At 36.6% G+C, this 144179-nt stretch overlaps 1 protein-coding gene across 3 annotated transcripts; it reads right to left on the bottom strand.

The window, feature by feature from the left end:
* Positions 1-12828: 12828 nt before the first annotated feature.
* Positions 12829-104925, bottom strand: MSR1 (macrophage scavenger receptor 1). 3 transcript variants are annotated; one of them, XM_015144805.3, is made up of 10 exons: positions 104653-104925; positions 84565-84671; positions 81564-81677; positions 75154-75566; positions 70811-70997; positions 61788-61868; positions 56120-56200; positions 49152-49205; positions 25138-25326; positions 12829-14808 (listed from the first exon to the last, which is right to left on the bottom strand). In XM_015144805.3, the coding sequence occupies exons 2-10, from the start codon at positions 84665-84667 to the stop codon at positions 14675-14677; spliced, it is 1356 nt and encodes a 451-aa protein (XP_015000291.3). In that variant the 5' UTR covers positions 84668-84671; positions 104653-104925; the 3' UTR covers positions 12829-14674. The 3 variants fall into 3 exon arrangements, with proteins under 3 accessions (XP_015000291.3, XP_015000292.3, XP_015000293.3); XM_015144806.3 differs by lacking the exon at positions 81564-81677 and having other exon boundaries at positions 104653-104918; XM_015144807.3 differs by lacking the exons at positions 12829-14808; positions 25138-25326 and adding an exon at positions 45858-46631 and having other exon boundaries at positions 104653-104916.
* Positions 104926-144179: the final 39254 nt, after the last annotated feature.

The following is a 144179-nucleotide window of genomic DNA, read 5'->3' on the forward strand; positions in this document are numbered from 1 at the left end:
CTCAGATAACTGAAACTTCATTATATTTGTTACTACTCTGAAAGATATACAATATTAAAAAAAGAGAATATGACAGAAAAATTGAAAATGAAATTGAGCAAGAAACAGAAAGAAGGTAACTGTTTAACTCTGAAGATGAGTGAGAGCACTTGCGAAATGGAACTGTCAGGTAAAATATAGAGCCCTCAGTTAAAACTCAAGTTCATATAAACAGCAAATTAAGGTTTTCAATAAAGTCTGTTTTACATATTGCATGGAACATAATTATACCGTAAAAATTATTTGTCTTTTATTTTAAATTCAAATTTAACTGATCATCCTGTCATTGTCGCTAAATCTGGCAACCCTATTAAGAGCAGATCATTGACTATCTTTTATTTTGATTATCACTATTAAATTCTTATCTTCCACTTTTACATTTTAGGATGGTGTTCTGACTTAACCTTCATTTGTGATCATTTATTTCTGACTTTACTTGGTACACAAAATCCTCTGGTAGTTGTTGCCACAGGGTTAACATTTTTGTAAGCATTTAGTTAACTACCTCAGCTTGGCTGCTTCAAGAAGAGAGCACGTAGTTTTACAATGTGTTATACACAGATAATTCATTTTTAACTGTGAATCAATTTACTGAAGGCAAAGGAAGTATTAAATGTACTCTCATGGGTCAGGAATCGCAAACTGAGGAAGGCTTTTCGTAATCTTCATTTCTCATACTATTTTATTTCTCCTAGTCTCATTTGTCTCTTCCTGATTCTTGGATCTATTCCTCTCCATCTTTCACTTTCCTCCTAACCCCTTAAACGGAGTCAACGATTGGGAACTCCCCTTCCACCTCTAGTTCATTCCTACTTAAGGTAAATCTGCCCCAAATGTACCCATCCTGTTGAACTTTTATTGGCTGCTTGTCATTTATGTATAGTGGCCTGAAGTCAAAGCAGTCAAGGTCTCTAAAAATGCATATTGCATGACTACAAGCACTTGCTGCATCTTTACTGCTTCTCAGCAGAGAAACTGCTTACAATGTGTATCGGTTTAAAGTGCAATGAGAATCCACACAGAGAAAAACATGTGATAAACCTCTTCAAGCTAGGTCTGTTTTTGAACTGTGTCCAGGCCATCTTACAACAGAATTGTATTGGAATAAATACACCTTTCCCATACGTTGTTGCTATTCCTTGTCTTTATCTCACAATTTCCTATCGCTTCTCAACCTCCATTCATACTACACCACTCAAACAACTTCCAAGTCAACAAGAATATACTAGGTCCTTCAATCCAAAGGACACTTGTTACTTCTCACATTTGAACTCTCTGCAGCATGTGATATACTGCCACCATTCCCTCTCTCTGCAGTCACCTTCAAATATACCCCTGTCAGAAGCGTTTGAACCAGAGTGGCTCCATCTTGAATAGGGGCTGGGCAAAATAAGGCTGGGACCTACTAGGCTACATTCCCAGGAGGTTAAGACATTCTTAGTCACAGGATGAGATGGAAGGTTGGCACAAGATACAGGTCACAAAGACCTTACTGATAAAACACGTTGCAGTAAAGAAGCCAGACAAAATCCTATGACAACCAAGATGGCGAAAAGAGTGACCTCTGACCATCCTCACTGCTCATTATATGCTAATTATAAGGCATTAGCATGCTAGAAGACACTCCCACCAGTGCCATGACAGTTTACAAATTCCATAACAACGTCAGGAAGTTACCCTATATGATCTAAAAGGGGAGGAACTCTCAGTTCCAGGAATGGTCCACTATTGCGGAAAACTCATGAATAATCCACCCCTTATTTAACATATAATTAAAAAGTAACAATAAGTGTAAGTAGCTGAGCAGCCCATGCAGCTGCTCCGCCTATCGAGTAGCCTTTCTTTTATTTCTTTACTTTCTTAATAAACTTGCTTTCACTCGGCTCTATGGACTTGCCCCAAATTCTTTCTTGCACGAGATCCAAGAATCCCCTCTTGGAGTCCGGATCGGGACCCCTTTCCAGTAACACCACTATAATACCTTTTCCTTTAAACATTGTAATGAAATAATTAAAATTACACAAAAGTTTGAATAATAATAGAATGAACACCTATGAGGCCACCATCTGTCTTGAGAGTTAAAATATTATAAATGCAGTTAAAACTTCCTGTACATCTTGTTAAAAGAAAAACTTTAGAAAAATTAGATTCAACAGTGTTCAATTGAGCAAAGAATAATTCACGAATAGGCAGCCCAATGAACTGGAATAGGTTCAGAGAGACTCTATGCTACTTCATGGCTGCAGAGGATTTATGGACAGAAAAAGGAAAGTGACATACAGAAAATGGAACTGAGGTACTGAAACAGTCAAATTGGTTACAGTATTTGCCTTATTGGAACATTGTTTGAACAGCTGGCCACAACTCATGACTGGTACAAGAGTAAGTTACAGTCTGTGTACACATCTGATTAAGTTACAGTTCACTATGTACAGAGAAACCTATAGCCCAAACCTAAAATATGTAAGGCAGCACACTCCATCAAGTTAGAACTATTTTAAACCAGAAAGCAGGAAGATGGCTCACTGACTCAAGGATTTTAAAGTATGAAGCTATCATATTAGGAAGAGATGATTTAACACTAACCACTGATAATTCACTTAACCCAGCAGTTTTCCTAACAGGCAATCCAAATCTAAAAGGACTTCAGCATTAGTGTTTATATTTCATTGATTATCACACAAAAGTCAGGCCCGATTTAAGAGAGATCCCTTTCAAAATAGGGTGGCACTTATTCATAGATGGCTCTTCCTGGGTAATTGAAAGAAAAAGACACAACGGGTATTCAGTAGTTGATGGGGAAGCCCTGGCAGGAATAGTCAGGAAGATTGCCTAATAATTGGTCCACCCAAACTTGTGAATTGTTTATATTAAATGAGGCTTTGAATCACTTGCAAAACCAGGAAGGGACTGTTTATACTGATTACTTATTAGTGATAGTAGATCGCCTCACTCACTAGGTGGAAGCGATTCCCTTTTCAAGTGCAACTGCTAATGATGTAGTTAAAGCATTGATTGAAAATATTATACCCAGGTATGGCAGATAATGAGACTCATTTCACTGCACATGTCATTAAGAAATTAATCCAAGCACTACACATGACATGGGAATACCATACTCCCTGGCACCCACCTTCATCAGGAAGACTGGAGAAAATGAACCAAATTTTGAAGAGTCACTTAACCAAATTAGTCTTAGAGACTCGGTTGCCATGGACTAAATGCCTTCCCATTGCCTTGTTAAGAATCCAAACTGGCCCTCAGAAAGATGTTGGTTTATCTCCTTGTGAGATGCAAATGGGTTGCCCTGTTGACACTCCACTGCTCACATTCCTATGTTTGAAACAAAAGATCAGATCTTCCACTTTCTCTTCCCTCAGAACTAAAGGTCTTTTAGCACAGGCGCCACCCCTAGAGTTCCTAGCACACCAGCATCAGCCTGGGGATTACATCCTCATCAAAAGTTGGAAAGAAAGAAAACTTGAACCGGCTTGGGAAGGACCTTACCTAGTGTTTCTAACCACCGAAACTGCAGTCCGAACAGCAGAAAGAGGATGAAGTCATCATACTCGAATCAAGAAGGCATCGCCACCTCCAGAGTCATGGGCCATTGTTCCTGGGGAAAGTCCTACCAGACTAAAACTAAGATACCTCCTTTATCTCTTCCAGCTGAGAGGACATGAGCTGTATGGTAACTCTCTTCTAAGACCCCACAGCCTGGGGTAATGAATTCTGCCAAGCTCTCCCTCTCTCTCTCTCTGCTGTTCCCTGAAGTCTGACACCCTGTGGGTCAGCCCCTGAGGGCCATCCAGCCTCCGTCTCCTGATGCCAGTTTTACCTCGTGCCTCTCACGACGGGGAACATTTAGCATTCCTTGGAGACCTAATGGGATGCAGTGAGCTTAAGCCCTTCCAAGAGCATACCAACCAGCCTGTCCTTATTCTATCCCTAATAACACAGCCCCCAGTGGAACAATTACAAAGGTATTTACAAGGCCTTACCTCTTGCAGTTGTTATAGATGTACTTATTCTTGTAGGTAGATTCTAAAAAGTTTGAAGAGGAAAAATTATGAATATCAAGAGGGAGAACTTGTTGGAAACAATGAGTTCCTCCTCAAAGGTTACACTTGTCCTGTTTTCAAAGCCTAACTTCCTTGCCTCCTTGCCCCTAGTTAGAATAAACAACCTTCCAGCCATTCCCAATCTGTAACCCACATCCATTAAACCACATCTGTTCCCAATCTGTAACCCACATCCATTCCCGATCATCTGTAACAACTCACATCTGTTCCTTATTTGGCACCCTTAGTTCCGAACCTGCTCTGTAGCCCCCACCCCTAGCTCCATTTGAAGTAGTCAAGCAGGAACAGCTTAGGTTGCGTCATCCAACCCCAGCCTATGGAGACTGGACACAGTTAGCAGGGACTGACTATGTTAGAGACAAAAATCTTTCCCTTTGTTCTGTGTGTTCTTGCCATTGCTCCCTCCACGAGGCCCAACCTCCTATACAAGTAAATTTGCTCTGCTGAGAAATCCTTTATTTGAGTGTTCGCTTTCTTTGCGACTCCAAGTTCTTATTTCCAACATTTCCCACTGCTTAGTAGACCTTCTTCTGGTAAAAAAAATAAAAGCCACTTTTCAGGCCCTGCTACCAGGCTTGCTGATGTTCTTAACAGATGGAGCACATGAAAAACTAAAGTTTTCAGAGCACTTTCTTTGGGTATCAGACATCACCTTTTCTTTTGGCAGGATTAGACTCGTGGGCTCTATGCCTCCCAGGATGCATTGCACCACTGCCAGCTCTCTCCTTTACCCACCATCTTACCTACTTGTTTTCTGGAAGCACCAGTCTTCTTTATTGGGTGAAGTGCACCATTCAAACTGCCTCAAAAAGCAGCATTCAGGAAATAGGGAATTTTTTGTAGTCTTTTGAAAGGTTCCCACTATGCTGGGGTTAAGTTTTAATACATGGTTATGGATATTAACACATATTTGAGTCCATAAACAATATTGTTTTAAATATTTGAATATTAACATAGATATAAGGAATTATATTGTATGTATCATTTTGGAATTTGCTGTAGTCAGTGCATATTTTGTGAAATTTTTATATGAAGATCTGATTTATTCATTGTATTTTTATATATAGTATTCTATAGTAAAAATGAAACAAGTTGTATTTATCCATTTGCCACTGTAGGATAATTAGGATATCATTACATTAAAAAAATGACAGTGCCAATGCAAACATGCTTGACAGGATGCCTTATGTACATCAGGGGGATTTTTTTTAAAAAGTAGATTTCAGCCAGGCACGGTCGCTCATGCCTGTAATATGAGCACTTTGAGTGGCCATGTCGGGTGGATTGCTTGAGCCCAAGAGTTTGAGACCTACTTGGGCAACATTGTGAAACCCTGTCTCTACAAAATATACAAAAATTAGCCGGTGTGGTGGTGTGCGTCTGTGGTCCCAGCTATTCAGGAGGCTGAAGTGGGAGGATTGCTTGAGCTTGAGAGGCAAGAGTTTGCAGTGAGCCATGATTGCACCACTGCACTCCAGTCTGGACCACAGAGTGAGACCCTGTCTCAAAAACATAGTAGATTTCAGAAAATAGATTTGCTGGGTTACAGGTTAAGCATATTGTGTAATGTCACTAGATACCAAAATTGTACTCAAAAGACATGATGCCAGTCTATATTTCCACAAGCAATGTGCAAGAGCTCCATACAAACACATAGTTTTTGTTTGTTTCATTTCCTTGCATAAACGTGCAGTATCAATAGATTTATTAATTTTTGTTCATCTAATGAGTATAAAAATGTAGGATAGTATCTCATTTTAATTAGTATTTTCCTAATTATTCGTGAGACTAAGCAATTTATTATTTGTCTTTGGAAATTTAGGTTTCTCCTTCTGAGAAAACTATTTTTAGAAATTTGTAGAAATTCTTTATGTATGCTGTATACTAATCATCTGATAGTGATAGTTACATACATTAATTTACTGATTTCTTTTTCTGATGATTTAATATAGGTGTATAGAAACAGAACTAACTTTTGCATAATTTTGTACTCTGCAGTTTTGCTGAACTTATTATCTCTAATACGCATTCTTGTGAATTCTTTGGGATTTTCTACATATGGTGTAATGTCATCTGTAAATAGAAACAGTTTTATTTCTTCCTTCCTTATTTGGATGCCTATTATTTCCTTTTCTTGTATAATGGTTCTAGCTAGAACTTTCCACACAATGCTGAATTATCATGGTGAAAGCCTTGTCCTGTTCCTGATCTTTGTGGGAGTCATTTAGTCTTTCATAATGGAATATGATATTGGTTATATTGTTTCCATAAATGCCTATTATCACGTTAAGAAAGCTCCCTTTGATTTCTAGTTTTCTCTTTTGTTGGATTCTCTCAAATGCTTTTCCTGTATTAATTGAAATGATCATGTGTCTTTTTTTGCCTCGGTTTTATTAATGTGGTATATTATATTGATTTTCTTATGTTGCATCACCTTTGCATTATTGGCAATGGTGTATAATCTTTTTAATATTCTGTTGGATTCAGTTTTCTAGTATTTTGTTAATAATTTGTTTACATTTATATTCGTAAGGGATATTGTTACTGTTCTGTAATTTTCTTTTCTTGCAATGTCTTTATCTGGTTTTGACATCAGGATAATTTTGGCCCCATATTTTCACTTAGGAAATGCTTCTCCTCTTCAATTGTTTTTTGTGTGTTTTGAAAGACTTTGAGACTGGTGCAAATTCTTTAAAAGTTTCATAGAATTCACCAGTGAAGCCATCTGGCTCTGGGCCTTGCTGGAAAGCTATTACTAATTCAACCTCTTTAGTTGTTATAGGTCTATTGAGATTTTCTATTTCATGTTGAGTTAATTTAGGTAATTGTATCTTTCTAGGAATTTGTCTATTTAATTAATGTTACCTAATTTGTTTGTCAAAATTTTTTAAAGTCCGTGTTATTTTTGCAGGGCAGTAGTAATGCCCCCACTGTCATTTCTGATTATTTTGTCTTCTCTCCTGTTTCATTTGTCAATCTACTAAAATTCTGTTAATTTTATTCATCTTTTCAAATAACCAGCTTTTGGTTTTGTTGATTCTCTTTATTGTATTTTTATTCTCTATTTTTATCATATCTGCTCTAATTGCTATTATTTCCTTCCTTCCACTGGCTTTAGGTTTACCTTGCTCTTCTTTTACTAGTTCTTCGTGTGTAAAGTTAGGTTTTTAACTTGAGATCTATGTAGGGAAGACTCTCTTTAACTGCATTTCACCTCTACTGTCACTCCAAAACAACAATCACTGATATGGAAGAAGAATTATGTGACTAAATATGTGTGTGTGGGGGGGGGTTTCCCTATGCATTAAGCAGCAGACACCAGCTGAGGGCCTTCTAATTCAGTTTTGACACTATCTACCAGGTTGGAGGCTTAGTCACTAAGACTGTCCCCCATACCCTCAAACACTAGTTGCAAGTTTCTGAACAAATGGCTTCATGTTGGGGTTCCCACATCTTCTTAAAATTGGGTTCATTTAATTTTCTAGAGTAGCTCACAGAACTCAGGGAAACACATTTACCAGTTTCGTATAAATAATACTGCAAAGGATACAGATAAAAAGATGCATAGAATTAAGTATGGGGGAAGGGGTGCGGAGCATCCATGCTCTCCCTGGGCATGCCACCCTTCAGGAACCTCTGCATGTTCAGCTATTTGGAAGCTCTTCAAATTCAGCCTTTTGGGTTTTTATTAAAGCTTCATCATGTCAGCATTCCTTCCCCCAAAGTATAGGTCAGGACTCTTTCTGTTGGAAGGCCTGAAGACCCACAATCAGATAGGTGAGGGAAGACTAGAGTCCTGCCTTGGGGCAGGTGAAAAGAAGGTAGGAAAAGGTCAGTAGCCTCCCCCTGTGGCCTAACACACCCAACATTATAACAAAAGTCTGTAACAAGGCCTAGGGAAGTTATAAATCAGGAGACTTGGGTGAAAATCAACATGTATATCATAACACCAAAAGATCATTCTTCTTTTTAATGTACGTATTTACAGCTATAAATTTTCCTTTGAGTACAGCTTATACTGCATTCCCTAAGTGTTGGTGTATTATGTTTTAATTTTCATTCACCTCCTCCAAGTATTTTTAATTTCCCATGTGAGTTAATTTTTGACCCATTGGTTAAGAGTGTGTTAATTTCCACAAATGTATACATTTTCCAGTTTTCCTTGAATAATGCAATACTTACGATAATTTCTAGCTTTATTCTACTGTGCCTAGAAAAGACACTTGTACAATTTCAGTCTTTTAAGATTTATTGAGCTTTTATGGTGGCCATTCAATAACAAATAGGTTGCAAGCCAGATAACATTTCATGTGCATTTGAGAAGAATGTGCATTTTACTGCTGTTGGGTAAAATGTTGTGTGTGTGTGTGTGTGTGTGTGTGTGTGTGTATGCTTGTTAGGTCTAGTTGTTGTATAGGGTAGTTCAAGTCCTCTATCTCCTTATTGATCTCCTTTTTAGAAATGTTAAGCATCATTGAAAGTATTGTATTGAAGTCTTCAACTACTATTGAACTGTTTATTTCTCCCTTTGTTCTGTCAATGTTTGCTTCATATATTTTGGGGCTCAGAGTTTTGGTGCATATCTGTTTATAATTGTTACATCTTTTTGATGAATTTGTGTCTTATCTCTTTTATCAATATATAATGTCCTTTTATTGATATATAATGGTCTTTTCATTTTTTAAGAGTTTTTGACTTAAATTATATTTTGTCTGATATTAAAAGAACAACTTCATTTCTCTTCTGGTTACTATTGGCATGAAATACCTTTTATCATCACTTCACTTTGAATGTGTTTGTGTCTTTGAATCTAAAGTGAGTCTCATGCAGACAACATATAGTTATCATTTTTTAAAAAAATTCATTCTGCCAATTGCTGCCTTAGAGAACCTAATCCATTTGACTTTAATGTAATTCTGAGAAGAACTAATTTTGACATTTTGACATTTTTCTATATGCTTCATACCTTTATGGTTCTCATTTCTTCCATTAATACCTTCTTTTGTATTTAGTTAACTTTTTTGTAGTGAACCATTTTGATTTTCTTCTTATTCCCTTTTGTGAATATATTTTTAGATGTTTTGTTAGTGACTACCATGGTGATTAACATCCTAAATTTATAACATCTATCTTAAATTGATACCAACTTGACTTCAATAGCATTTAAAATCTCTGCTTCTAAGTATTCCATATTTCTCACACTTCATGTTGTTGTCCCAAATTACATGTTTATATGTGTATAATACCATAAACATATAGTTATTTTTAACACTTCCATCTTTTAAATCATGCAGGAAATTATAAAATGACATTATAAACATAAAATACAACAAGACTAGCTTTTATATTTTCTCAGGTACTTACCATTACTGAGGATCTTTATTTCTTCATATGACTTTAATTTAATGTCGAGTGTTCTTCCATTTCAACATGAAGGAGTCCCTTTAGCATATCTCAGAGGGCAGGGCATAGTGGCAATAAACTTCCTCAGCTTTTGTTTATCTGGGAAAGTCTTAATTTCTCTCTCATTTTTGAAGGACAGTTTCACCAGACATGGTATTCTTGGCTAACAGATTTGGGGGGATTTTTTCTTCTTCTTTTTCTTTCGGTACTTTAAATATGTCATCCAAATGTCTTCTGGCCTTATGGTTTCTGTTGATGAGAAATCAGCTATTAATCTTTTTGAAGGTCCATTGTATATGACAAGTTGCTTCTCCCTTGCTACTTTCAAGATTCTCTTTGTCTTTTTCTTTCAGCGGTTTGACCAGTTTGTCTTTATGTGGGTCTCTTGGTGTTGGAGTTTTTGAGATTCTTGGACTTGTAGATTTATGCCCACCATCAAATTTGGGAAGTTTTGTGTGGTATTTATTTACATATTCTTTCTTCTACTTTCTCTCTATCTCTGGGTCTCTCATAATGCATATTTTGGCCCACTTGATGGTGTTCCACATGTCCCTTAAGCTCATTTTACTTTTCTTCATTATTTTTTTCTATCTGTTTCTCAGACTCAATTTAATTGTCCTATTTTCAGATGAACTGATTCTCTTGCTTGTTGAAATCTGCTGTTAAAGCCCTCTAATAACATTTTGGTAATTGTACTTTCAGATGCTGTTTCTGTTTGGCTCTATTTTTTGTAATTTGTGTCTCTTTATTGATATTCTAATATGGCTACTACATTGTTTTTCTTATTTCCTTTAATTGTCCATTACTTTTTAAAGAATATTTAAGACAATTGTTTTAATGCCTTTGTCAAGCAGGTACAACATCTGTACTTCCTCAGTGACTATTCTTTTAATTCCTTTTGCTTATTTTTGTTTTGTGACTATCCTGAATTATTTTTACCAAGACTGTGTTCTTTATTGTTGAGGATCACTGAACTCTGTGTTCCTTACTTTGTGTTAAACTAGTGTTTTTGAATGCCAAGCACTAAAAACAAAAATAAAATACAAAATCTGCAACAAACAAACACAACCAACAACAATCCATCTCCCTCAGTATTGCAGATTGTTTCTGAACCTGGGCACGCCTTCAACATTTAGCCAGATTTGCACTAAGCCTGGAGATCAGCCCAAAGTGAAACCTTAGGTTCTTTTCAAGGCATGTGTTTTGCCCTGGGCATGCAGGGGACTTTCTAAATTTCCCTGCATTCATTTTCTTTTTAAACAACCTAATTTCCCAAAGAAACTCTCTTCAGCTTTTGCTACCAAGCCTTATGCTCTCTATTTCATGTTTCAACTATAATGTTGTGACCCACACATTTGAGGGTTGTTACTTCAGCTTACAGTGTTTTTTAACAATGGTCACTACTTTAGCAAACTGAATTCAAAATTAAGTGAAACAGAGATGAATGCTTTGCATCAGTCCTTCAAGGAATGTCTTAGACAGATTAAAACAGACATACATAACCATTTGTGAAGAAGGTCGTCTCTGCTTCCTCTGGAACTAGGGACCAAGGGCCCAAGCTACGAATGTAGACTGCCTACCACTGCCTCAAGACAAAAAGCATTGCTGCATCCAGGAGGAGGTAGGGGGAAGGCAGGTAAAACCATCACAAACTTCATTGTTGTTTCAAAGTTGCCTTTTTCTTGACTTAACATTTGCTTAGTTGCTCTAAAATTTTGACTTTTTTTCAGAGTCCTGACAAAGTTGATTCTAACAGTTTCTATTTATTTTTTGATATTTCTCTAAAGGAATGAGTTCATGAACCTGCCAACTCCACCATTTTGTTAATATTGCTCTTTGTTTCTGTTTAAGTAAATGTACTCAATAATAACATCTACATAAAATCAGTTCTTGTTAAGATACTAACATTTTAAAAATATAAATTCTAAGAGTTTTAAATATAAATTACTCTGCAAAGGAAAATAGCTGATAAATATCAGAAAGGAATACATATTTCACTATGTTATGTGATCAGAAGATTGGTGTGGTTAAAGAAAAAACATTTAAAAATCTATTACCTAACATTCAATAAAGAAAAAGTGCAAAGAAAATGCATAGTTGAAAAAAAATCAGGCTATATTATGGTTATATGGGTGATTGAAAGCCAAAGCCACATCTAGTGCCAAACAGATGTTCCTAAAATTCCTATATACTGTCTCAATGAATTAAAAAAAAAATTCAACATAATTGTCTCCTAATTTTGCTTTTCTGAGGGAACATTATTAATTGTCTACCTGATAAACATTGGACTTTTTCCTCCTCTCTGCCAGAATCTTGATTTTATTTAGTTAACATGGGATCTTGAGCTTCACCAGCCTTGAGCTTCTTCAACTCTGGAGGGTAAATAATGCTTATCACTGTAACCCAAGGATGGTTATGTCTTGACTGTGATTGCTTTGGGCATCCTGATCAAACAAATTACTGAGGGTAGAAATATTTCATTTTACCCTTAATAGCAAATATTATTACAGTTGACCCTTAAACAATTTGAGTTTGAACTGGGCACTGTTCCATTTATATATGGGTCCTCCACCTCTACGACCCCTGAGAAAGCAAATCCAAATCCCATCTTTCTCCTTCTCAGCCTATTCAATATGAAAACAACAATAAAGGATGAAGACATTTATGATGGTTCACTTCCACTTGATTAATAGTAAATACATTTCTCTTCCTCATGATTTTCTTAATATTTTCTTTTCTCTATTTTATTGTCATAATACAGTACATCATGCATATAAAATGTGTTAATTGACTACATTATTAGTAATACAAAATGTGTTAATTGACTACATTATTAGTAATACAAAATGTGTTAATTGACTATTTATGTTATTGGTAAAGATTCTGGTCACCCGCGGGCTCTTAGTGGCTAACTTTTTGGGGAGTCAAAAGTTATATGTGGATTTTTCACTGTGCAGGGGGTCAGTGCTCCCAACCTCTGTGTGGTTCAAGGGTCAACTGTATATGATTTGTAATAGGCACATGCTTTAATGTAATACTTTACTTGAGTACAAACTACGATGGTCTATACATTTTGAAAAAATGGAAAGTTTTGATTTGAAGCTATTTAGATAATTTAGGTGGAATATGTTTGGCCCTTAGATATCAATGGTTATTCTTCATTTTCTACATCCCTTTGCTCTTTCTTTTTTCTTCTTCTTTTATTTAAATATACATTTTGCATTTAATGTGATGCTAGATGGCTCAACAAGTAGAATACATTCATTCTGGTCAGCTGAGCTATTTTTTCAAAAAAACCAAATCACAAATTTCTGTTTTTTTAATGGAGTGAATTCAATTCAACATTCCAAAGTAAATTAAGTCCTCAATTTGTATTAGTGCTATTAGGTTCTTTTCTACACTGGACTGAACTTCATAGATTCTCTCAAATACAAAAAGGATTTTTAGATTACTTATTAAAGATGTAACTATGCATAAGTGATAAATCAGCACACATATACCAGACAGCAATAAAGTATTAACAACCCATAGGCACTGATCTCAGACATCCCAAGCAGGCTAATAATGCACATCATTCTTTCAAAAACCATTGTATTTACCTTTTGAAGAAAATACCTAGATAGTGGAATTGAACACAAAGAATTAATAACTAGCTGAAAGTACAGCCAGGGTTTGAGACAGAAAGTGTACATTCAGAATTCATTCTCTTAACCACAAAATTATGCTGCCAGAGAAAATCAGCAATGTTAAACAAGTAGAAGAATGTTACATGATAAAAGTGCATTTTCAGTAGGCTGTTTACAATAATTCCAATTCCAAGGTAAGTTTTTGCCTTTTTAAGTTGGAGGGTTGTGAATCTACCACTTGGTTACTGTGTGTGGTGAGACTTCAGAATATGAAAGAGTGTTTAAGCTTATGCTTTCATTTGCCACTATTAAAGAAAGAACAGTAGAGTAATTCCATAATAGTACTAGTTTACAATTACATTTTTTTGTGAATTGGTCATAGGAAACTTGAAGAATTCTGTTATTTTCAGGGCTGAGGTTGAATTCATTTGGGCTTTAATATCAACTATTGGTCTTTCTGCAGACAGTCACTTTCAGAGTTGAATCACTGTTTTCAGGGTAGCTTTTCACACTCTACACTGTGGCCCTGGGGATGGGTTGACTACCAACAAAAAGTTGCTAAGCTACTTTTTGGGGCATGCTCCGAGTTATTGTCCCTTTAGGACTAAAGAGGCCTCCCCCACCCCCGGTTGTAAATGTTGACTGACTTCATAAAAGACTCCAAAAAACTGAAATTTCTCTTTCTTCTGCACTCAAGATGTTTGCATTCTGTTTGTTAAAATGGAGTAATGAGCTTTACATTTTAACCACCATGTCCTAGAATTGTAACAAGCTAATTATTCAATTTAAAACACATAACAAACTAAGCTTCCTGTTAACAAGTGGCATTTTTGATTCACCAATTATCTGGACAAATATTATGATGGTAAGTTTTCTCATATGTTCTGCTTTCAATTTACTTCATGATTCAATTAAACAGTTGTCAATACATGACAAGAAAAATAAGCTCCCTAGTCCATCGTGGCCAAGACATATCATTAACATTGATATCTACTACACAAGTTATTGCACAGTGAGATATCTTAATAGTTGGATAACATCCTTCTTTTAAAATAATATGTGTGGATTGGAGGTTTTGCAGTCTAGGCACAAAAGATATCTTCTGAATCCTTCTATTATTCAGAAAGTAATTAAAATCAACTAAATAGATTACAGAGACAAAAAGAGCAAGAAATTGTAATCTCCTGATGAACATATTATGAATTGGAGTCAATTATTGTTATGCATTTCTATTACACTTGGCCTTTGTAATCTGGAAGCTATAAACTTCAATATGTTCAATTCAACATATAAGTCATTATATTAGAAAATTCCATTTAAAAACCTATAGAAGTTAAAATGGTTTAAATATAGATATAAATGGTAAGTATGAAGGTTTTCAATATGTTAATCCTGTGATTTAAAAATATTATTTGGGCAATATTCTTAATCTCTTAAATATTCATTAAATGGATTTTACAGGAAGAAGGTAATAAAATCATTTTTGAGCAGCGATTTCATAGTTGTGAATGAAAATATGGTGCATTATAAAGTGCAAGTGACTCCAGCATCTTCAGAATGTGAACAGGTTCTTGTCCCCCATTGTCGAATTTTACATTCTTCAATAGATGATTCTCTCCCAAAACAATACACTTCATTCAGCCATATTGGACCAGTACCTGCAATAATGAGGTGCAACTGCATTAGTAAATTTAGAGTTTAGTGTTTCTGTTCGTGTGGGGCAAAGCCATTAATTCCTTCACTAATTAAACAACAAAAGTGTTTATTATTTTCTGTATTCAAGTTCTGTGCTCTCTAGTAGGAATCAAACATTAATCTCCTGCTTCAGAACACTTTATACTGTTAACCTGTAAACTACTAAAATGCAAAGTACCTACACAGTTCTATGAAAGTAGAGATTAAGAATTTTTTAAAGGATTTGACAAATTAGTTTTATTATTAATCTAAAAATAAGAAAGTTTCAGCCTTAATAATCATGAGTGTATGTAATAACCTGATGATCCAAGTGTATATGTATGTCAAAAGATTTTGGGGGTATATTTGTATGTAAGATAAACTGGAAAAAGGAAAACTTAATCGAAGCATCTTCCTCCTTTTCTTATCTTCCCATGTATTTCAACTTATGTGTGCCTGGTTTATCAAATACATTATCTATTTTTAATTAAAGTAGAACTAATTAATCAGCCAAGGGCCTACAAACCATCCTGTAAGGAAACCATGGATTAAGAATGTTACTAATTGCAAGCACAAACAAACAGCAAGAAAATGACAGAGCAAAGGTTTTCATGAGCTGATCAATTAAGAGAGTGGTAATAGTAAGTTGGAGAGCCCAAGTATTTTGTGAGGTGTTTATAACAGTATTGAGCCTTTTTGACTTGAACTTTTAAGGCAGAAGAAGGAAAAGAGTAAAGGAATATGATCTCAAAATCAGAAACCTTGCCAGGGACACTTTTTAGTTCCCAAATTAATCTTACTAGGCATGGCATGTTCCCTTTTGTGTTTGTGATTGTATGTGTGAGCATATTTTTATGTGTATATGTGTTTGTATATCTGTGTTTCCTTTTAAGTATATAAAGTCTATAAAAACTTTTTGAAAGCCTCAAAGGGCTACTTAAAAATACATGCAAATACAAACAATTGTGCAAATAGTAAGACTATTCCCATGTTAATACAGGAGGAAGCCAAAGTACTGAGACATTTGTAAATTGTATCTATTATATTTATTGTCATTTATAAATTGTATAAACAAACAGAAATTAAACTTTTGATGAAAGCCATGGCTCTATCATAATTTGGAGAGTGTGAGAGTGGCTCCATGAATTCTGAACCTGGGCTACTGTGATGCTTTGGCATTATATTTTGTAGGTCTAGTCAGTGAATTTAGATTTCAGCAGTGCAGAATTTGTACAATCCAGGAAAAGGAAATTGAGAGTGGGAATTCTCCAAATGTCTACAGCACCAGCAAGGTCGTCCCAACATGAACAGCAAAGGAAAAACATTATTTAGTTGATTAATGTGCTGACATGTAAACACATGTTTTTAGAAACTGCGGTAAGGGAATTCATGAATGTTAGAATACCAAGGTTGTGGTCGTAATAATGAAAATTTAAGTCCACTCTTTTAAGAATTTTATGTGGCAGGAAACACTTACACATTTGATGTATTATTCCATGGAATCCTCAAATAAATTTCAAAAACTGAATGCCATTATTGTGTCATTTTACTGTTTAGGAAACTGAAAATCAGCGAGGATAAGGAACTATGTGTGCTCAAAGTCACATAGCATTCCCACCCCGTGTCTACCCTGAGCCACTGCCTTTAATCAATGACTTACTGCAACATCCTTCATTGTTAGACTTACTTATTTAGCAAATCTGCTTTGAGTGCCTACATGAGTGAACAAGACCAAAGTCCACACTCTTGTGGACTGACTTCCTGGGAGGGCTTATCTTCTAGGTAGATGAAGTAACTGAGATCACATATGCAATCATGCCAGAGCAAATACCGTATCTAGAGCCTCTGATTCTTATTCCGGTTATTTTTCCTCTGAGGACACATGGATGTGACAAATGTATTGTGGAATTTGGTATCTCTGTCTTTTGCTATGTGGAAAAGTTTCAGACACAGTGACATTTTTTTAAGCGCTTGTGTATAAGGTAATATGCTAGGTCTTTTCACATACATTTCTAAATTTACTTTTTATAATAACCTTGTTAAATAATGGTAATTATCTCCATTTCATAGATACATAAACTGAGACTCAGAAAGGGTGTATGACTTTCTCAAAATTACAAAGAATAGATCCAGGCAACAGAACATCTTGACACTTAAAGCTTAGTGATATGTATTGGTTACACAGATGTCTAGAGAGAATTATAGAAGTAATTTCCAAAGATTTGTTGTTTTATTTTTACATTAATATATTCAAGACTATTGAGCCCAGGGGAAAAATTTATTTAATACATATTTTCCATCTCATTCCAAATTGTTTTCTGCATTAAAAAATTAATGCAGAGATAGTATAAAATTCATAAAATTTTATCCTTGTGTAAGCCAATGAGATAAAAAACAAATTTGTTTTTATTTCTTTAGATAATAACTGTTACTCAAGGATTTTCGTTGTTGGGGCTGTCATTGTTATTATTTTCTTTGTGCCTCTGAACTATTATTTCTAGTCAGTGGAAAGCTGTACAAAAAGTATGTGTGTTTCTTAGATATGTTTTTAGTCTCTAATCCTCTTCCTCTCTCTCTTTCTCTCTCTCTCATCTTTCCACCTGTATACCTAGCCATATATACATCTATGATTTCTTTTATAATTTGAGGGTTGTAGGGATTGATATTGATTTTATATATACGATATATGATATTGATTATATATATATAAAATATATATATTTTAAATATATATATATATATTTTATATATATACACCTTTTTTTTTTTTTGAGACAGAGCCTCCCTCTGTCACTCAGGCTGTAGAGCAATGGTGTGATCTCGGCTCACTGCAACCTCCGCCTCCTGGGTTCAAATGATTCTCCTGCCTCAACCTCCTGAGTAGCTGGGATTACAGGTGTGCACCACCACGCCCAGCTAATTCTTGTATTTTTAGTAGAGACGGGGTTTCACCATGTTGGCCAGGATGGTCTTGATCTCTTGACCTTGTGATCCACCCACCTCAGCCTCCCAATGTGCTGGGATTACAGGGGTGAGCCACTGCGCCTGGCATCCTCTTAACCTCTTTATAAAAAATGAAAGATACTGATATTTCTTTGGGGTATTTGGGTATCTTTAATCTTACCAGCATTTCTATGAAAAATAAAAGATAATCAGTTTCATACATCACCCAGATATATTATAAAATGATGAGATTTGAGATCAGCTGCTGAATAGATAAATGGGGGGGCAAATATCGTTAATAGTTAAAAGTGTCTGAATGTGTATTTTCATTATATCTAGTCATGGCTGAGTGACATAAATTTCTATCACTTTTAAGCCTAGTTGGGAAGTGTTTTGTGAACAGTGTCTGCTTTGAGAAAAACATTGTGAATGAAAGTTGAAAACACTGTGGGAATCAAAGTAGAGATGAATGGGTAAATAGTGCATATAGTTTGGATTCTAGTTTTGTGCTTATAGAGAAACCACTTATTTTTCCTCATTTTTATGATATGCAGAATACAGGGGTAAGAGTAACATGGCTTTAAGACTTTGTCTACCTTTAATATTTCATGATTCTAAAATTCTGAAGAAGCAAGCTCTTTGGAAATGAAGTGCTCAAGTATAAAGGACTTGGAAGGATGTTCCATCTGGCGGAGAAAGCATGGTATGAGAGCCAGGTTAAGGCATGAATCTTGACCCTTCTTCCCACCCCCATGCACCCACAACCAACATAATGACTACGTAAATGTGTACAAGTTTGGTGACCTCTGCTAGCCCTACTTATTTTCTCTATGGAAAAAAAAAAGCTATTTTTCTATGATTACCCAGCTCTATGGACTGGCCCTATATTACTTTCCATAATATTTGACATTCAAACATTTACATTTTAAAACATTCAACGCACAAAGAGCAGTATGTAAAAATTTGACTTGTGACCCTTTGATATATTTATTTATCTTTGAGATTAGTTTTACTCCCATTCATTAAAGGATAGTTCAGAGGTATAGAGTTATATTTTTTGATTGCCTTCTGTTTACGCTTATGTTTTTTTTTTTTTTAAATTTCACATCGAAAATTGATTATGGTATATGATAGTGGTAATAAAAAAGCAAAGAAAAGTTAGCTAAGAATAACTTCTAAATGGCATTTATGTTTAGATGTTACTTTTGTTTCTGTTTTCAGGTTTGGAATTTCAGCACTCTAAACTCAGGAGAGGATGCAATAGTTACTCCAGATCTTACTTCCTTCACCAGCATCCACACAGGCTCAGATATACCTGGAGCAAATTCTCGAAGGTACCACTGTTGTCTGATAAAGCTCATCCAAGTTTGCTGCAGGGAGGCCACAGGCACAAGAGCTTGGAAAGCCTGGATACAGGGCCAAAAGTACTCACTCTCCTTTCGCTGCCCTGTGCATTGATGAACAGTAGATGCCCCTCAGTGCTTACTTAATTAAACTTGTTTTGGCTGGTCAGAAAAAAGGTGCATCCAAATGAAAGAACCTATTTAAAGGAGCATGCTTGAAACTTTATTACTGTAAGTCATTTTACTGGCAACTGCAAAACTAATTGTTCTTAACACTAACAAGGATTCTATCTGCGAAGCCAGGTTTGCTATTTAAAACTAGAAAAAAAATATGTGGAGACTGTCCAAAAATTACATTGTTTCTGCAATGAGGGATTATATAAAGAGGATTCATTTAAGTTGTTTTCTGGCTGGGCACGGTGGCTCATGCCTGTAATCCCAGCACTCTGGGAGGCCGAGGTGGGCAGATCTCGTGAGGTCAGGAGTTCGAGACCAGCCTGATCACCATGGAGAAACCCCGTCTCTACTAAATACACAAAAAATTAGCTGGGTGTGGTGGAGCATGCCTGTAATCCCAGCTCCTTGGGAGGCTGAGGTAGGAGAATCGCTTGAACCTGGGAGGCAGAGGTTGCAGTGAGCAGAGATTGTGCCACTGCACTCCGGCCTGGGCAAAAAGAGCAAAACTCCATCTCAATAAATAAATAAATAAATAAATAAATAAAACTTGTTTTCCTTTTTGTTTCAATTTTGGTAATTACGTACAATATGAAATGAACCTGATTCTTCTCACTTTCCTAAGAGAATGATAAATAATTAAAACATTAATGCATGTTTCTCTTTCACTTCTTTACTCATCCACTCATTTTTCTAAGTCTCTTGTCTCTGCTCTGCATTCAAAATTGCTTTTTTCTTTTTCTCTTACAGTGAAACTGTAAATTTAAGGTGGAGGAGTGAAAAAATGAGGAATGTTTTAAACAGCTTTCCATAAAAACCTCGTTAGCCATGTCAAATCCCCAATCAGTTAATAATGTAAGCCTGTCTCTTGAAATACAATGTCCAGCGAAGTAGATCATAAAACTTACTTTTCAAATCATTTTCTTCAGAGCAAATAATATTGGTTCTATTTTTTTCTCTCAGCTCATTTTGCTTTATTATTTTAAAATTCGCATAATTATTCTTTAGTTGTTTGGTACTGAACTTTAGGCAGGGAGTGGAAACAAGAGCTAAGTCAAACCAGGTGCAGTGGCTCACACCTGTCATTCCAGTACTTTGGGAGGCTGAGGCAGAAGGATTGCTTGAGGCTAGGAGTTTTAAATGAACCTGAGCAACATAGCAAGGCCCTGTCTTGATAAGAAATTAAGATTAAAAAAAAATTAGCCAGGTATGTGGTGCATACCTGTGGTCCCAAGAAACTCTGGAGGTGAAGGTGGGAAGATCATGTGAATGTGCAGGAGTTTGAGGCTGCATTAAGCTGTGATTGTACCATTGTACTCCAGCCTAGGTGACAGAGTAAGACCCTGTCTATAAAACAAACAAACAAGCAAAATCTAAGTCATATTAGTGGGATATCTACTTTGAGTTATCCTTGGAATATCACTAATGTCAATATACAATGTAATAGTGATCTGACTCTTTCAAAGATAATAGCAAATAAATGTGTGATTATACAGTTTGTATTGCTGCTAGGAGTGATCTCCTTCAGTATTGCGCAACACAACATTGTGAGTCAGATTTTGTAGTGGTGCTTTCCATATGCTAGTTAACTTAGACTTCAAGACAAATCCACCAGATCGGTGTTATTCTCACTTTATTGGAAAGGAAATTGAAATTCTGAAACACAGTAACCACAGCTAAAGTTTAAACTTGCAATGTTTTAAGTTAGAAAACTCCTAATCTTTCCAATTTGCTTCACTAGATGCTGAAAAATGTAAAAGGATTGTTTGATGATAATAAAACTCTGGGACAATGTACAGAATCACCAACTACCATAAACAAACAGCCTCCTGAAAATTTAGACAAAATTATGTCAAGAAAACTTGAGAGACTTATCTTCACATAGCCAAGTAAATAATTTCACATGAGACTAAACTCTGTCATTGTATTCTTATTTAAACTTAAAAAAAAAAATTCTCTTCTTAGTATCTCAATATACCTATTGTCTTCCTTTCTTACCAGTTCTTTAGATCAGAAATCCCTATCTTATGGAGATATAAGTAGGAATGAATAAAAGCTCTGAGGAAAATACTATTTTACTCGTGAGACTAAGCCTTAAAGTTAATGCAATTTTAGGGCAATAGTCTTCCAACTCTGTGTTTCTCACCTATGTTTGTAACTACGGTGGAAAAATATCTTTGAAGTCCACGGCAAAGCTTCATGCTGAGAGAAAAAATAAAGCTACAGATGATGTCTTGTTCACTTTCATACCACAGGTTGTATTTTGCCAGCACTTACTAGTTTTCCTTGAATTAAAGTACGTATACTACTACTGTTGCTCTCCATTTGATTTCGTGCTCTCCACGAAAAAGCCTCACCTCAACCGCTGTACTACTGGGCTAGTTTCTTAAAGCAAGGGTCCCCAGCCCACAGACCATGGACCAGTAGTGGTCCATGGCCTGTTAGAAACAGGGCTGCACAGCAGGAAGTGAGCAGCAGGCGAGCGAACAAAGCTTCATCTGTATTTACAGCCGCCCCCTATCACTCACATTACTGCCTGAGTGCCGCCTCCTGTTAGATGAGTGGCAGCATTAGCTTCTCATAGGAACACAAACCGTATTGTCAATTACACATGTGAGGGACGTAGGTTGCATGCTCCTTATGAGAATCTAATGTCTGCTGATCTGAGGTGGGGCTGCAGCCGTGATGCTAGAGCTGGGGAGTGGCTGCAAATGAAGATTAACATTAGCAGAGAAGTGTGACGGCACAGCGGCAATAATAAATCAATTGCTTGCAGACTCATATCAAAACCCTGTCAGTGAGTGGCAAGTGACAAGCTGCATCTGGGGGCAGGCTTTAGAGTGGAAAGTGAGTTGATGTACTTCAGTTGTACAGCTGCATTTGGTGCCTTTAAAAGTATGTCTGAGACAACTTCAAATCTCCATACCTTCTGGATTAAAGTTTTAAAGCAGAATATCCTGAAACTGCCACAAAAGCACTGAAAAGGTTGCTTCCATTTCCAACATCTTATCTTAGTGAAGCAGGGTTTTCTGCAGTGACAGCAACCAAAATGAGATTATGGAGTAGACCGGACATAAGCAACACACTTTTGGTGTCACTGTCTCCCATAAGCCCCAGATGGGACCGTCTAGTTGCAGGAAAGCAAGCTCAGAGCTCCCACTGATTCCACATAGTGAGTGGTATAATCTACATCAGAATGACTTGTATAATCATTTCATTATATATTACAGTATAATAATCACAGAAATAATGTGCACAATAAATGTCATGTGCTTGAATCATCCCCAAACTTTCTCCCATCCCTGGTCCAGAGAAAAATTGTCTTCCATAAATCTGGTTCATGGTGCCAAAAAGGTTGGGAACCACTGTCTTAAAGAAACAATGCTAAAGGCAGAGTTGTCAAATCCTGCATAATGTAAGCATCAAAATAATTCATCCAGACTAGTGGTATTTTAGGGTACTTTTCTTTTTTTATACTGAGCTTGTCTGCATTTATTATATTATCTAAATAACTGGCAATTTTTATACTTCATGTGTCAACAAAAGCACATCTTGAGAATCCAAAACATCCACCTGCTTTTATTTCTAAAGCTGAAGAATCTTCAGTCATTTACCAGGTGACTAAGAACATGGATAATAATCGTTATGTCCTCTGTTAGAACTCTGGGTGTCCCCTTCATAGATGGTAATAGTCACTTGAAATGTTTTATGTGATTATGTATTTAAAATAAATGGTCTTTCATTCTGTGAATGTTAGTTATCATAGAAATGGATTCTGTTCCCACAAAACAATTTGGAAACGTGGGCTGGGTGTGGTGGCTCACAACTGTAATCCCAGCACTTTGGGAAGCCAAGGTGGGTAGATAGTTTGAGCCAAGGAGTTTGAGACCAGCCTGGGCAACATGATGAAACCCCATAGCCACCAAAAATATAAAAACTAGCCAGGCGTGGTGGTGCATGCCGGCAGTCACAGCTTCTCAGGGGCCTGAGGAGGGAGAATCACTTGAACCCAGGAGGCAGAGGTTGCAGTGAGCCGAGACTGCGCCCTGCACTCCAGCCTAGGTGATAGAGGGAGACCTGTCTCCAAAACCAAAAAAAAAACAAAAACAAAAACAAAACAAAAGACCAATGTGGAAACTCAAATTAGGAGCTCAGTCTTGTTAAATAACTGAGGGCATCATTCAATTCTCTAGGGATGAAGAGTTGAGGATTTTTTTTTCTTTTTCCTCTTCTCTAAAACAACAAAAAAGAAAAACAAAACAAAAGCAAATATCTAGCTGTTGACCTTGAAAATATCTTACTGTTTTACTTTTGGAGATAAATTTTATAGGTGCAAGAATGATTTCAAACCCACACTTTTCAACCTGGGAAAAATGTTCTAAATATGGGACAGGGATGGAAAATTTGGAAACTCCAGAGATCTATTTGAAGCTGTTTTTTTCCTTTGTTTCTTCTATGTAAACCTTTAGGGTGCAAGTTACAAACTGGGGCCAGGGGCTGAAACTGGCTACAGAAGTTCTGCACATTACCACTCTGTTTTCTGACATCTCCTCTCTTCATAAAATTAAATTATCCTTCTGGGATCTGAAGACTCTAGAACCTGAGCCTTCTGCTTAAATCCATCTCTTAAACCTAATATGATAATAATAATATATATATTTTTGACACAGAATATCACTCTGTCACCCATGGTGGAGTACAGCTTGGCTCACTGCAACCTCTACCTCCTGGGTTCAAGCGATTCTCCTGCCTCAGCCTCCCGAGTAGCTGGGATTACAGGCACGCACCACCATGCCTGGCTAATTTTTGTATTTTTAGTAGAGATGGGGTTTCACCATGTTGGCCAGGCTGGTCTCAAATTCCTGACCTCAAGTGATCCACCCACTTCAGCACCCCAAAGTGCTGGGATAACAGGTATGAGCCACCATGCCCGGCCTAATACGAAAATCATTTTAGGTAAAATAGTAAAGGATGTAATTGTGACCTATTATTATTACTATGCAGGTATTTAACACAATGCCTGGCACATACTCATTACTCAATAAATCATAGTATATTAGCACTTGGCAATATCTTCTAGGCATTTGAGAAGTTCATCTTACCTTTTTCTAGTTTTCTGTAAAAATTTGTTTTTCAGAGACAGGCCTTGCTCTGTCGCCCAGGCTGCAGTGCAGCACCATGACCATAGCTCGTGTAACCTGGAACTCTTGAGCCCAAGCGACCCTCCCACCTCAGCCTCTGTAGTAGTTAGGACTGCAGGTGCATGCTATCATGCCTGGCTTTTTTCTTTTCTTTCTTTCTTTTTTTTTTTTTTTAATTGGTAGCGATAGCATCTTACTATGCTGTCCACGCTGGTCTTGAACTCATTTATTCTAGTGATCTTCCCGCTTCAGCCTCCCAAAGTGCTGGGACTATAAGTGTGAGCCACTGTACCCAGCCTAGACTATGTTCCTGTCACTACTTTGTTCTGTGTCATTAGAAAATGCCTGCATTTCATTTTTTTAAAAACAAAACTTTCTGACCAAGCATCGGTGGCTCACGCCTGTAATCCCGCACTGTAGGTGGCCGAGGCAAGCAGATTACGAGGTCAGGAGATCGAGACCATCCTGGCGAACGTGGTGAAACCCCGTCTCTACTAAAAATACAAAAAATGAGCCGGGCGTGGTGGCGGGCACCTGTAGTCCCAGCTACTAGGGACGCTGAGGGAAGAGAATCGCTTGAACCCGGGAGGCAGAGGTTGCAGTGAGCCGAGATCGTGCCACTGCACTGCAGCCTGGGCGACAGAATGAGACTGCATCTCAAACAGCAGCAACAACAACGACAACAAACCCCACAAGATTTTCTTTCAATTACCTTGTCCAAAATGAGCTGCCTTGTGCACGGCTTGAACACCTGGGTATCCCAAACTCCTACAGATGACCTGTCCAACACGCACTTCCCAGCGATCGTCACAAATTGTACCCCACTGGCCGCTGTGGAGTATCTCCACTCTCCCCTCGTGAGGGCCGCTCCCACCGACCAGTCGAACTTTCTTAAATGAGGCTGTTAAAAAAAAAATTCAGACAAGCAAGGACTAATTATGTACACATTGCTTTATAGCACCTTTTTACAACACACAGAAAAACATTTTAGCACATTTTTCCAGTAAGTTAAACTATTGCAATAAATATTAAACTTTCTAGCACCACCTATTGGTAAAGAGTTTAACTGCAAATATTGCAGTTTTAACAGTTGAAGAGCAACATCCAATCTGTCTTACATGTAAGTTTTATACATATGAGGACACTTCAAAGATTTTATTCCAACGACTTTCAATTTTAACAGATACAAGTTTACTGTCATATAGATCTTTCATACCATTGAAAAATTATAACTAAATGGTTCATTATTTTCTTGACATGAAAACATACAAACTTATGAACATATAATGCAGAGATTTTCAATGGTATAGGAGGTCGGGGAGCAGATATTTTAGAATATCACAAACACAAAAATAGGTGACCAAACTTCATATCTTTTACCAAGGGAAACAAGGGAACTATAGTGACAACATTCATTTAGAAATAGCAAAGACTTTCCTTGTAGTGAGGTGCCAAAGTTTTTGTGTTTTTCTTTTACAGAAAAAAATATTAACGAGATGAAAAATCAGACAATTTTGTGTATTTTGAGAAATGATTCAAACAGTAAAAACAAAGAAATAAACTTTGTTTACAATTATGAAAGTAATTTTGTTCTATAGCGTTTAATCAAAATCACCATGTGAACAATAAACTTTTGTAAACTCTTGATCCTCCTACAGAAAGATTTATATAAATATGAAATGGCTCTTTTCTATTTTTAAAAACCAGTATATATGCACTTTGACCTAGGGACAGATTAAATAAAATAGTACAACAAATATTACAAGAGCAATTCACTTGGTGTATGAAAATTCTTTTAAACAGCCTGTATTATTCTGCTAAGTATTTGTTTAGAAAATTACTTGGTTAAAGAACAGAATGAAAGGCAGAGACAAAAAATGTTTTTTAAAATTTAGTTAATACCAGATAAAAATAACAATATTTTCTAATAATCATAAAACAAATTAATGTAAGTCTATTTAAACAAAACATATCTTTTCAAATATAAGTTTGAGGAATGTTATATTATAAAAAAGCAAGATGTAATGTTTACAACAAAAATATCTCTCTAATATGAAAACAGAGTTTTAGGGTATGGCTTTTTGGAGTTTAATAAATTGAAGAAATATTCAGTAACTTTTTTTTCTCCAATTTGAATTCATTTTGTTAGAATGGTAATCTAATAACATTAAAAGTTATTGGATTATCATTCCAACAAATGTTTTTAACTTATGCTTATTACTGTGTTAACAGTAATTTAATAACATTTAAAATTATTAGATTACTGACAATTTCCTGTAATGAAACTGAGTGACCTGAGCCATGCAGAAACATAAAACGTGGCATGTTACTCTATATATATACTTATATTTATTCTCTTGATTCTTCCAAAATATAATTCAGTGCTAAATACTGAATTAGTGTAAGCATGCCTGAGTGGATAAGCCCTTCTTCACTTAATAAGCATAAGTTAAAAACGTTTTTAAAAATGAAAATAATTTGTTTTTATGGTATCTCAGCTTTCATTTACTAGTAAAATTCCTGAGTGGCCCGATCATTTCCTGTAATTGCCTAAAGAAAATGAGAAAGAAAAATCCAAGAAAGGATTGTGAGAAGTCTTTACATATTAGAGTCATGTTTTATTAACTAGTGTGATATCCAAATGTTTATTTTTATACAAGTCAAATACATCTAAACATAATATATTTATCATGCATGCATGCTATGAAATTTCAGGCATATTCGAACATTTGATTATATAAGCATCATTGTCCTGTTGCCCAAACAAGTGTATGTAAGCATTCTCACTGTCCATTGTTTACCTCTTATTCCTTCCAAAATGTCATGAATGAGCCATGCTTGTCCCGGAGCAGTGGTTCTCAAACAATAATATGTAGCAGAACAAGCTCCCAATAGCTAACGCTGTTGGTCCAGGGACCACACTTTGAGAACCACTAACCTAGATGATTGCAGTATATATTTAGAAGAGGAGACATATTATATCAGAAACAGATGGTGCTGCTGATACAATCCTTTGATCTCATTTATTGCAAAGAGAATGGCTGACTGTAAATTTCTACCAAATTCCCTATGCTCAAAGGATCCTGAGGCGGGGTAGGTACGTGCATTCAAATTCTTCAGGGCCAAATATGTTTGGGTATGCTGATCCATATCTGTCACCTGAAATATTGTTCAATTATAAATCAACTATTAATAGGTGACCACACATTGCTGATCCTTGACCATCTCTGAAGTAATACAGAGGAAGAGTGTCTGAATATGTCAGTAGACTCATTTGAGAGTTGGCTTCACCTGCCATTCAACTGCTCTGTTTTGGTGATGTAGAAAAGTTTGTTTTGTCATGAACCTTGATCATAGCATTTTCTCTGTAAGACTGAAGGATCGAAACTTCTCTGAAACTAGCTAACTCATTGTCATAGATATGTAAAACATGTCATGGTTTCTTTGACATCAAGCTAATATATTTAGTCAGACACGGCTTTTTTTTTCCATTTGGGTATTTTTTTTTGTATATAAAGATTTCAGAAGACACACGTGTGTGTGTGTGTGTGTGTGTGTGTGTTTGTGTGTGTGTGTGTTTCTGGATAGCTGTTTCCTCTTAACTTTATTTGTGTAGACATTTTCTAGATCCAAATCAAATAAACACAGATAAGCATTGACTATGTGCCTAAACAACAAATCCCTGTATTATTACTTCTTAATTGGTAAAAAAACAGAAACAGAAACTAAAGTAACTTACATCAAAACCAAAATAATACTGTATTTTAAGGATCATTGGATGTTTCATAGAACCCAAGGATAAGATTATAGTTAGGAATCTGGAATAGCCGACCCAAGACCCGAATCCGCTTAGGAGGCTCCAACTTGTACCCAGGCTTCTTTCTGTAGGTTGCTTACTTCTTCTTTTTGTTGTGGCAAGCTAGATATCTTTGCTCTCCTGTTCACTTGATAGAACATGTCTGTTAACAGCTCCTAAGTTTATGTTTTACAGTTTCTTTCTCGATGACAGTTACTGTCTCTTTCTCAGTGGCAGACTGACAGTTCTAACACTCACCTAACTTGATATTTTACAGCCTATTTCTTAGTGATAGATTCTAAAATATCCAGGGAAGTTCTTCAATGGCCTAGTTTGGGCCAAATGCCCATCTGTGGACTGGACAAACAGGCAGTGTCACTTGCATGAACATGGCATTCCCAGAGTGAGAATGGGGAGGCATTTCCATGTTGAAACAGTTTTGAGCAGACAAAATATATTAAGTCCATTCCATAAAAGATATTTTAATAATCTTGCTGCTTTTATGCAAATATTTGCTGTTTCTTTATAGAACAAGTTTGGGAATCCCTGATAGAATTACAAACATAGTAGACTAGAATGATAGAGGACTTCATGAGAATACTCTTGCCAAGTGACTTGTGGAATAAATAAGGTCATGATTAATCTCTGTTCACCTTTCCAATCTAACCCTTGAGAAATTCTCCTTACCTGCATTGCTTTGTCTTTTTACTTTAGTTATATAACTACTCACATTTTTCAAGTAAGTCTCATTCTCCTTTATTCCTGGGGCTTTGGTTCCTGTCTGGAATGTTCCTTCTTCCCTTCCCACTTCCCCTCTCATTTCTACACTCTCAATCTCCAAATTTGGATTGGTTACTTTATAGCACTATTACAGATGCTGTACCAAACCACAGGAAACTTGTTTGTTTTCCCCGTTAGATTGAAATAAACCCCTTATGGTCATCTTTTCAGCATCTGACAAAATGCAAGTTGTCACTTAGTAGTCACTTGATGAAGAGTTATGGCATGAATGAGTAAACGAATGAATGGTGAGCTTCTCTTGATACATGAACTACATTACCCAGTGAGATTAAATTGGCAAATGCTTAAAATATCAAATCATAGAAGAAACAGAATTTAATATTTCATAAGTCTTTAGAGGGAATAGAATATAGTTTCTATGTGTAGAAACAGAAAAATCATGAAGGAAAGACTGATTTAACTGGCATAAACATAAGTGTTTTTATGGAAAAAATGCATATGGCTGGCTACCGAGAGCCTCTGCAAATACGAGGGTTTGGTGGGAGGCTCTGATCAGAGAAGCCTGAGACATTGGAAAATCTGATTTTGTCAGCTCAGTGAGCAGATCTATCTCTTAGAGGCAGACTAATGTTAAACAGAATCTTGGGACTAAATGTCAATTCAATTTACAATGAGAAATGTAATTGCCTCAAAAACTGGAATATTTGAATCTGCTTGACAAGGCCATTTTCTCCCCTTGGGCAATCTGCATGGGAAGCCAAATCACAGGCAGTGAACTCTTAGTTTAATTAATTTATTAATTTACAATGAGACCTAGCAGTGAGATTTTGCTTCTGGGACTGGCCAGTGATCTTTGGTTAACACATTTTTCTTTATATATGTTAATACATTCAGTCAGGTTAAATGATGTGACATATCTCTGCTGATTCATTGAATGTTCATTCTATAGTTTAACTTTTTAAAGGCAATCTCACCATTCTTATGTCCCAGTTATTTACATTTCTATGACAGTGAGTTATCTAGTTTCAGAGAAGTTCCAATCCTTTCTTTAGGAAAGAACCGGGACATAAGAATAGTACATACATATATAGCAAATGCACAAAAGCATGAATGGAAGGAAACAAACTCCAGGATGAAGGTTTACCCTGGAAAGGAAGACAGGTAGACATACTAGGACTTCAACTCTGTTCATAACATTATATTTCTCTTAAACATTTTTAAAATTTTTTCTTTAGAGACAAGGTGTCCCTGTGCCTCCCAGATTGAAGTGTTATGGTGCAATGATAGCTCACTGCGGCCTCAAACTCCTGGGCTCAAGTGATCCTCCTGCCTCAGCCTCCCAAGTAGCTGGGATTACAGGCGTATGCCCCCATATCCAACTAATTTAAACCTTTTTTGTAGAGAAGGGGTCTTACTATGTTGCACAGACTAGTCTCAAACTCCTAAGCTCAAGTGATCCTCCTGCCTTGGCCCCCCAAGGTGATGCCATTACAGGTAGGAGCCCCTGCACCCAGCCGAAATTATATTTCTTAAAAAACAAATACTTGTAGTCAAGACGGTAAATGTGAACATTTCAAAGGTCCAAGTGGTGTACACATGACTATGTATTAGCTATTTATGATAAGTGTTATTTCTTTTCTTTATTTTTGAAATATATTTTATTTAAAGAAGAAAACAACACTTTCACAGCAATGTTGACAGAGCCATAGCAGAACCCTGAACAAATTATTTAAAGTGTTCCATATACAAGTCAACCCTTAAAAGTTAGAGAAAAGATACCACGAATCTATTAATCACTGTTAGAAAGACAACATTTAAACTTGAAAAGTCAGGGAATATGTAAGGTCTTCTTTGCATGTGTCAATTACCACTACTCATTGGAAAGAAATAACTGAAGTTAGAAATGACTTTTGAGGAGCGTAACAGTTATTATCCTATTTTTTACTCATAGTCATGATTTCTTTTATGTATCGTTTATTGGAATTAGGATTTAGGTTAAATCCTAACCTATGGATTAGGTTATGAATCACAAAATAGAGTCTATTATGGATTAGGTTAAATTCCATAACAATGGAAGTTATGATATTTGAGATGCAAATGTAACACAGAAATTTTTAAAAAATCTGGTTGCAGTTTGACCTGGAAGTTCTCACAACATGGCAAAATTCCTTTAAGAAAATAACTGATCTTGCCGGGCGCGGTGGCTCAAGCCTGTAATCCCAGCACTTTGGGAGGCCGAGACGGGCGGATCACGAGGTCAGGAGATCGAGACCATCCTGGCTAACACGGTGAAACCCCGTCTCTACTAAAAAATACAAAAAACTAGCCGGGCGAGGTGGCGGCGCCTGTAGTCCCAGCTACTTGGGAGGCTGAGGCAGGAGAATGGCGGGAACCCGGGAGGCGGAGCTTGCAGTGAGCTGAGATCCGGCCACAGCACTCCAGCCTGGGCAACAGAGCGAGACTCCGTCTCAAAAAAAAAAAAAAAAAAAAGAAAATAACTGATCCTTTATTTAAGATAATTACCTTACTGAGATACTTAGCAATGAAATGTACAATCCAAGTATCAGATACCTGCAGAAACTGAGTTAAATTTCTTTAGAAAATTTCTCTAGAAAAATAACATAACAGATTGTGTTACTCCTAAAGTCAGAGAGAGAAGTATTTTGGAGGTCCTGGGACAGAGTTAAGAGGAGATATTTTTGTATTTTTTGAAGACACGGGATTTCACCATGTAGCCTAGGCTGGTCTCCAACTCCTGAGCTCAAGTGATTTGCTTACTTTGGCCTCCCAAAGTACTGCGATTACAGACCTAAACCACTGCACCTGGCCATAGGTGTAATTTTGCAGTTTACTTAATGGTTCTAAATCCTCAAGGGGAAGACATCAGAGTGACAGATTCCTTGTGGGGATTAAGTAAAGGAGGTATAGAAAGTGCTTTTCAGAGTGTCTGGTTCATTCTACGTATTATAGGTATTAGTGATACTATTATTTCTTAGAAATTCAGATTTCTGGCCTAAAGATGGGAAATAGGTGATGCGAGGACAAACATATCATATATTAAATAACAGTTTCTCAACTAGTTTGTGCTTCAGAATCCCAAGGAGAACTTTTGGGAATCACATGTATCGAGGTCACAGCACAAACTCCCTGAAATCAGAGTATCTGTATGTCATATCCAGGCAACTTTATATGATAAAAGCCTCACGGTCATTCTGATGTTCACCATATCCTGAGCCCAACTTGTAGAACAATACTAGAATACATAGGATCACTTAGAGAGCTACAAATCATTCGCATTATGGAATAATTAAACTAACACATCACTGCCGAATAAGCAATCAGCAAGACTATTTCTAAATATGATTGAACAAGTTAGTGAGTTTGATCCACTTTTTAGTGGACCCTGCATTCTGAGATTCTTAAAGGAAATCTTGCCTTATCCACCATTTGGTATTTATCTCTTCGGGTTAGGCAATGAGTATATCTTATCTTTACACACAATAGCTTGTCAAGGGGAAAGCTCAGGATCAAAAGTAGAGATGGAAAAAGTTATTTTGAAGGAAAAAATGCGGCATTCTTTCTCAGTCATGGCTAGATGTTAAGATGATGCCACACAGCAAGAGCTGACTTTACAACAAATATAACACATCTAACGAGAAAGAGAGAAAGAGCAAGAGCAAGACTGAGTCCAAATGATTTACTTTGAACACCTGGATCCTGCTATGCCTGAAGCCATCTGTTGGAATTGTAATTCTTAATTATGTAAACCAACAGACTCTATTTTGTGATTCAGGATGTTTCTCTTACTTTGTACTTAACAGTTCATACAAATACTTCGATGGTGATTATTTGTCAAAGAATATTAGAAGTGATTGCCCAGGTCACCCTGTTTGTCATTGATCCCATCACCATTGGTTATTGTCTATTTAAACTGCATTATTCTAGTAATTTTTATTATTTCATGAGACACAATGTAAAAGAACATCACTAGAATGTAAATACACAATACTAGCTATAAAGAAAAGTAAAATTGTTCTCATAACTATAAAAACATCAGAATGCATCAAATTTATTTATGGTGCGATCTAGGCCCTCTTTGAGAACAAAGTTACAGAAAGATAGACAAAGAAAACTGAATTCATTCTGAAACAGTTCCAGCCGTGTGCTGCAGAGATCCTGCCCACAGACACAGGATCAGTTCTTGATGCCTTCCTATTATGTACTGAATTGTGTCACTCCAATATTTGCATGTTGAAGTCCTAAACCCCAACGTGACTGTATTTAAAGAGAGAGGCTGTATGGAGGTAATTCAGGTTAAATTAGGTCACAAGGGCAGAATCCTAACTTGGTAGGACTGGTGCCCTATAGGAAGAGATGAAGACACTAGGAGCTCAGTGCTCACACAGAAACTGCCTCACGAAGTCACAATGAGGAGGTGGCCATCTGCAAGCCAACGAGAAGCCTCAGGGAAACCAATCCTGCCCCAGGCTTGATCATGGGCTTTTAATGTCCAGAACTGTGAGGAAATAAATGTCTATAATTTAAGCTATGTTATCTGCGGTATTCTGTTCTGACAGCCCAAGCAGATTAATACGTTTTCTTTTTTCACTTACGTTGTGTGTTTTTATTTGCAAAGGAGAAATAGCATACTTCAGGGCATATAAACTTAAAAATACAAGCTGCTTCTTTAATTTATAGGTGGAGTTAAGCTGCCATACTTGCTATGTTGTGATTTGAACACATTGAAAATCCCTTTTCTGAAAATGACTTTGTCCCTAAAACACCTACTTTAAAGGCTTAGATTTTTATTTAAAAATGACACAAGTATTTACAAAGGGCCTATTAGATGTTTTAATACATTAATAATAATAATAATAGTTCATTAGCTTACGCTCTGTGATTGATAAAGTACATATCCTTTTGATGCAGAAATAGTATTTCTAGGTGCAGGTAATGTACTGGATAACAGGATTAAGTGAGAATGTAACAGGAAAGAGTTTGAGGTGGAAGATGTTTTATAATAGAACAGATAATCATTTTATAGGGGACAAATAAATTTTGTTGTAAATCCTGAAGTTTTTGGGAAAATATTGTACACAGAAACTGAATATTTGTATGCAAAGAGGTTTACTTGTCTTTTGGGCTTTCTAGGAAATAAAAATGCAGAATTATACAAAACATCATTAGGAAATGGGTCATTTTGCTAAATAATTCACATTAGAATTCCTTTATATAGGTCCTTACAATACCTGAGGGTCAAATATTTTACTTTGGCATGGATTAAGCAGGATGTGAGTAAGAAGTAGAACACGAAAATAACTACAGCATCCAGGAAAGGATTACGAGTCTGTAGGCTAAGCCGTAATGGCGGGATTTCTTGGAGACTCCATGTGAAGCAAGCCAACCGAGTCGTTCTGAGAAATTTGGTCTTAAGATTCACCTCAGGTTGGGTGCCGTGGTTCACGTCTGTAACCCCAGCACTTTGGGAGGTCAAGACAGGTAGATCATTTGAGTTTAGCAGGTAGAGACCAGACTGGGCAAGACAGCAAAACCCTGTTCCCTACAAAAATTTAAAGAAAATAGCTGAGTGTGGTGATGTGTGCCTGTAGTTCCAGCTACTTGGAAGACTGAGGCGGGAGGATCACTTGAGTCCAGGAGGCGGAGATTGCAGTGAGCCAAGATCATGCCACTGCACTCCAGTCTGGGAAACAGAAAGAGACTATCCCCCAACACCCCCTAAAATAGATTTACATTTTAAGAGCAGCACATTTCCAGAGACACTAGGCTGAGGGGGGCAAATAATAGGCTGTGAGCCTGTACAAGGAAAGTGCTTTAATTTGAGCAACATAAATAATCTTGTGCGAGTATCAGGCTAAATTTCTACTACACAATAGGAAACCCGGAGTCATGTCTTCCAAGGGCAGGAAAGCCACTTGGTACCCAGGTTATAGAGGAAAGGGAAGTGGTGTGTAGGGTCTCTGCTTCATCTGCATTCCTGCACATAATTGCATGAATTTCCACTTCTGTTGCTGTGAAAAACAGGGCTGATGTTTTTCCTTCGAATTGGTTCTGGTGAGAGTGAGGCTGTGAGAGTTAGTCGGGATAGGGACTAAGCAGGACAAGTGCTAACTGCTGGATCCATCATTGATTTAAATCCTATTTCGAACGACAAAACATACAGGCATATCCGGTTTTATCGGTCTTCACTTTATTGCACTTCGCAGATACTGCATGTTTTACACATTGAAAATTTGTGGCAATTCTGTGTCCTGCAAATCTGTCAGTCTCATTTTTCCAACAGCCTGTGCTCACTTTGTGTCTCTATGTCACATTTTGCAAATTCTCACAGTATTTCCAACTTTTCCCTTTGTTTCAAATGCTTTTTTTTCTGCACCTAGATGATCACTGTTTTTTATCCTTAAGTATATTAACATGGTGACAAATTGATTTATTTCTTTTCTTAAACTTTTCTATTAGGTTCAGGCATACCTGTGCAGGTTGGTTATACAGGTCAATTGCGTGTCATGGCAATTTGGTGTACACAGATTATTTTGTCATCGAGGTAATAAGCACAGCAGCTGATAGCTTCTCAGTCCTCACCCTCCTCCCACCCTCCACCCTCAAGTAGACCCCACTGTCTGTTGTTCCCTTCTTTGTGTCAGTATCTACTCAAAGTTTAGTCCCCACTTGTAGGTGAGAACATGAGGTATTTGGTTTTCTGCTTCTCTGTGTGTTTGCAAAGGATAATGGCCTCCAGCTCCATCCATATTCCTTCAAAGAACGTAACTCATTTTTTGTATGGCTACATGGTATTCCACGGTGTATATGTACCACATTTTCTTTATCCAGTCTACGAATGATGGGCATTTAGGTTGATTCCATGTCTTCGCTCTTGTGAATAGTGCTGTGATGAACATATGCGAGTATGTGTTTTTATGGTAGAACGATTTATATTCTTCAGGTATATACTCAGTAATGGGATTGCTGGGTCAACTGGTAATTCTGTTTTAAGTTCTTTGAAACATCACCAAAGTGCTTTTCCATAATGACTGAACTAATTTATATTTCCATGAGCAGACGATAAGCATTCTCTTTTCTCCACAGACTTGTCAGCACAGCATCTGTAATTTTTTGACTTTTTAATAAACAGCCATTCTGACCGGTATGAGATGGTATCTCATTGTGCTTTGGGTTTGCATTTCTCTAATGATTAGTAATGTTGAACATTTTTGCATATGCTTGTTGGCCATGTGTATGTCTTCCTTTGAAAATTGTCTGTTCTTGTCCTTTGTCCATTTTTTATCATGTTTGTTTTTTTTTTTTTTTTTTTGCTTGTTAATTTAAGTTCCGTATAGATTTTGGATATTTGACATTTTTTCATACATAGTTTGCAAATATTTCCTCCCATTCTATGTATCTGTTTACTCTGTTGATAGTTTTTTTTGGGGGGGGGGGGCGCAGAAGCTGTCTAATTAGGACCCATTTGTCAAATTTTATTTTTGATGCAATTGCTTTTGGCATCTTCATCATGAAATCTTTACCAGGTCCTATGCTCAGAACGGTATTTTGTAGGTTATCTTCCAGAGTTTTTATAGTTTTAGGCTTTAAAGTCTTTAATCTATCTTGAGTTGATTTTTGTATATTGTGTAAGGAACGAGTTCAGTTTCAATCTTCTGCATATGGCTAATCAGGGATCCCAGCACCATTTATTAAAAAGGGAGTCCTATTCCTATTGCTTGTTTTTATTGGCTTTGTGAAAGATCAGATGTTTGTAGGTGGTTGGCAACGTTTCTGGGTTCTCTATTCTGTTCTGTTGGTGTATGTGTCTGTTTTTGTACTAGTATCATGCTGTTTTTGTTCTGTACCCTTGTAGTATAGTTCAAAGTCAGGTACCATGGTATCTCCAGCTTTGTTCTTTTTCCTAAAATTGGCTTGGCTATTTGGCTCTTGTTTGGTTCCATATACAGTTTAAAATAGTTTTTTTTTTCTAATTATGTGAAGAATGTCATTGGTAGTTTAAGAGGAATAGCATTGAATGTATACATTGCTTTGGGCAGTGTGGCCATTTTAATGATACTGATTCTTCCTATCCATGAGTATGGAATGTTTTTCTATTTGTTTGTGTCATCTAGGATTTCTTTGAGCAGTGGTTTGTAGTTCTCCTTGTAGAAGTCCTTCACTTCCCTTTTTAGCTGTATTCCTAGGAATTTTATTCTTTTTGTGGCAATTGTGAATGGGATTACATTCCTGATTTGGCTCTCAGCTTGACTGTTATTGGTATACAGAAATGCTAGTGATTTTCGTACGCTGATTTTGTATCCTGAAACTTTGTTGAAGTTGTTTATCAGCTGAAAGAGCTTTTGGGTCAAGACTATGGGGATATAGAATCACGTTGTCTGCAAACAGAGTCTGACTTTTTCTCTTCCTATTTGGATGCCGTATATTTCTTTTATTTTCATTGTTTTTTTTTGTTGTTGTTTTGTTGTGTTTTTTTGTTTGTTTGTTTTTCTTTTTCTTTTTTGAGACGGAGTCTCGCTCTGTCGCCCAGGCTGGAGTGCAGTGGCCAGATCTCAGCTCACTGCAAGCTCTGCCCTCCTGGGTTCACACCATTCTCCTGCCTCAGCCTCCCGAGTAGCTGGGACTACAGGCGCCCACCACCTCGCCCGGCTAGTTTTTTGTAATTTTTAGTAGAGACAGGGTTTCACTGTGTTAGCCAGGATGGTCTGAATCTCCTGACCTCGTGATCCGCCCGTCTCGGCCTCCCAAAGTGCTGGGATTACAGGCGTGAGCCACCATGCCCAGGCTTTTGTTTGTTTTTTTGTTACGGAGTCTCACTCCGTCACCCAGGCTGGAGTGCAGTGGCATGATCTTGACTCACTGCAACCCCTGCCTCCCAGGTTCAAGTGATTCTCCTGCCTCAGCCCCTCAGGTAGCTGGGACTACAGGCACCCACCACTACACCGGCTAATTTTCGTATTTTTAGTAAAGACAGGGTTTTGCCATTTGGCCAGGCTGGTCTGGAACTCCTCACCCTAGGTGATCTTCCCACTGCAGCCTCCCCAAGTAGATGCACTATATTTCTTTATCTTGCCTGATTGCTCTGGCCAGGACTTCCAATACCATGCTGAACAGGAGTAGTGGAGACGGCATCATTATCTTGTGTTGGTTTTCAAGGGGAATGTTTCCAGCTTTTGCCCATTTAATGTGATGTCGCCCGTGGGTTTTTCATAGATGGCTCTTATTATTTTGAGATATGTTCCTTCAATACCTAGTGTATTGAGAGTTTCTAACATGAAGAGGTGTTGAATTTTATCAGAAGTGTTTGCTGTATCTATTGAGATCATCATGTAGTTTTTGTTTTTAGTTCTATGTGGTGAATCACATTTATTGATTTGCAAACTTTTTCATTATTAGTAAAATATGGGGAGATTAAAACAAAGTTTGTTGAAAAATGCAATTAAAAAGTAAAAAACACAAAATATAAACTTTATTTCTCAACATAAGCTCCATCAAGTTCAAGACACTTTTATAGGTGATGATACTAGCCATTTAGTCCATCCCTAAAGACCTGAGGATCTTAGGAATTTAACTATATCAATGCTGTCATCTTCTCATTATTAAAAGAAGAAAAATTGGTGTCCTTTAAAAATATTTTGAGAGTGGGAAGCAAAAAGATGTCAGAAGCAGCCAAATGAAGATTGTAAGATGATTTCCATTGAAACTCTCCCCAAAATTGTCCTAGTTTGATGAGAGCAATGAGCAAGAACACTGTCATGATGGAGACTCTCTGGAGAAGCTTTCCTGTGAGTTTGCTGTTAAAACTTCGGACAACTTTCTCAAAATACTCTCATAGTAAGCCTAGGTTATCATTGTTTGGCCCTCCAGGAAGTCAACAAGAAAAATCACTTGAGCATCCTCAAAACCTGTTGTGAGAACCTTTGTTCATGACTGGTCCACTTTTGCTTTGACTGTAACACTTCCACCTCTTGGTAGCCATTGCTTTGATTATGCATTGTCTTCAGGATTATACTAGTAAATCCATGTTTTACCTTCTCCTGTAATTCTTCAAATAAATGCCTCAGGATCGTGACCTCACTTATTTAAAATTTCTATTGAAAGCTCTGCTCTTGTCTACAGCTGATCTGGACACAACAGTTTTGGCACCCATCTAGAAAAAACTTTACTCAACCTTCATTTCTAAGTCACAGTTGTGCAAGTCAAACCAGTTAGGATGTCTGAGGTGTTGGCTCTTGTTCTGCTGTCTCAGTTCTTTTCAATTAAGGCACAAACAAGATGAATTTTTTTTTTCCTTACAAATTGATGTGGCTAGTCAGCTACTGCAGGCTTCATCTTCAACATTTTCTTATCCCTTTGTAAAATTGAGTTCTGTTTTTTTCTAAACTGCTAATTCCTTTGGGACACTGTGCCTATAAACTTTTCATAAAGTATCAGTGATTTCATCATTCTTCCAAACAAGTTTCATCACAAATTTTATGTGTGTTCTTGGTTCCATTTTAGCAATATTTATGTGGCTCTGATAGGGGCTTTTTAAAAACAGATACCTTATTGTTCTTTCTGCATCAAATTAGATTCTATTCAGACATGTTATAATAAGCTAGCTTGTTTTAGTGCAAAATTTTTGAAACCCAAGTGTAGTGTTTTCATTGTACATATTTTCCATGATTCTTTTGAAGACCCCTTGAATTTGTTATGGCAATCAGTGATTTTGGAGATTACTATTGTGATTAGTTTGGGGAACCACAAACCATGCCCATAAAAGATGGCAAACTTAGTCGATATATGTTGTGGGTATTCTGACGGCTGCACCAACTGGCTGTTCCCCCTTCTGTCTCTCTTCCTCTCCTCAGGCATCCCTATTCCCTGAGACACAACAATATTGAAAGTAGACAAATAGTAACCTAACAATGGCCTCTAAATGTTCCAGTGAAAGGAAGAGTTGCATATCTCTCATTTAAACCAAAAGCTATATACGATTAAGCTTAGCAAGAAAGGCATGTTGAAAGTCAAGATAGGCTGAAAGGATGAAAGATATCTAAGTTGTAAATGTGAGAAAAAGTTCTTGAAAGCAATTAAAAGTGCTACGCCAGTGAACACAAAAATAATAAGAAAACAAACCACCTTATTGCCGATATAAAGTTTTAGTTAGTTAGTGGCCTTCATATATGATCAAAACAACCATGACATTCACTTAAGACAAATCCAAGTCCAGAGCAAGGCTCTACCTCTCTTCAACTCTGTGGAGGCTGAGAAAGGTAAGGAAACTTCAGGAGAAATGTTGGAAGCTAGCAAAGGTTGGTTCATAAGGTTTAAGTAAAGAAGTCATCTCTGTAACATAAAAGTACAAAGTGAATTAGCAAATGTGGATATAGAAGCTTCAGAAAATTGTCCAGAAGATCTAGTTAGGAAAACTGGTGAAGGTGACTACACTAAACAACAGATTTTCAATGTAGATGAAACAGCTTGTGTTGAAAAAGATGCCATCTATAACTTTCCTACTTACAGAGGAGAAGTTCATGCTTGACTTCAAAGCTTTAAAGTATAGGCTAATTCCCTTGTTAGGAGCTAATGCAGCTGGTGACTTTAAGTTGAAGGAAATGCTCATTTACTACCTTAAGAGGTAAGCTAAATGTCCTCCCCCTTTGCTCTAGAAATAGGACAATGAGGCCTGGGTGACAGCACGTCTGTTGACAGCGTGAATATTTTAATCTCACTGTTGAGACTTATTGCTCAGAAAAAAAAATCCTTTTAAAATATTACTGCTCATTGACAGTGCACCTGCTCACCCAAGAGCTCTGATGGAGATGGACTAAAAGACTGGTGGTGTTTTCATGCCTGCTAACACAGTATCCACTGTGTAGCCCATAGATCAAGGATTAATTTTTACTTTCAAGTCTTATTATTTAAGAAATACATCTTGTAAGGCTATAACTGCCATACAGAGTGATTCCTCTGATGTATCTGAGCAAAGTAAATTGAAAACTTTTCGGAAAGGTTTCACAATCCTATATGGCATTAAAAGAATTTATAATTCATGGGAGAAGGTCAAAGTATTGAGGTTAACTGGAATTTGGAAGAAGTTGATTCCAACCCTCATGAATGACTGTGAGGGGTTCAAGACTTTAATGGAGAAAGTCACTAGAAATGTGGTATAAATAATAAGAGAAGCAGAGAACTAGAATTAGAAGTGGAGACTGAGGATATGGCTGAATTGCTGCAATCGATAAAACTTGAACCGATTAGGGGTTGCTTCTTATGGATGAGCACAGAAAGTGGTTTCTTGAGATAAAACCTACTCCTGAGGGGAAGATGCGGTGAACATTGTTGAGATGACAACAAAGGATTTAGAATATTATATAAATTTAGTTGCTAAAGCAGCAGTAGAGTATGAGAGGACTGATTTTAATTTTGAAAGAAGTTCTAAAGTGGGTAAGTGCTATCAAATAGCATCCATTGCATGCAGCAGAGAAATTTCTCATGAACAGAAGACTCAATCAATGTGGCATATTTCACTGTTATCTTAAGAAATTGCCACAGTCACCCCAATCTTCAGCAACCATCATGCTGATCAGTCAGCATCCATCAACACTGAGGCAAGAGCCTCTACCAGAAAAAGATTATGACTTCCGGAAGGTTCAAATGATTGTCAGCATTTTTTAGCAACAAAGTATTTTAAAATTAAAGAATGTACATTATTTTAAAGACAAAATGCTATGCCACACTTAATAGACTCTAGTGTAGTGTAAATATAACTATTGTATGCACTGGGAAACCAAAAAAATTGTCTGGCATGTTTCATTGTGATAATTGCTTTTTTTTTTTTTCCCCATGGTCTGGAACTAAACCCACAATATGTCCACAGTATGCCTGTATTAGCTATACACTCTATTAAGGAACACATCTATTGTTAATGGAATGCTGCATTTTTTTTTCTTTTGAGAAGGAGTCTTGCTCTGTCTCCAGGCTGGAGTACAGTGGTATGATCTTGGGTCCCCACAACCTCTGCCTCCCAGGTTCAAGCGATTCTCCTGCCTCAGCCTCCCAAGTATTTGGGACTACAAGCTTGCACCACCACACCCAGCTAATTTTTGTATTTTTAGCAGAGACAGGGCTTCACCATGTTGGCCAGGATGGTCTCAATCTCTTGACCTTGTGATCTGCCCACCTTGGCCTCCCAAAGTACTGGGATTACAGGTGTGAGCCAACGCTAATTTGTGAATCCACGGAAACACCATGTAACTGTCAAGGATGAGCAGCATTTACCTAAGAAACCTGGAACCATCCCTACTCAGGTACACTCAGTTCTGCTAACTCATAACTAATGCTACTAACAAAGTACATTATGGAGTTAAAAAAGAGACACAATAGAAAAGAGAGACATTGCAGCGGCCAAATAATAGTGAAAAATGTTAAGGCTGAGCCCGTTACCAAAATAAAGATAGAATATTAACAGGTAGCGCTTCCCCAGGCGCACATAAGTAGCTCTCATTAGTGATAATGGAAGCTTTGTGAGCGTTCCGGGAAGACTATGTTTCTGAGTAATATCCTTAGGAGGAAGACTACAGGCAATAGCTGGAGTAGTTATGAAGGTGGAAACATAAACAAAGAATAATTGAGAATGCTTATTTGGAATCTGATCTGCTGTAAGAATTTTTATCTCTTTAGCTCTTCAAATCACTAGGCCCATTCTAGAAAACCAAACCGCTCATTACAAATTTCTTCCTTTTCTGCCTTTCTCTCTCTCTACCTATCTCTTTGTATCTTTCTCTTTGCACACTCTCCACATGACATATCTGTGATATTTATATATAAAAATACATAACACTAGCGTGGGAATAGTGAATGGAGTCATAAGGACTTTGGAGATTTAAAGACCTGGCTTTGAGTTTCTGTTCTTCCACTAATTAGCAGTAAGCCTCAGCTTATAATTCTAGAAATTGGGATAATAGTTCTTCACCCAAATGCTCTTCTGAGGATTAATGTATAATGCACCAAAAACCCTCTTGAGTTAGGTATGGTGGCTCACACCTGTAATTTCAAGATTTTGGGAGGTTGAGGCGGGAGGATTACTTGAGGCCAATAGTTTGAGATCAGTCTTGGCAATATAGTGAGATCCCCTCTCTTTTTTTTCTCTTTTTTAAATAGCCAAGCATAGTGGTGTGTGCCTGAAGTCCTAGCTACTCAGGAGGCAGAGGTGGGAGGATCATTTAAGCCCAGGAGCTCAAAGCTGCAGTGAGCTATGGAGGTGCCACTGTAGTCCAGCCTGTGCAACAGAGCAAGACTCTGTCTCTTAAAAAAAAGATAAAGAAAAGGAAAAAAAAAAAAAAAAAAAAAAAAAAAGCCCTTGCCTCACAGGCTTTACTTTGATCAAAAATGCTTTGTAAAAAGACTAGTGTTCATTTAAGATTGAGCTGAGTCCTCAGTAAAAATCAAATGAAAAACCAATGGATTTTGTCCTATCATTGTTTGAGTTTTAGATAGGATACTCAAAATTCACATCCTAGTTGTAGTCTCATTGCACATGAGCAAAGAATGATGAGAAATACTACCAAACCACATACTGGTAATTGAGATACTTAGGACAGAGCCTCACACAAGTGTTATGTTTTATGGTAGGAATCATTTTGCTTGACTAAAACATCACTCTTCCAAGTTAAGGTGAGAACACAGCAGACAATTCACTATGACTAGCATTAGAGCTTATTGCAGGCTTCTTTTCTCTTCATTATACATTTTTAAAGTTGATAAAATTTGTGCCATTTGTGCCAATAATTTGAACAGGGCATCCAGCATCCATTTTTTGTCTACAGAGAGAAGAGAAGCCTTTCTTCCCTAATTTGAAAAGTTTGGGAAAAATTTTCACACTGAAAAATCTGTATTTAGTCTAGGATATCAGATGACTTTTTAACTGAATCCTTGGAATGGTCTCCCAGCATCTCTGGGACTGAGGCCATCCTGTGCCTGATGTGGACCAAGGCCTGCTGAAGAAACCTGCTCATACCCTACCTGACTTCCAGTGCAGAATGGGACAGGAGGTCTCATCAAATTAAACCAAGGAAAAAGAGATACAACTTATCTCTAGATGTTTGTGTAAACTGGCTATTCAATGTTGCTAGCCTGCTAATATTTGGGAGTATCTGAACAAGCGGCTAATTCTTCTCTCCCTTTTACTTCTGGAGATTTTAATGTCATGTAGGCATGAAACCAGAGTACCATTGACAGCTCTAACTTGTTTCAACCTTTCTCGGAATTTTCTCACCAGCAGTGTCTTGGGCCCATGCTTTGTCCTTCAGAGCCTGGACTCTTGTTTTATTAGCCTGACATTTTGTTCTGACCTCTGGTGACAGCTTCTGGCCTCTGGCGTGTACCCTGTTTAGTCGCTTATTTATAACTAATGTTCTTCTGCTCGACTCAGACAAACTCATTGATTTGCGATCTGGTCACACTTGCGTTGCTCTGTCTAATATAAAATCTTCTCTTTTTCTCTAGCATCTCTCTTTTTGCCATGACATTTATTCAGCTTCTTGCATTTTCATTTTGCTTTCTCTCCTACTCTGATTACAAATTAAAAATGTCTGCATTATACCAGCGAGGAAAAGCTATTCCAGTTCAGAGAGATCACTGCGAAGCATACCTTACATCTTTAAAGCACTTTATGATTTCATAGAGCATCTTCACACACACAGTATCTTACTTGATCCTCACAACAACCCTGTGAGGTAGGTGTTAACATGTTCATTACACAAATGTGGAAATCAAAATGCTGAGATACCCTTAGGCATACTATCTGGAGTTCTACTAGAATCTGAATTGTATGAATCTTGGGTCTTAAAGGAAAGAAGAGTTGTGAAAATGTGGTCTGTTGATCACTAGAGAGAAACCAAAAATATAACATGGAATCCCATAAGAGCTTTTTACAACAAGAGAATATTGGTATTCTTTTTCATGATCAAAATGTTTTTGTTTGAAATGACCAGGTAATATAAGTTTTATTTTTGGTTTAAATGGGTTGGATAAATCGCCCAAGTTCGACTTCACTTCAAAACTTTTATATATATAAAATATACATATATATAAAATATACATATATATGTATATATACACATACACACACTGTAATTTGGAAAATAGGAAGATGAGAAGGTAAACTCAGAATCAATTTTTTTTTTTTTTGAGACGGAGTCTCGCTCTGTCGCCCAGGCTGGAGTGCAGTGGCCGGATCTCAGCTCACTGCAAGCTTCGCCTCCCGGGTTCACGCCATTCTCCTGCCTCAGCCTCCCGAGTAGCTGGGACTACAGGCGCCCGCCACCGCACCCGGCTAATTTTTTGTATTTTTCAGTAGAGACGGGGTTTCGCCGTGTTAGCCAGGATGGTCTCCATCTCCTGACCTCGTGATCCGCCCGTCTCGGCCTCCCAAAGTGCTGGGATTACAGGCTTGAGCCACCACGCCTGGCCCAGAATCAATTTTTAAAAAAATATTCTAAGGAATTAAAAACTCTTTATCTCTTCTGCATACCTATCCAGCCCTATTCTTCCCCCAGTATAGCTTACATGTATTGTAATTGCTTGTTCATTTGTCTACATCTCTCAGGGACAATTAGCTCTGTAAAACCAGAGACAGCATCTCCCTTATTAGGTTATGTCCAGCTCATGGAGGTACACAATGGACATGTGAATTAATGAATTAATGAGTGAATGAATGGATTTTCTTCTGACATCCCTATCTCTGGTTGAGAATAATGTTTGAATAGAAAGAACTTGCATATTATCAGTACCTGTGACAGTTCCCCTAGAACCCAATAAATTAAATTGGGTTCTAGACTCTAGGTGAATGGGTGTAGTCCAGACTGTGAAACAGAGCGAGACTCTGTCTCTTAAAAAAAGAAAAAGAAAAAAAAAAAAAAAAGCCCTTGACTCACAGGCTTTACTTGGATCAAAAATGCGTTGGAAAAAGACCAGCATTCATTTAAGATTGAGCTGAGTCCGCAGTAAAAATCAAATGAAAAACCAATGGATTTTTCCTATCATTGTATGAGTTTTAGATAGAATACTTAAAATTCACATCCTAGTTGTAGTCTCATTGCACATGAGCAAAGAATGATGAGAAATACTACCAAACCACATATTGGTAATTGAGATATTTAGGACAGAGCCTCACATAAGTGTTACATGACATGGTAGGAATCATTTTGCTTGACTGAAACATCACTCTTCCACGTTAGGGTGAGAACACAGCAGTTCTCCTAGAACTCAATAAACTAAATTGGGTTCAAGACTCAAGGTGAACGGGTGACAGAGAACTGAGGACTGGTTAGAGCAGCCCTCCAGTCCATGCATTAGAGGTGTCTAGGTTGGGGGTGATAGGGGAGAGGAGTGATGGTGGCGTAACTGGAGTAAGTAGAGGTATGAGCGTGGGAGCAGAGACCCAAACAGCACCAGGGAGCAGGAGAGGAGGCCACGTGGAAGTCAGGTACAACACAGGAACCAAGGTCATTTGGAGGAGTCACAAAAGGATCTTGGAAGTCAGTTGTGCAGATGACTTGTCCAGAGGCGAAGGGCCTTTTAATGAGATGGTAGCAGAGGATGTCCCGCCCAACCCACCTGATCTTAAAAGGGCCCCGCCCTCATGTGATCAGTGAGTTGTACTGGTCCTGACACATGTATGAAAGAGGAAATTAATTAGTATTTTTAATCATATTTAAAGAAAGCCTGAAAAAATTTTAAAAATGCATATTAAAAAACTCAATATATATTTTCACCTACCAGAAGTACCTAAAGATGTGGGGAATCAGGCACTTTCATACAGAATAAGTTGGTACAAGCTTTTAGCAGCCATTTACAAGAATTCATCAAATGGTAAAATGAATATAACCTTTGAACCATTGATTCTACTTCTAGTAAATTCCCTATTAAAAAGTATTCCCACAAGATTATATGTTGGAGTGTTGAATATAGCATTGCTTATTAAAGTCTGACCAAAGCAAACAAAAATCATTTAGTGTTCAGGACGAGAGGGGTGAATGGCTATATTATGGTAATTACGGTATAGCTGAGTAATAGAATAACGTGTAGCCATTGAGAGAAAAGAGATAGAGCCATATTTAATATAGACAGATGACTGACATATTAACATCAGCAAAAAGCAGAATATACCACATTAGATGTTTATGTGTATCATTCTTTTTTAAGCATTATGCAGTTGTTATATACTCTATATGAGGAGGGAGGACCTGGTGGAGAATTCAGAGGCTGTATACAAGCATCACTCTTACTGCTTCCTCAAAGAAAGTATGTACATAAACTCCAAAATAGCCATTAAAATATCTGTAACTGAAAACATTTCTGAACATATCTGAAGAAAATGTTCAAAGCATTTGATAACCTTAGGTGATGGAAGACAGTGGGGTGCTATTTGCAGACTAAAAATTAAAAAATTGCTTCTTATTTGCAAAGCTTGACTAGAGTCAATGTTAAGAAGCTCAGAGAAAGCCTCAGGAAAAGGAGATAAAGAAAAAGAAAAGAGAAAATAAAGGCAGAGATAAAGATAAACATAAGGATAAGAAGGAGAACTTTTCAGGAGGAGCTTAGCTGAAAGTAAATGGAGTGAAAAGGAGAAATAAAGAAGTAAGTCGAGTAAAACATATACAGCAGGTGGGCCGGGCACAGTGGCTCATGCCTGTAATCCCAGCACTGTGGGAGGCCGAGGTGGGCAGATCACAAGGTCAGGAGATTGAGACTAGCCTGGCCAACATGGTGAAACTCTGTCTCTACTAAACAACAAAAATTAGCTGGGCCTGGTGGTGTGCACCTATAGTCCCAGCTACTCAGGAGGCTGAGGCAGGAGAAGAATCATTTGAACCCAGGAGGTGGAGGTTGCAGTGAGCCAAGATGGTGCCACTGCACTCCAGCCTGGTGACAGAGTGAGACTCCATCTCAAAACAAACAAACAAACAAACAAACAAAAAACACCAAACGAAAAAAGTATACAGCAGGCAAAAGTGACCACTTTAAAGAACAAATGGATACAATGGAGAAAAGACAGACTAATGTTTCTTTGTTTTAATATAATAATAACAATAATACTCATTAAGTAACACTAAAGTACTCAGAAAAAACACAATACTCTGTTGTACTTTGAAAGCATCATGATTACACTAATGACTATTCTAATGGCTGGTATTCACCACCACACCCTACTTTGCCTAAATATGGCATACCTACACAGTACTAGGTTAAAATAATTAGGTTTTGTAAGACAGAGAGATTGGTAGTGTATATTTCTAGATAATGATTACGACTAAAAACTGCTAGATTTTGGTACATAAAAGGATTTGCCATTATCTGTCTAAAACAGACCCCTGATGATTAACTATGATCACCCTGTTTGTATCAGCTATCCCATGGACACATAGACACACACCCATCACAGGTAGTTCCTACTGGGAATACATAACAGGGAGCTTTTTGATTCTGAGAAGTTAAGTGGGTGTTCCACATTCCTCTTCATAATCCTTTCATCATATCAGTATACATTGAGCCTAGACACAACAATTGACTTACAGCATGGCAAATAGAAGACATCTCATCTAATACTCAGTTTTTAAGGTCCAATTAGCAGATTGTTTATATTGTAACATGAGGTCAGCATTAGATTGACAAATATTCTTGTGAAATCTATTCTGTTGCAGGTTTAAAGGTTTAGAACATGGAATACCACATTTCAAGTTTTTAGTAAAATAAACAAAACAAAAAGCCCCAGCCATCAGAGTGTTAAATTTTCAGGGTTCTTAAACTGTTCAAATTCTTATATTTAAGGGTTCATTTAGTAAGGAAGGAGGTTGTAATTGTTTCTACTCAGAAACTTGATTTTCCCTCAGTGGATAGAAATTGACTTGAAAATTGAACAATTTTCTATGTGGAATATTTAGAAAATAGTGTTCATCAGAAAAACAAAAGACAAACGGATAATGAGATTGAAAGAGTTGTATAATAGAATGTATTTGTTTTACCCCAATTAGCATGCTTATTTGTAGAAAATTATGTTTGGCTTCCATACAGTCTCTCTGGATCTGTGCTGAAGTTCCCAACATTTGCCTCAAACCCAGATCTCTAGTATCATAGACTTACTTATTACAAGAATTCACACAGAAAACAAAATACTATATACTTACTTAGTGTGTTTCCACTCCCCTTTTCCCCTTTCTGGCCTTTTGGTCCAGAATTTCCTTGAGAAAAGAAAAAAAAAATATTTGTTTTTAATCAGGGCAATTCACAATGTTTGCTTTAACTGCAGACAGATCGTCACAAGCTAATTAAAACATAAATGTATAAGAACTGACAGATATTGAAATGTATAATAGCATTGACATTAATAATAATAATAGTTATTACTTAGGAAGCTCCATTCTGAACCCAGTATTGTGATATTTCAAATTTTTACAAGGCCCTAAATGCCCCATTTTCGTAAATCAAGCAAATCTGAAGAATAAGGAGCTTGTTTTGTACTTATTCATCGTCCTTTTCTCCTCTTCCTTTGACTGGTCTTACTCACACCCCCAGGAAGTCCAGTGCCTTCCATCAGCTCCCACATCCCATTCTTCTATTCACATTACAATTTATGGTTTTCATTTCTTTAGAGTGTACCATCCCCCAAAACTGGGCTGCCAAGGAATTTCTGGGAGTGTTGAGATTCTTAGTCATGGAGAAGGTGGGAAGATCCTTGGAGCATTCTCATCTCTAGGATAATCACCTTTAGTTTGGAGAAATCTCATCCATTTATACAGGGGTGTGGTACAAATATTTTATACGAGGGTCAGGGATTCAAATGGATGTGGAAACATTGCTAGATCTTGGTCTTTGCCAAGGGGTTGCTACTTCACCCACTGTTGATTTTTAAAGGGGTCTGCAGATCTTTCTTTAGTATCAAAAAGATATTTCATCTCATAAGTTTGGTGCTGTTCCTGCTTAGTGATTTTTTTCCAACAGCCATCAGATACAATCAGATCTTGTTAATTATTGTCTTGACACAAATGTAGAACTGATCCTAGTGCTCTCTGTCTCTAAGTCAAAATCTTTGTTAATGTTTTTGATTCCCTCCAGCAAAATTGAGAACCTTCAACCTTTTCATCCTAGAGCTCAGGGGATGTAGTTTAACAATCATAGACTTTGAGAGAATAATAGTAATAATTTAGAAACCCTTGTGTTGAGTTATTTTGCTCTGCCACTTACTGGGTATGTGACTTGGGACAAGTCTTTAAATCTTTCTGAGCTAAAGTTTATTCTACTAGGAAATAAAAAAATAATGCTTTCCATTGTAGAGTTGCCTGTTCATTACGCACTTTGCCCATAAAAGATACACATAAAAGATCTAGTTCTTCTTATTTCTATTCTTCACCTCCTAAAGCTTAGCTGGAATCTTCTCTCTGTGATTTTATTCTCAGGGAATGAGAGAAAACCTTTTTCATCTCAGTTCATTTTTTATGGTACAATTATATATAATTTTAGTGTTTATATGTATTTTTGATTTCTCTAGTTTACATTATCTTCATCTGTGCTTTATTTTGAACACGTGTCATTATGTATTTCTTAGAGAAGATTTTTGGATCCTAATTTACCAACTTAAAAAAATACATATATATAATATAATGTATATAATTAGTAGCATGAGACTTGAGGCACTTAAAGAGTAAAAATTATTCCCAATTGAAACTGTATTTTGAAGATTTAATGAAATGCCAACCATTTTATATCAGGGTCATAATACCAAATTTCTAATTCTCTAATTGCTTTGCATAATGTGATTATACTTCATATCATTACATTCATTTCTTAATTGTAACTGAGTTGTTTCAGGTACTGTTAAATTGGCAAAAATCATTGTTACCACAAAGCACCCAAAACCTTTCCTATTTTTTGAGAGCATGCTTTAATAAAATATAGTACCAAATTTTCAGATTGTCCAAGAGGAAAAAGGTCTAAGAAACTGTTAAAAACTTGGGAAGGGAGGAGTTAAAACAAAGTGTAACTGATCAGTTCTAATTCTTTTCATAAAAGAGAACATAATAAGCAAGCTTAATTTCATTATTTCAACATTATCTTCACAATGAGAAAAGAGAAAGAAACTATGTATTGTTCTTAGAAGTCTTTTCACACAGCAACTTGTCTTAGATATTTCAGAACAGACATACTTAAGCCAGAGCACTGACCCACGAAAGGCCCTTGTAGCTCTCAGATTCCATGATAAATAAAAAATTACTTTCATGTTTTTATTTTGCTTTTGTTCTTACACCACTGTGACTTTTCCTCTTAAAGATGGTAAAATGAAATGCCTTATCTCCTTATAAATAAACAAATGTTTTGTATCATTTTAACATGATTCAGAGATTTGCTTACCGATGATACTTGGAAATTTTTTTTCACACTTGAAAACATCAAAAATATCCTTTCTAAAGGAGAGGATTGTATTGGCTCCTCAGAATGATACCTTTGGTAAAAAATGAATGCAAGAGCTTGGTCCAAACCTAGAGTTAACTATCTCCTGTTCTATGTATGACTCTTTTAAAAAAGGTAACTTACATTTCTAAAAGCCATTTAAAAATAAGAACCAGGTCATATGCAAGAGGATAGTCTAACTTGAAAGAACGTAAGAGGAGGTGTCTTCAATAACATCATCATGATGTCAAGCATTTTTAAGTGCCTCTTCTATGAGCCAGATACTAGGTTAGACGTTTTTGCATACATGCCTTAATTACAGTAACCAAATTTTCGCAGCTGTAGCCCGCCTCTCCACCCCCCGTGTTTTTTAAGCTATTTTGAAATGTGATCATCCTCTCTCCTAAGTCTAGTGCTTCTTCCTGGTCCCTGAATTCCTCACCTTATACCCTCTCATTAACCCTACACTATGTTTTTGCTTTGCTTTCCTCTGTCTTCAGCCACTCCTCCTCTATTTTATCTTTCCATAAGCATGTAAATGGTACTCAGATCCCTCCTACAAAGAAAAAACAACGAAACCAACAAAACTAACTAAAAGTGCATCTCTTCCTCCTCCTCTGCATAGCAAGGCAGCTCAAGAGTTGGCTGTACCCCATCTCCAACCCTTATCAACCATTCCCTCCTCCATATACCCTAATCTGGTTATCACCCCACCCCACAGAATCTGCTCTGAACAATGGCGACATCCCCGAAGCAGCAGTTGCAAAGAGCTTTTTGTAGACTTCACCTTCCTTGACCACCTTTGAAACTCTGTCTTTGTCTTTTTTCATGCTCTATTCTCTGGGTTTTCTTCTTCAGTTGGGCTACTTCTCTTCCATTTGCTACTTTGTTCATCTCAGCCTGTATTTCTGGAACTACTTAAAGCTTTATGCTAAGCCTCTTCTCTTTGTACCTTCCCACTCTCTACCCATAAAATATTATTAAAATCAGGGTTCTGAAGAATATTTATATGATCATAGCTAAACTTTGTCTTTTAATCTCTGGCCTCTCTTCAAAACTTCAGACTCATGTGTTCAACCATCTGTAGATAGCTCCATGAATCACACAGAGAAAATGTTCAGTAAATGTGTTGAATTAATAAATGATATGTATGTCTAATACTTTAGATAATCCTGAAAATGACCATAACTTACCCTGAGGGAGACAATCAGGCTTTGAATGAACTTCAAGAGGCAAAATGGACAGAAGCATGTTATTTGCATGCTGAAAGTTCTACTTTGTTGAACAAGGTAGAACAGAGCCTTCTATGGATTTTGAAGATATGCAAGGTTTCACTTCAATTAAATCCTCCAAACTTTCTGAAGTAAATATGTGAGGTCTTATAAATGCACTACTCTATAGATCTGCTATGCATGGAGAAAGTATGAAGTCTTCTCTTTCTCTTCTTGTGTTTGTGTATCTTTTCAGTTGTAGACTGTCTTATTTACTTTCCATTTCCCTGTTTCTAGCACTGTATCCTTATGAGCAGTGTGTACTTAATCCATATAGAAAGAAAGAGCAAAGTGGGAAGAAAAGGAGTGTGGGAGGGAGAATAGAAGAAAATAGATGGAGGAAGTTCTTTTTGAACTTTTTGCTTCAGAATCTGATAACGTTTTTGATGTTATTCACATAGTCCAGGCTGTTAAAAAACTACAACTCAAGCAATGTGAAGTATCAAAGAGTGTTTATAACATAAATCAGTGTCTTAGCTCTGAAATACATTACTTTATATATCATGGACCTGTGTTTACATATTTCATTTTTGACAATTATTGGACTTATTTCTAATTTTACCACCTTCTTCAGACTCTTATAGAGGAGAGACTGTATTGTTCCTTCTTCTAGTCTGCAGTACAACCAGAGCAGCACCCGGCACTGCTGCTCACATCTCTACCAGATTGGTGTCTTTTAATAAGAAGTGATGTCCTAAGGATATGTTTTGTCAAGGGACTTATTACCTCTGCCCTTGTTTTTCTTTGTGCTTGATTACTTTTTCTCTGCTGTTTTTTCCCACCTAAACATAATGGTTTTCAAAATATAGTCCCTGGACCAATAGCATCACCTTCACCTGGAAATTGGTGAGGATGCAAGCCCAATCCCAGACCTACCACATCAGAAACTCTGGGGTGGAGTACTGTAAGCTGTTTTAACACATCCTCGTGGTGATTCCAATGCCTCCTATAGTTTGAGAAACACAAACCTAAAGAAATTCTAGGCCTCTTTTAGTCTGGCACTAACAAACACTACTACTTTGTATGTAACACATTTTCTTACGGTATGGAATTATTCACTCCATACTCTCTACTTCCATACAGCATTTCGTCCAAGCGCACCAAGGTTGTTTACTTACCACATGGCATTATAGCTAATTGCTTATGCATTTTTTTTTTTTTGTCTCCAGCTCCTTAAGAACAGCAGCTGTGCTGTATTTATCTCCAGCACACAGTGACCCCTCATCAAGTTGTGTGGGCTGGGTGAATGAATGAAATAATCCTCTCCAAAGCTAAACATATGTTTACCATTTGATCCAGCAATCACACTCCTAGGTAAACTCGTGTCCACACAAAAGCCAGCACATTAATGTTTATAGCTGCTTTATGCATAATTTCTAAAACTTTTTTTTTTTTTTTTTTTTTTGAGTCAGGGTCTCACTCTGTCACCCAGACTGGAGTGCAGTGGCATGATCTCGGCTCACTGCAACCTCTGCTTCCTGGGTTCAACTGATCCTCACACCTCAGCCTCCTGAATAGCTAGGATTACAGGCATGTACCACCATGCCTGGCTAATTTTTGTATTTTTTGGTAGAGACAGGGTTTCACCATGTTGGCCAGGCTGGTCTCAAACTGCTGATCTCAAGCGATCTGCCCACCTCAGTAATCTGCCTGCCTTGGCCTCCAAAAGTTCTAGGATTACAGGTGTGAGCCACCATGCCCAGCCTAAAACTTCGAAGCAACCAAAATGTCCTTTAATAGATGAATGGATAAACAAATTGTGGTAAATCCATAAAATGGAATACTATTGAGTAATAAAAAGAAATGAGTGGCCGGGCTCGGTGGCTCACGCCTGTAATCCCAGCACTTTGGGAGGCCGAGGCGGGCGGATCACGAGGTCAGGAGATCGAGACCATCCTGGCTAATAGGGTGAAACCCTGTCTCTACTAAAAATACAAAAAATTAGCCGGGCGTGGGGGCGGGAGCCTGTAGTCCCAGCTACTCGGGAGGCTGAGGCAGGAGAATGGCGTGAACCCGGAAGGCGGAGCTTGCAGTGAGCCAAGATCGAACCAGTGCACTCCAGCCTGGGAGATAGAGCGAGACTCCATCTCAAAAAAAAAAAAAAAAAAAAAAGAAATGGGCAATCAGACCAGGAAAATATATAGAGAAACCTTACATTCATATTGCTAAGTGAAAGAAGCCCGTCTGACAAAGCTACATACTGTATGATTCCAACTATATGACATTCTGGAAAAGGCAAAACTACGGAGTCAGTCAAAAGATGAGTGGCTGCCAAGAGATTGTGGCGGGGAGGAATAGAGTTGGTGGAGCACAGGGGACCTTCCAGGCAGCAAAACTCTTCTGTCTAATACTGTAATGATGGATACATGACATTATACCTCTGCTGAAACACATTAAATGTACAACACAAAGAGTGGCCACTAATGTACATTATAGATTTTGGTTAATAGTGATACATCAATGTTGGTTTATTAATGGTGACATATGTACCACACTAATGCAAGATATTCATAGTAGAGGAAACCGTGTGTGCATGGGTGGTTTATGGGAACTCGCTATGCTTTCTGTGCAGTTTTTCTATAAATGTAAAACTGTTCTAAAAATAAAATGTATTTTTAAAATACCTCAATAATAGGGACCCTATTCCTTTTATTTCTTTTTCTTATTTTTTAGAGACAGGGCCTCACTGTGTGGCTCAGGCTTGTCTCAAACTCCTGAGCTAAGCAATCCTCCCACCTCAGCGTCTCAAATAGCTGGGACTACAGGTGCTCACCTCTGCACTTGGTCCAACTCTATTCTCTTGATGATTATTCACTTTGAAATTAGGAGACAGTAAGCCTAGCTCTTTCTAAAATTGCTGTTCAAAGTTTGCAATTCAAGCTTAGGCTATTGGCAGAGCTGATGGAAATAATATCATCATGCATGTACATTTCAAAATGCTGAACAACCCCGATGATTAAGCACTAGTAGATAATAGCGGACAATTTATTTTGCAGAGGATAGGATTTCAGACTTCTCTGTATTTTGCTAACTGTAACTTCACAAGGTCTGGCCGGTTGTGGTTAAATGGGTGTTTATACTTTGCTTCTTTTTTTTTTCTTTGCCAGTCTTTCAACTATCTTTGTTCAAAGATGGATATCATTGTTCGTGATGATTTATTATTGTGAAAAGTTTATAAATCCTGTGTGTTTTTTAAAATGATTTTCCTTTGGGATATAGAAACTTTCCTCAGGTGAACAGAAGTCAGTTTCAAAAATGTGATTTCAGAAATCATTTTTAGACCACAAAATGTGAATACTAGTATTGACACAATGACCACTTTTTATCATCCAAGAATTTAAAAAAAATATACTACATATATAACATTATGTATATATATAAATTATTTGGTGTTTTTTCTACATATTCTATAAAGAAAATACACATTATCATAATACCTGGCCTTCCAGCATATCCTGGGAGTCCTCGACTTCCAGGAAAGCCAATTGCTCCCCGATCACCTTTAAGACCTGGAGGACCTACATTATTAATGAAGAAAAAAAGGAGGTAATAATTCATTTTCATACAGACTTGAGAGTATAATGAAAACATCTAGTTTTATAAGTGAATATGAAATTAGAGAATCTCCAAATGAAGGAATAGTATCTTTCCTAAAATGTATTGTTTGACATTGAAAGATAATACAAGCCATAAATATAAACCTTAGTACATTCAGCACATTGTAGCTATTCAAAAAATAACATATTGTTAGTAGAAATAAAAGCACATTAGAAAACATAGATCTTAGAGTTTTAACCAGAAGACTTATGTAGTCAACCAGTAATCATCAAATGGCAGGATTCTGCTGTAGCTGAAATGACAACTTTAAAATGTAGAAGCTGAAAATTGAATTCTTAAGATTCGCCTTAGAAAAAATACAACTCAAGCAATGTAAAGTATCAATGAGTGTTTATAAAATAAATTGGTGTCTTGGCTCTGAAATATATTACTTTATCTATCATGGACCTCTTCTTACATATTTCATTGTCATCCCAGTGTAAATAAACATAAACACACACACACACACACACACACGATACACAGATTTACTTACGAGTATGTACTATATACTGAAACAAATCTAGGGTTTTATATGCTTAAATTAAAACTGAAAATGGCTATTTTTTAACCCAATATTACTATGGTGATCATAACAACTGCATACAAAAGAAAATGTTATATTCCTATGAAATAAAATATTTTATCCTAGAGTTCAGTGGTTCTTGATAAACTATTGTGATAGTTTCGGCATCTTATGTTGTGTCATTATCAATTCACAGAGATCTCATTCACCCAGTTTCACTTGATCCCTTGGGGAGGCACATTGTAAGAAACTGATTACACATCTTTTCCCAATATCAGCATTTTGGAATATTACTTTTAGTTCATAAGTTCCAGAAGACAGGGCTTATATATATTAAATATATTTTAAAAACCTTTTCTTGAGGTTTATTAATAGAGACACCTAAAACTGGGCTAACTTCCCTCTAAGAAGCTCTCAGTTTAAAAAGTATATTACTCTTAATAGTAAGAAATATTAATTAATCCAGTATAAAACTTTGATTCCAACAGAAATTAAGCAAACTTCCAAAGCAATAAAGTGATAAACTATGTTTAGAATGATTGCTCCCAAAGCAATAAAGTGATAAACTATGTATAGAAATATTAGTAAAGTCAGGACATTTCAACTCAATTTAATTACGAAGTAGTATATATTGGCTGGATTTCATAGTATACAGCCTAACAAAGACCTAACATCTGTTCTCAGTACACGTTGATTAATATTTATACCTTCCTTCACTATGTAAGCAAGGTAGTGAGACTTCTGTACTTGTGGTTACTGAGACTTGTCATTCAAATTTACAAATAGAAACACTGACAGTAAATTCTGCCAATTTAAACAATTTGAAAACATTCCCCTACTCTTTGTAGAGTGCCATTCACAAGTAACCTCCACTTTTACTATTTCGTTCATTAATTCAAGAAATATATGTTGTACCAGTCTCAGTACATTCCTGGAGTTAAAAATAACCTTGTCCAAACAGATCTTCCAGAGTGGAGAAACAATGAGAGCCAGATAGTGAGAAAGGTAGCAAAGAAAGACGGTCATTTGGGGGTTATAATTTTAGAAAAACTGGGTAATGGAATAGAGAATGCCATGGTGCCCGCTTTAGACAGGAGCATCAGAGAAGCCCCTCCAATGCTGACTTCTCAAGTGCCTTACAGTGATGCTCAGAACACAGCTGTTCAACTAAAAATCAAGGTTGTTCAACTACAAATCAAGTACATTTTCAATGGGTGAGCAAATAAATCTGTAAATGAAGCATATCAGATACTTTCATAGAAATCAGGCAGTCATAGAGTTCTGTTCTGGGAGATGGTTAATCAGACTCTATATGGCCTATGGAGTTATGTGACTTGTTTGCTTAATGATGTTTGAAAATGTTGTCCCCAAAATATAAGCACCGCTGTTGAGCTTTACTGCATACGATCAGATTCCCTGAGGCTTTCAGGAGGCAATTAACTAATTTTCTACAATAATCTGTGGCAATGGGAAAGGGTCTGGCACCTAATTCTAACTCATGGAGAATGTAAGTACAATTACACGGAATCTCAGCCATGGGATGTTCCAAGAGACATTAGACATCATCCAATCAGAATCCATCATTTTACAGACAGTTCCGTAAGATCCCAGTGATCAAATCACTTACATAAAGCTGGTCTGATAATTATTCACACATCCTAGGTGTCCTGCTCTGTTCTGGCTCCTTTCTGCAATGTAGCAGACTGGTTAAGGGCATGGACTCTGCACTCATGCCCATTGGGGTTGAAATACCATCTTTGCCACTTACTAGTTGCTGACTGACCTCGAGCAAGTCATTTAACTTCCCTGTGCATTGCACCTGTAAAATGGGTGTATTATTTGTCTCTGCATCATCAGGCTGATGTGATAATTAAAAGAGCTCATACATGTAAACCACTTAGAAAAGTGCCTGGCATGTCATGAATACTTTGTAAATGTTAGCTTTTCTTGTTCTCCTCTCCCTCCTCCTCATCCTCATTATTTTCACCAGCCTGTTGTAAAGGCTTCTAAATTTAGTTTTATTTAACGATATGTACACAGTTAGCAGTGACACTGTTGTAAAGGCTTCTAAATTTAGTTTTATGTAACGATATGTACACAGTTAGCAGTGACACTGTTTGATTCATTGGCACCATTTGTTACCTCCAGAAGAAACCCACTTTCAACACTCAGGCATAGAGCGACAGCCTGGAACCAGGCAACGTTCCTTACTCAGGTGTATATGTAGGAATCCTGTCCTTGTTGAAGCCTGAGGGAGAGGCCTTCTTGGGCCACAGCCTATGGGAAGGGGTGGGCCAGGGTAAAGATATATGTGGATATAAACATTAATAAAATATGGTTCCTCTCTTCCAATATCCATGGTTAAGATGAGCTTTATATTCTCTTCTGGAGGCACTATTCCTATGGTAGAAAATTCAGACTAAGTAAGGAAAGTAAATAGTATTGGTTGATGATGAAAAGTTTGCAGCCAGAGGAGCCTTCAGTTCTCTCCCAGGGCATCTCACGTAGGTAGCCCCTTCCATGCCTACAGGTCAAACTACCTTGTTATTGATCACATGGACATAAACAGCTCCTTAGATGGCCCACCCAGAGATTCCTTTAGAAAAGAAAGTTGTTTCTCCTTCAAAACACTGTTGTCATGGGAAAACAACTCTAAAATGAGCCCCTTAAAAGGAATGCACGTGAGATCAAAAATCCTTGATCATGACATTTGCCTCACTTATATTATTACTTATCGTCCTGGAAGCTCTGTGGATTCAGAGATTCTGTATCTGTTTACACATACTCTACAGGGTATTGTAGAAAACCAGGCCTGCAGAAAGTGGTCAGCATATATTTTTTGAGTGAAAAGTGATAGGGCGTTCTCCCTAACATGCTTTCAGGGAAATAGTCCTCTAAAATACATTTGTTCTTATTTGTGGAATAAAGCATATGTAAACATAATATCCACCACAGTATATCAGTCACAATTCTACGATATTTAATGCATTAGTTATTTAAGGCTACTAGGACAGCCATTTAGGTTTTGCAGATATTTGCATCATGATTGTGAGTCTAGATGAGTTTGATTTGGTCAAGCTGAGTTTAGTAGGCTCAAATGGATGTACAGATGGGGACGTGATAAGCCTGTTCAATTTAGAAAGTAGAATTACTATGGTTGTCCATCATATACTCTTTGCTTCCTGATTTCAGTATCAAATATGAGGCAGTTAGACAATCTGGTGGAGAAATGAACAGAATGTAGCAAGTAATCAGGGAATAATTCATTAGGAAAGATGCCTGATATTTTGAATACTTTTCTTGCAGTGCACCAAACTAAATGGTAACCTGATACCCTAAAAGAGTTATTTGATTACCCCAGGAACTCGACCTGTCTTTTATGAGGAACTGGGTAATGCCTATTTGTGTAAATGAGCAGTACCAAAAGCAACAAATTATGACATCAGTTTTTACCCTGTAAATTTAAACCATGACAAATTGTAAATTTACAATAAAAAAAAACAAAATCAAAGACACAAGCTGAAATTTACAAATTCTTCTATTTCATATATTCATAGTTCAGAAACAGCTGCAGAAGATTTTCCCAAGATGAAGCATTGTATGGCAAGCTGTAGCCCAGACTGAACTTTTATGGTTGAGTTATAGAGCTCTGACAATTGCAGTTTGTATGGAGGAGCTAACAGACCCTTGACAACAGTAGTCTGGCAGCAGATTTAATACTGATTGTTTCCCCTGCTTATGACATTAATGCAACATTGTTAGTATCTGCTTAGCATTAGTCAAGTAGAAACGCTTTCCTGAATAAAAGTTCTTTCCTGGCAAGGCATTCAAAAGCACACCAATGCCAATACCATCTGACCTGGCATATTATATATATGGGGAGGATTGCTATTTTATATACATAATATAAAACACATGTACCTGGATGTATCATCTGTCTTTCCATATAATATGCCACATACACAACACACACTATATATGTACATACGTAAACATATATCTGCTTAGGTAGGTATCAAGTTCATGCTTTTCATTGTCAAAAATTATTTTTCTGATGTGACCAGGGCTAGTCAATACATTGATCAGAAAGAAGAACCTTTTATATAATCAAAAGACAGAAAAATAAGATGAAGTACGTGGTATTTAGACATTTTTTGGTAACACAAACCATTCTAGTTATAATTAGACCTTACAATATACTTCCTATCATCAAACAGCATGCAGGATATTTGATTTCTAGCCAAGGCTAACATAACAATCATGTTATTATCTTTTTTATTTTTTCAAGCAAAGAAAGTTCATGTTCTCTCTTCTGTGTCTTCTATTGTCTTTTTCCAAAATATTTCTTTCAGTATTATAACTTAGAGGAAAACAATTTGAAACAGTTTTGCTCTTAGTAAAGCACAGAGAATGACTGTCAGCAAAGGTAAATGTCATCCATATTTTAGCCAATATTTACATTCAGATTTCATTAGTTTAAACAGATATATTCCAAATACTACATAAGAAATACAGTCCAATTTGCTTGTGATTCATAACTCACTACTAGTATGAGTTTTTATGTCTTAAAAATGAGATAGCTTGCAAATGTGAAGATGATATATTCAATGCAAAGATAATTTTTGTACTCCCCTTCACATATGATCTAAGGTTGGGTCTGCTTTATACTGTTTGCTGTCTATTATATACATGTCACTCTCGAGACTTATGAACAATTCCATTTGGTTACTCTGGTTAAAGCATTTATTTTCTTCAAAAATCATGAGTAATGCTTATCATTCAATATATGATATGATTAGGCTACTACAACAGTTACTACCCCCCACCAACATTCTCTCTGTCTCACACACACACACATACACACACACACACACACACACACCCTCTGCAGGATATAAATAAAATAGTGATCCTCCCCTACACATGTACCTGGATGTATATCATCTATCTTCACAGTATACGATTAGCTATAATTGCCATACCTACTGGACCTGGAAATCCTCGTGGACCACTTTCTCCAGTTGGACCTCGATCTCCTTTTTCACCTGGAGGTCCAGGAGGACCTTTAAAAAAATTACAGTTATTGATCATAGTTATAAAGCATAGGAAAAATAGGTTAGTCGTCTGTCAATATACTTATATAAGGAAATCCAAGGTCTTTTATTTGTTGTGCAATAATACAGAAAATGTATAAGACCAAACTTCATGAACGGAGGAGTATTCTGCTATTCAGTAATATAATGCCTTATGCTAATAAGGATGACATTGCCTCAAAACAAACAACCTAACAATATATTAAATGTGAGTGTGCCTCACGCTTTTCTATGTTCTGAGAACCTGGGGGCAGAGAAAAGACAGCAGGCTGTCACAAAGTCGCATTAGCGTTGTACACTTCCTAGGCAGTTAAACTTTGAGTTAGATATAATATGCAGTTAACTACTATATGGAAAATCTGTAAGTAAGAACTTAAAAGACATTTCTGATACCCTCAAGGGAAAGGAAAATTCACACACAGGAGACAACCAGAAGCACTTTGTTGGAACTGACCATAAACTCAGATATTTGTCAGTGAGCTGGAGATTGGCGTGCATGGTGATGGTTGAAGTCTTCATTGAGAAAGTAGGATAATGAGGGGTACTTTCAAGAACGAAGAGAAGGGGAAGGAAGATAATTCTTAGGGAGTAGGAAAGGTATGAAGAAAGGCAGGAAGACTAAAATGAGTAGAGGAATTCTTTTTTCAAGTAAAATCCTAAGTCAAACTCCTAGATTGGTATAGATGCTATAAACAATATGGAGACACTGCTAGGAAAACTTCGCTCTCATCATTTTTGTCAGGTGGCTCTCCTGAGAGCTGTGATTAAACAACACCGATTTAGTCATTTGTATTTTCTGTGTCCAGCAAAATAGATACCTGGTCATCACGTCTTTAAAATGATTTTACCTAGCTTGTCTTTAGAACTCAGAGGTAATCCTACCTACATACCATGTTCCATATGGAGTACAGAGGACAAATATTCTCTTCTTTATTTAAAGAAGAACACTTAGTTTCTTTTTCAACACCAAAAGAAAGAAACAGAAACATTATTCCACAGATTTACCACAGAATAGGGAAATAGTGATATTTTAAAGGAAACATTTTCATTTGTTACTGTCTGGTCACATACATGATCCAAGGAAAACATACAATTGTATACAGCATCCCTGGTTAGAATGCACTTGTTTACAAATTTTAATCAGCTGGGAGGTATAATACCTGAAGAAAACTAAGAGGGGGCCACATAAATAAATAAAGATTATCTCATGAATAAGTATATTTTGTCCATTTTTTTGTTGCTTATTTTGACATCATTGACTCTACTTCTGTCTATTCCTCTGGTATGTCCCATTTTCAAGGTACAATTTGGGTTTTAGAGGCTCAAGACATCATTACTCTTCTCAATAGAATGCCCCTTTCTCTTCATATGCAGCATTGGACACACATTTAATTGTATTTTTATAATAAAAGCAACTCTACTTATAGGAAACATAAAAGCCTAGAAAAGCCATGAGGAAAAATATAATTCGTAGTTGTATTATTTTAACTAAAGATCTTTAACACTTCTTTCCTAAGTGTGTATGTGTATTTTTCTCCACATAATCGTCATGCAAACAACATATTACCAGGCTTTTAGAAATTAACCAGGGTATTATAATCTAAGGTATAGCTTAATTGTTGTGAGACATATATTTAGTGCTGCACAAGAAATGCCAGGTTTCTATATCTAAGGGAATTTGTATGTGCTCCCTATCCTCTGCAGAAGAATGTAGTACTTCCCAAGAAAAGGGGTTTAACCTGCATAACCATGAACACAGCTGTATCCATTCATCACTACATAGTGATGAATCAGAGGGGAGGGGGGCAAGCAGGACAGACATTCAATTTGCAACCTGAATTTTGTTGAACTAAGTGAAGGGAAGCACAGTGATAGTATTCAACGATGGTGTTTGGAAAAAAGTGCACAAGCAAAGATTTCAGTTTAGTAACTAAGGATCCAAAGCAAGACTCAGACATTCCAGGAAAAACTAGAACATGAAACAAAAAGAAACAACGGACACAGAGAATAGATCTAGCCTCTTAGCCTCTGAGATTGACTTCTCACCATTTCTTTGGTAGGTAAGAGATAGAAGGAACTCTCGTAATTACTAATTATCCTTTCAATTATGCTACATGTAATTATGAGAACTGCATACAGCTTTAATTTTGGAGTATTAGTTCAATCACAGCAAATACATCTGTTATTTTACAAAATTTGGAGTTAAAGATCCCTCTCTGTAATTTTATATAAAAATACTGATACCCAGTATTCGAATTCTAGAATAAGAAAAACAGGTAAAGCTTTTTGTTAGAGTTCTAACTAGGCGTGTTGAATGTACATTTTTATTGTTATTCTATTCTTCACGTAACATTAATCTTACTTATTATGTTTCATTTTTGTACATTGTTATAGCTCTTTTACTGTTTCTAACAAAATGTTGGAAGGATCTCAATAAATGTTTTAGGTGTCTTTTAGATACATTGGGGGAATAAAATAACAAATTATATACCACTTTACTCTTAGTTTCTGATGCAGAACTTTTCAGAACAATATCCACTACCTTGCCACCTTCCAAAACTAACCTCCTCTCCATTCCCATTGTAGCTCACGTCTTCACCGTCACATGGCTGGACTATTGCTAGAGCTTTTTTATCTGGTCTGAATGCGTTTTGTCTATTTCATCTCTATTTCCCTCAGTGTTGGCTTTCTTCTTCTTTTTGATAAGAATCTGTTTTGCAATGTCTCCATCAAATTAAGGAAATGCAGTAATCTATTCTGCCATATTATGGAAAAAAGAATAAAGACTCAGAGTCTCTTGTAGTCACCTTCTTTGTTCGTAGTTTCCATTCAGTCTTTTCAAAATTTTGTTCCATATCGACATAATAACTGCCTCGTGGCATCAATAAATGGACAAAATGCTACCTGTCAGCTCCCTTGCTGATATATGTCAAAAAAAACTGGGTTAATATTGGCCAAAATATATGATTTACTCTAGTTCAATAAGCCACAGAATTTACATTATTTTTCATCTTTAATATTTTCAATTATAGTTATAGGAATAATTCATAAATACTATCACAATAATCTGCCATAAAGAATTACCTTTACAAAACACATGCACAAAATCTACTATTTAGCTTCCTCCATGATCATTTCTTAAAAAGGAAAATTAAGATTTCTATATAACCACAAAAAAGTACTGATATATAATATGTGATAATCATCAATATCATAGATCAAAATTACCCAATTTACTAGAAAAGCAAACCCAGGCATATCATATCATTTAAAATTCTCAGATAACATAGCACTAATAATATCTGACTAAGTTTCCAGAGCTATGCTTCTCTAGTTTTTATTCATTACAAGCATTAATTTTCTACTTTGTTTTCAATCTTGTCTCATATTCAGATCATCATAAAAATCCGCCACATCTTCTAGTCTATTGCTGCCTAAACCAGCATCTTTTTTTTCTAGTTTTCATTCTCATTGATTTAGATATGTTTAATCTGGAAGACACTTTAATTATTGTTTAACTAAACATATTTATAGAGGGTCAGAGAGTGACTTGCTCAGGGTCTTAAAGCTAGTCGGGTAAAATCAGAACTAGAACATTTCATTTCTTTCCTGACATCCTATGCTACCATGTTCTAAATTTAATTGACTTCGTTTTCCGTATCTTTTCTTCCATTATTCCTGAGCTGAGTTTTTTCTTTACACAGTGGTTAGATAAACTCACAATTCAGGTTTTTTCCTTTTGTTAAGTGGTCGGTTTTTGTTGTTGTTGTTGTTGTTGTTGTTGTTGTTTTCAGAGATGGGGTCTTGCTACTTTGCCTAGGCTGGTCTTGAACTCCTGGGCTCAAACGGCCCTCTTGTCTCAGCCTCCCAAAGTGCTGGGATTACACTGTCTCAGCCTCCCAAAGTGCTAGGATTACATTGTCTCAACCTCCCTAAGTGCTGGGATTACAGGCATGAGCCTACAGTCCAGCTGTTAAAATCTCAGTAATTAATTGTACAAAACTCCAAATTCAAATGTCCTCAGTTGCTTTTTCATTTTCTCTACTATAAAAATCAATATTTCTTTTTTGGTGCTCTTATATCCTAGGAAGCCAATATATCTAAAATCTTTCCAAGTAAACAAAATGTTAGCTATTCTCACCACAGAGCCATATTATATTTCATTTCTCTTAAATAACTTTCTCTAGAGTTCATCTTTGCTTCTTTAAATCATGTTATCCCCAACTCTCCACCAAACTCTACTTCACCATTTCCACAATGAAATTGTATGTAGTACTTTAAGAGTCTAATTATTATAACTACTTGAGAAATGTATTAAAAATCTTTGTCTCTTTTAACTGTATAATTATTTAGTGATTATTAATACAAGGGAAGAAAGAACACAAATTACACTCATCCTACAATCAACACATGATAAAGGATAAAGCACTCATTAATTTCTAAAATATGCTTCTTAAGTTATAATTTAATTAATATATATTTCACGGCTAGGTGCTATAAGAGATATAAAGAATAGTTTCTAATTGAAGTAACTTGTGTCCAGGAAGAGTTAACACTGTTCTGGAAGAGAATATGAGATACTTTTAAACTTAACTATCACATTAAGAATTCTCTTGTGAGAGAATACTTAATGTTCTGTATTAAGACAGAAATAAATGTCAGCTGGGCCTTACTATTGGTAGAACCAGCAAAGGTTTCATGTGAGAGGTAGCATCTTAAATGGACTTTGAATGATAAATAAGATACTTTCGAATACAAATTGAAGAGAAAATATTTCAAATAAAGGAAAATACATGAGGCAGCATGCACAAAGTACTGGGTGCATTAGAATCACAGTCAAATTAGTTGAAATATTTGATATACAAAAAAGACAAGGGAGGGAATGAAACATTCAAGATTAGTTAAGAGACACACTGAAGAAGATCTTGAGTACTACAGGCAAAATAGTATGTCTAATGAGGGGGCAACAGAGAGTCTTTATGCAATCTAAGACTTGCATTAGGAAGGCTGTATTCTACAAGTGTGCAAAAAAGTATTACAGTCTGGGCAGGAAACAACTGCAACTCTGGCAAAGAAGTGATAAGAATAATTTATATAAGGATATAAAGAAATGACAAGGGAATAGAGAATACAGAACGGTGAGAACTAATAGTGGTCTTGGGAGATATAAAATAATTAAAATTGATAGCTTGCAAACCAGGAAGAATGACACTGCTATAACAGAGTGTAACTTGCTAAGAAGAAAGTGTGAGTTTCACTTATTCACTCAACACATATATAATTGCTCTCCCACTATTTTCCAGGCACTCTGACTGGCATTGGGAATGCAGAGGTAGACAAGAAGGAGAAGACTTAACCTCACAGAGCTCACATTCTACTGGAGAAGATACAAGCTAAACAAGTAAGCAAATGTACAGATGACATAATTTCATATAGTGGTAAACACTATGGGGAGATTAAAGGAAATCATGGTAGAGAGAGATGGGGGAGGTTAGAGTGAGAATGGTGGAAGGTAGAGGAGGTAACTTCAAGTGGAGCCAAGAAGGAGTAGGGATGTAGAGAAGAACATTTCAAGAGAAAGAGAAAATGTCTAATGTTCATTATGGACAGCATGAAATGAAACAAGCACTTTCTCTTTATTAACTTTTACTTGTTCATGGCACTTAATTCTTCCACATTTCCAAGCAAGGCTGAAGGATGACAGAGGGAAGATTTAGAAAATTAGAGCAGAGAAGTAGACAGGTGAAAGACCAAGTAGAAGTTTAAATTTCATCCCAAGACTAATGAGAAGATATTGGAGGATTTAAGCACGAGAGATAAAAGACACATCTAGTGTAAAGAGAGAAACCACACAACCACACACAACTAGTAATTTGTGTGGGTTTTCTTAAATAGCATTGTTGTTTGTTTGTTTGCTCTATTTAGAATGGACTAAGAGCAGAGGCAGGGGAAAGCAACTGAGAAATGGATTCCAGACTGGGATATGGTTGCTTGAATGAGAGTAGTAATAGAGAATAAGAAGAAGTTTGATTTGAGATATTGTATGAAACAAGAATTAGTAGGATTTACAAATGGATTACATAGAGAATGAGAGCAGGGAAGTCAAAGACAGCTTCCAAGATCATGGAGTGAGCAGGTAGTTGGAAAATGACAAAACCATCAAAAAGACTGAAAATGCAACAGATTTGGGGAGGCGGATGGGGGTGGCTAGTTAAGAAGCGAGGATTTCGTTTTGAATTTGTAAAGCTTTGGACATTTATTTGAAATCCAAAGTGGAGGTATCTAATTGTTAGAGAAAAATCTGATTAATTCAAATTTTTCTTTATCATCTGTTTCACTATGATAAATACTATATGTGATATGTATTCTGTATAAGCAAGCTATAAAATACAACAATAATGAGAATATCCTTGCAACATCACAATCCAAGAAATCGGTATCTACCTAGATGTTCCCCCTTCTCATTCATCTATTTCCTTTTCACAGATAAACATTACCCTGAATTTTGTGTTTATCATTTTCTTAAATTTTAAAACAACCATTCTATTACATATTTATGTGTCTGTAAATTTACATTATTTAATTTTACTAACTATAAGCATTAGAAGTAAAAATTATCTATGTATCGTTTTCTGGGACTTGTTTTTGTTTTTTTTTTCATTGTCATCACTTGATTATAAGGCTTCTTAATTTTCTCAAACTAATGTATTTGAAATGAAATCACATGAAGTTCTTAGTTCTGTTTTTCTAGTTGCTAATGATATAAAATGAGACAAAATATTAAAATCATGAAATAGAGCTTAACAGACATGGAAGCTGGAATGAGAACATCCAATATGAATTTTACGTCAGTTACAGAGGAAAAGAGAGAAAGAATTGTGAAGAAGCAACAGTCAAAGTGAATGAAGCTGGTTATATTCACAAACTGATAGACATAAATCTACTATCATAAGAAGTACAACAAATGTTAAATGGATAAATTATCAATACAAAAACACAGATAAGTAAAACTGCAGATATGAAAGACATAAAGAATGACAAACCGATTGGTGGCAGTCATTTTAAGAACCATAAGAAAAGCTTGAAGCCAGGGGACCAATATTTTCAGCACACTGATGGAAGTAATCAAAATAACTGTCAACCTAAGAAGTGTGTATGTAGTACAACAATTTCAAAGATCAAAACAAAATAGAGAAAATGAAATCAGAAGGTTTCATTACCAATTTACTTTCACTAAATGAACTTCCAAAAGATATACTTCAGGCAGAAGGAAAATAATCCCAGAAGAAATGACTGAGGTGCATGTATAAGGGAGAACAATTGGTAAATTCATGGGCAAATTTAAATAAATATTTGTTGTGGGTGAGTGATGACTATCTGAGCCAGTGGTGCAGAGTTAAATAATTAACCAAGATGGCTGTAGATAAAGAAAGACAGATTTATTAGCAAAAGCAGGAAAATACGTTGCAACGAAGCAATGAGCAGGCCAGCAGAAGAGAAACTGATTGCCAGGAAACAAAGGTTTGCTGAAGATTTTATAGAATAGTGTTTATACCATATGCTGAAGAGAGCTTGTGCAGTACTGATAAGCCGAGGTTACAGTGGGTTAACTTGCAGGTATCTGGTGATAAGTTTCATGCACGAAGGACCTACATGTTCTGGACCATGAAGAAAGGCAGATTTATAGCTTCTCTTCTTTCTCTTTTTGCTTTCCTTGGTCCTACCAGCCTGACTACTTTTCCCTAATTAGGGCTCCACAATATTGTCTGTATAAAAAAAGAAAAATAATATTGACTAAGTTCTCGATTAAAAAACTAATGTAGAATGAGCTATACAAAAATATTAGCAGGAAACTAGGGAAGAGGATAATCAAAGCATTTTCAGTTCCTTGTGTATTTTAGGATGAACGTTAAGATACTGATCAACTATAGACTTCAAGATAAATGTTAAGGTCAACAATCAATAAAAATTACAAATATACTACAAAGTTTCTAAAACCTTTTTGGTAACTTTGGTAGAGAGAAAAATTCACCAAGAGAAAAATCTTCATGGCCAAAAGTGGCAATAAAGGAAAGCAAAAGAAACATAAAATAAACTGGAGAAAACCAGAGCACAAAATAAGAGAGTGGAAATAAATACAGTCAAAAGAGATGGTCAGATTATATATTTTTTAAAAAGAAAAGGTAAGTGTTCATTACAAGAGACAAACCTAAAATAAAGGATAACAAAAGGCAAAAGGTTGCAGTGAAAATATAGAAAAATACCTGCAAATTGTTGAAATCAAAATATAGAAAAAAATCTACAATGTAAAGCTAAAACTAAAATATCTAAAATGTAAAGCCAAAACTGAAAGTGCATATATATATATATATATATATCTCTTTGGTAATATTGGTAGAGAGAAAAATTCTTATATATTCTATATGCATATATAGGCAAGATTTAGCTCACTGTTTTTCACTAAAAGGTGTTGCAGAAGAAATGGACAAATCCATCATTATTTTGGAGAGTTCAAAGGATCCTTTTAATTAATAATACAGTCAGGTAAGAAGTAAAAAAGACTGAAAGTTTTGAAAAAACATTATTAACAAGCTTGGTTTGTAAACATGTGAAGAAACTTGTAATTACAGAAAACTTGTATTCAGTACTTATGAGGTAGTTTTTAACAATGAGCAAATCATTAGACCTTAAGATATATTTGGCTTATCCCTTTCTATTTAAATGACACTCGGCTACTGGTTATTGTACCCTGTCTTGATCTGATTTTAATATTCTTTCCTCTGGGTATCTGCAGTAAATATATGCTCAAAAACTATTTATTTCAAACCGCAGGATTTCAAATATCAAATCTCTGCATGTATCAGTATATTTTAATATATGTCATTTTCTGGAGGAATGACAAGATGTTTTACCTTGAATTAAAGTGATATTTCTCAAGGTCTGAGAATGTTCCCAGTCTTTCAGTCTGAGATCATTGGTGATGTTATTCAGTACTTTCACTTCTCCTTTTATTTCCTGTTCCAAATGCACTTGTTCTTCTTTCATAGCCATAATTTCTGCTGATACATTGTAAACACGCTCCTCTAATTTACTGATTTCCTGTAAGACACAAGTAGGCATTCACAACCTTTTACATACATAATTATCAAATATGAAAGTTCAAGAAACCCTCGGAGTTCAGGTTTTTAAAAACATATGACAGGAATTTTATGGAATAAAAATATCGAGATTAGAAAACTGTTTTGAAAGTAGTAATTCTTTAATTGTGAAACATTTCCTCTTTTGACTGAATGGCTGAATGTTTATAATCACAACCTCTTTCAAAAAATCAGTTTAATATATCTATGATACGTTTCTATTCCCATATATAGAGATGTCAAAATGCTAACAAAATTAAATAAACATCATAAGGTTTTAATTTATCTGAAGTAAAACATCTTCATACTGTACTTAGAGTGGCAACATATTCAAATTCCATAAATTTGATAGATTTATATGGGAAATTGTTTTATAGTAATAAGCAAAGTTTAATGTCATAAGCCTCAGTGGTGATGAACATTGACAATAGATTTTCATACCCAATAAAACCCCAAACTCGCATATTAACAGTGCTTTCCCTTCAATTTGCATTGCCTCTGTATTTGAGGCATTAGTATTTTGTGTCTTCAGATATATATATATTTTGTGTTTATTTATACATATGCATTCATAGACTTAGAGTGTGAAAAAGAGAGAGGATCTTCCTATATCCTGGAATATGCTTTTATATTTTACTCAATAATATATTAAGGATATTTATCTATTAAAATACTTTAGAGACTGACATTTTCAGTAATTTAGTGGAATTGAATCTATTTCTCAAAATTTATTTAGGATTCCTATTCATAGTGTTTTGAGCTGTGCACTTTTCTACAACTTTAAACAATGCTGCCATGAACATCATTTTAAATGTATTTATATATTGATGTAAGTACTTCTATAGAACATCTTCCTGGAAGCGGATTTGACCAAAGGGACTAAACATTAAACAGTATTTTTGTCCAACCATTGCTGTACTTCTCTCTAAATATATGCGACCATTTTTCTTCCTCTTACTGCGTGTCAGTGCCCACTTTTTGCAGCTAAATACTGGGTACCATTAATATATTTAAATTTGCATAATAAGAGTAGGTACATAGCAAATCATTATTATTTAACTTGTTTTTCAAATTATAATGAGGTTAAAGCATCCATTCATTCAATTTCTGACAATTAATATTAATTAATTTTTCTTTTAGACCCTTTGCTTGGTTTTCTCTTTTGGTGTTGGGCTTTCTCTTTTTGACGAACCAAATCTTCTCATCTATTCTGGTAATAATTTTTGTCTCTCTGTTCTACTTGTATCCCATTTTCTGTCTTCACTGTATGCTTTATCATTGTATTAATTACTCCTATGTTCTAAAGTTGATAAATACTCATTTCCCATTTGCACATGGAAATAAGCCCGTGGTATATTTTTCTTTAATCCAGATGTAAAGAGAAAATTACACTCTCCTGAGCTGGACTGGACTAGACAAGCTGAGGTGAGAAGATCAAGATGGTCAGAAAGTAAGACCTTTGAAAATAAATGAATGTGCATCTAGATTTGCCTCTTCAGTGACACTATATGTAAGCAGAGAGGCTTATCAGCTTTCACTGCTCTAACTGTGCCTTCTTCCAAACGAAACCTTATTCTAGATTAGAATTTCTCTGTCCTGCACCTCCTCCTTCCCTGACCATTTGACATTTTCTGTACATACCATCATCACAATAAAGGTGAAATGGTGAGCATGGATGTTTGTAGAGCACACCACCATGATAAATACGCTTGACTTAATTTAGGTGGCTAAAAATTGCTGCAAGTATGTCAGGTAGTTCTAGACGTTCAGCATAAAGTGTTAAGGGACTAGAAAGTGATTTTGCTTCCTAGAAACCAGGAATCACTCAGCTTTTTCATCATACCGAAAAGCTGAGGCTACTTTTTATTTTTATCTTTTTGAGACGGAGTCTCGCACTGTCACCGAGGCTGTAGTGCAATGGCATGATCTTGGCTCACTGCAACCTCCGACTCCTGGGTTCAAGTGGTTCTCCCAAGTAGCTGGGATTACAGGTGCACACCACCACACTGGGTTAATTTTTTTTTTTTTTTTTTTTTTGTAGAGATGGGGTTTCACTATGTTGGCCAGACTGGCCTCAAACTCCTGACCTCGTGGTCTGCCCACCTTAGCCTCCCAAACTGCTGAGATTACAGGCGTGAAGCACTGCGGCCAGCCGATGAGGCTACCTTCTTATTCCCTTCTTTGAAAACTGCATATGGTGCTTACATTTGTCAAATTTCACTGGAAATTATTTTCCCTGGGAGGAGGAAAAGTGTGTTTAATTTCAAAATATCCTATACAGCATCCATGCACTCCCTCCACACGCTACCACCAGTCACCCTCCTAGAAACAGGCATTTAATTTTGTAGTCATACAGTCCTTTTGACCTCTATCGATGGAGATGATAGATGCCACCCCTGTTTTTCATTTGCTGCCAATGTCCTTCCTTTTTCTTTCAAATTAATGTTTGGTGTGTCCTTAATAAGTGTTATGCTGGTGTCACTTATAAGCCATTTCCTCAAACGACATTTACAAATTCAGGCATTCATTTAATTTATTCCTACATTGAGCTAAACATTCAAAGATCAATAAAATTATTCAAGCAATGGGGATGAGAGTCCCAACATTGTTTTTCAGTGTACACAGGAGTACACACACACACACACACACACACACAGAGGCACTGACCTAGTTCCTAAGTCTCTGTGAGTGACTACTGTTTCTAAAGATGTATATAGGTTTCAAAGTTTCACCATTCCCTTGTATTTCCTTTTCTAATGCTGGAATTCCCTCCAAAACGTGTCTACGCAAACTTGAACAGCTCACTGATACCAGATTTTGATTGTTTCCATTAACTATCACTTCAAACAGGTTCAAAATTTCTACCAACTTCCAAATGGTTTCCAATTTGCTTTCAATTTCTCACATATTTGGGTGCAAAAGCATACCACAGTCAGCCAGACACTGTGGCTCATGCCTGTAATCCCAGCACTTTGGGAAGCCAAGATGGGTAGATCACTTGAGGCTACGAGTTTGAGACCAGCCTGACCAACATGGTACAAACCCCATCTCTACTAAAAATACAAAAATTAGCCAGATGTGGTGGCACGTGCCTTTGATCCCAGCTACATGGGATGCTGAGGCACGAGAATCACTTGAACCTGGGAGGCAGAGGTTGCAGTGAGCCAAGATCATGCCGTTGCACTCCAGCCTGGGCAACAGAGTGAGATTCCATCTCAAAAACAAAGAAACAAACAAAAGCACTCCATGGTCCTCCAGGATTTAATGCACTGCCAGAATCGAATGTATCCTTCTTCTTCCATCTCATCCAGCTTCCCTCTCTCCTTACCTCATCTCAGTGCTCTTCTGACCCTATTTTTACATCAATAGTATTTCTTCTCCACTCTTCTTTCCCCCCAACTTAATCAATGTCTATCCCGATAACTAACATTTTAGCTTCCTCTCTTTTTTGTATCATCAAAACTATGGACAGTTTCTTCTTTGTACACTTTCTCTAATCTTTTGATAGCCCAAGACTTTAATATCCCAATCCCCTTTGATATACTTACTTATTAACAATGTAGGAAACACTGATAGATTTTAGAAGTGACATGGAATAGAAACGGAATACCAAGGCATTGGGATGAGGTTCACCAACAGACTCCCCATACACAAACTGTAATACCATTGTCTTCTGACACCTTAAGTTGAGGACCATGTACAAGTTCAAAAGTTCTGAGTGAAACTTACAAGTCAAAAAAATCTAAGCACATCAAATGGGTCTGTTGCAAAATTCACACATACAGAGTGTTCACGTCCCAAGATCTGCTAAGATACTCTAAAAATTATGATCGGTTTAGGCAGTCTAAAAAGACATTTTAACAGTATTTATAAAATATGTAAAGGGAGTCTATATTCAATGGGAAAATTTCCCCCTTTTTCTAAGAGTTTGGAGACAGCTAATCCATTTTAAATCCCTTAACATTCATTTAAAGTCTTTTGATAAGTTCACCACAGAAATCAGGGTAAACAGGATAATGAAACAGGGTTTGCAATTTTTGCTTTCCTGTACCGCCTAAGGAGAAGAGACTTGGATAGATTCAGTTCCAGCACGTGACCTTGCCGTCACAAACTCTTACCTCTTGTTGTTTGAAGGTTTTCTCTTGGATTTTGCCATTCAGCTTTTCTATGTTGAGCTGCAAATCAAGCAGTGTGGTATTCAAACTTATTAAGGACTTGGAGATTTCATCTATTGTATTCCCATGTCCCTGGACTGAGGAAAACAAGGTACTTAGCTGGAGAAGAATGTCATTAAATCTTTGATCAGTTGTCATGCTGAAGTTTTGGAAATGCTCTGCATCTATGAGATTGGCTTCCATGTCTGAAATGTGCTGGATTCTCTTCTCCATGTTGCTCATGTGTTCCATAAAGACTTCTTGAAATCTCGTTTCCGCTTCACTGTCATTTCCTTTTCCTGTGAGACTTTGAGTTATATCGTCTGCATTAGTAGAACCAATGGAGCAATTCTTCGTTTCCCACTTCAGAAGCTGAGCTGTGTATTTAAGTAAAAATAAACCAGTCATGGTCTGATCCTTAAATGCACACACTATCCCATCCCATATCATTCCCTTCCGTTCGTTTTATTCCATTCCATTCCAACATTTTTAATGCTAGGCTAAATCAAGTATTCACTTTTCATCTACAATGTGTGAACTACGCTAAGTATATTGCTGAGAAGCACACATTCTCCCTTTCCCATTTTATGTTAAGATGATTCCAGGATTATATCATGCTTTCTGAATTGCTGCTTATAGGAATCTTCTTGGCCACTGATTTTGGTTTTGCCAATTCAAAACAATTCTATAGATTATGAAAGGCAATGTATCTACAGAACTGTTGTTAGAATAAAATGAACTAATGCTTAATCCAGTTTCTGAAGTAAGCCTGTTGAATAAGTTAACAATGATAATGATGATCATGAGGATGACAAAAGCAATATGTGGTTAAATACTGGTATCATGAACAGTATGGATAAATTGCTGGTTTATCTTCTTCATTCTTTCACTTGAGCTGCCAGAAAAGTGTCATTTTCAGTTAACACAGACCTAATTCACAGTTGGTAGAGCAGGAAGTTGGGCAAATACTTTTTTTTCTCTTTATAAAGGTACTATTCCCATAACACTCCTTTTTAACTATTATAAAATATATATTCACAGCAGAAAATTTAGAAAATATAGATAATATGAAAAAACAATTTACCATGAATCTCTCATCCTAGCTTAAACTCTAGGATTTTGGTGTATATGTCTCAAACCTTATCATATTATTAATCTTAATGTGACATTTTTAAATAATCTGGACACCACTTTTTAATGTAATGCTCTATCATAAGTACTTTTTCATATTATTAATATTTAATATTTTTTTACAAAAATAATTTAAGAAACTCCATTGTATTATATGCATGGATCTGCCAGATTTATTTTAGAAAACAGCTGCATTTAGTTTGCCTCTGTTTTCAGTAATATAGTCAATGTTTTGATGAACAATCTTGTGATTAATTATTTACCACATTAAAAAAATTGTATTCCAAAACAGTATTTTAGGAACACAGCAAGTTGGTGATAGATATCCCCAAATGGGCATATGTTCTCTAAACAAGCTAATTATCATTCTGAAATAATCTAAAGCAATATGTTTTATAGTTTCAAAAAATAAAAGGCATAAACATTAACTTTTTATACAAAAATAGGTGGGGTGCATTGGCTTATGCCTATAATCCCAGCACTTTGGGAGACTGAAGCAGGTGGATCACGAGGTCAGGAGATCAAGACCATCCTGGCCAACATGATGAAACCCTGTCTCTACTAAAAATACAAAAATTAGCTGGGCGTGGTGGCGGGCACCTACAGTCCCATGTACTCAGGAGGCTGAGGCAGGAGAATCATTTGAACCTGGGAGGCAGAGGTTGCAGTGAGCTGAGATCATGCCACTGTACTCCAGCCTGGGCAACAGAGCGAGATTCCATCTCAAAACAAAACAAATTCTTAATTATAGACAATGAGGAAAATGTTAAACACAATCTTATCATTATTCAGTGATGGTTGAGGTTTTCTGTTTTCCTGTATTTCTATATATGTATCTGTTTATACATTTTACCGACATGTATGTTACTCATATTCATATTAGATTGGATGTATAAGATTTTCCACATTTGACAATTATGGAACAATAAAAAGAATAATTTCATATTGCTAAAAAATATATGCAGCTCCACCTGAGTCTATCAATTTTCTTAATAAAAGTGATATGATGACAGTACAATTTTTATAGATTTTTGAAAATTAAACAACACAAGAAAAACATTTAGTTCTACCCCTAACTCAAGGGTTTTGTTCAATAAATGAGAGCTTGGTGTTTACACAGAATCTAGTTCCCTGATTCTAGAATCTTCCTACACTACTCCGTTACCAACTAGGCTACTCCAAACAAGTTACTTATTCCTCTCCTTGCTTTGGTTTTCTCAATTTGTAAAAGTAACAATTACCTCAACAATGGTGCTGAGCACAAATGAAACAGGCATATCTATTCCTCTACAGTGCCTTATAAATGAGAGATACTATCTATCAGTTATATCCACCGTATTTACTACCTTTGCTTAAAGAGGCTGTGGTTGGATCACCTGAGGTCAGGAGTTCGAGACTAGCCTGGCGAACATGGTGAAATCCCGTCTCTACTAAGAATGTAAAAATTAGCTGGGCATGGTGGCACACACCTATAATCCCATCTACTCTAGATGCTGAGGCAGGAGAATTGCTTGAGCCTGGGAGGTGGAGGTTGCAGTGAGCCGAGATCCTGCCACTGCACTCCAGCCTGGCTGACAGAGCTAGACTCCATCTCAAAAAAAAAAAAAAAAAAAAAAGAAGAAGCTGTTTGATGAGCATTACTAATGTAGCTATTATTAGATTAAGAGTGTCATCCTAAATAAGTAATTAAATTCTAATTTCAAAAAATATATGATACCATATTTTTCCTGGTTTTATTAATTAATATTAGCTTATCTGAAATAACAAAATGTGTGTGACAATATTTTGATGTGATCTACAATAGAATTTGTATTGAGTATGTTATTCTGTATTTCTTAACGTATCAATAGCTTGGAAATAAAAGTGTATTTCTTAACTGTATTTCATCACATTTACTAAATTCATTGTGGGGAGCAAGTTTTGGGTTGACAGCCTCGTCCATGCATTCGTTAATTCTATGATTTAATTATTATATACTATGCGGAAAGCACTGCTTGAGTAACTCTGGGAATAAAAGAACAATCAGGAATGGAATTTGACTGTAACAATCAGAAGCCCAAATAAACATTTTTTTCAAAATTACTTCAAAATTTTCCTCTAGCATTGTCCTTTTTTGATTATTATTTCTTTTGAAGTAGCAGTTAAGAATTTAGATTCTAGAACAGAACTGCCTAGATTAGCAATTCTGGCTCTGCACTTTATAAACTATGGCATTGGACAAGTTACTTAATCTGTCATTGCCTCTATTTCACCATCTGTGTAAATGGGGTACTAACAGTCAGTGTCCAAATAATTAAATGAACTATATGTAAAATACTTAGACGACTTCCTGGCATGTAATAAGCATTTGATAAGTTTCAGATTTTTGCTATTATTAATATTTCAATTCAAGATGTGTAATTCAAGTACCTATATGCCCAATATTGATTGACTATGGGGAATTAGCATTGTGTGATAAAAATATTTTTCTGGAGTTGGATGTTACCATGAACACAGTTATCTCTATGCTTTATTTTACTATGCACATTGCCCTTATTACTCAGCCATATAGTTTTACTTTCATTGGAAATAAGATTTATCAGTAAAGCTAATATTTTTCACAATATGGAAAGAGAAGCCCCAATTTGACTAAGGTCGCATGACCAACTATGTTTAATTTGACAACAAGTTAAACATGAGTTGACAGTAAATGCTACATTTTATTAACAGATCTAAAAACACAAATTGCCTGTTTCATCAAACCCTGAGTGAAAACTAATTTTTCATTAAAATGTTAACTTTTTGTCGTATATCTAGGTAAAGAATGCCAGGGTTTATATTTCAAAAGTTCACTTATTTTTATTGGAGAGATGGCATTTTGTGACTTTTCTGTTTCACATATGAAAGGAGACAGAATTTTATGGTCTGTGCAAAAACCTAAGGACAGGGTTATATTTGATTCTATAGATCATAGCTACTCTTTCATATTGGAATTATCTTTTCCTACCCCAATGGATATTGTTTTCAGCTAAAGAATTTTTAGTATTTCAGTAAAAATTTATACATATATAAACCTAAATTCATGATTTTTCCTTATTGTTCTGACACAGTATTATGTTGTCACACTGATAGTGTTTCAGCAGCTTCTTTAAGGAAAGGTTGTAAATGGAATAAACCTTATAATTAAGAAAATAACCCTCAATATATAATTCACTTCATATTTAGAGTTTTATATATAATATTCTATTTCACCCATCAATTCATAGTTGCCAAACTTCTATCATTTTAGGGATCTATTTTGTCTACATTTGTAATTTTTTATGCCAGTAGAGATATATATTGCTTTTCCGTTTCTTTTAGAAAAATGTACTGATCTACAACTTAATTAAAGTTGTAAGTGGATTGTCAATTATTTCTTATTAATACATAATAAACATAGTGAAGCCTTTTCCAAATTCTGGTGAATCCGGTACTGATGTGAACTTATAAAATTTGAACATTCTTAGCAACTAGTCAATTTTAGTAGGTACCTATTGTAGTTTTAGTAAACAGACTAGTTCAATCGTTGTAAACTCCAGAACAAATCTGTTGACTTGGTAGTATTTTCTAATAGCTCAGGGACTTTCAACTTGGTTAGAACCTTGAATTATTTTCCGACTCCTGTCTGCATTCTGCATGAGCCTATCAGAAGCTGCAGTCCCTGGTCTTGGCTCTGCAGGCAGTGATTTGCATAAAAGTGATGAAATGTACTCAAATTCTAATTGGCTTATAGGCAATAATCCCAACAATGAAGCATCCTTTAGTTAAGCATTTCAAATTACAGATAAGCATAGACATAAACAAACATACAGATAACCTTGATTATGAGGAAATTGACTGTTTAATGCCAAACATTAACATGCCCTTTTACTCAGACAACAATAGTTTGGTTGGTTGGTTTGGTTGTTATGGTTGGATTTTTGTTTTAGTTCATTTTTAACGGTCAAAAAGAAGTTAATTGTTACCTGTGGGAAATATTTTCTTGAGGTGACTTTTTTGTTTTTTGTTGGCCAACCATATTGTTTTATAAAAACTTAATTAAACTGGGAGACAATAGACCAGAGGTTAGGGTTCAGAAGTCTTGGATGGGAACTCCAGCTCCAACACTGAGCTGTCTGAATTTTCTTATGTAGATAATGAGAATAATTACAGTATCTATACAGAGGTTAATTGTAAGGGTATATTACTGTTTTTATCATTTCTTTCTTAGTGAAATTTTTGCTCTGTCTTGGAATACTTCCTTAGACTGCCCTGTAGTAGAGGAAGTTTGGCCTGGTCTTTAGAAACTTTTTTGTTGTTGTTGTTAAGCTGCTTAGTATGCACATAAAAATGTATCTTATTCCCCGCATATCTCTTATTAGAGCATATGGGCAGACATTTTATCAGTCATATAGAGAAGAGGAGAGCTATAAGGCATATAAATTCAAATGCCGATCAAAATACACCAAATCCATCCAAAATGCTACAAGGGGAATAATATTTACATATGTGCTTAAGGTGTATACAAGCTATCTACCCTTGTAGAAACAGTCAAATCTAACTCCAGTTCAAGTCAGCCTCTCCAAAGAAATATGTACCTCAAGAACATCATTTTGAGCCCAAGTAACAAGTTCTATATTTTTTCTTTGAGAGGATGCTATCAGGTTATTTTTAGAGATATTTTAAATAATATCCCTGTGAAAAGTATGGTCACATAAACTGGATTTCACTAAGTTGTATGCCATTATTCTACAAGGTCTCCTCTCTTTAAAAACTGACAGAAATATTTTTTCCTCTCTCAGTACTAAGAATAGAAGAGCTTCTCCTGGACAACAGGTTGGTTTGTTATATTACAGCCATTGTTAATGTAAATGATCACGTTATTTCTTCACATTGGTAAAACAAATACTTTGGAAATTTGTCACCCACATTAGAAAGAGAGGACTCTAAAGGATAATATATTTTTGAAAGCGTTTAGTCCTTTTCATTTTACTTTTACAAATCTGTATTTTTATCTTGCACTTCTTATTTTCATTCTATTTTGTTTTTTCCAATTTAAAAACTATTCTTTCTACTTAACTTTGCAGAATCTGTTTTTTAATTTAATAAATTTGAAGGACTCTTTGTAATATAGTGTTTTCTTTATGAATGTACCATATATAAAAGACTGAATGCTTCTTTTTCGCTGTGGCAATGAAAACTTCACGGGATGAGTTACTAAATTTCAGAACTCTGGATTACGTTACCTGCCACTATTCCAATGAGAGGGATGAGAACTGCAAACACAAGGAGGTAAAGGGCAATCAGTGCAGCTTTGAAGGACTTCAGTTTCTCTTGAAGGGGAGGGCTGTTTTTAGGATCTAATAAAACAAAAAAGCCCAGCCTTCTGTTAGAAAGTGTTATCTTCTTCCATAATTAAAATTGTTTTAATCTCCAGTTACATTGTTACTACCAAGCCTATTGGAATAAAAACCAAGAAAAAATGGTCCACATTTATGCAGTAGAAAGCAAAGGGACAGTCACAGGAAAAGCCAATCCAGGTATTATTATAGACCCTTGATTGACTTATCCACTCACTAAATATCCACAAGAAAGTTACCATGCTCTACAAGTTGTGCTTGTCTGATTTTTTGGAATCAGTTGGTAAATTTGAATATTGACACTTACATATACAAACATAAATTTTATTCAGTGTTCACATGGGAAGATATTCTGGATGACAATAAAATTTTCTAAAGTAACTATGTAATTTTTAATATTTTAAAATCAGATAAGGGAAATATTTATTTTCAATGACTACAATGTTAAAATAATTTTATTGTCCAATTCCTTCTCAGTAGTTTTGTATTTGGATACCTCTTATGATTTGAATACAATGTAAACAATATTTAAGAAAAATGAAATAAACCAAGTGATTCACATTTTGACTAATCTTTAGAATGGATCAATGAAGCCCACCTTCTCTATATTTCAGAACATATTAATAACAGCAACCTTTTATTCATATGCACTTATATGGCACTGTGATTTATATAATGAGATATTAATTGTAGTAGAGACAAATCAATATAGAGGGGAAATAGTAGATGAGGAAGTCCTTTCTCTGATTAGGTGAATACAATGGTCATTAAAAATTTATTTTCTATGGTCATTGCTTTCATTGATCAATTAAGAAAAAAAGTAAATTTTACTTTCAGGTTGCAACAAACAAGGTTAAGGTATTGAAAAGAAAAGAAGAGAACTTTTTTTTTTTTTTTTTGAGACGTAGTCTTGCTCTGTCGCCCAGGCTGGAGTGCAGTGGCATGATCTCGGCTCACTGCAAGCTCTGCCTCCGGGGTTCACGCCATTCTCCTGCCTCAGCCTCCGGAGTAGCTGGGACTACAGGCACCCGCCACCTCGCCCGGCTAAGTTTTTGTAGTTTTAGTGGAGTCGGGGTTTCACCGTGTTAACCAGGATGGTCTGGATCTCCAGATCTGGTGATCTGCCCACCTAGGCCTCCCAAAGTGTTGGGATTACAGGCCTGAGCCACTGTGCCCGGCCAAGAAAGTTTTTAAAAAGTAAAGAAAAGAAAAGAGCTGGATGCAGTGGCTCAAGCCTGTAATCCCAACACTTTGGGAGGCCGAGGCGGGAGGATGGCTTGAGCCTAGGAGTTTGAGACCAGCCTGGGCCATGTGGAGAAACCCTGTCTCTACAAGAAATATAAAAAGTAGCCAGTCGTGGTAGCATGTCCCTGTAATCCAAGCTACTTAGGAGGCTGAGGTGGGAGAATTGCTTGAGCCCGAGAGGTTGAGGCTGCAACAGGCTGTTATCACACCACTGCACTCCAGCCTAGGCGAAAAAGTGAGATCCTGTCTCAAAAAGAAAAAAAAAAAAAAAGACAAGACAGAAAAGGAAAGGAAAGAAAAGATTGAAGGAAAAAAGAAAAAGAACCCATAGTAGAAGCAAGTTGAGGTATGGTCCACCCGCCAGGCTGATTAAGCCTGAAAAGTAGGAGTCATTTTCTTCATCTCCAAATTATCATCACAAATGTAAATTCTACCTTTTAAATAGCTCTCAAACATTTCGATCGCTTTTTCTCTGCTCCCAATGACTCTCTCCTCCTTCTTCAAACGCTCATTATTTCTGTGCGTAACAGCCCTCACTATTATCTTTACTTGTATGCGTCTCGCTTGTGCCACATCCTCCCATCCACCCTTTACACAGAACACAAGATCCACTGTCACCCTGGAGTTGAGGCCTGTATTTCAGGTTTGCTCTGCAAGAACTCATAAATGAGCCTTTAGCTTTGTATATGCTGCTTCTTCACACTGAAATGTCTTCTCTGTCTTCTCCGCCTCCACCCATCCCCTTAGCGACATGTATTTAGACTTTTAGGTTGAGCAGAATTATAAGTAACTCCTCCTGACACCTTAAATGATCCTGTTGAGATACAGCTGAGGATTGCTACTTTTGAGCTGTCGTCATAACCCGTGCAAACGTGTTTCACCACTGCTATACGGGGTCGAATTGTGTGCCCGCAAAAGATATGTTGAAGTTCTAACCACAGGTACCTGTGAAAGTGAGTTTATTTGGAAATAGGGTCTTTGGAGATGTAATCAAGTTAAAATGAAGTGATACTGGATTAGGGTGAACCCTAATCTAAAGACTGATGTCTTTGTAAGAAAAGAACAAATGGCTACACAGAGAAGACCACATGAAGAAGGAGGGAGAGATGAGAGTGGTGCAGCTACAAAGGCAAGGAACACTAAGGACTGCCAGGAGCCCCTAGAAGCTGGGAGGAGGCACAGGAAGATTCTTCCCTAGAGTCTTCAAAAAGGCACATGGTCTGACACCTGCATTTTAGACTTCTGGGTCTCAGAACTGTGAGTGAATAAATTTCTGTTGTTTTAAGCCTCCCAATTTGCAGCCATTTGTTACAATAACTCTAGAAAACAAATACAGGCACCTACTACCCATGATTTTCAAATATTAGTTCACGGTGCTAGGATCATATTTATCTCCAGGACCTAATTATAGCTGGGAAGTCAGAGGGCTCAATCAGTGTTGTAGATTAATTTAATTTCATATAATACTGCCTTACTTTTATTTAAGCTTATTTTTATTCTGTCTCAAGAACACCCCTATTTGTCAAATAAGTGTTATTTTAACATCCATATACATTTAAGGTAAGTCTCAAGACTATAATTTTATATATTGTCAATAACTCTAAGAATGACCTCCATGGGCAGCCCATCCCCCTCCACTTACTAGGAGGAAGCAAAGCTGTCATTGAGCGAGCGTCAAATTTCACAGATTCAGAGCAGCTATCAACGTCCTCCTGTTGATCATGAAAGCGATCCCACTGCTCCATACTTCTGTGAAACAAATGGAAAAATATGTTAATTCCACATGAAATGGCTAGGGCTCTTTTGCATAGTGTTTTAAACTGAAATTTCAGTTTGAAATGGAATCTACATTCTGTGACACAATCTATAATAAATAACATTTAATTTTAGCAAAAAACCATATTTTGTTAAATTTGTATATCTGTCATATACAGCAATATGTTAAAGTTACCCATCAGTTTTAACTTGCATGTAAAAAGACAGATGTATGTGGAACCCTCTCATGTATCTTTCTGTGTGCAAATGTGTATCTCTATTTTTAGAGGTGTGTTTATTGAGTGTGGGAAAAGAGGTAGCTCTTCTTTCTTAGCTGAAAATTTTTTTACAAGTGACAGAAAATAACTTGTAAAATGATTTAATCAGTAATTTAATAGGGTAAAAGGAAGGAAACAAAAGAAACGTCTGGATCTGAATAACCTGATTTCACTTCTCACAAAAGTCAATTTTCCCAGATAATTATTTTAATTTGCCTCTACCTGAGAAAAGAGAGGATTTGAGCACTATGCCTGCCTTCCTCCATCCTCTTCCTCCACAGTGTTTAAATCCATTAGAGATCATAGTCCTTGTCCATATCAACACAGGATTCAGGAAAACCAGTGATGGTGAGCATTTTTTCATGTGTCTTTGGCTGCATAAATGTCTTCTTTTGAGAAGTGTCTGTTCATATCCTTCACCCACTTTTTGATGGGGTTGTTTAATTTTTTTTTCTTGTAAATTTGTTTAAGTTCTTTGTAGATTCTGGATATTAGCCCTTTGTCAGATGGGCACATCATCACTGGTCATCAGAGAAATGCAAATCAAAACCACAATGAGATACCATCTCACTCCAGTTAGAATGGAGATCATTAAAAATTCAGGAAGCAACAGGTGCTGGAGAGGATGTGGAGAAATAGGAATGCTTTTACACTGTTGATGGGATTGTAAACTAGTTCAACCATTGTGGAAGACAGTGTGGCGACTCCTCAAGGATCTAGAACTAGAAATACCATTTGACCCAAACATCTCATTACTGGGTATATACCCAAAGGATTATAAATCATGCTGCTATAAAGACACTTGCACACATATGTTTATTGTGGAACTACTCACAATAGCAAAGACTTGGAACCAATCCAAATGTCCATCAGTGATAGACTGGATTAAGAAAATGTGGCACATATACCCCATGGAATACTATGCAGCCATAAAAAAGGATGAGTTCATGTCCTTTGTAGGGATATAGATGAAGCTGGAAACCATCATTCTGAGCAAACTATCACAAGGACAGAAAACCAAACACTGCATGTTCTCACTCACAGGTGGGAACTGAACAATGAGAACACTTAGACACAGGATAGGGAACATCACACACTGTGGCCTGTCATAGGGTGGGAGGAGTGGGGAAGAATAGCATTAGGAGATATACCTAATGTAAATGATGAGTTAATGGGTACAGCACACCAACATGGCACATGTATACATATGTAACAGACTTGTACGTTATGCACATATAACCTAAAAAAAAAAAAAAAAAAGGATTCAGGAAAACTAATTCTCAGAAATGATGTACACACAAATTGTCATTGCAAACTGCCAAATAAGGAATTTCCTTAGTATTATTTTAATTACTCTATTCACTGAAAAAACAATTTCCCTTAGAACAAATAGTTTTGCATATTTGGAAAAAACACATATTTCCTGGCTGTTTAAAAAAATTATTTATTGGCCGGGCACAGCAGCTCACACCTGTAATCCCAGCACTTTGGGAGGCTGAAGCGGGTGAATCTCCTGAGGTCAGGAGTTCGAGACCAGCCTGGCCAATGTGGTGAAACCCCATCTCCACTAAAAATACAAAAAAACTAGCCAGGTGTGGTGGCAGGCACCTGTAATCCCAGCTATTCGGGAGGCTGAGGCAGGAAAATCGCTTGTACTCGGGAGGCAGAGCTTCCAGTGAGCCGAGATTGTGCCATTGTACTCCAGCCTGGGCAAGAAGAGAGAAACTCTGTCTCAAAAAAAAGTATTTATTTATTTATTTGTTTGTTTGTTTGCTTGTTTGTTTTGAGATGGAGTCTCACTCTGTTGCCCAGGCTGGAGTGCAGTGGTACAATTTCAGCTCTCTGCTACCATGTTGGCCAGGCTGATCTTGAACTCCTGACCTCAAGTCAACCTCCCAAAGTGCTGAGATTACAGGTGTGAGCCATAGCACCCGGTCTCTCTCTTCCTCTCTGTCTCTCTCCCTTTCTCCCTCTCCCTCTCCCCTCTCTTTCCTTTCTCTCTCTCTCTTCTCTCTCTCTCTCTTTCACTTTCCAGGCCTTTTCTCATTTTACATTGGCAGCCATACAAATATGTCCTTGTACCTTTTTCAGCATAATCTACATTTTATGTGCATACTAAGTAGCTTAACAACAACAACAAAAATGTTCCTGTGTCTCTTTAACATGTATCAGAAACATTGGAAAGGTTTGATAACAGGAGACTGATGGGCCTCATCCCCAGAGTTTCTGATATTTGGGGTGAGGGCTCAATAATTTACAATTCCAACAAATTCTCAAGAGGTGATGCAATTGGTCTGAGGACCACATTTTAAGAATCTTTTCCATGAAACGACATTATATGACTTCTTTTGTTGGACACAGTTTAGTTCATGTGATTGATAGATTTAGCCTAAAGCCAATATCTTCTGATCATTTCTTATTTTTTGAATGCTGAGTAATGGACTTAGCACAGCACAGTTCTAACTGAGTGCACCGGCAGCGTCAGGACAGCAAACTCAAATCCAGCCCAGGAAATGAAAGGCGATCATTCAGATGCAAGTGTTCATCCCACTGTGGGGAGAGGCAGTGACATGTAAGGATATGACTCAACTCCTGTCAATATATTTTGAAAACATCACTAAGGATATTCTTTATTTGGCAGTTTGCAATGACAATCTTTGCATATTCCTCCTTTCTGAGAGTTGGTTTTCATGAATCCTATGTTGATCTGACCAAGGACTGTGTTCTTTAATGGATATGACCACTGTGGCGGAAGGGAATGAAGGGAAGTAGGCACAGAACCCAAATCTCCTTTCTCAGGGAGAGGCAAAGCAAAATAAATAAACAATTATCTGGGAAAATGAACTACTGTAAGAAGCCAAACTGGATTATTTAGATTCACACTCCTCTCTATTTCCTCCCTTTAAATTTACCCTATTAGATTTAAATAGCAGTTTTACTCACCAAGCAAAACAAATGAACAAAAAATCCAAATAATTTTAAAAAACTGAGATGACAATAAAACTTAGCAAAATTCACTTTAAAACTATAGTTGAATGATTTATAATCCTTTGGGTATATACCCAGTAATGCGATTGCTGGGTCAAATGGTATTTCTGGTTCTAAATCCTTGAGGAACCGCCACACTATCTTTCACAATGATTGAACTAATTTACACTCCCACCGACAGTGTAAAAGCGTTCCTATTTTTCCATATCCTCTCCAGCATCTGTTGTTTCTTGACTTTTTCATGATTGCCATTCTTGGAACCAATCCAAATGCCCATCAATGATAGACTGGATAAAGAAAATGTGGCACATATACACCATGGAATACTATGCAACCATAAAAATGACTGAGTTCATGTCCTTTGCAGGGACATGCATGAAGCTGGAAACCATAATTCTCAGCAAACTAACACAGGAACAGAAAACAAAACATCACATGTTCTCACTCATAAGTGGGAGCTGAACAATGAGAACACATGGACCCAGGGAGGGGAACATCACACACTAGGGCCTGTCAGCGGGTGGGAGGCAAAGGGATGGATAGCATTAAGAGAAACACCTAATGTAAATGATGGGTTGATGGGTGCAGCAAACCACCATGGCATGTGTATACCTATGTAACAAACCTGCACATTCTGCACATGTATCCCAGAACTTAAAATATAATTTTAAAAAAGTTGAAGAAAGAAAACCCTATAGTTTAAGGCAATTGGAACTATGTACTAATGCTTTTTAACTTTGAACTCAGTTTGTAAGAGATGGATTCGCAAAAATTGTGTTCATGTATACCTGGTATGTACAGACATGTGTCACTTAAGGACAAAGATACATTCTGAGAAATGCATTGCTAGTCAATTTCATTGCTGTATGAATATCATAGAGTGCACTTACACAAACCTAGATGGTCTGGCCTATTGCTCCTAGGTTACACACCTATACAGCATGTTATACTGTGCTGAATCCTGTAGGCAGGTTGGAACACGATGGGAAGTATGTGTGTTTCTAACATATCTACACGTAGAGAAATGCAGTCAAAATATGGTATAAAAGATACAAAGTTGTGCACCTGTACAGGGCAATTAGGATAAATGAAACTTGCAGGACTGGAAGGTGCTTTGGGTGAGTGAGTGGTGAGTGAATGTGAAACACTGTAGACTTCATAAACATTGCACACTTCAGCTACACTAAATGTATAAACAATTTTATTTCCTCAATAATAAATTAGCCCTAGTTTACAGTACCGTTTATACTTTATACACTTTTTTAAAACAACTTTTTGACTCTTTTGTAATAACACTTAGCTTAAACCATAAATTGTATAGCTGTACACAAATAGTTTCTTTCTAAACTGCTTTATCCTATAAGCTATTTTAACCTTTATTTTTTTAATGTTTCTACTTCTTTAACTTTTTTTTGTTGATAACTAAGACACAAACACACACATTAGCCTAGGCCTACACAGGGTCAGGCTCGTCAATGGCACTGTCTTTCCCTCCATATCTTCTCCCACTGAAAGATCTTCAGAAACAATAACAGGCATGGAGCTGTCATCTCCTATGATATCAATGTGTTCTTCCAGAAGACCTCCTAAACGACCTGCCTGAGGCTGTTTTACGGTTGAATCTTTTTTTATAAGTAGGAAGAGTACACACTAAAATAATGATTAAAAAGTGTAATGTGGTAAATACATAAACCATTAACATTTGTTATCAAGTATTACATACTTACGTAACTGTAGGTGCTATACTTTTAAATGACTGGCAGAGCAGTAGGCTTGTTTACACCAGCATCACCACAAATACGTGAGTAATGCAATGTGCTACTCCCTTAGAACAGCTGTGAGGTCAATAGGTGATAGAATTTTTCAAGTCCATTATAATCTTATGAGGCCACCATCATATATATGATCCTGTGTTGACTGAAACATTATTACTTAGTGCGTGTCTATAACCAGAAATGGTTTCCTTTTAGGCTACCTACTGGCCCCTTCTCCACGTGTTTGATTATGGCTTTGATCCTCGCATTTGAGATATTCTGGCTCCATTTTTACTGAAATGCAAAAGAAACATCTCAGATTATTCTATCTACCAGGTAATAACGTTTGTGAAAAAAGCTGAAGCCTTAGGATCTGATAAATATCTTTACACTGTGAACTCTGAATGAGTAGGGACCATGTCTGATTTTGTACACATTACGCCACTAGAGCCTAAAGCAACCCGGAACATAGAATATACTGAATACTGAATATACTGAATAAATACAACATACTGAATAAATAGAATATATAAATATATGAATAACTGTATAAATATTCATTATATATACATTTATAACATATAATACATATTTATATATAAATTATACAATATATAATTTATATTATATGTTAATATACAATATATTATATAATTGACAAATATATAATACATAAATGTCATAAAATATATGCTATAGTAAATATATTATATTAATATAACATATATATTTGCCATTATATTATATATAATACTATATATTTGCCAATTATATATTATATAATATAAATATATAATATGTATAATTATATGTAATTTATATTATGTTAATATAGTATATATTATATAATTGGCAAATATATTATATATATTTTATATATCATATAATTGGCAACATATCATAGAATATATTTATATTATTATATAATATATATTTAATATAATAACATAATTATTATATATTTTTTATATATATATAAGGCACAGGCATAGTACAAAAGGGAGTGATTACCTCTTTTGGGGAAGTGGGTAATCAAGGTAGGAATACAGAAAAGATGACAATGAATCAGGGTTTTGAAAATGAGCAGAATCTGGGGTACGGTCATTCCAGGATGGAAAATATCATGTTAAAAAGCATGAAGGTGGGTGGGAGCAAGATGGCCGAATAGGAGCAGCTCCAGTCTCCAACTCCCAGCGCCAGCGACACAGAAGACCGGTGATTTCTGCATTTTCAACTGAGGTACTGGGTTCATCTCACTGGGGAGTGCCGGACGATCGGAGCTGGTCAGCTGCTGCAGCCCGACCAGCGAGAGCTGAAGCAGGGCGAGGCATTGCCTCACCTGGGAAGCGCAAGGGGGAAGGGAGTCCCTTTTCCTAGCCAGGGGAACTGAGACACACAACACCTGGAAAATCGGGTAACTCCCACCCCAATACTGCGCTTTAGGAAACAGGCACACCAGGAGATCATATCCCACACCTGGCCGGGAGGGTCCCACACCCACGGAGCCTCCCTCATTGCTAGCGCAGCAGTCTGTGATCTACCAGCAAGGCAGCAGCGAGGCTGGGGGAGGGGCGCCCGCCATTGCTGAGGCTTAAGTAGGTAAACAAAGCTGCTGGGAAGCTCGAACTGGGTGGAGCTCACAGCAGCTCAAGGAAACCTGCCTGTCTCTGTAGACTCCACCTCTGGGGACAGGGCACAGTAAACTAAGACACACAGACACCTCTGCACAGATGCAAACGACTCTGTCTGACAGCTTTGAAGAGAGCAGTGGATCTCCCAACACGGAGGTTGAGATCTGAGAAGGGACAGACTCCCTGCTCAAGCGGGTCCCTGACCCCTGAGTAGCCTAACTGGGAGACATCCCCCACTAGGGGCAGTCTGACACCCCACACCTCACAGGGAGGAGTACACCCCTGAGAGGAAGCTTCCAAAGCAAGAATCAGGCAGGTACACTCGCTGTTCAGAAATATTCTATCTTCTGCAGCCTCTGCTGCTGATACCCAGGCAAACAGGGTCTGGAGTGGACCTCAAGCAATCTCCAACAGACCTACAGCTGAGGGTCCTGACTGTTAGAAGGAAAACTATCAAACAGGAAGGACACCTACACCAAAACCCCATCAGTACATCACCATCATCAAAGACCAGAGGCAGATAAAACCACAAAGATGGGGAAAAAGCAGGGCAGAAAAGCTGGAAATTCAAAAAATAAGAGCGCATCTCCCCCGGCAAAGGAGCGCAGCTCATCACCAGCAACGGATCAAAGCTGGACGGAGAATGACTTTGACGAGATGAGAGAAGAAGGCTTCAGTCCATCAAATTTCTCAGAGCTAAAGGAGGAGTTACGTACCCAGCGCAAAGAAACTAAAAATCTTGAAAAAAAAGTGGAAGAATTGATGGCTAGAGTAATTAATGCAGAGAAGTTCCTAAACGAAATGAAAGAGATGAAAACCATGACACGAGAAATACGTGACAAATGCACAAGCTTCAGTAACCGACTCGATCAACTGGAAGAAAGAGTATCAGCGATTGAGGATCAAATGAATGAAATGAAGCGAGAAGAGAAACCAAAAGAAAAAAGAAGAAAAAGAAACGAACAAAGCCTGCAAGAAGTATGGGATTATGTAAAAAGACCAAATCTACGTCTGATTGGGGTGCCTGAAAGTGAGGGGGAAAATGGAACCAAGTTGGAAAACACTCTTCAGGATATCATCCAGGAGAACTTCCCCAACCTAGTAGGGCAGGCCAACATTCAAATCCAGGAAATACAGAGAACGCCACAAAGATACTCCTCGAGAAGAGCAACTCCAAGACACATAATTGCCAGATTCACCAAAGTTGAAATGAAGGAAAAAATCTTAAGGGCAGCCAGAGAGAAAGGTCGGGTTACCCACAAAGGGAAGCCCATCAGACTAACAGCAGATCTCTCAGCAGAAACTCTACAAGCCAGAAGAGAGTGGGGGCCAATATTCAACATTCTTAAAGAAAAGAATTTTCAACCCAGAATTTCATATCCAGCCAAACTAAGTTTCATAAGTGAAGGAGAAATAAAATCCTTTACAGATAAGCAAATGCTTAGAGATTTTGTCACCACTAGGCCTGCCTTACAAGAGATCCTGAAGGAAGCACTAAACATGGAAAGGAACAACCGGTACCAGCCATTGCAAAAACATGCCAAAATGTAAAGACCATTGAGGCTAGGAAGAAACTGCATCAACTAATGAGCAAAATAACCAGTTAATATCATAATGGCAGGATCAAGTTCACACATAACAATATTAACCTTAAATGTAAATGGACTAAATGCTCCAATTAAAAGACACAGACTGGCAAACTGGATAAAGAGTCAAGACCCATCAGTCTGCTGTATTCAGGAGACCCATCTCACACGCAGAGACATACATAGGCTCAAAATAAAGGGATGGAGGAAGATTTACCAAGCAAATGGAGAACAAAAAAAAGCAGGGGTTGCAATACTAGTCTCTGATAAAACAGACTTTAAACCATCAAAGATCAAAAGAGACAAAGAAGGCCATTACATAATGGTAAAGGGATCAATTCAACAGGAAGAGCTAACTATCCTAAATATATATGCACCCAATACAGGAGCACCCAGATTCATAAAGCAAGTCCTTAGAGTTTTACAAAGAGACTTAGACTCCCATACAATAATAATGGGAGACTTCAACACTCCACTGTCAACATTAGACAGATCAACGAGACAGAAAGTTAACAAGGATATCCAGGAATTGAACTCATCTCTGCAGCAAGCAGACCTAATAGACATCTATAGAACTCTCCACCCCAAATCAACAGAATATACATTCTTCTCAGCACCACATCATACTTACTCCAAAATTGACCACGTAATTGGAAGTAAAGCACTCCTCAGCAAATGTACAAGAACAGAAATTATAACAAACTGTCTCTCAGACCACAGTGCAATCAAACTAGAACTCAGGACTAAGAAACTCAATCAAAACCGCTCAACTACATGGAAACTGAACAACCTGCTCCTGAATGACTACTGGGTACATAACGAAATGAAGGCAGAAATAAAGATGTTCTTTGAAACCAATGAGAACGAAGATACAACATACCAGAATCTCTGGGACACATTTAAAGCAGTGTGTAGAGGGAAATTTATAGCACTAAATGCCCACAAGAGAAAGCAGGAAAGATGTAAAATTGACACTCTAACATCGCAATTAAAAGAACTAGAGAAGCAAGAGCAAACACATTCGAAAGCTAGCAGAAGGCAAGAAATAACTAAGATCAGAGCAGAACTGAAGGAGATAGAAACACAAAAAACCCTCCAAAAAATCAATGAATCCAGGAGTTGGTTTTTTGAAAAGATCAACAAAATTGACAGACCACTAGCCAGACTAATAAAGAAGAAAAGAGAGAAGAATCAAATCGACGCAATTAAAAATGATCAAGGGGATATCACCACCGACCCCACAGAAATACAAACTACCATCAGAGAATACTATAAACACCTCTACGCAAATAAACTGGAAAATCTAGAAGAAATGGATAATTTCCTGGACACTTACACTCTTCCAAGACTAAACCAGGAAGAAGTTGAATCCCTGAATAGACCAATAGCAGGCTCTGAAATTGAGGCAACAATTAATAGCCTACCAACCAAAAAAAGTCCAGGACCAGATGGATTCACAGCTGAATTCTACCAGAGGTACAAAGAGGATTTGGTACCATTCCTTCTGAAACTATTCCAATCAATAGAAAAAGAGGGAATCCTCCCTAACTCATTTTATGAGGCCAACATCATCCTGATACTAAAGCCTGGCAGAGACACAACAAAAAAAGAGAATTTTAGACCAATATCCCTGATGAACATCGATGCAAAAATCCTCAATAAAATACTGGCAAACCGGATTCAGCAACACATCAAAAAGCTTATCCACCATGATCAAGTGGGCTTCATCCCTGGGATGCAAGGCTGGTTCAACATTCGCAAATCAATAAACATAATCCAGCATATAAACAGAACCAAAGACAAGAACCACATGATTATCTCAATAGATGCAGAAAAGGCTTTTGACAAAATTCAACAGCCCTTCATGCTAAAAACGCTCAATAAATTCGGTATTGATGGAACGTACCTCAAAATAATAAGAGCTATTTATGACAAACCCACAGCCAATATCACACTGAACGGGCAAAAACTGGAAAAATTCCCTTTGAAAACTGGCACAAGACAGGGATGCCCTCTCTCACCACTCCTATTCAACATAGTGTTGGAAGTTCTGGCTAGGGCAATCAGGCAAGAGAAAGAAATCAAGGGTATTCAGTTAGGAAAAGAAGAAGTCAAATTGTCCCTGTTTGCAGATGACATGATTGTATATTTAGAAAACCCCATTGTCTCAGCCCAAAATCTCCTTAAGCTGATAAGCAACTTCAGCAAAGTCTCAGGATACAAAATTAATGTGCAAAAGTCACAAGCATTCTTATACACCAGTAACAGACAAACAGAGAGCCAAATCAGGAATGAACTTCCATTCACAATTGCTTCAAAGAGAATAAAATACCTAGGAATCCAACTGACAAGGGATGTAAAGGACCTCTTCAAGGAGAACTACAAACCACTGCTCAGTGAAATCAAAGAGGACACAAACAAATGGAAGAACATATCATGCTCATGGATAGGAAGAATCAATATCGTGAAAATGGCCATACTGCCCAAGGTAATTTATAGATTCAATGCCATCCCCATCAAGCTACCAATGAGTTTCTTCACAGAATTGGAAAAAACTGCTTTAAAGTTCATATGGAACCAAAAAAGAGCCCGCATCTCCAAGACAATCCTAAGCCAAAAGAACAAAGCTGGAGGCATCACACTACCTGACTTCAAACTATACTACAAGGCTACAGTAACCAAAACAGCATGGTACTGGTACCAAAACAGAGATATAGACCAATGGAACAGAACAGAGTCCTCAGAAATAATACCACACATCTACAGCCATTTGATCTTTGACAAACCTGAGAGAAACAAGAAATGGGGAAAGGATTCCCTATTTAATAAATGGTGCTGGGAAAATTGGCTAGCCATAAGTAGAAAGCTGAAACTGGATCCTTTCCTTACTCCTTATACGAAAATTAATTCAAGATGGATTAGAGACTTAAATGTTAGACCTAATACCATAAAAATCCTAGAGGAAAACCTAGGTAGTACCATTCAGGACATAGGCATGGGCAAAGATTTCATGTCTAAAACACCAAAAGCAACAGCAACAAAAGCCAAAATTGACAAATGGGATCTCATTAAACTAAAGAGCTTCTGCACAGCAAAAGACACTACCATCAGAGTGAACAGGCAACCTACAGAATGGGAGAAAATTTTTGCAATCTACTCATCTGACAAAGGGCTAATATCCAGAACCTACAAAGAACTCAAACAAATTTACAAGAAAAAAACAAACAACCCCATCAAAAAGTGGGTAAAGGACATGAACAGACATTTCTCAAAAGAAGACATTCATACAGCCAACAGACACATGAAAAAATGCTCATCATCACTGGCCATCAGAGAAATGCAAATCAAAACCACAATGAGATACCATCTCACACCAGTTAGAATGGCAATCATTAAAAAGTCAGGAGACAGCAGGTGCTGGAGAGGATGTGGAGAAATAGGAACACTTTTACACTGTTGGTGGGATTGTAAACTAGTTCAACCATTATGGAAAACAGTATGGCGATTCCTCAAGGATCTAGAACTAGATGTACCATATGACCCAGCCATCCCATTACTGGGTATATACCCAAAGGATTACAAATTATGCTGCTATAAAGACACATGCACACGTATGTTTATTGCAGCACTATTCACAATAGCAAAGACTTGGAATCAACCCAAATGTCCATCAGTGACAGATTGGATTAAGAAAATGTGGCACATATACACCATGGAATACTATGCAGCCATAAAAAAGGATGAGTTTGAGTCCTTTGTAGGGACTTGGATGCAGCTGGAATCCATCATTCTTAGCAAACTATCACAAGAACAGAAAACCAAACACCGCATGTTCTCACTCATAGGTGGGAACTGAACAATGAGATCACTCGGACTCAGGAAGGGGAACATCACACACCGGGACCTATCATGGGGAGGGGGGAGGGGGGAGGGATTGCATTGGGAGTTATACCTGATGTAAATGACGAGTTGATGGGTGCAGCACAGCAACATGGCACAAGTATACATATGTAACAAACCTGCACGTTATGCACATGTACCCTACAACTTAAAGTATAATAATAATAAATAAATAAATAAATAAAATAAATAAATAAAAAAAAAAAAAAAAGAAAAAGAAAAACTAACCTATAAGGATAGAAAGCAGAGCAACTGTTGCCTTTGGAGGGTAGGGCGGCTGAAAGTGGGTATGAGAGATCTTCTAGGATGATGAAAATGCTCTGTATCTTATAAGGATTTGAGTGATATAACTTTAAAGATTTGTTAAATTTTATTAAACTGTACATTTAAATTAGAAAAAAAAAAAAAAGCATGAAGGTATGAACAACATGGAACTGCAAGCAGTTTTAATTTTTCATAAAGACATCATTTAGTTTTCTCCTTTACATATTTATTTCTAATATGCCTTACCTAGGTTAAGAGAAAACAAAGATTTAAAAAGCCAAGTGTCCCTTTTATTATACTTTCTTTTCACATAACCTTTTCAGCCTAGATTCAGGTAACTTCCTGTCTCTCCCATGAAAGGAGGGGGGTAGTGCACATCACAATAGACAAAAAAGGCTTTCAGGAAATAAAGTGTTTTAATTTGATCTATTACATCTGTTCAATTTTCTTGAGTACCTTGGAAAGTGGGAAAAAGACAAAAGGAGAAAAAAATGGTATTTTAAACAACCAGACTATAATAACCTTGGTTAGGTTGGTAGTACACTCTTTATTCTTTTTCTCCAGACAGGTACAAAAGAGGTTCAAAAAGAAGAGGCTGGAGAGGCAAGTACCTGGTAGCATCTGACTCATCAATCTCTTCCTTTATTTTTCTGATCACATAAATTGATCTGGCTTTCACGACCTACCCAAAATATAACACTGAATCACTATCTATACAAATGAAGTTTTTTAAAAAAAGTATTCTTTGCTTTGGCAGTAGTGACCTGGATTAATATTATTAGTGACACAATATATATTGTTTATTAAACATTTTGCTTTTCTCCCTTTCACTTTGAACTAGACATGAAGCTTGATTTTGTTTTTCTTTAAGTCTCTAACCTTCGGTTTATCTTTTTTTTAGCATATAGAGGTGATAATAAACATTTTGTGGACTACTGTATTTTAAACTGTGGTTAACCTGGGAAGATTTATTTAAACTCTGAAAAAGGAAAACTCTCTAGTACATGTCTATGAGTGGTTTAGACTAACTGACAATATTTGGTCTATAAAATGTCCCTGACAAGTGTGGTGGACCAGAAGGGAGGTGCGCACTAAAGCATACTCGGCGGAATGAGGAATGAACAATATTCCCTATCGCTACAATTGTGCACCATGGGAAGTCTGTTTGCTTTCTGGGGCCAGTGTTCAAAAGCGATTGGTTTATCATGAACTGCATGAAATGTTGGTATATATATTTTCCAGAAAAAAAAAAGATCATGTTCATCAGAGATAATGCAGTCATAGGATTTGTGGCATTTTCTGATGTTACTGCCTTTTTTCTTAGTCTGCACAGTCTCTCCAAGAATCTCATCTGCTTCCATGGCTTGAACTACTGCCTGTGTGCTGATCGAGCGAATAGAGCCAACATAGATCTCAGTCTCAGAATCAGCTTTTGTTTTACATAATACAACCAGCTACAAGGTGGATTTTCTATAGAAGCCTACCTTTTATTTTTCCAGGATTTTCATTGTGGGTATATCATCCATTTATATCATCTATTTATTATCATACCCACTTATTATTATTATTTACTTACTATGTAGTGAAGAATACATGATACAGTTAGGCATATGCCAGCAAAGCACAGTCACTCAAATCTGAAGCCAGAGCTTATTTTCTAGAACATTCTCATGTATAAGACCCACATCTGATTGCACAAAAACTCCTGATTTCCTTGGATCCATTCCTTCCATTCTATTCCAATTTTTGGACTTCAGCTTATTTTTATCTACCCCGGCCAGGCATCTTGGGTAGCAGCAATGGTGCAGACAATTAGGAGGAAAATCCCAGGGCATTAAAAGAGAGGACAAATTAATAGCATCTAAACCATAGCACTTTAACAAAGAATAGGAAGAAAAAATCAAACAGTAGAAGATACCATTTTTCCAGAAAAAAAAACACCAGAGACATAAACTTGAAAAACATGATATTCAATGGGTGAGTAGAGGAAGAAGACTCAGTACAAAAGACAAGGAAGAACTTTTTGACACTGCAGGAGAAAAACAAGAAGCAGTCAGGGTCATGGAAAAGAACAAAGAAGTTGGTGTCCTGCAAGAAATCCATAACCTGCCACATAGAATTTAAGTTGTTTTTTTCCTGTGTGGTAGAAGCAGAAATAAAACCTTGCAAGATTGGCAGCGGTAAATGTATAAAAATGAAAGTCCCTGAATGCATAAATGAAAGTTGTTCATGCTCATGGTTTTCGGTTGAGAAGAGAGATACTGATGATTGCACTGAGATAGCACATCCAGGGGAGTTTTTTTTTTTTTTTTCTGGATATTCCTCCTCTTCTCCCCAGTATCTCAATAGCAGAATGAGCGAGGGCCCAGTTTCTGTTCTGTTTTCTCTCCTTCTATTTTCACTCCCTTGGTGATCTCACTGGACTCACTGCTTTAAATATAATCTGGAAGACTGATGACTCTTAGATCTTTATCTCTTGCCCATACCTCGCCTCTCAATTCCAGACCCATATATGCCACTGCCTAACAACATTTCTGCTTAGAATTCTAACATGGTCCAAACCTAGAGGTCTTCCTTGTTCCTCGTCTTTTCTCATCCACTACTTCCCATCTCTCATCCGATCCTGTTGCTTTGTTTTCAAATACTATGCAGAAACTGAGGGCTTCTTGTCACTTCCCTGCTAGCATCCTGTCTAAGCCCCATCATCCTTTTCGCCTTGACAATTTGTTTTCTTTTTTTGAGACAAGGTCTTGCTCTCGTGCCCAGGCTGCAGTGCAGCCACGTGATCACATCACTGCAACCTTGACCTTCTGGGTTCAAGCGATTCTTCCGCCTCAGCCTCCTGAGTAGCTGGGTCTACAGGTGCATGACACCATGCTCAGTTACCTGTTTATTTTTTTTCTAGAGACGCAGTCTTGCTATGTTGCCTAGGCTGATCTCAAACTCTTTAGCCTCAAGCAATCTTCCCACCTCAGCCTCCCAAATTTCTGGGATTATAGGCATGAGCTATTGAGCGTTGATGTTAATAGCACCCTGACTTCCATTCTTACACTCTTGAATTAATTCTCCACACAGTTTCCAAAAGAATCCTCTTAAAAAGTAAGGCAGGTTGAGTCACTCCCATGCTCAAAGCCCCTGAATGCCTTCTTGTCTCACTCAGGCCTTCACTAAAGTCTGACTCAATAAAACAGACCATCTGTAATCCCTGCACTTTGGGAGGCCGAGGTGGGTGGATCACCTGAAGTCAGGAGTTTGAGACCATCCTGGCCAACATGATGAAACCCCGTCTCTACTAAAAATACAAAAAATTAGCTGAGTGTGGTGGTGGGCACCTGTAATACCAGCCACTCAGGAGGCTGAGACAGAAGAATCGCTTGAACCTTGGAGGCAGAGGTAGCAGTGAGCCAACATCAGGCCACTGCATTCCAGCCTGGGCAACAAGAATAAAACTCTGTCTCAAAAAAAAAAAAAAAAAAAAAAAGAAAGAAAGAAAGAAAGAAGAAAGAAAAAGCAAGTAAGGAAGCAGACTGTTCCTGAACATCCAGTTTCAACCTACAACCCCTTGGGGCCTTGTCTTCCCCATGCTGGCTTCATTTTCTTTCCCCCAAAACATATTTTCCTTATTTGTCTTATTTATCATGTGTCTTCTCTCATCCAAGCCAGATCCATGATATGGAGTTTTGATCTCTTTGGTTCAGGAATCAGAGAGTTCCTGAAGGTGCTCATTACATACATAATGCAGTATTTAAAATTACATTAATAAATGAAATGAAAGGCAGGATCTTTTTCAAGATGACTGGATTTTATATCTTGGGTTATGCCTCAAGAAAACTTTGTGGTTCACTAAAGTGGGAATTTTAAAAATTCTTCTGTTACACACTGGAAAATAAAATATTTCTCTCTGCACTGCATGTAATTAGCAAACTGAAACAAAAAATATTACCCTCAGTGAAGCCACTTTGCTTCAAAAGCATTTATTATTAAAATTACCAGATTATTTCAGCTCCTTACTCTGGCTATAATCATTGTAATTTTTTAGTAACGTGAACATACATACATGCATGAGCCTTCATTAGCAGGCAGTGAACGACTCACACTGTCCAAGTGTGCCTTTTAATATCAGTTCCAAAGTTAGGAAAAACAGTAGCTTCACATAAAGTGACTTTTCCTATTAAATGTCAATGTACTGATAAAGGATTGTGAAATCCTTTGCGTTTGTGTAATCTATTAAAAGCACGTGCTCACGAGAAGTGAAACACGTTTCTGTAATATCAGCTTTTTATCAAGTGGATGAAAAGTTTACAGGAAATTCATAATGAAAGAATTTCAAGGTTAATTTGTTTGGAACCATACACTTACTTTTTCTTGTTTTTCTTATAAAACATGATCATAATATTATAGATATGTTAGGATAAAATTTCTGTCACCTCATCACCCTAATAAAGCAAAAAAAAACCCTTAATTTTTTAAATGAAACTGAAGTCCTTGGATATATGTACACATGTAACATAGTTCATGTTGTCATGCAAATATCATTTGGTATTATGCATTTTCCTTAAAATCATCACATTATTTTAATATTTCAAATGAATTTTTCAAACTTGAAATTTTTTTTATTATTCTTTAAGTTCTGGGACACACATGCAGATTGTGCAGGTTTGCTACACTGGTATACATGTGCCATGGTGGTTTGCTGCACCCATCAGCCCATCATCCAGGTTTTAAGCCCCGCATGCATTCGGTATTTGTCTTAATGCTATCTCTCCCCTTGCCTCCCACCCACTAACAGGCCCCGGTGTGTGATGTTCCCCTCCCTGTGTCCATGTGTTCTCATTGTTCAACTCTCACTTATGAGTGAGAACATGCAGTGTTTGTTTTTCTGTTCCTGTGTTAGTTTGCTGAGAATGATGGTTTCCGGCTTCATCCATGTCCCTGCAAAGAACATGAGCTCATCCTTTTTTATGGCTGCATAGTATTCCATGATATATATGTGCCACATTTTCTTTATTCAGTCTATCACTGAGGGACATTTGGGCTGGTTCCAAGTCTTTGCTACATAGTAATTCAACATATATATATATGTGTGTGTGTGTGTGTGTGTGTGTATGTATGTGTGTGTGTATATATAATCTTATTTATATAGTCATTTTTCTAAAATATAATTTTTTTCTTTTAAACTTTTTTTTCCTTTTGTCAGGTGGCAATGCTTCACTGATACAAATAATGATGTTATAAATATTTCCTTTTTTTTTTTCAGATGGATTCTCGCTTTGTCACCCAGACTAGAGTTTAATGGTGCGATCTCAGCCCAATGAAACCCCTGTCTCCTGGGTTCAAGCGGTTGTCCTGCCTCAGCCTCCCAAGTAGCTGGGATTATAGGCATTTGCCACCATGCCCAGCTGATTTTTGTATTTTTCACCATGTTCATCAGGTGATCCACCCGCCTCCGCCTCCAAAAGTGCTGGGATTACAGGCGTGAGCCACCACACCTGGTCATTATTTTCATAATTTAGCTTTCTTCTTTTAAAACATTTCTTTAGGATAATTCACCATATGTGAAATTCAAAGGTGAAAGGAAAACTATTTTGAACTTCTTGGGCTCTACTGTCTCAGTGATCTTTAAAAAGATTGCATAAATTTATAAATATTCCAGACTTATATATGAATATGGCAGTTTCAAGCAAAATTCACTACCATTGAATAATAAAGCTTATTTTAGAATCATTTAGATTTTGATAAGAGTTAAATAATACTAAAAGTGGTTTTCATTTTTATTTTTTATTATTAATGTTAAGAGAGAGACTTCACTGTAATTGTTTGTCATATATTTTTCTTCTTGGGTTATTATCTATTCATATTCACTGCTTACGCATCCCCACAGGTTGCTTTTAGCTGTGCATGTGAATAAGTTCTTTATATTTAATACATATTTACCATCTGTCTTTTCATACTTGACATGTATTCATTTTTCCAAGATTTTTCCCTATTTAGTTTTTTCATCATATTCTTAAGGTCAACTTTATCTTCAAGATTTGGAATAAATAATAACCTTGTGATCCTCTTTATAATATAAAATAAAAACTTTGAGTTTTGTAACAGCAGTTGAATGTGTATATAACATGGAAATTAAGTTAAGATTATTTGTGAAACTAACAGTTTTATGCTTAAGGAACAGCTTAAGGAACCTGTCTGTAAGAAGGATTTTAGTAAGAAATGGAAATATTTATATTGCGCCTGAGGTCACTGATATTCATCCTTGGTAGCAAAGAAGAAAGAGCACCAACTTTTGAATCTGAAATCTAGATTTGAGTATTGACTGTGACATCATTTAGCTGTGTGACCTTAGGCAAATATTTTAACTTATTTGAACTGAAATTTCTTTAGATATGTAAAATATGATCACAATATAAGTTTAAAGAATTATTGTGAGCATTAAAAATAATTTTTGTAAATTGCCTGATACACAAAAAACCATCAATATATGAATCACTGTTATTTTAAAATGCTGTTTTTAAAAAAATATGAGCTTTTCTTATTTTGTTCTCACAGTGTGTTCATGAGGTACACAGCAGTATTTTCTCCATTTTACAGGGTAGGGAACTAAGACCTGAAATGTGTAAGTAACTAGTCAATGTTATGCGGCTAGGGAGCGGGGGAGCTGGCATTTGAACACAGGCAGTCTACTCCCAGAAGATCAGCTCTTACCCACTGCAAAAAACTGCTAATCACTGCATGAAACATTCATAATCTCAGTTCTATGGTTTTTCTATAACTATATTTACCTGGTCAATGCAAACGCCAACCTCCCATTGTATGCTGTGTGAATCTTACTTATTCTTCAAGATTAATAGGATTTCTAGCATCTCCATGAAGATTTATTTCTGATAGACTTTTTTCCCATAGAAGTAATTTTGGCCTCGCCTATATTTTCATAGTAATTATCTATAGCTCTTTCATATTACTTAAGGTGCTCAAATTACATTATGCCTAGTTGGGGATGTTTTAAATCATTAAGATTCCCAAACACAAAAAGAACTATATTTTATTTTTTGTATCCTTTCCCCACATCTAGTTCAATGAAGTGCATATAGTAGATACCCAGCCAATATTTGCTATATCATCAAGGAAAGATAATAAAAGGCATTAAATTAAAGCCAAACATGTTCCATGAAAAGTTATGAAAGGAGAATACCTGAAATATATCAAATTATACTTTGAATAAAGTCAATATTTTAAACAAAATATGCTTAATTATATGAAAAAAAAAAACCACCTTGCCAGTTCAAACTACAAAGCATTTAGTATATTTCATGTGTATTTGTGAACACATATGTTTTTCACTCACGGAAAATTTAGCAGAAATCTCTATTTTTTGATTATCTCAAAAAAAAAAAAAAACAAATTACTGCTGATAGAATAGAGCATTCTACTAGAAATCATTCATCATATATATATACACACACGCACACAGAAACATATCATATATCACACACACACATACACACATAGAGCAGACACATAACAATCAATAGAAACAATTCTGGAATAAAACATTAAAATAAGCCTTTTTTTACCTTTGGTCCTAAAGAAAGCAGCACTGATTTATCCACTTTTCTCTCTTTACAACTGAAACCTAAAATCTTTATCTCGTAGTATTTCAGCATCTGGTACATGAAGAAAGGAAATGACACATTCGTGTGTTGAAAATCTTTGTTAATGTGTTTCAATAGCACTCTCATCAATGCACAGGTTTGCAAAATCTAAATTTGTCAGATAACTCACTCTTCACCCCATTTAGGCCGCTTAAAAAAAAAAAAAAAGAGAAGTGAAAAGAAAAGGAAACAAGGGTTGTTGAAACAAGCACATAATGTATGGCAGATTGAGCTTTCTTTTTTTTTTTTTGGAGACGGAATCTTGCTCTGTCGCCAGGCTGGAGTGCAGTGGCTTGATCTCGGCTCAATGCAACCTCCACCTCCCGGGTTCTACAGGCGTGTGCCACCACGCACAGCTAATTTTTTGTATTTTAGTAGAGATGGGGTTTAGCCATGTTGGTCAGGATGGTCTTGATCCTCTTACCTCGTGATCTACCCGCCTCAGCCTCCCAAAGTGCTAGGATTACAGGCGTGAGTCACTGCGCCCGGCCTGATCTTTCCTTTTATATAAGTAATCCATGCCTTCTAAAACATTCATTAATTCTCATGATCTCCCCTTTCATGTTACTATAATGTTGAGTAAAGACTCCATGTTTGGCCGGGTGTGGTGGCTCACGCCTGTAATCCCAGCACTTTGGGTGGCCGACATGGCTGGATCACTGGAGGTTAGGAGTTCTAGACCAGCCTGGCCAACATACTGAAACCCATCTCTACTAAAAATACAAAAATTAGCCAGGCATGGTGGCATGCTCCTGTAATCCCAGCTACTCAGGAGGCTGAGGGCGAAGAATTGCTTGAACCCAGGAGGTGGAGGTTGCAGTGAACAGAGATCACACCACTGCACGCCAGCCTGGGCAACAGAGTGAGTGAGACTCCATCTCATAAAAAACAAAAAAACAAAAACAAAAACAAAAAGAAGAGTCCATGTTTAGTGATTTGGGTTTTATTCTTAAATCCTTTTTCCTGTACCTTTATCCCTAGTCTCAAACACAAAACACATGAAGAAAGAATATGATGTCTTTCTAAGTACAAGTAATAACCTAAAAACACTCACTTCTGTTCTCTCTATAATGATAACAGGATTAATTTTTAAAGCACCAGACAAGTTGTTAATTTCCAGTAGTATAGCAGAGGGAAGGAATCTCAGGCATGGGATCAGATGAAAGGGATGTTCTTTCCCTTCTGCCACCCATCAGGGTTTTATACAATTCAACTCAGTTATTGACTCACATTCAAGAAGTTCAAGTATGACTCAGGTAAAAACGTCCAACACTATATTAATGAGTTAACTTTTACAACTGATAACTTCTGGGAGAAGGTGTTTAGTTTATATTCCATAGCCACTTCTTTGTTTCCAAACAGGAGAAATCATGCTTCCTACCAAAAGATGTCCCAAATTGCCGTGCCCATGGGCACCATCCTTCAGAAGACAATATGTCTGAAAGCAAGCATGCAGGAACAGGGCATGGCCTTTGAGAGATGCAAAGTAACAGTATTCTTCAGTCATTCTTAAGGTAACCACTAAAAGGCTAATAGTAGTAGTAAGACAGGCATCAAAGCAAGCTGCATAATTTCTAACCAGGCAGCTTTAAGACAAGAAGTGGGATCACAATTTGATCCAGCCTGGAGCAGCGTAAATGCTATTGGCTATTCCTCATCAAATTGTTACTGACACGAAACTGGAGACTACAAAACTCACACTCTTTCCTTTATCATTATTTGTATATGCTTCTTATCTTAAAATATAGTCCTTTTGGGTTTTTATTTTTTTGACAAAATCTGAAGTTTAAAATGTAGACATCCCTGACAATACTACATGATTAGAAAAGTCAGACTCTGGGAATAGCAAGCGAAGACACCAACTTTCCAGAATTCTATCCTAATGAGGTTTCTTTCTGTCAGTGTGCTTTATTTCTAATATGTCTCTGTAATATTGTTTGGTATATATCCACAATGCTAATCACTTCCCTACGTGATGATTTCCACACTCTTCAGACAATCTAATTTTTCATTAAAAATTTTCCCTTTCCATATGTCTAAATAGGTACTATATATTTTTATATAGTTTTATATATAACAATTATAGATTATATAACACAATATTATCTATTAGGTCTCACTCTGTGTAAAAACACCTTTAGCAGGGAACCATGTAAGAAATATTCAGTTCAAGCCAATGATTGATTGAGAACAGAGGTAATGTGTAAGGGGTTGGGACTTTGCATTCGTTCTTTCACTTGACTTCACAGCAACTTTGTCATATCACTTCCCTAATTGAGAAGTTAACGTTTAGAGATGTTAAGTTTCTCGAGATCATAGAGTTATGAGTCATCAGAGCTGGTATTTAAACCCAGTCTGATTATAAAATTTGGCAAAATATAGTTTTTTCTTAATCTGAAGTAGTATATGTATTATTAGGGGACTATAAAATCTCCATAAAAAACTGGTATACAGAAAACAAACCCAAATATGGGCAAATTCCAGATCATGCGGATAGTTACTTTATTAATAATTATTGTGATGGATCCCAATTACTGCATTTTTGTTGCTTATGGATATATGTGTCTAGAATGAGGTATATGTAAGATTATGTCCAGTGACCAAATAGAGATTCATAATCAAATAGACAAATGGCTCGAAAGAATTGATTCAGATGTCCTAGGGCTCATTGTGGTAGAGGTATACTGAACTCAAAAGAAGATTTAACATTTTATACTCATTAAGAGGTTTTTTTTGTTTTTTTGTTTTTTTTTTTTTTGAGATGGAGTCTTGCTTTGTCACCAAACTGTAGTGCAGTGGCGGATCTCGGCTCACTGCAACCTCCGCCTCCAGGGTTCAAGTGATTCTCCTGCCTCAGCCTCCCAAGTAGCTGGGACTACAGGTGCATGCCACCAAACCCAGCTAATTCTTGCATTTTTACTAGAGATGGAGTTTCACCATGTTTGCTAGGATGATCTCGATCTCTTGACCTTGTGATCCACCTGCCTTGGCCTCCCAAAGTGCTGGGATTATAGGCATGAGCCAACGCACCTGGCTAAGAGGTATTTTTGTATGTCTAAAGTTACAACAGGTTGTTAATCATAATATATAGTTAATATATTGTTACTTATTTATTGTATGATATACATATGATAAAGTTTCAGAGATAAAATTTTTCATGTTCTTAATTCAAAGCAATAATAAAGATTTTAATAATGCTGCAATGGACACATATTGCTTTGGGATTATAAAGCATTTACAGAATTATCAAAACATACTTTATTAAAATTGACATTGAAAAATTGCATGTTGGCAGAGCTTTTTGTTTGATAATCATAAGTAGAAAACTGTGAAGTTACCAGTAACATTTTTTATAGCCTTATTAAACAGAACTTTCCTATATGAGAATTATTGAAGTCAAAAAACAGAAACAGACCAAGGATAATATCAGAATTAAATAGTATCTTCCTTCTATTAAACATAAAATAATATTTTGGCTCACCCACACAGTCTTAAATTGGTGGTGTTAGTTAAAATTTTAATATTTTGGTGAGATTTTAAAATTTAACATATGCATTATATTTCAAAAACTTGGTTAAGAACTGTAGGCTCATGGTGTTTAGGTCTAAATTTGTATTTCTCTATTTTAACATAAAATTATAATAAAATAATATATCAACACTTAATAAGGTGCAGAGATCAATATATTTATTTCCTTTTGAGAAACATTGCACAATGCCGTACTGTCTATTTTTTAAAGAAAGTGCGTGGAAGACCTCTAGTTCCAGCTTCAACATCTAAAGAGCTTGGAAGTCATCACTCATATCTCGACACCACGAAAACGGGTGGAGAAACTAAACATCAATGACGTCTTGGACCCATCAGAGACTGAGGTCTCAAGGAAACCACTGGCCTGAAACCGGGAGAGAGAGGAGATTACAGAGCATCACAGCAGAGATCAGATCACCTGCAGCAGATGCCAGTGGAACCACAAACTGGCAGGAACACCTAAGCAGACATTTGGCAAGAGGCCGAGTATGGACCAGTGTGAGCACTGGAGCCTCCTGCAGGCTGCAGTCTTACAGGAGCCCCTAAACCCTTACAGGCTTTACTTCCCGGAATACCACCTGCTTCTCACAGTATATACCAAAAAACATCACCTGATGTCCCTGGCAGAGAGAGGGGAAATCTAATGATTTTAAAATATACATAGAGCATTTCCTGTAACAAAGGCCTACTCCCCAGGGAAAAGAGTTTATCAGAGCGTTATCTTAGCTAGGCAGCTGAAGGGCAACCATTCAGCTCTCACTCCCTCTAGTCTTCCAGTTCCAGTTCGACTTGACGGAGAAAAAGGGAAAAAAAAAAAGGTTTAGAAATGCTCACGTAGGTCATAGTCCAGGGACAAGGGCCCACTAAAAGACTGAGATTTAATCATAAGACTGTAGAACGCTTCCCCCTGCCCCCACATCTCACCCCTCCGTCAACAGAGCTCCAGTGTGATAACAGTGGATGACAGCTGAAAGAGATGCGAGGATTTTTTTGAAAGGGAAGTTTGTAGGGGAACCTAAATACAGTAGAGGCAACAAAGAGACCCTACAGGTAATTTCAGCTTCTGACAGCTGCATCTACAGGCAATGTTAGACGCAACCTAGTTCCTAGCTAGATTAATATACAACCTCACACTAAAAGGCAAGTAAGCATATCTAAGACCCTAAAAGTCACACTGTCCTTAGAGAGTTAGGGAAGTAGAATGGATAACATATGCCCAAAATACGAATGACTAATTTCCTTGCAAGATCAGCTGTCTCCTGCAAGCAACATTTGACAATTCACCCTTTCCTCGTGATGATGTCTTAACTAAGAAGACACAAAAATGCAAGGAAACAAAAGTGAGTATGAGATCACTTTTATGTGCTATTTTAAGAACAGTAATGCACACTGCGCTGTGTTTAGGGAAGTATGGCTTCAGAATTTTAGGAAAGATCCATGTCGTTTAAATGAGTTTCAAAGTTGTAAAAGTGTCAATTAATTTAAGCCAGAGCAAAATGCATTAAGCAAATTCTTACCCAGAAGTCTGTGAAATCATGATGGAATGTCAGCCTAGGGGCCCAAATGAGAGAACAGAATTTATGCTGTAGCCAAAAGGATTATTGCAAGGTGGATACCATTGACTTTATAGCAATTTCACATGCTCCATTGTCTTTTATTCTCATAGCAAATCCACTTCATTTTGCAATGAGAAAATTTAAAGACTCTTCAATAAATTATCTAGGGTTACGGGGCTAGCGACAGAGAATGAACTAGAATGTATGTTCTGTGATGTTCTAAGCCACATGGCTCACGTTGCCTTCATAAACATACATAATTGCTTATTCTACACATCTTCAGTTCCCCTCAAAATATCTCCATAAACTACTGCTTAAAGCTGCAGGATGGCCTTTGTGAAAGGGAAATAGGAACTCAGGAACCCAATTAATTTTGGCAAAAGAAAAAAGCAATTAAGTTGAAAGCTGAATCATGCAAGAAACTGCCGTTCATTTTGTTCCTAAGCAGATAGCTAGAGATAAAAGGTTAAATACCTCCACAGGTAGCTATTTTATGTTCACCTTATCTTATGCAAACTATAGATTTACTGAGCAAGACAGAAATATATATGATTGATTATTCCCCTACCTGCTCCATTTCTCTTGCAAGATGTGGATTGCCATACCCTCCCTCTTTCTCCTCCAGCCAGCTTTTCCCCTTTAAATATGGAAGTTCTCAAAATCAACTATGGAGAAAGTCACAGACTAGATGGTGTCTGTGACTCTGTGTTCTTTTTTTCCAGGAATGTCCTTAACCTTGGCAAAATAAACATCTAAATTAATTGAGACCAGTCTCTGATACTTTTTGGTTTGCACCTCCAAAGCTCAAACCTGTCATTTGCTGTTTGTCTTCCTGCGATCCGAGAATACATGTGTTTTTCTCTTTTGCTCCCCAAATCACTTGGGAGAACCACTCATTGGCAAATTCTAACCTGGTGATGAGAACCGTAAAAATGATTGATAGGGACACTCCACTCAAATGCCTGCACTGAGAGGTGTCACCAAACTTGTTTTGTTTTCTATTATCTACTCTTCAAAAAGCAATCATCAAACTTGAACACGGCTTCCAGCAGCTCAAGGCCATATGTCTGGGACCACCCAACCCCCTTTTGAGTTCCTGCCTAGGATAGCTCAGGACTGTCACTGAATTTACTGTTTGTTCTACCCAATACCTGACAATAAGTCCCTGGTCTCCTTTAATAGAACATTTTCTAAAAAAGGGCTTACAATGTCGAATTCTTTCTCTGTCCTTTTCATATGTATATATGTTTCCTATCACCTAGGAGTGTCTTCTTCAATGACTTGGGAGTATTTTTTTTGTAAGGACCTGAGAGCCATTCCTTTGAAAAGTAGTCATTAGGAAGGATAAGATTTCTGTCTCCTGGTCTCTGTTGAGGGATAGAACCTTTCTCATTTATCACTCCAGATCCACTCTTCACCCTGCTGTTTCCTCCAAAAGGATGATCTTTTTGGACACAATCAAATGACTCTCCTGACCTCTGGTTCCTGATTAGGGTTGGCAGACTGGCAGGCTAGCGGGATATTTGTGAGGCGGAGAAGAGTGAATCCTCCATATTAATTATCTAAACATGAAATAAATATTTATGGTCTAGGAATGTTGGGTGACCTCTTAATGAGTTACTTGGCTTATATAATACAAAAATTTTCAAGTCTGCTGAGTAGAAACCCAATTGTCATTATTGTGGAGACTCATAACATCCTATTTTGAAAACTATATCAGTTCAAAAATCCACTACTTCTTCAATGATCGGCCCCTAGAGAAGCAGCCCAGCAATTTGGCTATTAGGACTGGGGTACGGAGACTAATGCCCTCCTCACAAAGGTGTCCATATCTGAACTCCCAGAATAATATTATATTATAGGGCAAAGGAAAATTAAGATTACATGTGGAATTATGGTTACAATGGGCTCGTTCAGATGACATCAAAATAAGGATGTTTTTCTGGATTATACAAGTGAGTCCAATTCAGCCACAAGGATCTTTAAGAGTAGCAGAGGGAGGCAGAGGAGATTCAGAGAAAATAATGTGATGACGGAAGAATGACCAGAAAGATGCAAGGTTGTGGACTTTGATGATGGAAGAAAGAAGACCACAGACCAAAGAATGTGGGTGGCCTCTAGAAGCTGGAAAAGGCAGAGAAATAGATTTTCTCCTAGAGTATCCAGAAAGGAATGCAGTCATGTTGACAACTTGATTTTAGCCCAGGGTGACACATTTGGACATGTAACCTGCAGAAATGTAAGATAACTCATTTGTGTTATTTTAAGCCACTAAGTTAGTGCTGCTTTATTATAGCAGCAGAATTGTATTAATTTGCTTGAGTGCCACAACAAAATACCTCAGGCTGAATGGCTTAAAAATCAGAAATTTATATCTCACAATTCTGGAGTCTCAAAGACCAAGAGCAAAGTGTCAGCAGCTCTGGCTTCCCCTGAGACCCCTTCTCCTCGGTTTGCAAATTCCTGCATTCTTTCTGTTTCTTCATGTGGTTGTCACTCTGTGCTGCATGAGTGCCCCTGGTGTGTTTTTTTAATGTGTTCAAATTTCCTCTTCTTATAAGGACACTAGTCAGATTGGATGATGAACACCCCCCACCACCACCCACACAATAGCTTCATTTTAGCTTAATTACTTAATTAAAGGTATCATCTTCAAATACACTCAGTCACATCCTGAGGTGTTCAGGGCTAGGATTTGGGGGCCATGTTTCAGTTCATAACAAGGGCTATATTATAAAGCCTTCCTTGAAGCCATGTCTAGAGGGCCCCTCGGGGATAAAACAAAGCTACATACTGGGGCTTATTAATAGAGGCTCAGAACTCTGACCATCCTGAGCACTGTGGAAAGTCTTGACCCAACTGCCTAGTAAGTCCAACAGAACTGTAGACCCAACTGGCGGTTATTTCTACAGATATAAACTGCGAACTAAGAAGATATATATTGAATTATTGGCAGCATCCATATTCGTTTCCTGATCTATGGAGTGAAAACTCTTATGGTAGAAGGGCCAAATGGAAGCCACTGAAATGACCCCTTCCCACCAGGATGGTAATCCAAAAACAATATTGCATCTCCGGGAGAACTGGTGACATCAGGGTCACCATCAAATGTTAATGTTGCAAAATTGTGTTTCTGGGGGAATGATATGTGGCTGAAACTCTTAAAATGGGCAACAATGTGAAAACATCCATTTTCTGTGCCAGTGTCCACAAGAGAGCATCCACTATGTAGAGTCAATAATGTGGTTGACAAGGTGACCTATCTGGTAAAGTCAGTCAGCTTTTGCCGTAGCCATCACATATGAGAAATGGCCACGCAGAGAAGACTGAAGTGGTTCATGGGCTGAACGACGTAGGCTTTTCTCAACAAGCCGATCTGGATACTGGTGCTCCTGAGTTTCCAATATGCAAATAGCAGAGGCTGAAAACTCAGTAAGCTGGTCTGGATACTGGTACTCCTGAGTTTCTAATATGCAAATAGCAGAGACAAATACTGAAAACTCCTGAGATAGCCCAGCCAGTCATCTGGCAGCACATTGATTACACCTGATCTTTTCCAGGGAGGCATGTTTAATCCTCCATGGAAAAAGCACCGGCTAAAGAGGTGGACTTTCCCTTCCTGCTTCAGTGATGCCCCCAGCACCACAACGAGCGGACACACTGAATATATATTCAACAACGATGCATACCACGCAGTATTGCTTCTAACCAGGAGCACACTTTATAGATGGTTCCAAGTTTAAAAGTTTTAGGAATTAGTTCTGATGGGTCACGTTCGATGAAAGATCCATCATTAGACCAGTCACTTCTTTCTACAGTTGGGGTTTTATAAGAATGTCAACTCCCTCACACACAAAAATGGATGGCTGGATTGGGAGAAAGATCCCCAGTGCAGGGGAGTACCTCAACATTAATTTTCTGCTCTCCTAATTGTTTCACATTTATCATAGCACTGTTTTTTCTTTTTCATCCATTTGTCTTAATTTTCAAACAATGAAAAATAAATACGTATGTTTTCAATATATTTGTAAACAAAAATGTTGCTAATACCTCATACCTCACATTTATATATTTCTTAGCAAATAAATAGTTACTATTAACTTCTTTCTTCCTTTTTTTTTTTTTTTTGTATTTTGCTCACACAGGTAGACTATTACCACATTTTTTGAATGAAAAGAAATGGAAAGAAACTTTGCATAAATTATCTCATTTCACTCTTTACAATGCAATGAGATATTCTGGGCAAAACAATATCACCCCAGTTTAAAACTGAGGACACCCAGGCTTAGAGAAAGTCACACAACGCTAAGAACTGAATTTGAATAGAACCCAGGTTGTTTTTCAGTTAGCTTCTTTTCAGCATTCTATTATCTGTGGATATGACAGTGATGACTGATGTGGGCCATAGTCTTTCGACTAAACAACATTTGGCTGGGCGCGGTGGCTCACGCCTGTAATCCCAGCACTTTGGGAAGCTGAGGCAGGCAGATCACGAGGTCAGGAGATCGAGACCATCCTGGCTAACATGGTGAGATCCCCTGTCTCTACTAAAACAACAACAACAAAAAAAATTAGCCAGGCACAGTGGCGGGCACCTGTAGTCCCAGCTACTCAGGAGGCTGAGGCAGGAGAATGGCGGGAACCCGGGAAGTGGAGCTTGCAGTGAGCTGAGATCGCACCACTGCACTCCAGCCTGGGCAACAGAGTGAGACTCCGTCTCAAAAAAACTAAACAAAACAAAACAAAACAAAAACAAAAAAAACCAGACAAATCAACAAACAAAATCCATTTGAGATCCTTCCAGTTTTAAATCCCTCCTTGCAAATGCCTTTTGGAGAACAGGGTCCATTTCTCCATCACAAGGCTGACAACACCAGGGACTCTCTCTCTGTTCCTCCATAACTGCAGTGTAGGCTGTGACCTAGGTCAAGTCAATTACTTAATCCTGCTTGGATTTTGAGTCTTGAAAAAAATAATACGAAGATGTTAAAATAATAATAATAACAACTCATAGCAAAGACCACAATGAGAGTCCAGCAGAAGACTGATTATCACACATCCTGTGTTACTCGTGCTATTAGCAGCCTCCTTAACTGGAGGAGGCTCTGGGCTTGTGTGCTTAGCATCCTTTGCTTCCTGCATGCCCTTTTCTCTAGCTGGGCTCTTCAGCCTCCCCAATGATTCTCTAAGGGATCAGATATTCTTCCAGCACATTTCTCTGTTGCTTACATTAGCCAGAGTTCTTACAACTATAATACTAATCATACTTAATGTCACCAAAGAGAATCCGACACAGAGAAACCAGAGGATCAAAAGAATACCAATCACTCTTCATTAATTTCCATTGTCCAGGACTGTTTCTGTCTGTCTTTGTTTGTTTCCTTTTTCAATTCAGTTGTTATAGTTCACAATATAGCAGTTTACACTATTCCAACGGTAACTCTATACATGGCATGCAATCTCTACCACATCATGGGCGCTACAAATAAACAGATTCTTACATGAAAATGTGTCATGCTCTATTTCTCTTTATCAGATATGTAATGTGGATACGTGATATGCTTTATGATCTTTAGCACTGATCCATTTTAAAGTATTCACTCAATCCTAAGACACTTAGCTGTAAACATCCTCATTTACCAAAGCTATGATAAAAAGAGAAGTTAGAACTTCCTTAATTAGGCTCAGGTGCCCGAACAGATCTGATGGAATCCTGCAGCTCTCTGCAGGACAAGGATGACATCCAAAAAGCACCCAACTAAAGAGAACAATGAGTATGGTAATGAGGATGAAGGGAAATGGCAAGTTTTTAATCATCAGCCAAAGTGCAGGATACCCCACAAAGGACAGAAAGAAAACACTACCTTTGGAATAATTGTTCAAAGAAGATGATGATTCAGAAAAAATAAAAGAAAATGGAACATAAATGGCTCGATTGCATTTTTCTTTGCACTATAAATGGCAATTAAAGTGCTTAATCTTGAGCTTTTTATGATTTAGATATGAATACAAATTATCTTAAGAAAATTCCTCTGCAAGGCAGAAGCTTTCTCAAAATGTAAATTAGTTCTCTCCCGTCTGTCATAATGCTTACAGCGAATTTACACAGCACTTCACATGAAACGATCTAAGAGTCTTCTCTGGCTGTTTTTACAACATATGGAAGAGACTTTTGTTTATTTGTTCATTTTATTTTGTTTTACAGTAGTGGAGACTAGTGTATCAAATATCAAAGGCTGACTTTAAAATCTTTAACAAAAACACTGCATTTCTTAAATTTGTAAAATAACTACTAGCTAAGGCAGATTAAGGAGAATTGTTAGAAAACTGGTTACTGACATGATTATATTTACATCTGTAAATAAACTCCTTGCATCCAAATCCCTGGTTATATTCATATAACATGAAACATGAGCAAGGTAGGGCCTCTACAATCAGCTAGTAAAAAAGTATTTCAATAAAGAAACAGTGTTATTTACATAAGAAACGCATTGCAGCATTTCAGTATTTTCCATGAACCAAACATTTTTATATTTTATAATTCATTCATTTTTATACACAAAGTTTTTATATGAATAACAATGAAGAATTTTGCCCCTGGAACTTACTAACTGTGTGACATCTGAAAAGTAAAATCAGGATTAGAAAAGAACCTCTTAGAATTGAGTTCATTTATATATATATATGTAAAAATCATGCTTGACCTTTAGTATTCCCTCTATAAATGTATTGTAAAATTGTAAACAGTAAATTAAGGTATTGAAGTTTGAAATTATAACACCAACATTTACTTCTCTTCAGTAGTGTTAAAAAATAAATGAGTTTTAAGGAACTCTCAGAAATGTTTTGAAATGTCTTTAAAATGAAATCAACTTTATGAGATTCATAGATTCTGTGAAAAAGAATACCCTTTTGTTCATAAATCACAGGAACTCAAGTCATTTTTTTTTGTTACTTAGTAAAACAAAGTTGTGGAAATGTTATTGGTGCATCTATCATAGGACTGAATAAAATAATTTTATTCTAAAAATACATTTAAGCTTCTCAAAACACCTGAATCAAATGGTGATAAGAACCATTCTAGAAGAATTATGCCCATTTACCCTTTCATTAGCAATTCATAGAAGTAAATAGCTGGTTCCTTAAAGCTTTGTTGTTCTCAAGTTTGGTCTGTTATTTTTAACATTGTCAAATTAATGAGACTGCTTTCACCATTTTTCTTTTCTTTCTTTAAAAGTTTTAAATTATGTTTTTTTGAGACAGGGTCACATTTTGTCGTCCTGGATGGAGTGCAGTGGCAACATCTTGGCTTACTGCAGCCTCAAGCTCCTGGCCTCAAGTAATCCTCCTGCTTCAGCCACTTGGGTGGCTGGTACTACAGGCAAGCGCCACCACACCTAACTAATTTTTTTAAAAAATTTTTTGTAGAGATAGGGTCTTGCTATTTTGCCTAGGCTAGTCTCAAACTCCTAGCCTCAAGAAACCCTCCTGCCTTGGCCTCCCAAAGTGCTGGGATTACAGGTGTGAGTCACCAGGGCCGTTAATTTTCTTTTCTTTTTGATATGTTTTACACATTCATCTGATTATAAGTACAGTTAATCTTATTTTCTTAGTGCATTTGTCATCTATGTTTATTTTGTGAATAGCTTTCCCATGTATAATCTCATCAATCAGGCTAGTTTTTCTTTTTCCTCGTTACTTTTATGAGAATTTGTACGCCAAAGATTTTGACTCTTATTTCCTTTTTTTTTTTTTTTTTTTTTTTGCATTTGGTTATGTCTATTGTGGTATTTTAATAATACAATTTTTTTAAAAATCCTTGAACTCAGATCTATCAATCTTCTATGGTTTTATTTCGTGTTTTTTTTTTTTTTTTTTTTTTTTTTTTTTTTTGGAAAGGATCTTTTCTAACTCAGTATCATATAAACAATGTTTTAGTAAGAAAAATTAAAAGAAAAAAACAGAGTGACAGAAAATACTTGTAATATGCCTAATGTGAAAAGGCCTAGTAACCAGACTATATAAAATATTTCTGAAAATAATTACCTAGTAATAGAAGATATAGTAATTCAGTAATTTTGCGTCTAGGTAAGTACCTCAAAGAAATTTTTGCACATATGTACCAAGAAATATGTACCACAATCTTCAAAGAAATGTTCATTACAACCCTATTGGAAACAACCCAAGTACCACTTAAGAATAAAATTAAAATATATTGTAGTACACTGATTCATACAATGATTGATCTCATTAGGAATTATATGTATATTATATCTATATGCTATATATGCTTGTTTAGACTTGAGAACATATATGTGTGTGTGTGCGTGTGTGTATCTAGCTATCTATTTATCTATCTATCTATCTATCATTTTTGTTTGCGGTCTTACTCTATCGCCCAGACTGGAGTGCAGTGGCATGACCATGGCTCACTGTAGCCTCAACCTCCCCGGACTCAGGGGATCCTTCTGCCACGGCCTCTCAAGTAGCTGAAACTACGGGTATGCACCACTGTGCCTGGTTAATTTTTGTTTTCTTTGTTTGTAGAGACAGGGTTTTGCCATGTTACCTAAACTGGTCTTGAACTCCTGGGCTTAAGTTATCCAACTGCCTTGACCTCCTAAAGTGCTGGGATTACAGGCAACCGTGAGCAATTATTTTAGTAAAAACAGCATTTCATGAAAAAGTCATGAGTTTAGTTCACAATTTAAACTATTGCACAGTGGCTACTGTGACAGTTTATTGCCACTGCATTGATTCATGTTAAGTCACAAGCAGTGTTACCTGCTTTCTACTTTGCAACATCCATGCAAATGAAACAAAAAAGTCAAACAGCATTATAGTATTATAATAAAAACAGTTCTGACCTTGTGGACCCCCTGAAAAAGATTTGAGAACACAAGAGATCAGCAGACCACACTTTGAGGATTACTGTTTCAGTGTATTGTTTTAATGGGATATTACTCAGCAATGAAAATGTGCAAAATAAAGATGTAGAAAACAGTGTAACTCAATCTCCCAGCTATAATTTTGAAAAAAAAGAAGCAATGCTTACAAAACACATACTGTTGAAAGTAGAACTGTTTAGGGATGCATAGATGTGATGAAGCCAAAGAAACACTGAAGTACATGCTTATCACAAAAGTCATGCCAGTAGTTACCGCCTGCGAAGGGATGGTTCTATAACTGGGGAAGAGCAGATGATGAATTTCTGGGAGAACAACTATTTCTGCTGATCTATTTCTGGATCTGAGTGGTTCCACAGTTGTTTATTTCACAATAATTTCTTAAACTGTACACACCACTTCATTTACCTTTCTGTATTGATATCACATGTCAAAATTAGGTAACAAAATTGAATTAGCATGTATTCTAGTGCATTTGTATTTCTTTTCTTATCTTGGTTAATGCAGAGGAAGGGTCTAGTTTTTCTTCCACAAATGATAGTCAAATTCTCCCCTATCCCTTATTAAATGTTCTATTTTTTCCCTAGAGATTTGAAAAGCCACATGAGAAGACAATGTTTATGTTTTTTATAACTCTTCTCTTTTCTATATCCATGTGCAACCCTCACTGTGTGTGGATTAAATTGCTTCTACTTATGACATTCACTTTATTTGATTTTTTTTTTTTTTGGCCTGGCAAGTTATTGCTTAATTTGTTTCACCTATTATGAATTCTATGGGTCACCATTCTCCTTGTCTTTTCCAAAGATAGCATAATGAGGTGCCCTTAACCATCTGCCCTGTAATTTGCATGCCTGAGAAAGAAGCTTACTTTTAAACCCTTCTCTAGTGACAGAATCCAAAGATCATGAGAAGGCACATCAGTTCAAGAAAAGGTACTATACACTGTTGGTATTTGAGGCTTGACTACTTGAAAAAAATGACCTGAAGGTTCAGAATATGTACTAATTTGCAATTTAGCTGAGAAAGAAATTTAGATGACACATGCTGTGAAGTTGGTGTATAGGAACATCACTTAGCTAGAGAGAACCTAACGGATCACACACCATCATCATTGCACCATCATCAATGAGACTCTATTATTCAGCCATACACAGAGAAACTTCTAAATATTTTCTCCATTTTATTGAACAGGAACTCTGAAAAGAATGTAATCCTCAGGAGCTGATAAGGAAAAGGGACTCAGGACACATACAATTAAAACCTTAGATAATAGCACAAAAATTATTTTAACAAATGTTAAATTACAAATGTTAATTAAAGATAAAAGGTAGTACACACTTTGGGAGGCCAAGGTGGGTAGATCACCTGAGGTCAGGAGTTCGAGACCAGCCTGGCCAACATGGTGAAACCCCATCTGTACTTAAAATACAAAAATTAGCCAGGTGTGGTGATGAGTACCTGTAATCCCAGTTACATGGGAGGGTGAGGCAGGAGAATTGTGGAGGTTGCAGTGAGCCGAGATTGAGCCACTGCACTCTAGCCTGGGCGACAAGATTGAAACTCCATCTTAAAAAAAGGAAAAAGATAGTACACACTGTTTTTGGTATAGATTTTTAAACCTTATGATTTTTGGTAAAAATCCATGTGGGCATTACTGCTAGAAAGGGAAATTTCATTTCAGAGAAGAAAAACAATCTATTTCCCTAATTATGAGAGTTCCTAGGTGACTTGGTAGGTTTAAATCCAAGTCTAACACCATGACATTTCCTCTCATTTAGAAACTGAGGGTAGAGACTGGACCTTGTAATTTTCCTAACACCGTTTCCCTTTTGAACAGTAATAGATTCAGAATGTATTAGGTTGAACTATACATGATTGGAGCTTATGTGAAAAAAAGTTTCCTAAATGATTAGCATATATTTATTGCTTTCCAGATATTAATGACATCCATTAGTTAATTTGTTCATGCATGCAGCCCTGACTGTGTTCATTCATTTGTGACAATCAAATCAGAAAACATATAAAGGCCCTTAGCAAACTAAAATAGTACACAAATATGTATGCTATTATTATATCTATTTCTACATAATTAATACCTATATGGTTAATGCCAGGTTAGTTGACACAGGAAATGCTATGAAGAGGTGATTGATAATTTGGTCAGAGCAAACATGGCTAGTTATGGACGCTTACATCACAGGCAGAATTGCTGTAGCTGAGAAGGACAGAATGAAAGCCAGGAAGTAAGCATATAAAGACAGCGAGTTGGAGAACATTTGATTTAGAAATAAGGCTGTGAAAAGAATGCAATAATTAATTCTGAGAAGGCTACTATGAGGATTCAGGAAAGGTATCATTAAAATATTAGGAGGAAAATAAAAGTTTTCAGACATGTGGAGTTTGCTGTGAAAAAGTCACATATTGTGGTTCTGGAGTAAGCCAGGTAAATGTGGGTCTCTGATATTCACTCAAAACACTTTCTTCAAAAAAACAAAAAACAAAAAAAAACCCCAATACTTTCTGGATATATAAAAAAGTCACTAAATTATTTAATAGTTTGTCACCATAGGATCTATAGTACATGTGAAAAAATACATTCTAAACAAAAAAAGTGAATTATCTTGTTTAAAATTACACAATTTTGAAATAGATTCTGACTAAATAATCATTCGGTAATCTTTTGACACTAAAATTTTAGATGATGCTGAGAATAAGCTCAGCTAGAACTACAGAGTCTTCAAATTGAGAAAATGTCAATGTTAATAAATCAGGAGGTAAGCAAAAATGGTTATAATTACTATGAAGTAACATCTGTATCAGGGTTGAAGCTAGTAAACTCTTAGTCTTTCCAAAAATAGAATATTCTTAGCATTTTAAGTTTCTGTTGAGCTATCAGACACATAATTTTTGAAAACTTTTCTGAGTTGAGCACAAATAGAATCAAACTGTATCCAATTTTAACTCCTATCATAAGCCATGAATGCAGCTTAGAAGCATGATAATATACTTTGTATTCTTGTTAGATTTTAAAAGAGAGAAATAAGATGTTTAAGGAAAGGATTTTAATGGTTAACCCAACCTCTGTTCTAGAGGTGAATTTTCTTTTCCTGCCATCCATTTTTTAATAATATTGATTCCTTCTGTTGTCTGATGAATGTAGTCATCTCAAGTCTTACAAGGGTGGGTTGTAAATCCAACAAACTGAAAAACTGCTGACTTTGAGCTGGGGAGCAATAAAGTTAATAGCCGTGTATTCTAAATTTGACATAATGATGTGCATCACTCTCAGAAATAAATATAAAGTTTCTTAAATCAGAGCATAAGAAGTAACCAGATTTGACATGCACACCAATCTAAGCAGAGTCATAGACAGGGGAACAACACAACTGTAGCATCCATAAACAAAAAATATATATAATACTGACATTATAACATACACATTTTATGGTCTTTCAGATGGAATAAGAACTGTTTAACAATGATTTTAAATACAGTAGCATGATTATCAGCATTATGATATAGAATTTTCAACTTTAGAATGAAAAGAGTGAAAACTTTTCATTATTTGACATAAAATAAATGGTCCTTCTCATGATTAGTTATCTTTACCCTCAACTAGTCTTTTATATATGTATTTTTTAAACATGATCTTACTGTGTTTCAGTCTGGAGTGCAGTAGTGCTATTTCTGCTTGCTGCAGCCTCATCCCCCTGGACTCAAGTGATTCTCCTGCCTCAGCCTCCTAAACAGCTGGGACCACAGGCGTGTTCCACTCAGTCCAGCTAATTTTTGTAATTTGTAGAGATATGGTCTCCGTATGTTGCCCAGCATGGTCTCAAACCCCGGGGCTCAAGCTTTCTACCCACCTTGGCCTCCCAAAGTCCTGGGATTAGAAGTTTGAGCCACTGCACCTGGCTCAAATACTCTTAAACATAAGTAATCCAGCTGTCCTCTTGTTTCAATATCACATTTCAAGTAGTCATGTAAGTCTTAAAGGGTTGGAAACTTCTAAATTGCTTTTTTCACATTTCACTGATGCCTTTCAAAAATCTGGGACACCTATGTGCAACTTAACTATATTTGCATACGAATTCCTCTGATTTGGGAATGCTATTCATAAATAATTGTCATGCTGTCATTTTAAAAAACAACCACTCAGGTGTACACATTCTAGACATAAATGCATAAAGTTTTAAAATGTGGTCCTATAATATTTCAGAGGGTGTATCTTCATTTAAAAATGTTTGACAGACAACATGGGACACAGATTAAGATTCAGTAGTTGGAATTGAGAATGAAAGAATTTGTCAGAAGTTTACCTAAGACCAATTATAAATTATTATACCTTGTAGGCAATCCACCACTTGGTCTTTAAATTTTCTCCAAGTGTTGGTTCCTCTTCTTCCTGACAATCCAGGAGACAAAGTTTAACAATTAGAACTACTTGATCACAGGTTCACCAAACTTTCCATTATCTTTTGAGTGTGCTGCCCTTCAAATCTCCAATTTTCATCAAACCTGTGATGTAACCTTTTGGTTTCTACTCCAGAGCTGCCAGTGAAGGACATGTGAGATGCTACAGGGTCTGCACTACAAATTTATTATTTCCAATGTGATTAAGGCCCCTTAACAGGCCAATATCTTTACTTGTTATTTATCCCTTCAGTATCTAATCTAAGCTATTTAGTAATCTCTTCAAGCTCCAATTGAACTTCCCTTTTCCTTTACACTCAGCAAAATATCAAATTTCATGCCTTCCTGAGAAAAACGAGATGAAGAAACTTGACTTTCCTCCAGATATGGACTCAAACATGCACACTTCCCTAGATATGCTTTCGTCAGGCTTGCCACTAATGCCAGAGGGTGACTTTATCCCTACAACTCCTGCTGTTCAGAGATAAAAACATATTCCCTTCTGACCTGAATTCTACCTTTCTGTAGCCTCATAAGTCTTTCCAATCAACTGTGCTTTCTTTTTTGATTTTTTTTTTCCGTTTTCTACTTCTTCCAGCACCTTCTCCTTGGTTTATGAAAATGTCTTCATAAAAGCAAATAAATATTTTAAAATTAAAATTTCTTTAGTTGACATTCTCCTCAATCTATTTCATTCCTTTTCCTTTTCATTCTTACCACCACATGATTTCTCAATCAATTGCAATGTGCCTTCATCCTCATCATCAGAGAAAACGTTCTAAAGTCACCACTGAGCCTAAAATCACTTATTAAAAATTTCTCCTCCTTTAACTTGTTTCTCTCCCATACCATTGAATCTTCTTTCTCAGCCAATTTCATTAACTATTTTTTGGTTTATTTTTTGCTTTACTTTTCACAAAATGCTCTCTACCTATGCAAGTTCAGGGATTTTGTGATTCTTAAAAGCACTTCCATAAAAGAGGCCTTCATTCATGTCTCTGGGTCCAGAGTTCACACATTACTTTGACCGTATAAGTTGAAATTCACATATACATTTTTTTCTGGATATTTTCACCTTTCAATTTCCTGAAAGTATTTTAAATTTAACATTTACAAAACTTTAAGTCGTTCAAATACAAAATGGTGGAAAAAGTAATCTCTCTCCTTCCGAAAATCAAGGGAAAACAACTTCATAAAATGATGACTGCACCTTTGACAAAATAAGAAAACAATCATAGCTCCTAATTACAATCTCTAAAGATAGAATTGTGAATTTTAGTAAAATTTTTCCTTGATGGAGAGAAGGCACACACAATTACTAACTCAGAAAGTTACCCCAAAATAGACATCATATCATGAGCTCCATCAGAATTCCCTCACTTGGAAAAAAGAATCTGACTGAGTAGTTGTGCTGCTTGCCACATGTTAGATCTTTATTTTGTATTACTAACTTGAAACGTGAGAAACAGAGGAATAATTTTTATGTAAAGCAGGCTGCTGGAATAGGATAATGGAGACTATGGGACCAAAACTATAATATAAACAACACAGTCTCCTCGATCTTGCAAGGAATAAAAATAATAAACAATAACCTGAGTAACATAGCAAGTCCTGATTTCTACTGGAAAAAAAAAATTGCCAGGTGTGGTGATGTACACCTACAGTTCCACCTACTTGGGAGCCCGAGGCAAGAGGATTGCTTGAGCCCAGGAGTGGAAGGCTGCAGTGAGTCATGATCATGCCACTGCACTCCAGCCTAGGTGACAGAGAGAGACTTTCTCAATTAAAAGAATAAAATAAATAAAAAATAATGTGAGGGATCAGTTAGAGTGGTGGGAAAAACTACAGAGAGAGGATGCAAACCTGCTAAAGGTGGGAAGGTTCTGCAAAGCCCCGGGGAAGAGTAATTGAATGCAGTTGTTCTATAACCCTGAGGCAGAGGGCAAGGAGCAGGTACAAGGGAGTATTGTGGGGATTTATCTTAAATAGGTTTGTTAACTTATGTTGACCATGAACTGACCTTTGATCATCCCGAGGGCATGACATTCCCTGAAAGGGGAACAATGAATGTTAATGAACTACAGGTTGTGTGGGCTCCAGGTTTTCCGCATTGTGCCTGCACTAAATAAAAAGCAAGCTCTCGTGGCTGCTGCTATTGGGGCTGCTGCTCTCTGGCCACTGGAGCTCGGTAGTCACCTAGTTGCTCTTACACTGCATACCTATGTCTGAGTACTCATGTCATTCGTCGACCAGGGTCTGTGGAAGATACCCTGCAAAATAAAAAGAATAAATATAGTGCTGTGATTTGAATGTCTCCTCCAGATCTCACGTTAGAATTTAATTGCCAGTGTACCATTGTTAACAGGTGGAGCCTTTCAGAAGTGATTAAGTCATGAAGGCTCTATCCCCATGAATGAATTAATGCTGTTACCATGGAAGTTTAGCCCCACTTTTCTCTTTGTCTCTCACATGTTTTCTTGCCATGTGATACTTCTGCTGTGGAATGACCCTTGCCAGATGTCAGTACCATAGTCTTGGACTTCCCAGCTCCAGAACTGTGAGCCAAATGAACTTCTATTGTTTATAAATTACCTAATTTGTGATATTCTCTTACAGCCAAAAAAAAAAAAAAAAAATTGTACTAAGAAACATGGAAAGACAGAGCTTTAGTTAAAGCCAGGGGAGTTTAGTAAAACTAAACTATTGCAAAGTGATACCTAAACTGATTGTTGTTAAATTTAGAGAACACAGAATGAAGCATATGAGATATAAAGGGCACATCACTCTCCTGACCCCTGCTTCATTCCATCTTTTAATAAATATTTAATATAAAAATCTCCCATTCAATGATAAGTTATATCTGGAAGGCGTTCAACATGGATGCATGTGAGGACTACAAGAAAAAGCACTGATAGAACCATGGAAACAAATGGCAAATGAATATGTAAAAAATTCATGAGAAAATGGGTGAATATGATGAATAAGCATTACTCCAACAAATCAAATAAATTAAAGAAAACCTATTAGCTGAAACAAAAGCTCAAACAAGAGACACAAAACCTCAAAGAGGAGAGTTATTTTAAACAACAAATAGTAATCTGCCACAAATCAGTGAGAAAATGATTTAAAAACCAAGGCTATTCTAGAAAAGAGGAGAAATATGAACACATTCCACAGATAGCACAGTTAATCACAGGAAGAAGAATTTGGTCAAAATAAGTGAGTGAAGAGCAAGGAGTTAAAACTATACACAACATAGACATAATTAGTATCCTAACAAGTAAAACAATAGAACAAATCAAATGGCCAAAACATTCAGTCTTTTGGAATTAAAAATAGAAATCTATAGTTTGTAATGTTCATTTCCAGAGGAAGTATTGAATAAAAAATGAATGTCAATGAAGATCAACATAGTCAATTACTGGTAATGGTAATTAACTATAAAAGTAGCAATCCTATAGGATACCCAGTTGAAAAATCAAGTCACGTATTAAAGAGGTAAAAAGCAAATTTTCCACTTCCCCTTTAACGCTAAAATAACAGTAATGTCTTCAGAGTCCCCAGTGAAATTACTGTGACTCAATGATTTTTTTTTTTGTTGTTGTTGTTGTTGTTGAGACAGAGTCTCGCTTTGTCGCCCAGGCTGGAGTGCAGTGGCCAGATCTCAGCTCACTGCAAGCTCCGCCTCCCGGGTTTACGCCATTCTCCTGCCTCAGCCTCCCGAGTAGCTGGGACTACAGGCGCCCGCCACCTCGCCCGGCTAGTTTTTTGTATATTTTTTAGTAGAGACGGGGTTTCACCATGTTAGCCAGGATGGTCTCCATCTCCTGACCTCGTGATCCGCCCGTCTCGGCCTCCCAAAGTGCTGGGATTACAGGCTTGAGCCACCGCGCCGGGCCGACTCAATGATTTTTTTACTCTTCCTAGTTGTTACTAGTTGTAAAGGAGACAGATATTTTCACAAAGGCAGAAATTCAAGGACCCTGAGATATGTATAATTAGAAAAATACCTGTGCCCCTACAAAATGCCCTAACTGAAGGGGACATAAGGTAAAAGTTGTAAAACTTCTCATAACTAACTAAAACAAAACAAAAATCTATACCACTGAGAACATAAATTCTACAAATCCCTTATTTCTCTATTTGCCTTTACAACCATAATAATTCTTTTATTTATTTATTTATTTTGAAATGGAGTCTCGCTCTGTCGCCCAGGCTGGAGTGCAGCAGCGCGATCTCAGCTCACTGCCAGCTCCGCCTCCCAGGTGCACGCCATTCTCCTGCCTCAGCTTCCCGAGTAGCTGGGACTACAGGCACCTGCCACCACGACCGGCTAATTTTCTGTATTTCCAGTAGAGACAGGGTTTCACTGTGTTAGCCAGAAGGTCTCGGTCTCCTGACCTCGTGATCCGCCCACCTCCACCTCCCAAAGTGCTGGGAATACAGGTGTGAGCCACCACACCCAACCTACAACCATAATAATTCTTTAAAAGCAGTCTTTATAGTCATACTCCAGTTTCTGTAATCATATACTTTTTAAAAACCCATACTTATTAGATATAAATTACATACTAGAAAATTCCCATTTTAAATATTTATCTGATTTTTAATAAATTTACTGTATTGTGTAACCATCACCACAATCTAATTTTAGAACACTTCTGTTACCTCTCTGTAACTCTAACTGCTGGTTTACAGTTAATTCTCATTCCCACTCATTCCCAGCAACCAACAATCAATTTTCTGTCTCTATAGATTTGTCCTTTCTGGGATTTTTTTTTTAAGTTTTATTTTAAGTTCAGGGATACATGTGCAAGTTTGTTACATAGGTAAACTTGTGTCCTGGGGGTCTGTTGTACAGATCATTTCATCATTCATGTATTAAGCCTAATACCTCCTATTTATCTTTCCTGATCCTCTCTCTCCTCTTACCCTCCACTCTCCAGTGGGCCCCAGTGTGTGTTGTTTCCCTCTATGTGTCCATGTGTTCTCATCATTTAGCTCCCACTTACAAGCGAGAACATGCAGTATTTGGTTTTCTGTTCCTGCATTAGTTTGCTAAGGATAATGTCCTCTGGGAATAGTGTTGCAATGAACATACGTGTGCATATGTCTTTATAACTGAACAATTTATATTCCTTTCAGTATATACTCAGTAATGGAATCTTTGGGTTGAATGCTATTTCTGTCTCTAGGTCTTTGAGGAATTGCCACAGTGTCTTCTACAATAGTTTAACTAATTTATACTCCCACCAACAGTGTAAAAGTGTTCCTTTTTCTCCAAAACCTTGCCAGCATCTGTTATTTTTTTACTTTTTAGTAGTAGTCATTCTGACTGGTGTGAGATGGTATCTCATTGTGGTTTTTATTTGTATTTCAAATAATCAGTGATGTTGATCTGTTTTTTTGTATGATGTTGGCTACACATATGTCTTCTTTTGAGAAGTGTCTGTTCATGTCCTTTATGCACTCCTTAATGGGGTTGTTTGTTTTTTTTCTTGCTTTTTTTTTTTTTTTTTCTTGTTTAAGTTCCTCATAGATGTTGGATATTAGACCTTTGTCAGATGCATAGTTTGCAAAAATTTTTTTCCCATTCTGTAGGTTGTCTGTTCACTCTGATGATAGTTTATTTTGCTGTGCAGAAGCTCCTTAGTTTAATTAGATCCCATTTGTCAATTTTTGCTTTTTTCGCAATTGGTTTTGGAATCTTCCTCATGAAATCTTTGACCATATCTATGTCCTAAATGGTATTGCCTAGGTTTGTTTCTAGGTTTTTTTATAGTTTTGAGTTTTACATTTAAGTCTTTAATCCGTCTTCATGTAATTTTTGTACATAATGTAAGAAAGGGGTCCAGTTTCAATTTTCTGCACATGACTTGCCAGTTATCATAGCACCATTTATTTTCCCATTGCTTATTTTTGTCAGTTTTCTTGAAGACCAGATAGTTGTAGGTGTGTAGTTGTATTTCTGTGTTCTCTATTCTGTTCCATTGGTTTACGTGTTTGTTCTTATACCAGTACCATGCTGTTTTGGTTACTGTAGCCCTGTTGAATACTTTAGGTCAGGTATTGTGATGTCTCTAGCTTTGTTCTTTTTGCTTAGAATTACCTAGAATAAATTTTAAATAAATTTTAAAATGATTTTTTTCTACTTCTGTGAAGAATGTCAATGGTAGTTTAAAGGGAATAACTTGAATCTATAAATTGCTTTGGGCAATATGGCCATTTTCACAATATTGATTTTTCCTATACATGAGCATGGAATGTTTTTCTATTTGTTTGTATCATCTATGATTTATTTGAGTAGTGGTTTGTAGTTCTCTTTGTAGAAGTCCTTCACTTCCCTTGTTAGCTGTGTTCCTAGGTATTTTATTCTTTTTGTGGCAATTGTGAATGTGAGTTAATTCATGATTTGGTTCTGAGTTTGACTGTTGTTGGTGTATAGGAATGCTAGCGAATTTCTTACATTGATTCTGTATTCTGAGACTTTGCTGAAGTTGCTTATCAGCTTAAGCAGCTTTGGGGCTGAGATGAGATGATGGGGTTTTCTAGATATAGGATCATGTCATCTGCAAACAAGGATAGTTTGACTTCCTCTCTTCCTATTTGAATACCTTTATTTCTTTCTCTTGCTTGATTGCCCTGGTCAGAACTTCTGATACTGTATTGAAAGGAGTGGTGAGAAACGGCATCTTTGTCTCATGCCTGTTTTCAAGGGGAATGCTTCCAACTTCTGCCTATTCAGTATGATATTGGCTGTTGGTTTTTCATATATGGCTCTTATTATTTTGAGGTATGTTCCTTTGATACCTAGTTTATTGAAAGTTTTTAACATGAAGGGATGTTGAATTTTATCAAAAGCCCTTTTTTTGCATCCATTGAGATGACAAGTGCTCTTTGTCATTACTTCTGTTATGTGATGGATCACTTTTATTGATTTCTGTATGTCGAACCAAACTTGCATCCCAGAGATGAAGCCTACTTGTTCATGATGGATAAGCTTTTTAGTGTGCTTTTGGATTGGGTTGCCAGTACTTTGTTGAGGATTTTTGCATTCGTATTCAGTAAGGATATTAGCCTGAGGTTGTCTTTTTTTGCTGGATCTCTGAAGTTGACTCTTCTTGCTGTATCTCTGAAATTGTCTTTCTTGTTGTATCTCTACCAGATTTTGGCATTTAAGATGATGCCGGCCTCATAGAATGAGTTAGGGAGGAATCCCTCCTTTTCAACTTTTGGGAAGAGTTTCAGTAGGAATAGTACCAGTTCTTCTTTGTATATATGGTAGAATTCAGCTGGGAATCCATCTGGCCATGGACTTTTATTGGCTGATAGCCTATTTATTACTGCCTCAATTTCAGAACTCATTATTGGTCTGTTCAGGGTTTCCATTTCTTCCTGGTTCTGCCTTGGAAGGATATATGTGTCCAGGAATTTATCCATTTCTTCTAGGTTTTCTAGTTTATGTGCATAGGAAGTGTTTCAACTATTTTCTGATTGTTGTTGTATTTCTGTGGGGTGAGTGGTAATATCCTCTATATCATTTCTGATTGTGTTTATTTGAATCTTCTCTCTTTTTCTTAGGCTAGCTAGCAATATATTTTGTTATTATTTTCTTAAAAAAATCAGCTCCTAAATTCGTTGATCTTTGGAATCATGTTTTATATCTCCATCTCCTTCACTTCAGCTCTGATTTTGGTTATTTGTTGTCTTCCTAAAGCTTTAGGTTTTTTTTGCTCTTGGTTCTCTAGTTCTTTTAGTTGTGAAGTTAACTTGACATCTTTCTAGCTTTTTGATGTCGGCATTTAGTACTGTAAATTTTTATCTTCATCCTGCCCTAGCTGTGTCCCAGAGATTCTGGTACATGCCAGTATCCAGGCATCAGAGCACCCAAGCTGACCAGGAGCAGAATGGTACCCAGCACAGCACGGTTGCTCTATGAAATTGTGGCTAGATTGCTTGTTTCAGCAGGCCCCCAATTCCATTCCTCCTGACTGTGTGAGACCTTCCAACTTGGGTCTCCAGCCACCTCCTACAGGTATGTTCAGGCTGGCAACAGGTCCATACCCTGCTAAGATGGAGTTCCCAGAGGAAAGGGCAGGCTGCCATGTTTGCTGTTTCACAGGCTTCATTGGTAATACTTCTAGGTACTGAAAAATCCACGGCAACTAGGTTTCTTTGCTCTCATTAGTTTCAAATAACTTCTTGATTTCTGCCTTAATTCCATTATTTACCCAAAAGTCATTTAGGAGTGGGTTGTTCAATTTCCACGTAGTTTTATGGTTTTGAGTGAATTTCTTATTCTTGAGTTCTATTTTGATTGTGCTGTGGTCTGAGAGACTGTTATAATTTCAGTTCTTTTGCATTTACTGAGGATTATTCTACCTCCAATTATGTGATCAATTTTAGAGTATGTCCATGTGGCAATGAGAAGAATGTATATTTTGTTGTTTTGGGTGGAGAATTATGTAAATATTTATTAGGTCCATATGCTCCAGAGCTGAATTCAGGTCCTGAATATCATTGGAAATCTTCTATCTTGATGATCGGTCTAATATTGTCAGTGGGATATTAAAGTCCTCCACCGTTATTATGTGGCAGTCTACGTCTCTTTGAAGATCTCTAAGGATTTGCTTTATAAGTCTGGGTGCTCCTGTGTTGAGTGCATATATATTTAGTATAGTTAGGTCTTCTTGTTGAATTGACCCCTTTACCATTTTGTAATGCCCTTCTTTGTCTTTCTTAATCTTTGTTGGCTAATGTCTGTTTTGTCAGAAATTAGGATTGCAATCCTTTTTTTTCTGTTTGCCATTTGCTTGGTAAATTTTCCTCCATCCCTTTATTTTGATTCTATATGTATCTTTGCATGTGAGATGGGTCTCTTGAAGACAGAATACCAATGGATTTTGATGCTTTTTTTTTTTTTTGAGATAGAGTCTCGCTCTGTTGCCCAGGCTGGAGTGCAGTGGTGCCATCTCAACTCACTGTAAGCTCTGCCTCCCAGGTTATGGGTTCACGCTATTCTCCTGCTTCAGCCTCCCGAGTAGCTGGGACTACTGGCACCTGCCACCAGGCCCGGCTAAGTTTTTTGTGTTTTTAATAGAGATGGGTTTTCACTGTGTTAGCCAGGATGGTCTCAATCTCCTGACCTCGTGATCTGCCCACCTCAGCCTGCCAAAGTGCTGGCATTACAGGCGTGAGCCACCATGCCTGGCCTGGGTCTTGATTCTTTATCCAGCTTGCAACACTATATTTTAATTGGGGCTTTTAGCTCATTTACATTTAAGGTTAGTATTGATATGTGTGGATTTGATCCTGTCATCATGATGCTAGTTGGCTATTTGGTAGACTTGTTCATGTGGTTTCTCTATAGTATCACTGGTCTGTGTACTTCAGAGTGTTTTTGTAGTGGCTGGTAATACTTTTTCCCTTCCATATTTAGTGCTTCCTTCAGGAGCTTTTGTAAGGCAGGTCTGGTGATGACAAATTCCCTCAGCATTTGCTTGTCTGAAAAAGATCTTATTTTTCCTTTGCTTATGGGCTTCCTTTCATAGGTGACCTGGCCTTTCTCTCTGACTGCCCTTAACATTTTTTCTCTCATTTTGATCCTGAAGAATTTGATGATTATGTGTCTTGGGGATGATCTTCTCATGGAGTATTTTACTGGGGTTCTCCACATTTCCTGAATTTGAATGTTGACCTGTACAGCTAGGTTAGGGAAGTTCTTGATGATATCTTGAAATATGTTTTCCAAATTGATTCCATTCTCCTCATTTCTTCCAGGTATCCCAGTCTGTTGTAGAGTCAGTCTCTTTACACAATTTCATATTTCTTGGAGGTTTTGTTCATTTATTTTCATTCTTTTTTCTCTATTCTTGTCTCTATTCTTGTCTGCCTGTCTTATTTTAGAAAGTCTTCAAGTTCTGAGATTCTTTCCTCTGCTTGGTCTATTCTGTTGTTGATACTTGTGATTGCATTATGAAGTTCTTATAGTGCGTTTTTAAGTTCCATCAGGTCAGTTATGTTCTTCTCTATATTGGCTATTTTGGCTGTCAGCTCCTGCATTGTTTTATCATAATTTTTAGCTTCCTTTCATTGGGTTTAAATCATTGTGCTCCTTTAGCTCAGCAAAGTTCATTTTTATCCACATTCTGAAGTCTATTTCTATCATTACAGCCATCTTAGCCTCAGTCCAGTTTCAAACCCTTGCTGGGGAAGTGTTGCAGTCATTTGGAGGAAAGAGGGCACTCAGCCTTTTTGAGTTTTTGGCATTTTTGTGCTCATTCTTTCTCATCTTTGTGAACTTATCTACCTTCAATCTTTGAGGCTGCTTTCCTTTGGATAGCATTTTTATTTCTTTTAACAGTCAGGCCACTTTACCATAGGGCTACTGTGGTTTGCTAGTGGTGAGCTCCAGACACAATTTGCCTTGGATTTTCCAGTACCTACACGTATCACCAATGAAGCCTGTGAAATAGTAAAGGTGGCAGCCTGCCTCCTTCTTTGGGAACTCCATCCCACCAAGGAATGGACCTGTTGCCAGCCCAAACACACCTGTAGGAGGTGGATGGAGAGCCCAGTTGGGAGGTCTCACCTAGTTAGAAGAAATGGGATCAGGGTTCAGCTGAAAGAAGCAATCTAGCCATAATTTCATAGAGCAACTCTGTTGTACTGTGTACTGCTCTGCCCTTGGTCAGATTGGGCTCTCCAAAGCCAAGAAGCTGGTATGGCTAAATTGCCAAAACAGCAAAGATGGTGGCCCACTCCTCCCTCTAGGAGCTCTGTCCCAGGAAGTTTTAAAATCTCTATTGGCCACAGAGCATCGACTGGAGTGGCTGGAAGCTCCGATCAGGAAGTCCCTCTACGGGTGTTTTATATAAACAAATTATAAACTATGTAGTATTTTTTCATCTTTCTTTTTCACTTAGCAAAACTAAAAAGAAATTATTCATGTTGAAACAAATATCCGTAATACACTCCTTTTTATTGTATATAGTGTTCCAGTGTATGAAAATGAGATAGAAAGCAGAACTCTACTCAGGAGGTGGGACCTGACTCCAGAGATGAGGTTTGGACACTGGACCAGATTGAGTACTAGCTGAAACAGGGCCAGAGAAGGAACAGCTTTCCATAAGACATGCCTACCAGTGTGTCATGTCAGTTTGCAATTGCCATGGCAACACCTGAAAGTTACTGTCCCTTTCCATATCAACAACCCAATGACTAGGAAGTTACCATACTTTTTCTAGAAGTCTCTGCATAATCTACACCTTAATTTGCTTATAATTGAAAGTGGGTATAAATATGACTGCAGAATTGCCTCTGAGATTCTGCTCTGGGCACATTGCCTATGGGGGAGCCCTACTCTGCAAGGAGCAATGCCTCTGCTGATGCTGTATACTGCTACTTCAATAACAGTTGCCGTTTAACACTGACCTGCCCTTTAATTCTTTCCTGGGTGAAGCCAGGAACCCTCTCAAGCTAAGGCCCAATGTGCAGGTTTGCCTCTCCTGCATCAAATGCACTAAATCTTGCTTATTCATTTACCAGTTATGGGCATTGGGTTGTTTCCTAAACAGACTTTTGTTCTTAAAACTTCACTGAAATTACTCTTACCCTTATAACAAAGTCCAGTGACTAATTATCACTTTTTTTTTTTTTTTTTTTTTTTTGAGACACAGCCGCGCTCTGTTGCCCAGGCTGGAGTACGGTGGCGCGATCTTGGCTCACTGCAAGCTCTGCCTCCTGGGTTCCGGGTTCACGCCATTCTCCTGCCTCAGCCTCCCAAGTAGCTGGGACTACAGGTGCCTGCCACTATGCCCAGCTAATTTTTTTTTTTTTTTTTTTTTTTTGTATTTTTAGTGGAGACGGGGTTTCACAAAGTTTCATCGTGTTAGCCAGAATAGTCTCGATCTCCTTACCTCATGATCTGCCTGCCTCAGCCTCCCACAGTGCTGGGATTACAGGCGTGAGCCACCACGCCCAGTCTAATTAATCACCTTTTAATCCAATTCATCTTTTCCCATTGACAAAGTTTTAAAATTTTAATGTAACCTCCAGAACATTTAACTGGACAACTTTACTTGTATGATTAATAGTATCTTTAATAAAACATTTTCAAAATATATCATTTCTACTCCTTCTTTCAAAATATTCTTATTCTTTTGCATTTTCCCATCTCAGTAAGTGTTGTCATTCTTCTCCATTTGTTATAGTTAAACATTAGAAACATCTTTCCATTTTAGAAAGAAAGAAGAAATATTGATGTTTTAGTAACGTGATAACGAATAGCTAGCCATATATTGAAAATAGCAAAGTCAAAACCATACCTCACCACTTAAATCAAAACAAATTTTAGATGAATTAAAATGTAAAGTAAAAAACGTCAACAAAATGTGGTGGAAGGAAATGTCAACATGTATGCATCACGGAACGCTTTTGTGTGTGTGTGTGTGAGACGGAGTTTTGCTCTTGTCACCCATGCTACAGTGTAATGGCACAATCTGGCTCACTGCAACCTCCGCCTCCCAGGTTCAAGCAATTCTCCTAATTCTCCTGCCTCAGCCTCCCAAGTAGGTTGGATTACAGGTGCCTGCTACCATGCCCAGCTAATTTTTGTATTTTTAATAGACACGAAGTTTTCCCATGTTGACCAGGCTGGTCTCAAACTCCTAGCCTCAAGTGATCCGCCTGCCTCGGACTCCCAAAGTGCTGGGATTACAGACATGAACCACAGTGCCTTTTTTTCCACAACAAAAAAATACAATCAAGAAACTTCAAAAGAAAAAGAAAAATACTCAATGACATTACGATAAAAATTTTAAGACCAAAATATATGAAGTCAGTAAATATCTGCTACATGTTTTTCAAATGCATGTTTAAAATATAAGGAAATTTGATATGTTTGTTTTCTCTTATCAATTCTGGAAACTACTTGCAATACATCCTGCCATGTGTTATAAAACTTTTAAAAATCTGGTCCATATTTGACAGTCACAAGATATTAAAAACATCTAGATATAAATGAGCAACTCAAGTGGTGAAAAATGATGAGAAAAACTTGGATAAGGAATTGTCATCAAAATTTTTTTTGCTTCAAGTTGTGTTTTTGTTTATGTGCAGTCACATAGTATTACTGGCCTATAGTATATGCTCATAACTACTTAATAATATGAATTAATTTTTTTAGTTAATCTAATACATATCTGACACTCTGTGGCAATTGATTTAATACTCACAACAGTTTTGAGATAGGTGCTATTATCACTTTCATTGTATAAATTAGTAAACTGAGGCAGAGAGAGATTAATAAAGCTTATTCGAGGTCACTCAGCTATTAGGTGGCAGATACGGGATTCAGGCCTTGTGTGCTCACCTCCAGAGACTGGGCCCTTAAATCAGCACCATAGTATCTCTTAGTGATGTTGAATACAGGTTTAAATAGATAAATAAATGAACAAATGAATATTAAGACATATGCTTCTCAAAATAACTAGGCTGCAAAATATCCTTTTCATAGATCATGAAAATATTGTTTAAAACAATGATGCAATAGACACCATTCACTTTTGCTAATGAAGTTTCTAATGTACACATGTCTAATATACACATTATGATTAACTTTAGCTTACTGCTATGGACTGAATTATGTCTCCCCCAAAGTTTATGTGTTATAGCCCTAACTCTAATCCCCAATATGACAGTATCTGGAGATGGAGACTTTGCGAGGTAATAGGTTTAGATGGGGTCAGGGGATGGGGCCCTCATGTTGGGACTGATACCCTTATAAGAAGAGAGATCAGAGATCTCTCTTCATCTCTCTTTCTCTGCCATGTGAGAATACAGCGAGAATATAGTTGTCTGCAAGCCAGGAAGAAAGTTGTCATTAGAACCTAACCATGCTGGTATCCTGGTCTTGGATTTCTAGCCTCCAAAAACGTGAGGTATAACTTTCTCTTGGTTAAGATATTGAACCTATGGTAATTTGTTATGTTGGCCTGAGCAGACTACAGCACTCATTTTTTTAATCTTATTATAACAGTTATGTTTTCTGCAAAATTTGTTGTTGGTTTTTAAGCATGAGTTGCATATTTTAGTTATTAATGCTTTGCTTTTTCATATACATTTTAGAATAAACTTGCCAGTTTTATAAAATGCTTACTGGAACTTTGATTTAGATTTTGTAAGATCTATAGACTTATTTGGGGGAAATAGCATCTTAACAATATTAAGTGTCCTGCTCGATGAGCATAGTATAGCTCACAAATTATATAGGTCTTTTGAAGTTTCTCTCAGCAATGTTTTACAATTTTCAGTTGAAAGGTTTGGTGCAGACTTTGTTTAATTTTTCCTTTTTAAATTTTTTAACATTTTCCTTCAATTTTTTGTTTTTGATGTACTGTAAAAAGTGTTTTTTCACATTAGTTTCACATAGAAATACATTTGATATTTGCATATTGACCTTGACTCTTATAACCTTGCTAACATAAAAGTTCAGTGATTTTTGCACAGATTTCCTAAGTTTTTCTATAAGAAATTATGTATTCTATATATAATCATACTTCTTCTTTGTAATATCCATTTTATCACTTTTTCTACTTGCTACACATGATCTATAGTGTGGTATTTAATAGAAGTTGTGAGAATGAAAAACCTAGCTTTGCTAACAAACTTAGGGGTAAAGAATTAAGTGTTCCACTATTAAATCTGGCCTTAGCTATAGGTTTCTTTCTTTTTTGTAATTACCTTTTATAAACAAGGAAATTTTTCCTGTGCATTCCAATTTTGCCTAGAATTCTTATCATAAATCTGTTTAGCCTTTTTTCGCATTTATTGAAATGAAAATATGGTTTTCACCTTTAATCTGTTAATCATATTGTCTAATTTTGAAATGTAAATCAAGCATGCACTCATAGGTAAGTTCCATTGAGTCATGATGTTATTTTTATGTCTAGATTAAATTTGCTAATGTTTTGTTGAGAATTTTTGTAATAAGTTTTATGACAACTATTAACCTGTAGTTTACCTTTTTTGTAATGTATTTGTCTGGTTCTGGTATCAGAATAATGTTGACTTCATTGAATCAGATGGCAATTGTCTTCTCCATTTGTATTTTCGGATATAGTTTGACCTCTATTGGTATATTTCCTCCTAAAATGTTTGATAGAATTCAACGGTGTAGATACTTGTAATGAATTTACTTTGTGGAAAAGCTTTAACTGGAAACTAAATATTTATGATAGAAATAGAGCCTTTCAGGTTATATGGTTTTAGTGGTATGAATCTTGTTAGTTTGTGTCTTCCATGAAATTTACTGTTTTCTAAGCATTCAAATATATTGGCATGATATTCTCTAATTATTTTTTAAAGCCTTTAGAATATTGAGTGATGTCTTCTCTCTCATTGATATTTTATGTTTCCACTTTTTATACAGATTAGTTTGGCTAGAGTAGTCAAACAAGCTTTTGGTTTTATTGATTTCCTCTTGCTATGGCTTGAACGTGTTCTGGAAGGTTTCAGTATTGAAAACTTAATCCTTAATGCTATAGTGTTGAGAGGTAGGACCTTTAAGAGGTTATCATGTCATGAGGATTCCACCCTCATGGATGGATTAATGTTGTTACTGTGCAAGTGGGTTCATTGCAAGAGTGGGCTTGTTATAAAAGCGAGTTCAGCCCTCTCTTGTTCCCTCTTGCACATGGTATTTTTCCCTTTTGCTTTCCACCATAAGATGACACAGCAAGAAGGCCCCCACCAGGTGCGGCTTTTTGATCTTGGACTTGCCAGCCTCCAGAACTGTAAGAACGAAATTCTGTTCTTTTTAAATTACTCAGTCTCAGGTACTCTGTTGTAGCAGCACAAAACAGACATATGATGGGATATCATGGGATAATACAGCAAGAAGACTGTGCCAGCTTCTGGCCCCTTGATCTTGAACTTCCTAGACTTCAAAACTGTGACCCAGTAAATTTGTGTTCATTACAAATTACCCAGTGTCAGGAATCCCATTATAGCTGCACAAAACAAAGGCACCTCTATTTTTTCTGTTTCAGTTTCATTGATTTCTAGTCTTATCTGTATTACTTTTTTCTACATTTTTTGGAATAAGTTTCTTCTTCCTTTCTAATGTTTAATGCTACACATTTGTTTCTAAGGGCAATTTAGCTGCATTCTTCCATTTTTTTGATGTTTTTTTTTTATTATTTTTATTAAATTCAATATATTTTCAAATTTTAGACATAATATTCTCTTTAATCTATGGATTATGCAAAGTTATGCTGTTTAATTTGTAAATATTTGGGAATTTTAGTGATATCTTTCATTTTTGTTTTTAAATTCAATCTTACTGTTATTAGAAAACATATTTTTATGATTTCAGTACTTTCAAATTTAAAGGTATTGAGACTTCTTTTATGGCCCCACATTTGATATACGTTCTGGGCAAATTTTTAAAAAATGTATATTCTGCTGTCATTGGGTGAAAGTGCTCTATAGAAATCAACTAGGTCTAGCTTTTTCATAGTTTGAGTGTTCCTAACAATTTTCTATCTATTTCATTCTGTAATCATTGAGAGAGGATATTGAAATCTCCATCAATATTGGATTTCAGTATTTCTTCTTCCAGCTATAACAGGTTTGCTTCATGTACTTTGTATCTCTCATTTTAGTTTTTTATGTATTTATTACGTTACGTCCTGAATTTATCATATTATTGTGAAAGAGCTCTCTTATTCTTGTTAATATTGATATTAGCCAGTGTGCATTTGTGTGTGTCCTGATATGGAAAATTGTTTTCTCTCCTTAAACTTGTAACCTAATAGTGTTCTTGTACCAGTAATCTTCACTTTGAACGATTCTCATATGAACGGCTCTCATGTATCACCATTTAGTTAAATATTACTTCCTCAACAGCATGGTTCAAATTTCAGTTACCATAGTGTATTCAACTGTGAGTAATTTCATAAGGCACAACTTTGATAGAAACTCTTTAGTCCACAGTCACTATATTAAATAATATATGTTCACTTCTTTCAAAGTATTTTGTTGACTGGTCACAGAACATATGTTGTTAATTTCATGTACAGACAGCAAAGCATGTAGTTATATTTCCTCCTTGCTGTCCAGTGATAAACCCACATGACATTTTACTAAAATGAATACCGAGAGAGGAACCTGCCCAAGAAAGATAAAAATGTAGCCAGGAAACAAAAAGTGATAATGCTAGAAGCAAAGTTCAAACAAAATGCAAACGAAGTTCTAGGAGAAGTAATTGACGATGGGAATATAAAAACTGTCATATTTCAAGAGACTATAGATATGTGGCTAGAGGACCATAGTGAAGTCAAATATAACAAAAATTAGTAAAGTGGTTGTAACAAAAAGAATTAAGACATTCGAGAGGAACTGATGCTGACAAAAACTTCACATTAAAGAAACTGAGGGATATTTCACAACTGGAAGGCAAAAGGATACACTGTTTAAAGTAGACTTAGAAAAGAGTATGACAAATTGCTAAAACATGATAAAAGTCTTTCTCTATACTATATATTATACAATGAAAACACTTTCAAATTACTCCTAACTTTTTTTACAAGCAAGTAAAACATTTAAGTCCTCAGTTTCTAATGTTTTAAATTACAGTGTATTAAACTACTATTTTTTAACTTTTGTATACATTTATAGTAGAGAGTAAAAGGATTTTTAATGTTTGTAAAAAACATTTTAAAGTTAATGGGACAATCTCCATTTTTTTAATGACCAAGTTTACTTATCACATGTTCAACTTCAATTATTTTATTGTCCCATACTACCATGCAAAGCAAGGACTGTCTATATTTAAAGTAGGTGAGTCTAGAAGACAGTGAATTGCTTTTTTATCCAGGTAACAGGCTGTACATGCTCTGAAAATATAGCAGTAATTAAGGTATAATAATGAAAATCTACATGAAGAAATCTATAGACAATTTTCTTCTAAAGCAAGACAGAAAAATAGAAAGAAAACTTTAATTAAACACATTGCTCTGATTGATTGAACTCTCCAGTAAGATGGTATCATTTTATAAGTTATGATCTGAGATAGCATGACCAAGAAACTAAAAAAGACCACATGGTTTTAAAAAATCAAACAAATTATAATTAAATTAAAAGATGTAGATTTGATGATAATCTTAGTGAGAGGCATGACAAATAGATATTCACATGCGGCAGTTCTTAAAAATGATTGTAATTGGAATTCTTTGACATAGTGAAGTTGGTTTGCTTAGTCTGTTTTTAAATTGTGAGTTCCCTTTATCCATAGGCTATATCAATATTGACAGTTTCCCATGGTACCACTATAGCATTTGCTCAACATTTTGCAGATGTGTGCACATAGGTTAAAAGACAAAAGTCAGGTTTCAATTCCCTAGCTTCTGAAGTTGCATTGTCCCCAGTCTACCTTGATGTCATACAATTGTCAAGCTCCGATTTCTGCTCAGATACCTGTTTATTACAGACTTTTCCTTCCTTTCTAAGGATGTCTTACATTGTGTCTACTCCTTTGTAAAATCAATTCCCTTGCTAGGTAAACATTTAAAGTGGACTCTAGAATTTCACATCAAATCTTTTAAATTTATTTTATTTTTATTTCTGGTTTTAAAACCCAAATATTAGTAAAATTGCAATGATAGGAATGGATTCTGCCTCCCTCCCCATCTTAGGTCTTAGTTCATTCAGGTTGTTATAACAAAATACCTTTGATTGGGTAATTTGTAAACAGTGGAAATTTATTGTTCATGGGTCTGGAGGCTAGGAAGATTAAAGTGCCTGAAGATTCAGTGTTTGGTGAGAGCTCTCTGCTTCAGAGACAGAGCCTTCTAGCTGCGTCCTCAACATGGTAGAAGGGACAGCCAATCTCTTTCAGATCTAAAGGTGCTAATCCCACTCATGAGGGCTCTAGCCTCATAACCTGACCACCTCCCAAAGCCCCACCTCTTCATACCACAACCTTAGAGTGGGTTTTAACATATGAATTTCGAGGGGATATGCCAACATTGAGACCGTAACACTTCTCCACTCATCCCCAGTTCTGGGAGCCTTTAAAGTGATGGGAAGTGAAGAGTTTGACTCAAGGAAAGGAAAAAATCATAAAAGAAAGAAGGTAAGCAGTTTTTTCTAAATTGTCCCTTTTTGCCCTTTCTTGATTTGGAAGTTTTGCATTTTTCTTCATCTAGCAGTAACTCATAATGCTTAATACTGTATTTTTAAAGAAGAGTTTCTATTTTTGGTATCACTACTATATTGCTACACAAGAAAATACATGGATTTTCTTTAGTTATCTATTTATCATTCCCTTCTTGTAATGTCTGTATAAAATTTGAAGTCATATCATTTTTAATATAAAAAATAAACAAGCAGAATATAAATATAGTTTATATGAAATTTTACATACTCTATATTTTGTACCATCTGATTTATATTTTATATGGTATTATCCCTCACACTTGCTTCTTGCATTTTACTCCTTCCCTCCGGACTTACTTTTCTTATCGCTGAAAGCACATTCTCTAAGTGTTCAAATACTTTAGTTTTACTTAAATATTCATAAATGCTTTACTCACAATGACTCTTGAATGATAATTTTTATGGAAACATTCTAACTTATATTCTGTTACTTCATAGAATAAGCTAATCTCTTGTATTCTAGAAGATTGTGTCATAGTAATAAGATATCTTTTAATAATTGAGCTTTTTGGTTTTTGTTTTTTTGGTAATCTCACTTGTCCTTGAGAGCTTTTAACAGTCTCTCTTTATTCTTGATGTTTCATAGACTATGGTATGTCTCAGTGTGATTTTTTTTTAATCCTTCTCATTCCTCGGTGAGTTCCTACAAGACTCCTATCATTCTGGAAATCTTTAACATTAGCTCTTCAAATACTGTTCTCCATTCCTGAAACTATTCTTAGATGTATATTAGAACTGCTATGTCTATCTTCTGTACAATCTTAATGCTTTCTTTTTTATATTTACCTATCTCCTTAAAATGTATAGAGTAAATAAATATATAATACCTGTATTTAGTATAATTGTTTCATTTTTAAAATTTTTACAGATGTTTTACTTTTATCTTTCTAAAAATGCAAAGCATATTTATTTTAAACTTATTTGGCATTGTGCTTTCAGAAAAAAATTCACTTTGAATAAACTTACCTTCTTATTTTTGATATCGTGTCTTCCTTGCTGTCAGTTTTCCTAAAATGATTTGTAACTTTAGCTTAAAAGCATATTTTAATAGAAATGTTAGTCCTCTGTCTTTCTCTACTGATCTCTTTTGTCTAGAAATCTTGTGGTTCCCTCCAAGTCATCAAGAAGTACAGTCTAAACTCACATCCTATCCTGGTAGTCACAGAATCCCAATTGCAATGACAGTGGATTCATTCGCCACCGATCCAGGGTGGGATTTGACTTTGCTTCTGTTTGAGGTGTTGCCGTTGCTCTCCCATCCACTGTAGCTAAGCATTTCTATGGAGCTACAGTCTGGGCAGTAGTTCCCATGTGTTTTAGGTTTCACATAAGTGGAGTTCTTCCTCAGCCTTCAGTTTTATGCCGTAGAGAAGCCTGGCTTATCTGTCCACTAGGTAGGTGAACCCCTGGTCCCCACTACTCCCTACCCAACTCCTCAGCCTGTTCCTGTGCTCAAAATACAGCAAACTTCCATGCTAGTTCCTCTCAGCTTTCATACATAACACATGTGTATATATGTATTCATGTCTGTGTGTTTCTCCAAGTTCTTGATAAGCAGATACAGAAACAGGATAAATTACACAAGAAATGTAGTAGGAAAACGCCAGTGAGAAAAAATGGGAAGGGAGCCAGAAGAGGCTGGAGGAGGGATCCCAGAGGAGACAGAAAGGGAAGGCTGTATGGGAGCATCTTAGATATTAGTGATATTGTAAATAAAGTTCAGCAAAGTCATTGTGGAAAACATCAGGCAATAGTTGCAGGTCAGAGGTGCCCTGCATCTTTCTGGAGCAGCAAGCCTCCATGTCACTGTCATTGGCTGGGAGTC

Source organism: Macaca mulatta, chromosome 8, assembly GCF_049350105.2.
Source record: "Macaca mulatta isolate MMU2019108-1 chromosome 8, T2T-MMU8v2.0, whole genome shotgun sequence".
Taxonomy (NCBI): Eukaryota; Metazoa; Chordata; class Mammalia; order Primates; family Cercopithecidae; genus Macaca; species Macaca mulatta.

Coding starts and splice junctions, on each gene's coding strand:
- MSR1 (XM_015144805.3), bottom strand. CDS start 84,667: ATGGAGCAGTGGGATCGCTTTCATGATCAACAGGAGGACGTTGATAGC. Junction 75,567..81,563: donor TCTCATTGGAATAGTGGCAG/GTAACGTAATCC, acceptor TTAAATACACAG/CTCAGCTTCTGAAGTGGGAA. Junction 49,206..56,119: donor AGGATATGCTGGAAGGCCAG/GTATTATGATAA, acceptor TCTTTTCTCAAG/GAAATTCTGGACCAAAAGGC.